This window comes from Ambystoma mexicanum, chromosome 6q (assembly GCF_040938575.1).
Source record: "Ambystoma mexicanum isolate Mex_15411 chromosome 6q, UKY_AmexF1_1, whole genome shotgun sequence".
Classification (NCBI taxonomy): Eukaryota; Metazoa; Chordata; class Amphibia; order Caudata; family Ambystomatidae; genus Ambystoma; species Ambystoma mexicanum.
In genome coordinates this window covers 798866489-799010667 of record NC_090937.1, presented here as the reverse complement: position 1 = coordinate 799010667, position 144179 = coordinate 798866489, and positions in this window count along the sequence as shown.

Genomic DNA, 144179 nt, shown 5'->3' with positions numbered 1-144179 from the left:
ATAGCCTTTTCTGGATGTGCTGGGGAAAATGTATGGAACTCTCCTCCAACAAAAATTACTACAATGGTCCAGAGAATCGAACCACTTGGACCCCAGACAAGCAGGCTTTGTAAAGGGTGTAGGCTGTGGAGTCAACCTGCTACTCCTAAATCTACTAAAAATGGAAGCTCACAGAACTAATACCAAAGTCTATTAAGCTCTAATAGACCTTCCATATTCGTTCGACAGCATAAATCGAGAATTGTTGTGGAAAAACCTAAATGCATGGAACTGTCCTCCTAGTCTGCTGGCTGCAATTCATGAGTTACATTCTGACACTACTATCAAGATCAGACTGGACAGAAAAGGCACGTTATCTGCTCCAATTAATAATTTCAAAGGCATCAAACAGGATGCCCTTTGGCGGCTATCATTTTCAATCTGTTTATATCAGATATTACTGACATCTTTAATGGGGCAAACATGTTCCCGGCGAGAATTCATAATTCTCACATCAACTATCTGGCATACGCGGATGATCTCATCTTAATTGACCTTACACCAATAGGCCTACAGCGGAAGCTATCGATTCTCAAAACCTACTTAACAACAAATGGAATGAACATAAACAAAAATGTGAAGTACTAATTTTTGAAAAACTGACAACTAACAGAATGAATGCGAGAAAATTCAACTGGTATCTTGCTAATGAACAAGTCAAGATTGTGAAAAACACTCTATTTGGGCATGAAGCTGAGTGCAAGTAGAAATGATGCACCGTGGGCTGAGGCATCTAAAAGCAAATGTCGTCAGCTAGCATGTCAAGCTTGTTTGATAAATAAAAAATACGGGAAATTCTCATTGAAGCCAACGATTACGTTCTTCCAACAAAAAGCTATCCCAGCCCTGATCTATGGGGGGGTAAACACTTTTGGATGTGCAAACTCATTTTGGAGCTCTCTTGAAAATATCTTTTGGTCAAGAGTGTTACACTTGCCCAGGGGCTTATCAACGGTTTGCATAAGATACGAATTGGGATACATCTCCATTCAAGCAAGAGTCTTGTGGAAGATGCTGAACCACTTTAGAAAAACGATGCTAGAGGTTCCCGCGCCACAAATCCAGATACTACACAAACCACACCTGGACAAAACATACACGATTCTTTCAAAATGGAATGCACTCTGTCTTGAGATTCTGGAACAGTATGAAATCACCCTACACACTTTGATCGACAACCCAGATCTAGCCAAAAAAGAATTGTGGCGAGCAGACTGGATCAACACTTGCGATCTAGGGCTGAAAGCCAAACTGATGTCAGATGTACCTGGAGAAGCAAGAGCGTATGGTCAGCTGCAAACCTACTTGACTTGCTTTCCTGACCATCATCCAAGAGAGCTCTACATGCATTTCAGGTTTAACATAATGGCAACCAAAGAACGCTTAAGTACCTGGACGCAATTTGCAGACATGTCTCTAACATGCAGATTCTGTGGTGCCCCGAAAGAGACATTAAAACATTTGACAATGTTCTGCCCTGCATCTCTTCAATACAGAAAAACTGCCCTTGACTCCATTATCAGCAAGCATCAAACTCTAACTGTAGAAGAGTGGTGAAAAGCCTTGTTTGACAGTTCACACAAACAAGTACTGTTTCCATTGGTGATATTCCTTCGAGTCCTAATAAAACACGCAGAGAAAATAATTATGAAATAAGTAACTGTGTGAAATGTACACATTCTCCAACGGAAATAACTCAAAGACAATTACCGGAAAAAAAAATGATGCTCAGTTGTTGACCACACGAGAACGAGACAGGGGTTCCTTGTGATTTGTCATGTGTTTACTTTTTAAAGGTTTATTCAAACCAATAAAAATTTAAAAAAATAAAAAAACGGGCATACAAGATTAGTGTAACAGAAAAGGCTAGTAGTGGGAGATGACAAATTCATTGCAACAGGCTTTTTATGAAGTTGATCTGGCAGAGGAACATTTGGAATGCTTGAGTAACCTATCTGTGAATAATGACCAGAACAAGGTTTAGGCCAATGGAAGTGGAAAACAATCTGAAATCACTGCAGATGTTTCCCCAGTTAAAAGGAACTGGTGCCATAGGACAACACAGCTCTAGAGAGAGTATCTAGGAGCTGGGGACAGACCCAACAGGTCATAACATTTTGAATGGTGTCATATTCCTACATGGCATGTAGAAAAATACTTTCTATCCAAGGATGTACATTAGAGGCTTGTGATCCACCCACGGCATGAAGTTCTAAATTATCCAACAAATCAAATAAGCATCAATCAGATTCATAAAGCATGATAGATTAATTTTGATACATCAGATATTTTCCACATAATTAAAACATTCTTGGTACAGGATACCAGGTTCATTTCAAAAGTCTGTTTTTATCTTCACAGGTTCTCAAGAAATTGGTATGCTGCAAACAGGAGCAAACAGAAGAACAATGCAAGCAAAAAACAGAAGAGGTCCTCAATATGTTTCAATGAATAATCAGGGTGGTCAGAAGCATGTTGCATAGTTAAACATGTTTATAGATGCATATTAGCACCAGGATACCAATTACAAGCAAGTATCCTGGAGGCACACTTGTAGAAAAGGAGTTAGACTAACTTTGAACAAATTATCTGCTTCTTTCATTGTTTTTTTCTACTTTACCTTGTTGAAAGGGCAACATAGTGCTACGTGTTATTCAAAGGTGTAATATGATATTCAAAGTACATGTGTGCATTACCTTTCAACAAATCACTTAATCACTGCTCCATCTTCTGCATGGAAGGAAATTGTATGTCCCTGAAAGGTAGAATCAGGATCTTGGAGAGCAGAAGATGATTGTGGGGGCTCCTCTTCAATGTTTGTTTCAGTGCTTACTGAGGTTGAGAATGCACCACTGACTAAAGCTGCCTGTGGATCCTGTGCTGAAGCAGTAGCACTATTCTAAACAGGCATCAAAGATGTGGCACTTGCCTCAGTATACAGCAGTAGATTCGGGTGTGGAGGATCCTGCTGATGCAACCATTCCAGAAATAGCAGAAGCAGATGCCTCGGACATTTTGCAGTCAACACTGATGCTTAAGGTGGTGGATGCACCTTGCAGCAATGGGAGGTCTGGACCCACATTAGATGTCCCTTGAATGTAATGGAAGTCTGCACGGTGAGAAGATTCTGAAACTGTCCCTGCCAATGTGGCTGCAACACTGACTTCCTCTGATGCACTCGCAGGTAGACCCAATCACTGGGGCTAAGTGAATGGCAGGGTCTTGAAACCTGTTCCAGTAGTGCCAAGGCCAGTCTCTTTACATATGTTGGATAATCCATTTTGTATGTCTCTGTTAAAGCGTTCTACTGTTACACTAGTTGGGGATGACATGCATAATGAAAATACTGGGATATATTTAAAGCATTGCAGATATCGCCAACCACCTTCCCAGTGAAATATGTACATATGTCACTGCCACCAATGTCAGGAAGAACAAAATGAGGTATATATTTAGTACGATGTGATTTTGCAAAAGTTAAGGTTAGCCTTAAGCACGGTTCAGCCTCTGTCCATCTGGAGAACATGGCCACTGCTACAAGAAACCATAAAAAATTAGGACATTTAGGTAGTTGCATGAAATCCATTTGAACCTTGTGAAATGGGTCTTCCATTGCTGGATGTGCTGAAAGCAAAGTATTGGCAGCTTTCTCCATCTCATGTGCCAAACAAACAGGACAATTACTACAATAATTCTGAGAAAACTGTGAGAAGGTATGGTGCAAACCATTTCTGTTAACCATAGGAACCAAATGTCCGGAATGGGCCATAGAAAGAGCCAATCTGCAAAGATAAGGGAAAAGAAGTCTGGGCACCATCAGGAGGCCATCTGAATCAACGTTCCTTATTTTCTGGCCCTAGGTCATGTGGTACAGCCAGGCTAGAACAATATGTACTATGTGACTGTTTCACTGAAACACAGACAAGGATGCTGTAAGGCATGAGGGGAACAATCTAGTGCCACAGTGTGTGCTGGATTGTCAGCAAAGGAGTTACCAGTTGCAGCTACTGAATAGGACACATTGAGTTCTCTATATTTAACTAAGGCCAGTGTATAGGGTACTGAACGAGTTAGCAATATGGATGAGACATATACACCATTTGAAATAGGAGTTCCTGCATATGTCAAATATCCATGCTTCTTCCAAAATATATCAAAGTGGCAGACCACACCAGGGCCTTTGCAGGAATCAGTATAGATCATGGCAGATTTTCCTCTAGCCAGCACACATTGGTGAGAGATATCAATTCCGTAACTTTATCTGAAGAAACATTTTGCAATTGGTATGCCACCAAAACCTTATGCTATATACAAACTGCATAACTGCCAAAACTTTGCTGAGATAAGTACATAAACAAGAATCATCAACAAATAAGACAAGCTCAGGGTTCTTGCATGGTTATTCCTTCAACTCAACTCTGGATGTCATGAGGTATTTGGTGATTGATATTTAGTCATGGGCTCACCATTTGAGGGAGTCAGAAGCACAGAGGCTGGATTCAAAATAGAAAAGTGGTTAACAGATACAAATGTGAATTTGATATGCCCATGGGTTTGTCTTTCAGAAGTAATGTTAGGAAAGCGTGGGGCACCATTACAGTGATTGGATGCCCTCATAATAACACATCCGCTTCTGCAACTAGCAAGCAGTTGCTACAACTGCATGTAAACAAGACGGTAAACCTGCAGTCAGAGGATCTAGTGCATCTCTGTAGTAGTCAGTAGGACAGTCATTATAACCATGCATTTGGATCAACAGTTCACATTCATCACAATATAGGATGAACCATTTCTGATAATTCAGTAGACCTAAAGCTGGAGCTTTTGACACATTTTGCTTGATTCTGACATATGTCTTTTCAGTTTCAGATGGCCATGAAGGTTGTCTGGGAGTGATTTGTGAGTGTGATTCTGTAAGGATTTGTACATTTAAACATAGCCCATTTACCAATAATTGCTCTTATTTGCCTTTGGGTTTGGGTAGTGTTCGGAGAATTCTCATTCTATGGCTAATTTCCCTTACCTATAGAGTCCCCCAGAGGTTTTGCTGGATTGAAAGGGTGTGTTTCTTTTTTCCTGTTAAGAGTGAGACTCTTTTTCCCACTCTTGCGCATTTTTGCTATGTGTGTTCTAGGCTATTTTTGTGTTTAATACCTATGGGATCTCTCTCAACCCCACAGGAACCATCTTTATTCACAAGTGTTACACTGCACCCTCAGTGCAGTGACACAGGGGTGTCGTAGCAACCCCCAAACATAGACTCCATACCCTGGGACTGACTACTGTCTCCCAGGGCATGTAAAGTCCCCATTGACTTTACTAGTCGAATCCTATGAAATAAACCAGTACAACCCATCTTACTATGAGGTACTGGAAGGGGTTAATAGTTTTTCCCCATTTTCATTTTTGAGAGGGTACCGTACAGTCCCTCTCTCAAAAGTTTCTGGCTGGTGGCAGTGGTTACTACTGTAAATATTCGACCGCTAATATTTCCCTATGGGATTTTCCCATTGTTCAAGGATACCACTTTTTCTGACAGACTCTAACATACCGCCAGTGTATTTTAATATTAACTTTACTCCGGTAGGTTTTTATTGCCAGAACTTCAATATAACTTCTTTTTCGTGTCTTCCTCTAAACTCCTAACCCAGATCGGGGATCTTTTGTTCGTCCTTTTGGCGGGCTTCTGTCGAGAAGCCCTCCTTTCGGCGCCACTGAGTCTGGGGTGGGTCCATTGTGTGGGAGGGGGTGTAGGACCCCTAGACAGGGTTGCCTCAGCAACCCATGTCGCACTCTATCCTAATAGGCTGGAGGGTCTCCCGCCAAGATGACCACTCCACTGTGTGAGTGACTGCTAGGCTGTATGAATGGGGATCTTTTTGCATAAAAGCAGGGTCTTGAGGACTGGAAAAGCAAGACGTCGCCACTGGAACTAAAAAACCAAAGAGGAGAGAAGCCAAAGACATCTGCAACAACTGAACCACCGGTGAAGCCCTGCTGCAGCTTCTCACCACTTTTCTCCACACGACAAGAGAAGATCTTCACCTGCAAGAGCCTTCTTCCCTTGAACTGGTGGGGCCAACCAGTTTGCCAATCGCCTTCCCAGACATGCCCTGGTCAAATATCCTGTACTCTGAACTCAGAGGCCGGATAGCCAGGCACCAGTCCACCCGGACCGCGATTTAAAGGAGCGTACCTTTTATTTGTCGGGCAGCACCGCGGCTGGTTTCATCCCTGGGTAGTGCAGTAACTCGAACCTTCCTCCACGACGAGAGCCTCTCTTCCTCTGCTGGATCACCCGAACTGCTGGAACTACCAGGAACAATCGCCACAGCAGGAGCCACTTCTCTATTTTAAGGTACATTGTTCCGCCAGGCCGCCCTTTCTTTGCGGTAGCACTAAAGGTGTTTCAAATCCTTTACCTACCTGTTGGTTTGGCCGCCCCTCTCTCTTAACATTGTCTTTTCAACATCTGCATCCACCTTTTCCACTCCGTTAACCAAAGACTTGACTGCAGCTACAAGAACATTTTGCTCCTGGGCCCTTGCCCTGTACCAACTGACTTTGGCACAGGCCTACTGACTCTTGTCAAATTTGTTAGATCTGCCTTCTTTATATTGATTCTCAACTAGAATTGTGTGGTGCACCTATTTTCTTTTAACTACCCTTTCCTTCCCATTTATTAACCTTGTGAAATGCCATTTTGCTCAGTTTACATTTAAGTATTGCTTATACTGATACACTGTTTTGCTTAAACTGGTTCACAGACTGATGGGAAGTGTTGCTAGGGTGTGTAAGAACCTACTTCTTTATAACTTGTGCTTTCCCTCCCTTGTGAGGAATTGTTAGAGGATCCCTTGTGTGTAGTTGTCACTGTGCCGTTTTGCTCAGTTTTCACTCTGGTTCACTTGGTCTACAATTTAACTTGGGAGTGTGTGTATTTTTCCTTTGACTTAATTTAACTTGCTTGATGACTGTGATACATGTGTTTTATTAGAAGTGTATAAAATAAATATATATCTACTTTTTAAATACAAAGCTTTGGTCAGTATTTCCTTGTACCATAGTCTAGTGAGCCAATTGTGTAAACCCTGAATGCTGCTCATCTCCCTCTTGAGATAAGTCTGACTGCTCAGCCACGGCTACCAACTAAATCTTTGTGGTACAGACTGATACCAAAAGGGGATTTATTGCTCTCACCTGTAGTCCTAATCTGGTCTAGTGCTCCCTAAGGGAACTGCACAGGATTCTGCCTAACAGGTACTTGAAGAATTATATTAGTTCGATCTTTAGTCATTTTTCTCTGCCCAGTCAAGATATCATGACCAAGATAAAAGACTCAGGTGTGACACATTTAAAGCTCTTCATTTTAGAGGAAGAGCTGTCACCAGATCAAAAGAATCTTCCAATGACGCAGACACTCATAAAAGATCCACATACTCAATAATGACTGTCCCCTCATTGAATACCAGCAAACCAAGATCTTATTTAGAATCTAGCAGGAGAGAAACAGACTCCTGTGTTAAACGAGTAAAACAATGCTGTAAACATTTATAAGTAAAAGTGAATATATACTGACTTGAAGGATGTACCGATAGAGAAAAATATGAAGAACTAAATCCACTACCGTAGATGTGTGCAGCATGTGCAGGAATGCAAGATCACATATTTGCAGGGATAGGACAACAGTGAAAAGTGGGCAGAACTAATGTGTTATGGAGAACTAATGCATGAACAACCCAAAGGACCTGTACAAATTGATACGTTCCTTGACCAGGTTTTTGGACATGTAAAATAGGAGTATTATAGGGAATGCATCTAAGCAAAATAGTTGCTTGCTGAACCAATGATGTACAACATCTTCAGCTTCTTTTGAAATGGGTACTGTGGGATGAACAGAGGAGAGTTGGAGGGGTTAAGAGTAAAACATACCTGTTCCACAATCATCCTGTTTCCTTTGCATGTGTCAACCACAGCTGTGGAGGATCTCGCTTCAACAGTCCCTGTTGCAACAAGGAATTGGCATCCCACAAATCCTTTTTGCAAATTTGAAGACTCTTGCAATGCAGCTAAAAGTTCCAGTTGCATAATTATCAGGACATCTAAATAAATAACAATCAGCAGAGCAAACAATAGAACACATTTTACACAATAAATCCAAACCTAATACATCCACTGGTTTACAAGGTTCAATAGAAAAGTCTGCTGTTCAGTAATAGGACTCAAAGTGACAGTCATAGGCCATATAACCGGATGAGATATCAGTCTATCTCTACTGCATTTACCACTTTCTTTGAATAGGACACACATGTAAACTTAGAGGCTTGATGCCCCAGTATCAACTAGACAAGAAATCTTCTTCCTGCTAACAGCACAATTTGCACAAAGAGCAGAAGAATCAAGCAGAATCAGTGAGGCAACAATACTATTGGCCCCCTGGCTGTCCTACTATGTTTTAAACATAACAAGCAGTGGCTGTGGTGGAAGTGGCTATGAAAAAGAAGCAGATAGCTGTTTGCCCACAATGACGACTGAGCTTGTCAGATTGAACACTCAGGGCCTCATTACACGGTAGGCGGAGGACCAAGGTGCTATTAGCACCTTGGTCCATGCCGGTAAAATACCGGCACCACCTTGGTGGAAATGGGAATTACCGCCCTATTCCAAGGTTGGTGGGGCGGTAATTCCCCCTTCCCCCATTGCCCTTCCCGATTCCCATTTTTGCCCCATAGGGCTCTATGGGGATGGGGAAGGCGCTACTTACGGTGCCGCAAATTGCGGTACCGAAATTAGCACCCTGGTCCCTTTGCGGGTTGGTTTTTAACGCCTGCTAAACAGCAGGCGTTAAAGTACCTACCCGCAAAGGGACCTCGTAGTAAGGCGGTAAGGGTTAACGGTCACCGGTACCATTACCGGTGACTGTTAACCCTTACCGCCTTCTGTGTAATGAGGCCCTCAGACTTCCAATGGCCAAACCTTCAAGAGTAGTAACACCGATCATTGTACACATTTGGAATTAGTTTATCTTAATCTCCACTTTGACCCACATTAACAGGGGCTCCTCTTTTTCTGCCCCTAAGCCTTCCTTAAAAGCATGGTCTTCTTTCGTGCCCTGTCCTTCCTTGTGAAGGCTGAAATTCTGGATTTGTAATGCCATTAATCTAGCACAAGTATGCCCTTTCATGAAATAGCTGCACAAGTAATAACATTGCGGTCACATTTTTGGTTTCCCAGCCAATGAGTACTTCCTTGATTCCACAAATACTTAATAGACCCCTCTGACATGGACATTGTAGTTATGACAACACATGAATGTATTATGATATAACATGCATACTTTTAAATCAATCAGAGTTTTGACCCCAATATGTGATATTAATCAACCATAGGCAAGTACCATAAGAATAATGAGATGTTTTAATCAAAAGTATATATCAAAAACACATATTATTTTCAACTTTTCAAAGTGACATGTGCATCCACAACACAATATGTCAAATTCACAATGATAGAATAGGTGATATGGTCTAGCTAACGTTTTAGTTATGAGAAACCACTACACTGTATACAGACTGCTAGCAACTGAAAGATTACTTGTGAAGTCATAACAAGAATCTAATAACACAGAGAGAACATATGGCGAACACTTTTTCAATGCATAATATATTGTTTAACATTCTGAATCGGTGTAAAGGAAATGAAACATGTTGGGTAACATCACAAGCTATATGAAAATAGCTCAACATTAATGGAATAACACCACATAAGAGCCATAGTGCAGCGGTTTCCCATAACTAAAACGTTAGCAAGACCATATCATCCATTTTATCATTGTGAATTTGACATATTATGTTGTTGATGCACATGTCACTTTGAAAAGTTGAAAATAAAATGTGTTTTTAGTAAATATATTTGATTAAAATGTTTCTATATTCTTCTAGTATTCGCCTATAGTTGACTAATACCACATCTTGGGATCAGAAGCTCTGATTCACGAGTACACACATTATAGCAGAATGTATTCATGTGTTGCCATAACTACAATGTCCATGTCATATAGGTCTGTTAAGTATGTGTAGTGTATATCAGGGACGACCCACGCTGAACTGTTTCCCTGAGGTCTCTACTAGTTTAGTGTGTGATTCCTCAATTCCATCAGCAATCTTGGGCTTAATCCCCATTACAAACGAGGAAATCATGACTTGTGGTGCAGTAATCACCACTTTGGGCAAGTTGCAACCCCTGAAAACTGATTGAGAAAATCAGCCATATTCTCCCCTTTCCTTTGTTTGCATGCATTGATCTTGGTCAGTCTGTTTTTTTGGAGCACATCTCTATAATCACATGAAGAACCCTGTCAGTAAAATCTGTTAATGCCTCCCAAGGAGATTCTTACAATGGAAAATTGTCATTCTGCTTCAGTAGTTGAATGTGTCTGGAGGGAGGGGGGCAATTAACAACTGATTGTGATCAGAACAAGTGGGATTATAACATTCAACGGTGACGTGACTCTTCTTGAATCTTAACAGATTCTTCACAGATTTTAGAAAATATTTCCAGGCATGTTTGCATGACGTTAGGAGGCCGATTCATGGAATTAATGTGCACTGAAATTTTTGGCGCAAGCGTGCGAAGCGCAGTGCCAGTGCGAAAATTGCAGCGAAACTCACGCACAGCGATTCATGGAAGTATGTGCGTGTGGAAATCCCAGGATGTGCACCAAAATTCTGCATGGCGCACGCTGGCGCACACGTCTCCAAACAGCGTGTGCTACGCGCACAGCGAAATCGCACATAGCGCGGCACACACAACAAAAGTAGGAGGAACAGGGGGCGTGACACGCGGAATGGGGAACAACTCGTGAAAATGTGGGCGTCACAGGGGAAGTACAGGAGGCAAATGCGCGGAATGCCCACACGCACGTTCAAAACACTTATTCCTGGAATCGAACGGGGCTAACGCATGCACCAAAAAAGACGTGCTAATTCGGAAACACGTATGCCAGCAGAAAGCAGGCGTACGTGGACCCGCGCAGCAAATAAGTGCGCGCAAACAACAAACAAGCTCAGACGCCAGGATGAATATACCGTTCCTAGCAGCAGTGGTCATGGGATACCGCAGGAGGAGGAGGATAGTCAGGCCCAGATTTTTTACACCCAGAACCAGCCTTTTTGGGATGCCTGATGACCAGGTGTATGGGAGGTACAGGTTTCCACCTCACATCACCCACCCTGTGCTCCCAAGCACTCAGCCCCCTGCATAAGGTCCTCAATGTACTGCACTTCTTGGCCACTGGATCATTTCAGCGGACAACTGCTATAGTGGGGGGGTGTCACAGGCCACGCAGTCATGCTGCCTACACCAGGTCTTGGCCATCATGACTGCATGCCCATCAGTCCGCAGGCACATATACCTGCCCAGAACACCTGCAGAAAGGCAGGCTGCCGTCCAGGATTTTTACGGGGTGGCACAATTCCCCAAAGTGCTGGGTGCCATTGATAGCACCCATGTGGCTCTACGTCCCCCCCCCGAGCATCTGAGCACATCTACAGAAACCGCAAGCACTGGCATTCCATCAACGTGCAGGTAGTATGTGATGCCAAGGGAATCATCACCTCAGTATATGCCAACTATCCAGGGTCCACCCACGACAGTTTCATTTACAGAATGTGAACCCTAAACCGGGACCTAGAAGCTGGTCGGCATGGCGATACATGGCTGCTCGGTGAGTATAAATGCCACAGCACATGCATGCATGTCAGATACAGAGCAATGTCACAACCCCACTAATGATACCCATCACCACCTTCCCAGGGGACAGTGCCTACCCTCTGAGCACCCACATGATGACGCCAATTCGGAACCCCACCACGCCACCCAGGGTAAGATACAACACTGCCCATATTGCAACGCGGGGCATAGTGGAGCGCACATTCGGAGTGCTCAAGTCACGCTTTCGCTCCCTTGACCGTTCTGGCGGGCAGCTGTTATACGCTCCCCCAGTAGTGTGCAGGATCATAGTGGCAGCATGTGTCCTGCACAACGTTGCAACACGCCAGGGCCTGCCCGTGGACATGGTGGTTCCCCCACATCCCTAACCACATGCACGCCCGCTGCGCATGGGAGGGGAAAGGGCACGGGGTGAGGCAGCCCGTATGCAGCTGGTGGCTAATTGCTTCACCTAAAATCACACCCCTGTGGAGTGCACACAGCCCTTTCACATACCATCTGACAATCAATGATGATGACATAAGGGACAGTCAACTGTCACAACCATACCAGCCTGAGATTGGTCACCTGGAAGTGTTACATTGTGTGCATCCCTACCTACACAAACACCACCAATGCTGTGTCATCAAAAGACACACTTCTATGCTGCTAAATTCATGACCCCCTTGCAAAATACAACATGACAACAGTGCCATGTCACCCAACCCCTCTCCAGCACCGCCACCCAACACACCATGGCATGTCATGCTATGTGAGAGCGAACAAAGCAATCCCCAAAACATGACACAAGTGTCAAAGTGCAGTGTCCCTAATGGAAACTGCCCACACACAAAATGCTCCCAGTAATGTAGAACTAACAACACACATTACCAAATACTTACCAACAATACAATGCAGCTACACAACCTCAAACATAGCATAAACATGACAGTACTAAGTTAAAGTAGTGGTAGTCTTACAACCTGATTATGCCAGCACATCGACCACTTCCAACTGTACAGTGCTGCCACGCAAATGTGTAAGTGCACTGCTTACAACATGAACTCCATCTCCAAAGTAGACGGCCTTGTGAAGACATGAGGAATGAACCTGCAAATTAGGAGGAAGACATGGATGCACAAGCACATATCAAAACACCATGATGTGTACAATACAACAACAATATCCACTAGGAATGTATACACAGTATTGACTACAGACTGCCCATACAGCTCATGGGAGTCCAACGTCACTGTGTAAGTCACTGTCACTTGGGCACACCCTTTGCAAGCCCATGGAAACGGGAAGCAGGAGGGGTGTGTGTTTCATGAACCCAAGCATCTAACCCAAACTCAGGATAAGCCTGCATGTGCCCAGCCGGAATACAGTGGATGCCCATGGGAGCCACACAAGGCAACACACTGTAAAAAAAAAATCAAAAATCAAAAATCAAAAATGGCCATGTGGGGGCCGGGAGGGGCCGGAGGTCACCCAGGAGGTCCGAGGACAGGGTGCGCACCAACAGCCACCTGTGTGGATGTTGGGAAAAAAAACACCTCCATGGGCGCATGGCCTGCACGGCTATGCCAATGTGGGAGAACTGCTGCTGTCACTCTCATCACGCTCTGCTGCTGCCACAGGAGGTGGTGGTGCTATGGGAGGCAGCCCACGCAAAGCCCTGGTATGGTCCTCCATGGCAGCAAGCATGCAGGTGTGGAAGGTCTCGTTTTGGAGGATTATAGTGCGGAGATCCCCATGCAGCACCTGACGTGATGCCCGGATCTCCTCCCGAGTTTCCTGCATCTCAGCTGAGAGTGAACGTGTGAGCCGCTCCAGCTGCTGTTCTGTCCTCAAGTTAGTGGAAGCCTCAAAGGCAACAAGAGTCTCCCTGAGGTGATGGAGTTCTACCCTCAGGGCTTCCCTGTGGCCCTGGGACTCTATTCATATCGATTGGCATAGAGTCTCCCATGCCGCCTGTCTGTCCCTGTTGGACGCCAACATGTCCTCCCTGTGTGATTGGCAAATGGAGTCTGTTGCCTGCTGTAGTTGCTCCATCTGCCTTTCAGGGTGGACAATGGAAGTGGCCACCCTCTCCATTGCTTGAGCCATCATCTCAACTGATGCTGCCTGTTGGGTTGCCATAACGTATATGGATTGTTCCCATGCGGTATTGCCTGGTGGCGTACGGCCACCGCATCGGCGGGCACCACACCTGTTTGGGGCAAGGCGATCTGCGCCTTGCTGTGCCGGCACTGCCTGAGGCTGCAGGACTGCATTCCCCCTCTGATCTGCTTGCCCAGGAACAGGATCAGATGTTGTGGAGTGTGACCCTGCATCCGTAACCGCCAAAGGCGGACTTACCAACACTGACATCCCATAGAGGGTTCTACCCCTGGTGCAGGTGGGTTGGACAGAACAGAATCCCTGCCAGAAACACTTACCTGCAACGGCACATAGGTCTCATCATCCGAATCAGCACCTGAATAGAGGTCTGGGGAGCTGCATCCAGAGGCACCCCTGGACAGAATGGTCTGCAGCAAGATTGGGTTCTCACCCACCACCACACCACGTCCCCCACTGGTGCCTGGTTGTGCCTGAGATCCCTCCTGGGTCTGCACCATCTCCTCAACCTCAACAGCATCAAGTGCGTCATCCCCTGCAAAAACATGAAAGACAAAAAATGGAAACAGGCATTAGCACCATAGCACACAAATAGGCCTGACAAGCTACAAAACCAGTACATGATTTACACATGTCCCACATGACAAAACCCTCCCATGCATGCACTGTCACTGAGTTGGAAGGGGAGGCAAAAGGCAGACACTGATGACACCAAGATGGAAGAGCAACACATTTGCTGCATGCTGGGTAGCACTGCCATCACACATTGGCCTGTGAGTGGCATGTCCAATACACATACATGACACATGCCATCACACAGATGGCATGTACCATAGCCATGGTACATTCCACAAGTACATCCATATGTCAGTTAATGAATACTGTCAGCCATCCATGTGAGATGGACATGATGAGAAAATGCTACATAGTGTGACAAAATAGGCATGTGCCACACACTGCAACACATCCAGTGTACAAAAATACAGTGATTGTATTTGTATTTGTATTTTATTGATTTATAAAGCGCCTTACGCCAAAGCGCTGTACAAAGAACAACATGATACATAAAACATGAACGATAAACTGTTGAAGCATAACAATATGAATCAATCAAACAACAAAACAATGGAAAGATCAATTAACTGAAAGGGGAGGGGGGAAAGGGAGAAGGGATAGGTTGGGGGTGGAGTGAAGGAGGAGGAGGGCAAAAGGGGGAAAGGGATGGAGGAAAAGGGGGGTAGAGGAGGGGAGGGAGAGAGTCAGGGAAAGAGAGAAGAAGGGGGAAGCAGAAGGGGATAGGGGATTCAAGGAGGAGGATGGAGAAGAAGGGATTTCAGGGAAGTGTGGAATGAAGGGAAGGTGGGGGAAGAACGGATGGCAAGAGGAAGGGAGTTCCAGTGCAAAGGAGCTAAGAGCTGAAAGGAGCAAAAACGGGAGGAGACACAGGGAGGAGGAGGTGAAGTGAGAAGGAAATGGTCAGCTGATCGGAGGGAACGGGAGGGAGAGTAGAAGGAGAGAAGGGAGGAGAGATGGGGGGGCAAGACTATGAAGAGATTTGAAAACAAGACAGAGAAATTGAAATTTAAGTTGTGAGTGAAAAAGAAGCCAGCCAAGGTAGGAGAGAGAGGAAGAGATGGAATCACGGGAGGTAAGGAGACAAAGGGTGCGTACAGCAGAGTGGTAGATAGATTTAAGAGGGGCAAGGTAAGAATTAGGGAGTCCAAAGAGTAAGGAAGAGCAGTAGAAGAGGCGGGAGAAGATAAGGGAGGAGATTAAGAGTTTAGTAGCGTGGAAGAGGTGGAAGCGGCAGGAGCGAGAAGTGAGGGAGATGTGTTGGGAGAAGGAGAGAGAGGAGTCGAAGAGAATGCCTAGGTTGCGAGCTTGAGAAGAGATAGGGAGATTGGAGGGAGGGAAGTGAATGAAAGGGGGAGGAGAGGGAAGGGGAAGAGAGTTAGAGGGAAAAAATAAGACTTCTGTTTTGTCAGTGTTAAGAGAGAGAAATCGGGAAGACATCCAGTTCTTGATGGCAGTGAGGCAGGAAGAGAGCTGTAGGTGGAGGTTAGTTGAGAAGGAGGAGAAGGAGAGGAAGAGTTGAGTGTCGTCGGCATAGAAGTGGTGAGAGATGCCAAACGAGGAGATAACAGGGGCAATGAGGGAGGTGTATAGAGAGAAGAGAAAAGGGCCAAGAACAGAGCCTTGGGGTACGCCATAATCAAGAGGATAGTTAGGAGAGGACCAACCACCCCAGGAGACTATAAAGGAGTGGGAGGAGAGGTAACCAGTTGAGCATGGAGCCTTTGAAGCCAAAGGAGGAGAGAGTGTGAAGTAGGAGGGGGTGATCAACAGTGTCAAAGGCTGCAGAGAGATCACGGAGAATAAGGATAGAGGATTGTTTAGCATGACGGGCAGTAAGAAGGGAGTTCAGAATAGAGGTGAGAGCAGTTTCAGTGGAGTGTTTAGGACGAAAGCCTGATTGGGCGGGTGGTAGGATAGAGAAATTAGTGGTGAAGGATGAAAGTTGAGAGTATGCAAGGCGTTCGAGAAGCTTGGAAAGGAAAGGGAGAAGAGAGATAGGTCTGAAATTCGAGGTGAGGCATGGGTCAGCAGAAGGTTTCTTTAGTATGGGGATGACCGTGGCATGTTTCAAGGCAGAGGGAAAGGTAGCAGAGGAGAGACAAATGTTGAAGAAGGAAGTGTGGTAGAGGACAAGAAGAGGGTAAATCTTAGGGATGAGAAGGGAAGGGAGAGGGTCAGTAGGGGCAGATTCGGGATGGGTTTTGGATAGGAGGGTGGAGACTTCAGAGGAGGAGACAGGTGAGAAGGAGGACATACATGAAGGGGGAGGGGGATGAAGAAAAAGGGATGTCAGAGGTGGAGGTGAGAATTTTTTTTGCCGAAGGGAGACAATCTTAGAAGAGAAGAAGTTAGCAAAGTCAGAAGGAGAGAGTGAGGATTTGGAGGAGGGATCAGGAGTGGGGGGAGAGAGGAGTCGAGAGAGAGTTTGGAAGATGCGGCGAGGGTGAGTCGCTTGAGATTGGAGTAGGTTAGAGAAATAAGAGGATTTAGCTGAGGCCAGACAAGAGTCGTAGATGGAGTGATAAGAGAAGTAAGAGGTTTGGTTAGATAGCGAGGGGGTTTTGAGCCAGAGTCTCTCGAGACGTCTGAGAAGGCGTCTCATAGAGAGGAGGTGAGGGGTGAGCCAAGGTTGAGAGGGTTTCCGGGTTGGGCGGAAGGACGAAAGAGGATAGAGATAATCAAGGGAGGATGAAATAGCAGATGAAAGGGAGGAAAGAGCATCATTCACTGACAATAAGGAGTAGTTATGGATAGATGGGAGAAGAGAAGTGCAGGTGTTGGCGAAGAGAGAGGGGTCAAAGTTGCGGAAGTCGCGTCGTGAGTAGACTGGAGCAGAAGGGTAAGGTGAGGAGGAGTGAGGGAGAGGAGAAAGGGAAAATGAGAGTAGTGCATGGTCAGAGAAATAGACAGGAAGGGTAGAGACAGGTGAAGAAGGGTAGGAAGAATTAAAGATGAGGTCAAGGGTGGAGCCGGAGGAGTGTGTGGGGGAGGAGGGGAGAGGGGAAAGGAGGTAGGAAACAAGGATAGAGAGGAGGGGAGAGGATTCAGGGGGGTAGGGAGATCAAGATAAAAGTCGCGAAGTACTGACAGAGGAGAGGGGGAGGGAGAAATTAGCAAGAGAAGGTGATCCAGGTCTTCATAGAAGGAAGAAAGTTGGCCTGGGGGTCGATAGATGATCAGGAGAGAAATAGGGTGGGAAGAGGAAAAGGATTTGTAAAGGAATTCAAAGGAAGGGAAGGAAGGGAGGGCTGGAGAGGTGGGGGAGGAGATAAACTTAGGGTGGTAGAGGAGGCCAACACCTCCACCACGGCCGGTAGCACGAGGGGTATGAGAGAAGGAGGAGGAGGAGGTGGTTAAGGAAGCTGGGACAGAAGTGTTTTGGGGGGGATCCAGGTTTCAGTTAAGCATAGAAAGTGGAGGTTGACGCGAAAGAATAAGTCAAGAGTTGCTGCCGTTTTATTGCAGATGGATCTGGCGTTCCAGAGTGCTAGGTTTATGTGACAGGAATGGTGGGCGGGAGGGTGATAAAGAAGATTAGGGCGGTGAGTGAGAGAAGGTGAGGTTCGGGAGCGGTAATGGGGGGATAGGGGAGAGGATGGGGCATAAGGAGGAGGGAAAAGGAGAAAAGGAGGGAGAAGAGAAAGTGAGAGTGGAGGAAGGGTGGGGGAGAGGAGAAAGGAGGGCGAGGAGAAGATTTGGAGTATTGCATAACAGGGGCTAAAAAATAAGGCAAGTAAGGAGGGCCGTAGCAGTAGGTACTAGTGAAGGCGAGGATAGGAAGCAGTGTGGAAGTATCGAGATGGGCCAGAACCGGGGACTGGGTAGAGGAATCAGAGGCAGTGTAGGGGCCACAGAGGAGAGACTAGGGTAGTAAATGGGGGGGGGGAGTGGGCAGGTACTGAGATCTTGACCAGTTGCTCTTTCTACTGAGAGGGAGAGATGTAAGGAGGTGAAGGCAGAAGTGGTGTGGAGGCACCAGTAGTATACACACATTACAGGTTGTAGTTGGGACGTTGACCCCTACGTAGGTGCAGCCCTACGGCAAGAAAGAGGAGACAGGTAGACTCAGGCGGGCAATGTCATCTGGGGGTGACTGAAGGCGGCTGATTCCAGGGTGGTAGACCCTCACGTAGGTGCAGCACACAGCAAAATAGGTGCCAAGGCGATGTTCAGGTGCCAGGACAATCCCAACAGGTCAATGGAGCACAAGAGGGATCAGGCAGGTGCCAGCGGGTGGAAGCAGCACAGTCCCCCACTGGTTTGCAGAGTGTCGGAGGGACCAGACAGGTATCGACGGGTGGAAGCAGGACAGACAACAGAGGTCCAAAGAGTGCTGGAGGGTCAAGGAAAGTACTGGCGGGGGAAGCAGCACAATCACTTACAAGTCTGCTGAGCGCTGGATGAAAACAGAAAGTTGCCAGCGGGAGGGAACAGCACAAATCCCACAGGACCACAGAGCGGCAGAGGGACGAGACAGGCGTCGGCGGGCGGAGGCAGGACAGTCCACCAAAGGTCCAAAAAGCGCTGGAGGAACCAGCCAAGCGCCGGCGGGGGAAGCAGCACAACCACCCACAGGTCCGCAGAGCGCCGGCCTGATTGCAGGCCGATGTACACATCAATGGTTGTGCACTTCAACATGACAGGAAACAACTATCATGTTCCACATTCAAACAGGCCCCAAAAAATGTATGTGATCAGGCCAATACTCAATCAGCTTTAATGGTCAAATCATTCACCTAACAAGGTAACACATGTGGGCCAATGTGGGGTTCATCAATGACAGAAGCATGTCACAAATGTGACGATAGGGCTGAGGAATGCGTAGCAAAAGTGGGAGAATTGAAACAATCAGCCTGAATGAACACTGAAAAATACAAACAATGTTGTTGCAAGATGCCACTTCAAGGGCAACTGCCGTAATTTTGCACCTAATTACTACTGTGGGCAGAAGGGATACTGTCACACCCAAATCCAAGGCCGCTGAATGTTTTGGGTGAAACACATGGGTGACCCATACCACTCAGGCACACACACCATCACCTGGCACTCAATCAGAACCCGTCACCCAAACAACATACACATGCATTACACACACATGCATGGGCACTCACCGGACAATGCATCATAGGTAGTCCTCCCACACCTTGGATCTGTTCCTCTGTGACGAAGGCCCCAGCAACAGACTCATGTTCAGTGAGTTTGTTATCCTCTTGTGGAGACCCACCGCCAGTCACCAGAGTAGCGTCATGATTTGAGGCCAGCTTGTTCTTTGCTCTGCGTTTCAGGTCATTCCACCGCTTGTAGCAATCATCAGCTGTGCGCCTCACAAATCCAAGGTAATTTATGCGGTCGCCGATGGTCTGCCAGTGTGCCTTACATTGACCAGGTGTGGTCTTGCACCCTGCAGTCACCAGCATTTCGTGGCTATGTGCCGACACATAGGCCACAAGTGCATCAAGTTCCGGATCATTAAAGCAAGGCTTCCTGAGATACCGGAGTGTGTAGCCGTGTCTGGGGTCTTAGTCTGTCGTGCCAGAGCACCCTTCTTCCTCTTCTTTAAAGGTGGAGCAGAGCCAGAGTGGCTTACGCCGCTCTCGTCAGTAGGGGCAGAATCACCAGTGGACTGGGTAGTAGGAGTGTGGGAATGCACAATGACCATAGGTCTTGATGCAGGCATTGGTTGCAGGGTAATGTTGGCAGGGGGAACGTCAGTTTGATGGACCGGGACTGACACTGTCCTGGCTGGGAAGTCAAAGCTGGGGCGGATGGAGCTGCAGCTGCCCCTGCAGCCTCCCCACCCTGCATACTTGGGGCAGAAGATGACATAGCTGCCCCAGATCCACATGGCTTGGTGACAACAACTTGCACCGCCACACGTGGCCTAGACTTGCTGACCTGGAAGTCAGCCAGGGAGTCATCCTGTGCCAGGTCAGGTGCCACAATGGGCTTATCCAACAGGGGCTGAGCAAGGATGGTGTCAGCCACGTTTCCCTCAACCATGGGGGGGGGCATGGGTGTCCCTGATTGTTCCTCCACACATGGGGGTATAGTGGCACCCTGCAAATCCCGGCCACGTCCCCTACCGCGCCCACCACGCCCACCTTTTGAAGATCGCCCACCTTTGCCTCCCTTACCGCATGGTCGCCTCCCAACCATGGCACTGATGTTGTTGTGCGTATGGGAGTTGCAGTAAACTATTGTCCTGGGCAATTGGGGGTCAAAGGGGTAGGATACCAGATGGAATTCGTACCTTAGTGCTCTAACAAGGCTGTCTGTGACCCCTGGGGGAAGATGACGGGTCACGCAATGCACAGGCAGCCCAAATTCAAAAATTAACGTGCACACAACCCCTCGTAGGCCACGTGCGTGAAAAAATTAACCCGCACTACGCTGTGGCACCCAGAAACACAAAACTAAGTGTACGCGTAATACACGCATCCTACAATGACCTCTGAAGGGGAACGCGACACACGGGGCAAGAACAATTGCTAAGTACGTGCGGAACTCACCGTCTGCCTGGAAAAAGAACGTGAAAAATATGCGCGTGTGCGCGTTGGTAACACCCCCGCCAAAAGAAGAATTGTACGCTGTCTGAGGAGACAGGACAAAAGGAGAAGTGAACTCTGTTTGAGGAAACAGGCCCAACAAAAATTCAGAAAAGAGCTGTCAGAGGTAACAGTGAGTACGAACTAGAAACGCTGTGAACCGACAAGAAGTACATATTTCACCCACTCGCTCTCCACGAAAAGCACGTACAAGGAAATGGCGTCCTACACGTAGACGTCAGATACGTGTGTATGCGGGCGCTTTCCTCCAATTTCACACGATGACACTCGGACGTGCAGTTTTTCCACGTGTGCTCTGTCATCACGTGCTATGAGGGAAACGCCAGCGCGCGTAATGTAACTTACGCGCTTACGTGCTAAGGGCCTTTGGTCCAATGGAATCACGTGCGTGTGCTGACACACTTATGCGCTAAGGCCTTTCCTCGAATTACATGCTGACATGCAATTTTTTCACGTGCCAAATCACTCCGTATCAAGCTGGCCACGCGAAAACACACGGAAGACCACGCTCCTGCCCAGAAGGCCGAATTACTGCCCCCCAGAGCCCGAGCACGCTCCCACCTGCCATCTGCTGCTGCCTGGCTGCCTGCTGCCCACGTGCCCTGCCATTTGCTGCCTGCACGTCAGCCAGGGGTGTAGTTGCTGTGACCACCCCTGCTGGAACCGAAGACTCCTGGCTGGGATTCCATCGCTCCACAGCCCAGCCCCAGGACCCAGTTGCCCACCCACTCCTGCCTCTGGGGTTGCCATGTCCGGCACAACACCATCTGGCAGCACTGGCAACCCCCAGCCAGAGAGGCAGAGGGCCACCAGCTTCACTGCCACGGAAGTTGGTGTCCTGGTGGAGCAAGTCCTGGGCAGTATGATGCCCTCTTTGGAAGTTCGCGCGCCGCCAATGATGGATGGACCAGGATCTGGATGGACATCGTGACTGCCATCAACGCGGAGGGGGTGGCAGTCCGCGACTTACATCATGTCAAGAAGCGCTGGGAGGACTTCAGGTCCAGGTCCCTCAACAAGGCCCGGCGCCTCGCTAAGGCAGCAGATGCCAAGGGGTGCCGGGGCCAGCTGTCGAACCATCAAATGAGGGTCCTGGAACGCATATGTCCAGCGCTCTACGTCCAGATCCTTGAGAGGCAGACCCGTCTGGAGTCGAGCGGTAAGTGTACATGCATGTTGATAGTATGCTGTGCGTGTCGTGGTGTGCCAGTTGTGTGCAGGTTGCACATGTGTTTATGTAGGGCCATGTAGGGATGTGTATGAACATCAGTTGTGAGACACATTGATGGTGTATGTGTTGGTAAGCATGCTGGGCAAATGCAGGTGTGGGAGCACACATGTTTGAATTTCTGTGTATGTACATTGGCATGGTTGTGGCATGGTTGGTGGTTCATAATGCATGTATCTGCACTGTGTACATGTGCATGTATGTGTATCTGACAAGTGTGCAACTGTGATGCAACATGGATGCACGTGACACTGATATGTATAAGGATGAATGGCAGATGTGACATGTATGGCGATCTCATCACTGCAACAGTTGGATGAGATGTAGACATGCATGTAAGTGTGGTGGCGTGTGTGCATGTCTAGTGCACTCCTTGTGTTTCATGTGATTTCAGACTCACCTTTGGCTGTTCATGCTGTTGTATGTGTATGAATGGTGCTGGCTGGTGCAATATTGCTGTTGAAATGTTCATGTGTGTGAGTTAAAATGACACGTGTGTCGTGGAGTGTGATGCCGTGTCTGTAGTTAAACAATGCCACTCATTTGCAACTGTCATGTGTGTATCAGTCCATTGTACAGTGCCCTGATGCCTGTGTTTTATCTCTCCCTGTCTGCAGTGTCAACTGAAGAAGAGGGCGGAGAGGGTGCTGTGGAGCACAGCGGCAGGGATCATCCCGCCAGCCGGAGACGCAAGGCCCGGCTCCCCTCCCAGGTTGTCATCTTGTCGGGGAGTGAGGAGTCTGGAGCCGCGTCCCAGGCCGCAGCTGCCGAGGGAAGGTCCAAGAGGCGGAGGTCGGAGTTGGACTCCTCAGCAGCAGAAGGGGCAGCTGAGACCCCACAGGGTCCGACGGAGGAAGATGGCACGGAGTCATCCAGGTTGGTGGGGGGTTTGGTGGAGGAGGATGCCGTGCAAGGGACAGACAAGGGGTCTGGAGGTGGGGATTCCACTGGTGCTAGTGGTGTAGTGCAGGGGCAGGGACAGGAGGCAGCACAGGCCACCGCTGAGGTGCCTGGGTGTAATCCTGTCCACGATCCTGTGACTGCATCATCCCGCACCAGCAGGGATGCCTACGTCCAGACCTGTTTTCAGGGAGGGGGTCCGCTTACAACAACTGGCCTTCCTCTCCCTGTGGACGTGGCTATCGGGGACCGGGATGAGCCTGTCCTGGGTGGGGTGGCGTTGCGTCAACGGGCCATGCGAGGTGACCTCCAGTCTTTTCATGAGGAGACTGCACCTCTTCTTGAATGGCTCGTTGACCGCGTTGACCTACTGGGACAGCTCACCAGGGCTGGATTCCTCCATTTTCTGGACCTTGTTCCGACCCCCTCCTCAACTGAACCCCCTATGCCCCAGTCGTCCTCCATGCATCTTCCCACCCATGTATCACCTGGGTACCCTGTGGAGCTGCCTCTGACCCTGCGGCCAGGCTGGTGGAGGACACATCCCTGCCACAGTCGGGAGTCGGACGTCCAGCAGGGGTGGCCACCTCAACAACTGCACCCCAGCCGGAGGAGGATGTGCAGGCAGCAAGAGCCAGGGAACAGGCAGAGGCACAGCAGCAGCAGCAACAAGGCGGGAGCCATTATGGCTCGGGGCCTTCGACATCGGAGGGGCAGGCATCGGCCAGAGGGCAGGAGGACCCAGGACTGGAAGTGTCTTCCGTGTCGCAGGGGTTAGGCCATGCCCCCACTCATGTCCCCCGGCACCCCCAGCCCCCAGCAGTGCAGGGCACCTGCCAGCAGGCCCCCACTCATGTCCCCTTGCACCCCCACCCCCAGCAGTGCAGGGCACCTGCCAGCAGGCCCCCACTCATGTCCCACTCATGTGTAACGCTCACCTGGCTCCCACGGAGGCGCTGACCTGGTCTGGATTGCTGTGACCTCTTCAAGCGTGATGCGCAGGATTCGAAACACCGACTGAACTGGACCCCCAAATCTGGCTTGTCTGGCCCGTAGAAAAATCTTTTTGTAGGTGGAGAAAGGGGATTAACTGTCTGCAGAGTATTGTGATTGCTTCCCACCTCCCCTTTGCTCTTCTCTGCCCACCTCCGAAATCCCCAATCAAGGCTCACCTTAAGGTTTGAATGGATGAGCTCTCCATCCTGCTTCTGGTGCAGGGGCGCATATTAGACCAGTTACTTCACTGGTTTCGGAAGGCGAAATGCCGTAAGTATGCAGTTTTTAAAAAGTTCCAGAGTAGAGTCTTCTCTTTGTTTGCTTTTCTTAACCTGCGATCTGTCCTTATTTTCAGGTGCAGAGTGGAAGTGATGCTTCAAGGGATATTGCCGGAGATAAACTCAGGTGAGTTTGTGATAAAATGATCCCTTTAAATGTCTTTGAATCCCTCTAGTAATGTCTTTCTTTTTTCCCCTTAGGGGCCCGGGTGCGGTACCAGGCCAAGAAGTGGCGCCGACCCGAAATGAGGAGTGGTTCCGTCAAATATGGCCAGGTAAGTCTTGTGACGGAAAATCAGGCTTTCCTCATTTGTTCCTCCTGCTCACCTTTTGTCTCTTCTTCTCCCCTGCAGGTGCAGAGATGTGGCGGAATGCCCAGAAGGTCGCGGTGGATAGTGAAGAGCCCACGAGGCAGGTGAGTGATGCAAAGCGCTGCAACAAGTAGCGGGAGGCTTTTAAAGAATGTCTATCTTCAGGATCGCTGGCGTGATGGTTCCGGACACAGGTAGGAAGTTAGATTAAGTTCTTGGTTTTCACCTTTTCTCTTCTCTTCCTTCCTTTCAGGTATCCCAAGATCGAGGCGGGCGTGGCTGGAAGCAAGATGCAGGAGCAGGCACGGTGAGCGTTCAGCTGCTAGATGCAGAGCAACGTGAAGCACGTGTGGCAGTAAGGGCGTGGTTTAAATAGCCTTGGAAGAAGGTTCAGGTAAGTATTCTTCCACGGTCCCCACCCAAGTAAAATAGTTCCTTTGATAAAATAGTCCCTCCTAAGCCTCATTTGGCTTGAGGCTTCATGCACCATGGTCTGCGTCAGGTAAGTGCACCAAACACCCTCTTTTATGAGCCTGGCGCCTATGGCGCCAGGACTGATGTCCAACATGAGCCTGGAGCCAAAGGCGCCAGGACAAATTCCAAAGAGCCCCTATTAGGGGCCGCTGGGCTTTTACCCGAGGGCATGATGCCTGCTCCCGGGGGTGCTGGGCCTGTCCTGGTGCTCCGGGGGTAGGCATCATGACAGCACTCCCCCCCAAGGCCTCTCCCAAGGTCGTTCCCTCTGGAGGTTTCGGTTTGTTTGGGAAATCCTGATGAAACTTTTTTACCAGCCGAGGTGCATGTACGTGGTCGCTGGGTTCCCAAGACCTTTCCTGAGGCCCGTACCCTTTCCAATCAATTAGATAGAAAAGTTTTGATTTTGAAATTTTAGAATCCAAAATGTTCTTCACCTCGAATTCAGGCTCCCCATCTATCTGAATTGGTTCTGGTGGCTTAATTAATCTGGTTCCTGGTTGCACTGGTTTCAAAAGTGACACATGAAAAACGGGATGAATCCGCATGTTAGCTGGCAGATCGAGCTTGACTGCTACTGGATTAATGATAGCTTTGATCGAATAAGGGCCCACATACCTTGGATTAAAAGTTCGAGGTCCCTTGAGCAATAAATGTTTGGTAGCCAACCATACTTGGTCTCCTATTTGGTATGAAGGCGCCTCCTTCCGATGCAGATCTGCATTTTTCTTGTATTTCTCTTTCGCTTTTTGCAAATGGGCAGTTGCATTCTTGAATGCTTGAGTTATAGTGGAATGCAAATGGTCTACTGCGGGCATTTCAAGGCTCAGAGGAGAGTCCACGTCTGAAGTACGAGGGTGATGTCCATATAGGGTGTAAAAGGGGCTTTGTCCAGTTCCAGAGTGCACCGAGTTATTGTATGCATATTCGGCCACCCATAACAAATCCTTCCAATTACCCTCCGATTGGTGCAACATACACCGTAGGTATTGTTCAAGGGTCTGATTTGTTCTCTCCGTCTGACCATCGGTCTGTGGGTGATGGCTGGTTGAGAGTCTTACGTCGATTTGTGCCAGTTGATAACACCTTTTCCAAAAATGTGAAATAAACTGGCTTCCCCGGTCGGAGACTAATATGGACGGGAATCCATGCAAGCGGATGATATTTTCGAGGAATTCCTTAGCAAGGACAGAAGCTGAAGGTAATCCTTTCAACGGAATAAAATGAGCCATTTTAGAAAATAGATCCACCACAACCAGAATAGTATTGTATCCATTACAAGGGGGCAGGTCCGTGATAAAATCTAGTGACAAGGTGTGCCAAGGCGCTGGTGGAATGTCAAAAGGCTGAAGAAGACCGGCGGGTTTTGTCTTTTGGCCTTTGTTTTGGGCGCAAACTCCACAGGACATCACGAAAGATTTAATATCCTTTCGCCAGGAAGGCCACCAGAATTGTCGTTTAATTTTTTCCTCAGTTTTGGCAATGCCAGGATGTCCTTCCATCAGGGTATCATGATGACGGGAAATAACCAGTTCTTGTAATTCCTTTTCTGGCAGAAATAAGCGTCCTTGGAAGTAAGGTAGGCCATCGTTGACCGAAAAGTAAGACCCCCTTTGGATCCAAACCTGCAAGGCGGTAGAGTCCAGGAGTTGTTTTACTTGTGCTTGAATGTCTTCAAAGGTTTGTAAGGAGGTTAATCCCAAAATTCATTGTTTGGGAATGATCGGCACAGGTTCTGAATTAGTGTCTATTTCTCCCATTCCTATTCTAGATAGTGCGTCTGCTTTGCCATTCTTACAGCCGGGGCGGTAAGTGATTACGAAATCAAACTCAGCAAAGAACAAAGCCCATCGGAGCTGACGTGATGATTGAGCCTTGGCAATCTTTAAATATTGTAAATTTCGGTGATCAGTGATCACGGTGATGGTGTGCCTTGAGCCAAGAAGATAATGCCGCCAAGCCTTAACGGCGGACTTAATGGGTAATAATTCCTTATCGGTAATTGCATAATTTACCTCAGGCGGTGAGAACTTTCTGGACTAAAATGCTACAGGATGCAGTTGGTTGGTTTCAGGGTCTCTCTGAGACAGGACAGCTCCCATGGCTAAACTGGACGTGTCAGTTTTGACTATGTATTGGAGATCGGGACGCGGGTGCTTCAAAATAGGTGCAGACGTGAATTTAGCTTTCAATTCGTGAAAGGCCTGTTCGGCTTCCTTGGTCCATTCGAAACGTTTATTTTTCCGCAAAAGTGCAGTGATGGGTTGTACTACACGTGAAAATTTCGGAATAAATCTGCGATAAAAATTGGCAAAACCAAGCATGCTTTGGACCCCTTTTACCGAGCTAGGAGATGGCCATTTGAGGATGGCCTCCACTTTCCGTGAGTCCATTCGGATCCCATTAGGTGTCAGGATGAATCCAAGAAACTCCACCTCGGTGGTATGGAAAACACACTTTTCCAGCTTAGCAAACAGTTTGTGCTGGCGCAATTTCTCAAGGACGGCCCGGACATGCTTTCTGTGATCAGATTCCGAAGAGGAGTACACAAGAATGTCATCGATATATACGACAACACAAACATCGATAAGTTCCTGAAGGACATCGTTCATGAAGAATTGGAAGGCAGCAGGTGCATTGCACAACCCAAAAGGCATCACCTGGTATTCGAATAAACCATATTTTGTACGGAAGGCCGTTTTCCATTTGTTGCCTTCTTTTACTCACACCAGATGATAAGCCCCCCGGAGATCTAACTTGGTGTATACGCAAGCGTCCTTCACCTGGTCAAGGAGTTCAGGGATCAAAGGCAGAGGGTAACAGTTTTTAACTGTTATCTGGTTCAATGCGCGGTAGTCGATACACGTTCTAAGGTCGCCTTCTTTTCTGGGCACGAAGAGCAAAGCCGAGGATGCCGGGGACTTTGACGGGCGAATGAAACCATTGGCTAGGTATTGATCTAAATATTGTCTCAAATGCCGGTTCTCAGGTTCAGTAAGGGCATAAATCCTGCTACAAGGGGGTTGTGCACCGGGCACCAGATCGATTTGGCAATCGTACGATCTGTGGGGGGGTAACGTGTTGGCCTGTTCCTTTTGGAAGACATCCTGAAAGTCTTGGTATTCCGGAGGTAGTTGCATGGAGACAGAGGTTACAGATGCTAGACTAATCTTCAGATTTTCTGGGTAGCAGGTTTGTGCACAATCCGGGAAGGTTATTCTCTTTGCTCGCCAATCAATTTGAGGATTATGTGTCTCTAACCAAGGAATTCCAAGAATAACCTGAAACTGTGGGGCCTTGATTACGTCAAACACAACTGCCACCCAATGGCCGTCCGGACAAATAAGAGTCACCTCAGTGGTGGAATGTGTTACCGGTCCTGAGGCAATTTCAGTTCCATCGACTGTGGTGATGACATCTTTGCTGGTTTTAGGACGCAGAGGGAGGGTAATCCTAGAGACCGATTCATGATCCACATAGTTTCCTATAGCCCCACTATCGATGTATGCCTTTATTGCATGCAACCGCTTAGGCTGTTCCGGATCTACGAGAACCATTGGCACAATGAAATGCGAGGTCTGAGAGTTAGTTTTCAAGCTCGGCAAGTGGACCCCTACGCTTGTCGGGCGGAGTCGTTTCCCGAAACAGAGTCTTCATGGTTTTTATCAGCGGCTCCTACCACCTTCTTGGGCGGTTTTGCCGGGCAATCTCGTAGAAAGTGTCCAGAGTTCCCAAAATAAAGACATAATTTTAACTGCCGCCTCCTTTCACGTTCCTTTTGGGTTAAAGGTCCTCTAACCCCTCCAATTTGCATAGGCTCGGAGACATCGGCACCCTTGGGAGTGACGTGGGTCTTGACCAACACCCGGGTTTCAAACTTGGACCCATCCGCTTTTCGGTTTTGGAGCCTGTGATCCAATTGGACCACTAAGTCTATATATTCTGTGCATTCTTGGGGCGGATTTACAACTTGGGCCAAGACATCTTTAAGTTCTCCGCGTAGACCCCGATAGAATAATGTGATTCTTTTATCCTCTGGCCACCCTGTTTCCACGATTAGTCTGTTAAAGGTTGCTATGTAGGAGAGGAGGTCTTGGTTGCCCTGTTGCAGGGATAGAAGTTCATCATCCAGAGCTTGTCCCTGAGAATGTTGAGCAAATAATCTGTCCATGCTTGCTTGAAATCCTTGGAAATCCCGGAGGATTGGGTCATCTTGAGTAACCAGTGGTACTGACCAATCGGCAGCACAGGCGCTAAGGTATGACAACACAAAAGCTACCTTGGTCTGGTCATTAGGGAAGGCCCCAGGTCTGCATAGGAAGTGCAAACGACATTGATTCATTAATACGGCGAACCGTTTGGGATCCCCAGCAAAGCGTTCAGGTGGGGTCAGCGGCATATTTCCAGGTAGGTTGATTTGCACAGGGTTACTTGAAGCCACAGGAACAGAATTCCCCCCGGAACCAGGTAGAGGGGTTTGCCCAGCTTGACCTTGCAATACCTGCCTAGCCAGGTCATCAGTTCGTTCCTTAGATACGATTATTTCCCTCCTGAGGGCATTAGTCTCTTGACGAGCGGCATGTACTTCGGCCCATAATTCCCCCAGTAATTGGGCCAACATATCAGTCTCAGAAGTTTCCATAGCACCTGGGTGGGAATTTGTAGGAAGGCTTTGCGTTCTGTAACGCTCACCTGGCTCCCACGGAGGCGCTGACCTGGTCTGGATTGCTGTGAGCTCTTCAAGCATGATGCGCAGGATTCGAAACACTGACTGAACTGGACCCCCAAATCTGGCTTGTCTGGCCCGTAGAAAAATCTTTCTGTAGGTGGAGAAACGGGATTAACTGTCTGCAGAGTATTGTGATTGCTTCCCACCTCCCCTTTGCTCTTCTCTGACCACCTCCGAAATCCCCAATCAAGGCTCACCTTAATGTTTGAATGGATGAGCTCTCCATCCTGCTTCTGGTGCAGGGGCGCATATTTGACCAGTTACTTCACTGGTTTCGGAAGGCGAAATGCCGTAAGTATGCAGTTTAAAAAAGTTCCAGAGTAGAGTCTTCTCTTTGTTTGCTTTTCTTAACCTGCGATCTGTCCTTATTTTCAGGTGCAGAGTGGAAGTGATGCTTCGAGGGATATTGCCGGAGATAAACTCAGGTGAGTTTGTGATAAAATGATCCCTTTAAATGACTTTGAATCCCTCTAGTAATGTCTTTCTTTTTTCCCCTTAGGTGCCGGGGTGCGGTACCAGGCCAAGAAGTGGCGCCGACCCGAAATGAGGAGTGGTTCTGTCAGATATGGCCAGGTAAGTCTTGTGACGGAAAATCAGGCTTTCCTCATTTGTTCCTCCTGCTCACCTTTTGTCTCTTCTTCTCCCCTGCAGGTGCAGAGATGTGGCGGAATGCCCAGAAGGTCGCGGTGGATAGTGAAGAGCCCACAAGGCAGGTGAGTGATGCGCGGCGCTGCAACAAGTAGCGCAATGCTTTTAAAGAATGTCTATCTTCAGGATCGCTGGCGTGATGGTTCCGGACACAGGTAGGAAGTAAGATTAAGTTCTTGGTTTTCACCTTTTCTCTTCCCTTCCTTCCTTTCAGGTATCCCAAGATCGAGGCGGGCATGGCTGGAAGCAAGATGCAGGAGCAGGCATGGTGAGCGTTCAGCTGCTAGATGCAGAGCAACGCGAAGCACGTGTAGCAGTCCGGGCGTGGTTTAAATAGCCTTGGAAGAAGTTCCAGGTAAGTATTCTTCCACGGTCCCCACCCAAGTAAAATAGTTCCTTTGATAAAATAGTCCCTCCTAAGCCTCATTTGGCTTGAGGCTTCATGCAGCATGGTCTGCGTCAGGTAAGTGCACCAAACACCCTCTTTTATGAGCCCCCACTCATGTCCCACTCATGTCCCCCTGCCCCCCCACCCCCCAGCAGTGCAGGGCACCTGCCAGCAGGCCCCCACTCATGTCCCCCTGCACCCCCTCCCCCCAGCAGTGCAGGGCACCTGCCAGCAGGCCCCCACTCATGTCCCCCTGACCCCCACCCCCCAGCAGTGCAGGGCACCAGCCAGAAGGCCCCCACTCATGTCCCCCTGCACCCCCACACCCCAGCAGTGCAAGGCACATGCCAGCAGGCCCCCACTCATGTCCCCCTGCACCCCCACCTCCCAGCAGTGCAGGGCACCTGCCAGCAGGCCCCCACTCATGTCGCACTAATGTCCCCCTGCACCACCATCCCTCAGCAGTGCAGGGCACCTGCCAGCAGGCCCCCACTCATGTCCCCCTGCACCCCCACCCCCAGCAGTGCAGGGCACCTGCCTGCAGGCCCCCACTCATGTCCCACTCATGTCCCCCTGCACCCCCACCCCCCAGCAGTGCAGGGCACCTGCCAGCAGGCCCCCACTCATGTCCCCTGGACCCCCGCCCCCCAGCAGTAGAGGGCACCTGCCAGCAGGCCCCCACTCATGTCCCCCTACACCCCCACCTCCCAGCAGTGCAGGGCACCTGCCAGCAGGCCCCCACTCATGTCCCCCTGCACCCCCACCCCCCAGCAGTGCAGGGCACCTGCCAGCAGGCCCCCACTCATGTCCCCCTGCACCCCCACCTCCCAGCAGTGCAGGGCACCTGCCAGCAGGCCCCCACTCATGTCCCACTCTTGTCCCCCTGCACCCCCACCCCCCAGCAGTGCAGGGCACCTGCCAGCAGGCCCCCACTCATGTCCCCCTGCACCCCCACCCCCCTGCAGTGCAGGGCACCTGCCAGCAGGCCCCCACACATGCCCCCCTGGACACCCACCTCCCAGCAGTGCAGGGCACATGCCAGCAGGCCCCCACTCATGTCCCACTCATGTCCCCCTGCGCCCCCACCCCCCAGCAATGAAATGCCGATCTCATGACACAAACCATAAGCCAACTATGTACATCAACACATGTGCGTCACACACATACACTGGTTGGCATTGCTTGTGTAAACCCACATTTTCACATGCATCATGAGCGAATCCCACACATGGAACTAAAAAATGAAAATGTATTATGTACATGAAATCAAAAATGAAATGAAAGCATACCAAAATATGAAAAACATGTGAAAAAGATGATTGAATGAAAATGATAACCAATCCAAAAAAATTTGAAAGAGAAACAGGTCAAAGTCACCTTCCAACAACACAAATCCAAAGGAAATGTAAAAAAAAATCTCCATTGCTTCATGTTCATAATTAAAAAAAAAAAGAGAAATCAATCCATAGTCCAACTATTTACAATCCATTGTCCGGAAAAAATAAGTCCATTGCTCCATGTCCATAATGCAAAAAAAAACTAAAATGAATACATGATGAAACTATAAACAATCCATTGTCCAAGGATGTAAGTTTCCATGATCCCAACCAAACAAATGAAACCTACCTAACAAACTACCTAAAAATATAACTATATACAAATTTGTGTGGCATTGTCCATTGACCACAAATAAAAGGAAAACGAAAAGGAAACCTAACTCTAAAAACTATTTACAAGGGCAGCGATGGCTCACTTTTGGATGTCCCGGGCCAGGGCATCATCGAACTCCTGCTCAATGTCCTGGAGGCGGTCCTCTTCCATGGCCCCGAGGGTTCGCAGGGATGACGACATGTTCTCCTCCAACTCCCTGCGAATTGCCTCGAGGCACTCGGCCCGCCTCACGGCCCTCCGCATGGAGTTCTCCGCCCTGACCATCGTGAGCCGTGCCTCTTCTGCCCACCGCCGCTCCGCATCTATAGCATGGCCTAACCGCTGCCACACGGAAGACACTTCCAGTCCTAGGTCCTCCTGCCCTCTGGCCGATGTCTGCCCCTCCGATGTTGATGGCCCCGAGCCATCATTGCTCCCACCTAGAGACTGCTCCTGCTGTCCATATGCCGTGTCTGATGGTGCCTGCACATCCTCATTAGCTGGTCTCCAAATGTGGTGTCCACCCCTGCTGGGCCGCCGACTCCCGACTGTGGCAGGGATGTGAGCTCCACCAAGCTGGCTGTGTTGGTCGGGCCAGGTCCAGAGGGGGCCCTGGTGGAATATGGGCCGGAAGACGGTGTGGAGAACGACTGGCACATAGTCTCCACAGAGGAGGAGAGGTCCGCCAGAGTGCGCGACACATGTAGGAACCCACCAACCAGGACGGAGCCCATACGTTCGTGGGACCCCTCATCCACAGGTAGTGGAGAGGCAGATGACATGGCACTCTCCCCTACCTGCGGACGGGCCTGGGACGGGGCCTTCCTGCTGGTGCATGGTGGTGCAGTCACAGGGTCAGGGACAGCGACATGCACATGCCCCTCTGCGGTGACCTGTGCTGCCTCCTGACCCTGGCCCTGGACTGCACCACTTGCACCAGTGGTACTACCCCCACCAAGCCCCATGTGCGGCTCAGTAGTGGGCTCCTCCTCCTCTGTGGAGACCACCAACCTGGATGTCTCCACACCATCTTCTGCCATTGGAAGCCCCTGTGGGGGCTCACCCGGCCCTTCCGCCACAGCCGTTTTGGCAGACGCAGCACCAGCCTCCTCGCTCCCGGATGATGGTAATTCCTGGGAAGGTGGCTGGGGCTTGCATCGCCGCCCAGTGGAGGCATCCCCGCCGCTTGGCTCCACAGCGCCGTCTCCGCCCTCTTCTTCACTTGACGCTGCATAGAGGGAGACATAGAACACAAGCATCAGGGTACAGTACAAAATACCCTAGACAGGAAGCAATAACACATGAGTGGCACTGTCAAATGTCACTTCCATCCTGTCATTCCACAACACATGGGTGAATGCACACAACACACATGCAGAAACAGTCCTGGCGCCTGCAATCAACATCAACATCCATGTAGAAGGGCCCCTGTAAACCAAGATGTTGCCTTCAAAGTCACATGCATCCATGGCGTTTCAAAGTCACACACACACTTCTCAGGCACACACACACACATGTGCACCATACATGTACATGACATCAGCACCCATTCCTCACCCCCCCTTCATGACCAGGAACAGAGACAGCCATGCTTTCATGTGTGCATTCCGCATAGAGCTCCCCATGTTGCATTAAAACACATGCACCAACCATGTGGTTCACACATAACTGGTCTCACATACATGACCATGATGTCCCTGCACACACACATCCATACATGGCCTATGTCACACATACAGGCAAGCATCAGACTACCAGCACACTGCAACATGCCCTGTCTCACACAGCAATGCTTGGCCACTTACCGCTCAACTCCAGACGGGTCTGCCTCCGAAGGATCTGGGCGTGGAGCGGTGGGCCTACGCATTCCAGGACCCTCATCTGGATGTTACTCATGCGTGCCCGGCCCCCCTCCGCGATGCGCCGGGCCTTGTGGAGGGTCCTGGACCTGAAGTCCTCCCAGCGCTTCTTGACGTGCTTGATGTCGCGGGTTGCCACCCCTTCCGCGTTGATGGCAACCACTACGTTGTCCCAGATCCTCTCCCGTCCTTCCTTGTTGGCGCGTGATGTTCCGAAGAGGGCATCATAATGCCCCAGGACCTGCTCCTCCAGGACACCAACTTCAGTGGCAGTGAAGCTGGTGGCCCTCTGCCTCTCTGGCTGGGGGTTGCCAATGGTGCCAGATGGAGATGTGCCCGACATGGCAACCCCAGAGGCAGGAGTGGGTGGGCAACTGGGTCCTGGGGCTGGGCTGTGGAGCGATGGTATCCCAGTCGGGAGTCTTCTGTTCCAGCAGCGGTGGACACAGCAACTGGACCCCTGCAGATGGCTGATGTTTAGGCACCAAATAGCAGGGCACGTGGGCAGCAGACAGTCAGGCAGCAGCAGATGGCAGGTGGGAGCGTGCTCGGGGCTCTGGGGGGCAGGAAAATGGCCTTCAGGGCTGGAGCGTGGTCTTCCGTGGGTGCATGCGTGGCCAGCTTGATACAGAGTGATTTGGCACGTGAAAAAATGTGCATGTCAGCGTGTAATTCGAGGAAAGGCCCTTAGCGCATAAGCGGGTCATCACACGTACGCGATTTATTGGACCAAAGGCCCTTAGCGCGTAAGCGCGTCTGTGACGTATCGCACACGGGCGTTGCCCTTTCGTGTGTAAAACTTCACGTGAACCCCAGGAATACACATACCCCACTCGCACAGGGCCTTTTCGCGTGTAAAACTTCACGCAAACCCCAGGAATACATGTACCCCACTCGCACAGGCCCTTTCACGTGTGAAACTTCCCACTCACCCCTGAAATACACGGACCCGGATCCAATCGCGTGTGAGACTTCCCGCGAACCCCCTTAATACACATACCCTGCTGAAATCGTGGGTGAAACTTCCCGCGAACCCCAGTTATACACGTACCCCACTCGCACAGGCCCTTTCGCGTGTGAAACTTCCCAAGAACCCCGTAATACACGTACCCTGCTCCAATCGCGTGTGAAACTTCACGTGAACCCCAGTTATACACGTACCCCACTCGCACAGGCCCTTTCGCGTGTGAAACTTCACGCGAACCCCAGTAATACACGTTCCACGCTTGGCGTTTGCTGTTTGGCAGCCCTGTAAACTGGTCCAGTGTTAGCGCAGCCCTTTGCGCTGGATTGGGGATTTTGATGGCTTTTCCTTGCGCTAGCGGCGTTCTTGGGGGCGTAACTGGCGCTGCTGCAGGGTCGCTGTGCCACGGCTGGTTTTGGAGGCTAAAATCCATGAATACGCTGTGCGCAGAAACCGATTTTAGCGCACGCGGCTGGCGCAGACATTCGCACGCGCACACTGTGCGCCACTTTTGTGCGAAATTCTATGAATTACGCTGAAAATACATTAGTGGGGCTCCACATCAATGCACAGTCACTAACTGTTTACCTGCCCCAGTAAACTGTCTCAAAGGGCATGCTGTAGTGTCAGCTCGAGAGGATGCATTGGGAAACTCTTTAACGGTTACAGATACATTAGATGAAGGGGAGGCACAAGAAATATCAGAAATCGGAAAACTATCATGCAGCACATCAATATGTGAAAGCACTTGTGATTTAGAGCCTCCCAGTGATTGTATAGATGTAGATAGATTTTTATGCTGGTAGTTCACTGAGGGATGAGTCTCTGCTTAGAAATTGAATCTGTCGACCAAGTGGGAATAGATGCTTGGGGTTCGTCTGGTGCCTGATCATGTAAAAGTTTCAATTTAGCAGGATTAAAATATCTTAAATATATTTTAGCGTTTCTTTTGGTAGGGGTATCCCTTGAAGTGCCGGTTAAGGTCTACTGTGTAATGTACTATTCTTATTTAAGGCCACATTTTCTTGCTATGCTATCAGTCATTTTGACTGCCCTTGCAGTATCATTTGGGTATCTTTCAGAGCTCTGGTCTTGGACTCAGAACATCTTCTATTGGCATCTGTGTACCAGCCAACGAAGAGATCTCACTGCGTACCCAGCGTCTCTAGAGTTAAATGAACAATCCTATCAAGATCAAATGTACCCGATTCAAGAAATTCCTTTGTGGTGCCACTATGGGTAACATAGTAACATTTATTCAGCATTTCTTGGGTAAATGATTTGTGTATATAAAATGAGTTGTAATCACCTTAGGAGGAAGTGGAACTTGATTTAACCAACCTGTTCTCCTTCTTATAGTGGTAAGACAAGGATACGTTGTAAGGCAGTTGAGACCACTATTTGCAATGCCACCCACTATAGCACTAAGATGCTGCTATACCCGACACATCTCACGAGTGACCGCTTAGTAACCATAACACACTCAGCTATGTCAACTGCAGCTTATTCCCCCACTAGCATTGTTTTTTTAGTAATATCAGCAGCCATGCCCCAGGCAGCAGCGATCCGACATGTTTTATGGCCATTCACATCTACACCATAAATGGATCCAGAGACATGGTAGACAATGGTAGAGAAGGCGATGAGGGTTACACACACATAGGGGTAAAATATATGTCTAATTTAATTGTGTTAGTATGATAGAAATAACACAAATGAAAATCTTCACCAAAGCTACCCTTTCCAAAACAACATCTAAGGCTGCACAATAGAATCCGTTTTGGAATGGATAGGCAAAAAGACACCAAACTCTTTAACACAGCCACATTTTGGCACCAGCACAGTTTTCACTGACAACACCCTATATGATAACCTTTTCCCCTTTCTAACATCCTGTGGTACTCAAGGGAGAGGTATGAGGAGGCTGTCTGATGGATTTGCATTTTGCACAGAACGTTTATTTTCAGGATTAATTCATACAAGAAACCTGACTCTATGCAATTATGATGAACCCTTCTTAAATGTAGTGTATGGATGGACGTGTTTCAACTCAGTGGTGGACAGGCCTAGAGGAAACTCTGTTTATTTCCGGGTGGGCCGCTGCACCATGGACCTCTTTTGAGTGGGATGAAGTGAAGAATTTGCTATTATACATCCAGAATATGCTCACATGGGGACACTTTGAAGAACATTCCCAGGGCCACCTTTATTTTCCAGTCCAGTCCTGCTTCTACTACCGACAGCCAACCATCCCGTCACCCTGGTGGAGGTTTTAAGAGAGCTACTTTAACAAATCCAGGAAAACAGTAACCATACACAGATATGGTGCATGCATGGTAAGCAGTGCTCACAATGAAAATGGAATGCTGTCTGACATGTGAGCATGTGGGGCAGCATGTAATTCTAATTGTGAGAGCCAGTTGCCATTAAAGATAAACGCCGCCTGGCATGGAAACATGTCAGATAGCATTCAGTTTTCACTATGAACACATGTGTATGCTGCCTTGTGCTCTGCACTTATGCAATCCGCTGTGCGAATATCAATCATTTAGTGTCAGGGATCCACCTATGTGTATGTCATCTCATAACAACTCACCTCTGCCAAATATTCAATAGCTTAAAATAAGCCCCATGCTTCTATCATGGGATCCATCAAGCCCAGATTCACAGGCTGCCTGCAGAAAAAGGAGCACAGATGAGGAATCAGAGGTAGGAGATTCCTGGCCAGCCTTGAGCTGTTAGACCGATAAGTTTTGGAAATTTTAAGATAATTGAATTCTGCAGCCTGCATCCACAATTTGGGGAATCCCATTACCTCAGGAAGTTAGCAGCAGTGGACCCCAATCCAGAACTAGTCAGTTTTCCAGAAGTACCTAGCATCCTGGCAGAAGCACCACAGAAAAGCTGTGTAGAGCAGCTCACAAGACCTGATGAGGATGAAGAGGAGGCCAAGCTCACCCCATCTGATAAAGAGCCATGTTTGAGGGCAGCAGATGCAATACCTTTGGAAGACTTGTTAAGCGTCTTGATGTAAGACCAACTAGAAAGTCCCATAGAGAGTTCAAAGGAAAAGGCAGTTGCCTTTAGGCCACCACAACCAGCCAAGCATACTATAGATAGTAGGGGTCAATAATAAGTCAGCACTTATCTGGAGAGTAGGGCCGCCCGAGTTTGGGTGGGTCTTGCTAATTCTAGACAAGGGTGCGACATGTGGTCCTTTGAGCCACATTCAAAAAAATCAATGCAAATCCTTAAACTGTCCTTGGGAGTCAATGGGCCTCATTACACGGACGGCGGTGGACCAAGGTGTTATTAGCACCATGGTCCATGCAGGTAAAATACCGGCACTGCCTTGGTAGAAAGGGGAATTACCGCCCTATTCCAAGGTTGGTGGGGTGGTAATTCCCCCATCCCCCATTGCCCTTCCCCATTCCCATTTTTGCCCCATAGGGCATAATGGGAATGGCGAAGGTGCTAATTACGGCACCGCAAATTGCGGTACCGTAATTAGCTCCCTGGTCCCTTTGCGGGTTGGTTTTTAACGCCTGCAAAAAGCAGGCGTTAAATTCTCTAACCCGCAAAGGGACCTCGTAGTAAGGCGGTAAGGGTTTACCGGTACTGGTGAAATACCGGTACCTGGAAACCCTTACCGCCTACCGTGTAATGAGGCCCAATGTTTTATTAAGGCCATCAGTGACAAGTGAAACATAGGGGAAAACTCTGTTATGCGATATCACCAAAAGTACACCGCAGCAGTTTGCAATACATCTTTATGCTGGCTCTGTACAAAAGTAACTATGAGGCGTATGTCAACATAGATCAACGCTGCCTTGTAAAATATATGTTTATGCTACCAACAATGAATGCCTGCATTGCCCTGGAAAACACATTGGCCCTCATTACGACCTTGGCGGAGGACCATAGTGCAATTTGCACCATGGTCCATGGCGCTAAGCTGCCAACTCCGCCATGGGGGTTGGCGGACTTACCGCCCCATTCCGAGGTTGGCGGTAAGTCCCCAATCCCCATTTACCCTTCCCCATTCCCATTCCTGGCCCCATAGGGCATAATGGGAGTGGGGAAGGCGTTAATTACGCCACCGTAAATTACGGTGGCGTAATTAACAACAAGGTCCCTTAGCGCCATGGATTTTAACGCCTGCAAAAAGCAGGCGTTAAAATCACCATGGCGCTAGGGGAACTCGTACTCAGGCGGTAAGGTACGCCATGGTTTACGCCGGCGTAAACCCCTTTCCGCCAGGGTCGTAATGAGGGCCATTGCCCCTCATTGCAAGTCAGGCGTTAAGGGGTTAACGGCGCCGTAAAGAGCGTTGGCGCCGTTAAACCCTTAACGCCTGATTCACACTTTAACGCCTGCTTTTTGCAGGCGTTAAAGTCCAAGGCGCTAAGCGACCTTGGTGCTAATTACGGCACCGTAATTTACGGTGCCGTAATTAGCGCCTTCCCCATCCCCATTATGCCCTATGGGGCAAAAATGGGAATGGGGAAGGGCAAATGGTGAATGGGGAATTACCGCCCCACTCACCTTGGAATGGGGCGGTAATTCCGCCATCCACCATGGCGGAATCCGGCATGGACCATGGTGCTAATAGCACCATGGTCCACCGCCTGACTTGTAATGAGGGCCATTGACATGCTGCCAGTGCCTACAATTATTATCCAGTACTGACACTCTAAACACATTTTCATAATGCCTGTGCACAATGTATGCCAGTATTTTTAATGGAAAATAATTTTTATGCTCCCAGTGAATGTCTGCTTCATCTTTAGGAACACATATTGATGCTACCTTTCCCTGATATATCCCAGCAGGTCATGATATGAACAATTGCTCATGCTATCTGTGCCTTAGATATATGTTACAATGTGACTGTAAGAACACATTTTAATGAGGCCTGTACCAAAGATATGCCAGTGTACAACTGTAAAAACACAGTGGGCCTCATTACGACCCTGGCGGAGTGGGTTTACGCCAGCGGTATTCGCGGCGGACCCGTCCGCCCTACTACGAGTTCCCGTAGCGCCATGGAGCGTTTTCCGCCTGGTTTTTCTGGGCGGAGAAATCCATGGCGCTACGGGACCTTGTTGTTAATTACGCCACCGTATTTTACGGTGGCGTAATTAACGCCTTCCCCACTCCCATTATACCCTATGGGGCAAAAATGGGAATGGGGAAGGGTAAAATGGGGAATGGGGATTTACCGCCCCGCCAAGGTCGGAATGGGGCGGCAAATCCGCCAACCCCCATGGCGCTATCGGCAGCTTTCCGCCGTGCTCCATGGTGCATTTTGCGCCACGATTTCCGCCAGGGTCGTAATGAGGGCCAGTATCAAGTTGGCTTTGCTGAATATGTTCCAGCATACCACTATAAGAAAGTATTTTTTTCTGACATGCCACCATGTGAAGATATATTTGTGCTTGCTGTGACCAATATATGTCAGTTTGGTTAATGTGAGAATAGATATTAATGCTGCCTGTCGCCTATTCTATGTCAGTTTTGCCACTGTAACAACACATTTTCATGCTGGCTCTGGTCTTTATAATCCAGAATAACCACTTTAACACATTTTAATGGTGCTTGCATGTGCCTAACTGCAAATGCCTTCATTGCCAAAATAGGTTTAATGGTGCCTGTACCCAGCAAAGCATGCCAGCATTTCAAACACATTACTACAATGCCTGCCACACATACACAAACACATGAAACTGCTTGCCCGCACTCAAACATACACATTATTTCTACTCACTTAAATTGGTCTCCCTCACCATGCCACTTCTAACTCTGCGCCTTTAAACAGGAAGCAGAAAGCAGCAAGAGAATTCTGCCAACGCCTCTCTCTGAGTCTTTCATCCTGTGTGTGCCCCAGTGCTGTGATTCATAGAGGCTCGAAGACCTGGATCTGCTGCAATGATCTGGATAACCCACTGTTCGCAAGGTGTCTACAGTACCATAACCAGCTTTCTGAGTGGGCAATGGAAGGCTGGGAAACCAGAATACCCTCACTCTCAGATGGACCATTATGTATGCGAGGGCAGATAAACTGTAGGCACATGGAATACTAATTATTCTGCAACACCAGCTAGGATAGAAACACTCAGCTACTCACTACAGCTGAGGAGGCATCAAGTTATACTGAGCTCAGCCACTTGGCTCCTCCATAATTGGTGGTATGACATTTCTACATGGTTTCACCTACTTTATATTGAATATTGTACGTTTGATAGTCACTTTTTGGTTGTTGCATTTTTAAATACCCCACCCCCTCCCGCACTGTTATCCCATCCTACATACTCCTTCTTCATATATATTAAAGGGCGGTGGTCACTGCCCTATAGTTAAGGTGAGTAGGGAGTTCCATTGGAAATTGAAACAAATAATTGCTAGTAACTTTAGACTCACATGGTGGATTTTGCAGAAATTCTCCAGACAATTTGGTATGTCCGGGCCCCCGCCGACTAGGCAGATTGGGGAAGATTCATTAAAACATAAGAAAGGTATTTAGAAAAGAATAAAAAGCACTTTCGCCTACTCTCCTTTAATTTTTCCATAGACAAAAAGGGTACATTTTTGCTCCTGCTCCCCCACACAGCCCAATCCTCTGGATGGATTTGGACCAGGTCCAAAACAACTTGTGCACGAAGTGTTGACTCACGATCCGTTAGTGGTTTGGGGTTATTCTGTACATTTTTTTTTTATATTTGATGGAGAAGGGGGTGCCTCCTTCTCCCAAAATTATAGCTATATTACCATGATCCATTGCAGCAGAGAGGCTTTTCAGAAATTTAAAATATGACGTCTTTTATTTTCCAATGCATGATATATCCGCTGCTATACCCAAGGGAACATGAAAATGAAAAGCAGAAAAATTGCATTTGGACAAGGAAAACAGTTTAAAGGTATTAGGCTATAGGTGGGGGTGGGGAGGAAGGGCACCATGTAAAATTTGGAAGAAGGAAGGGGGCTAGGGACCAAGTGTGCAGCACAAACGTTTTTTTTCATACAAACTGTTTCAGTGCATTTTGAAGATTGGAAAGAAAAATCTCATTTACAGCACAAAACCTATTTATGCCGTCAAACGTTATGTTGTCATTGGCAAAAGACCCCATTCCTAAACCATGTAAAAAAGCACATACATTTTTATTGACATGCTGCTTTCCATTTGTGGACAAAACAAGTTTGGACATCTCCACATTTGCATTTTATTAATTTCTGAACAAATAATATTCGCAGCTGCAAACAGTTGCATTCAGTTTTAAAACATATCCTTCATGGCAAACTGCAAGGATACTGCTGTGACATACCACATCCAAACAATAATGATGTCTGGACGTTTAAAGTGAAAAATACTCTCCCAGAATGGTAATACGGTGACACAGTTTAAGCCACACACTGAATACCACTAAACATCGCCTTCTTCCAATCTAACAGTAGCAGAGATGACACGATATTCATTGTAAACCTTCAATGAAGGGATCCAAGAATCTCCCACCATCCACACACTCTGATTCTTCATAGACATGGCCACCTTCACACAAGAGGGAAAACCCTTGCTATCCTGTGTTCCTGTACACAACCACAACATCTGATTGACTAATCCCCGAATATCTGCAGACGTTTGCCACTGTCTGTGGTCTCCGCAGTATTCTTTCCATGCCAGGCACCTTTAAAAGACCCGGATGGCCCTTTTAGCCATGTTACTTTTATTTTTGTAACACTCCCTCAGTGGCTACTTTCAAACACTCACACATCCATACACGAATCACATCAAAAACTCTACATGTAACCCTGTCACCTCACTTCAACAATTCAGATGTACATTTCAACTCTGAGAGTACACGTCTCCTGTTACTCACCGCCTCTTGCACTGTGAAACTCTCCAAGATTTATATTTCCTGATTCAACAATATCTACTTCTATCAAAACAAACATAGTACAGATATGATTGTATGTATTTATTTATGTTTTATAAACACATCTATAATTATATATATACTGGGTTGGTGCCACTAACCCTGTCATAAGCATCTCAATAAACATATTAACTTTTTTAGTCACTGGTATCGAATGTCATCTATTGTAACATTCTGAACCTGATCACATCAAGTGGCATTTACTTACATGTACTGCCAACATATACACACCAACTGTCAATTTAACAGTGTTCTACACATCTATTGCAACTGCATTTCACTTACTTGTAGAAAAACATTACAAACAGTACTGCTCTAAATGCACACATGCATTTTTTAACTGTCAACAAAATGCTCCTAAAAACAAACATTTTAAACACACAGCATTTTGCATTTTGCTTATGCATAAATGTCATACGTTCCAACCTTTCTCATCACATGCCTTATAGTGCCACCATTCTCCATCTGCTCACAGATATGTGTACATGACCAAAGTATCTATGTGCAACACTTACATACAAAATACTGCTCTTTTCCAACCACTAGAATAAGGCACCATACACTGCTCCAACTACAAACTGCCATTGCATTACCACCACACCACAGTTTCCCTATTCGTTAAAAACACTGGAACACATTACAAATACATTGCACCACAAACACAGAACGTTTCTTATTAAAAGCACCACCAGAATAATTTCTCTACTGCACAAACATACATTTCTCATGAATTTGTACATGAAGCCAAACTTTTCTGTCCAGCTAATATCATTCCATATTAACCCTAGTGCAAAGTTTCCTGTGCTGCAAAAGTGCCCTAAATATGCATCCGTCTTACACTAAGCCAATTGTTACCCTTTTGATTACAATGTTCCAAACTGCATGTGTCATAGTGCAATCATCGTAATAACATAGTTAACATACTTTAGCACTCCACAATAGCACAACTTTATTCATTCTTTCTTAAAATAACTTCTCCAACCTTAATAAATAACAACCTTTGTTAGTGAAACTATTCCACCATTACCACATATACCAACTAACTTTCTTTTACAATTACAGGAAAACATATTGACAAAGACAGCTACCGAATAAAGAACACTCTTCACATCCTTCGAAGTAAGTAGATGAGTATGGCATGTATATGTTCACTATATATTAGCCTACAGTAGTTTTTTCTAATCAACAATATTGTATTTCACTCTTTCACTTTCCAATGCAGCATTCACACTCTTTTTATTCCTATGTAAACATTGCTCTTTATTCAATACACCACCGATTCCTTACTGTCTAACAACACATCCATCTCTCATCAACTTCTATACCACATTTTCATTTCCTTGCTCTTCCATAGCCCTATCCATGTAAGGTCCTTAATTCCAACACAACAACTTTCACACTCATTGCATTCCGAATCACTAACACACATTAGCACACATACACACTCTTCCTCACCCCTTTTAAATTCACCCACACAATGCTCATACCTATGCACTAAATCACACAATTACAGGAACCACTGTTTTCCTCAGCACATCACAGAATTCCTACTTATTAAATGACACCACCACTCCCTTACCCACTAACACCAGTAGTGGTCAACACATTCTGCTATCAAAAGTTTCTTACCCATTCCCCATCACATAAATATACTTATTTTATACACCACTCAGGGAAGAATGATAGCTCAGCGGCAACATGTTTGTCTTGTAAACTAGACGCCGCAGCACAACACAGGTTTGTATCCTGATGCCACATCTAAAAACCACTTGTTGGTATTAAGCACATTATTAATGAACTAAAAATAAATAAATCTAATATTTACCCAAGCCCATCACACCTGTACAGCCTCTTACTCTTGCAACTTTCCCAACCACACCTATCATCCCACTACTCAATAGAACACCACTCTATTCACCGATACAATCACACCAATGCATAAACATTCCTTAACTTTCAAACACAATTTTTCCCGCCAACAGACAGAACAGAATGCCTACTAAAAACCAGCTCCATAGAGAACAAAGGAAATATAGAGGAGATAAAAATAAAAACAAACTATATAGTCGTCCGCCTCTAAAACAATGTATAGAAAGCATTTAAACAGAACAGCTAGTAAGCTCACTCAATGAGACTAAACCAGCCACCACAAAAAAAGGCCCTTCTTGTAAAAAATTAAAGTAAAAAAAGATGTAGAAACAAAAGCAGAACTACAAATGAACGTAACACTATATCTACCAATGTTAACATAGCCACAGTAAAATATTCGAAAAAATCAATTTTACAAAAGATTTTCCACTGTAGAGTCCTTAACCATCTTATAAAGTAAGCTAAAAAGTCACAATCTACCCCTAAAAACTACTGCTGAAAACTAATTCTCAAAGCTCTAATTGACAATGCATTTCTACTAAAGAAACGTTTTTCATATTGATTTTAAACAGGATGAAACCACTAACTAAATTAATCAATAAATTACAGAAACTCCTTCTAAACATGCATAATGTCAATATACAAGCCTTTTCAAACTTTTGTGAAGGTGAATGTGTTCACACAGACAGCAAATAACCATATTTCACTGAAGAGGCTTATAAACAAGAACAAAAAAAAACACAATTGCCATAGACAATAATGGCCAAGGCTATGAAGTGGTAGGAGACACCATTATGGCAAAAGAAACTCAAATAAAAAAAAACGTCCCCAACAAACCTTCAACCAAATCTTTGTTTTGCCCAACAAAATGTGAAAATAAAAGACAAAAGTAGAATCAGAACTCTACAAACCAGGGATTACTTTCCAGACACATCCATACTGCACTGCAAGTACATTAATTAGCCTGCATTTGATGAACTGCTTGCAAAAGCACTGCCCACCACATCAAAATATTAGCAATGGTGCTCCGCTATTTGGAACCTTGTGCATAGATTGTATTATGCAAAAAGTCTGCTCTAGAACTGCAAAATCTAAATAACACTCTCCTAATAGGAACAGCCAAAGAACTCCTGCAAAAGATAGGGCACATCCAAAGTAAATATTTTTGAACTGAAGTTGACATAGAAACTTTAGTAACTTTAAAAAACATTAGTGAAAACCTCACAAACACCAACCTCCTTACAACCTCCAAACACATACAGAAACACATACACAAAAGAAATAGCAAAGTTTCTGCTGAAATCCCAGACAAAGTATCTGTCTGTTGTCACAGAACCTTTCATAAAACAAGCACAAACATTGTACATATGGCCTACAAAACAGAGGACAATGAAGAATCCCAATGTGTCCAATTAGTTTTATATCTAACAGAAGAAAATATACACCAAATAAATGACCCCTTAATATTTTGCACGTTCTGCAATACAAAGCTTTACAATAACGAAATGCATGATGTGCTATCACTAATAACTTAGAAATCTTTACACTTCCAAAAGCTCTCAAACTCAGCTTGTATAAGAACATTATAATCAAAAGAGTACATCCATTTCAAGCTATAATACGCCTTCAACCCAAAACTGTCCAATTGCCTCCATCCCATTTACTAAAAGGCATTCATGGCAAAGTACCATATTTGCCATTAGATCTTAAAGAAATAGGAAAAACTCTTGGAGTACGACGGCAAATAGATCAATTTTTAATTGTTCTAGATAATGGTGTACTTACTAAAGACAACACAAATGTGGTAACAACTAGTCAATTTAAACAAAGTTAGACTAGCGCTACAATATCTCAAAGAAAAGATTGAATACTTCAGAGCTATAAACATAGAGGAAAACTTAAGAGAAACCACCCAAATAATTGAAGATTCACCACAAACTAAGCAATTTGAACATATAGATCCTGTTACTGCAGCCACCATTTTAGACCAGTATTCAATTCACCCACTACATTCTAAGGACACCATAGAAGATGCATTAAAAACATATAAAAAGTGTCAAGCCAAAGGATCCCCAATGAACATATGGGAGAAAAGTGTAGAAGCACGTTCTTTTCCTCTACTCTTTCCTACAGGAAAACGAGGAAGATATTATGATCCATACAAATTAGTGCATCAGAATATCGCTCTTTATAAATGTATTCTGATGACCCAAGATTCAGACAAAATGTAGAACACATTATCCACCTCTTCTTCGAAAGGGAACTAGAAACTCTAAGTTGTGGAGTTGTGCACAAGTTAAAAACAAGCTCTAATTTCTTAAACATGTCTGCTACCTAACTGCTTCAAAAAATAAAAGACAGAGATTAATTTTTGTAATCAATTGTCACAAATCTCTTGGCATACATGCTTGGTACAAAATAATACTGGTTCTGACGCCACTCTGATGTATGTTGTATGCTAAGGAACCTAGGCCCACCCACATGGATTGTTACATTAAGCTGTGCAGCAGAATATGCATGGGATGACTGCATGACTTCTTATGTACTGCAAACCAAAATAAGGCAGGAATAGATATAAAAACACAAGGAAAACCTGACCCTGTGAATGTATCAAGGTATTTTCACCATCACTTCATTGCCATGCTGAACTTCATCTGTAATAAAACAACCCCTTCACTCTGAGAAGTGGAACACTTCTTTTGGATAAAAGAATATCAATCCAGAGGAGCATCACACATCCACATGCATTTGTGGATAAAAGATGCTCCCACATCTGGCCATAACATTGATGCAGCTTTTTTACGATTTTTTGAAAAATACATTATCTGTGACATCCAATCAGACACCACACAGAGTGAACTATGTACACAAATATTATGCTTCCAAAAATATAAGCCAAGGTTGATATAAAAACAAAGGTAAATACTATACCAAATGTCAGTTTGGCTTCCTTAGACTAGTTTGCACAAAAGGACAAGTAAATCATTGATTGTAATCATTGATGAACATTGGTGCTTCATCCCACTTGATGTCTTCTGTTAGACACTGTGTTAAAGGGAAATCCCCTAAAAACATTAAAAGGGACGAAGCATCCATGTACATTAATGATTGCAATGCATTCATTGTGGAATGAAAATGTAAACATACAATACATTGCAGACAATTCACTGCAGTTGCAAGATCGGTCAAAGCCTATCTCACCAAAGCTGAAATGACAGACCTCTGGGATGACATATCATCTGACAAAACACCTCACAAAAATTGCACAGCTTCGGAATAGAAATGCTCTCCTTTAGAGAATGCGGATGCTATGAAGCTTCAGACTGTTAAACAGGTACACCCTTATTTGGGAAATCTGAAAATATTGTTTGGCTAAACCTTGGCCCAGCTTCATCGTGAAAAATAGTACTAAAATCCCACCAAGAGATATAAACAATAGCCACAAATGATCCCAACAACCAAGACATTTTAAAGAAACAATGTAATTGACACATATTACCCAAACAGAAGTACTGCTTTGTAAAACATGTGCCTCTACAACATAGCCAAAATGACTCCTACAAAAACATTGTCATGCCAGATGAGACAACTGTCAAATATTCAGTCTCAACTTGTGAAGGAAGCCTAGTAAAATTTACAAAACCTAGCCTAATTAATCAGATATAGTTATTATTTACATATCGGCCACACAGAGAACTTTATTACATGGCCCTGCTACATATTTTCAAACCTTGGAGAAAAAAGAAGACTTATTAGGTGACCATGGGCCTCATTACAAGTCCAGTGGTAACCTGCTGGTGCTATTAGTGGGTTGCCATGGACTCATGAAACCATTTCCACCGCCTGAGATCCCGATGCCACTGGGACATTACAAGTTCTGGTGGCCTAGGATATCAGGCGCCTGAAAGTGTAAGTCCCCATTCCCATGGAGTCCCAAAGGACTCCATGGGAATGGGGAAATGGAAGCACTGGCACCATTGTTAATGGTGCCGGAGCCTCTGTGAAAACTGCAGGCAGATGCCATAATGCCCGGCAGGTCAGAACTGCCAGGCGCAATGTCCCCGCCCCACAGAGTCGTAGTGTGTCCATCCAGAAAGGCTGCTGATACGGCGGAACCAGCACCCTTATTACCGGACTGCCACAGTTGTAGTGAGGCCCCATGACTCATTTGAAGCTCAATCCAATGCATTAATGCAAATATCAATTTCAAACAATACAAACAAATATTGGACAATGAACACCAGGAGGAAGAAATTAAACTTCTACTAATTAAAACCACTCCTGAAGTTTGTCAAAATTCTCTTGCAGGAAGCCAATAACCACATGGAGAAACACCAATTCTGAATGAAACAGAAATAGCCATGACTGAGGTAGAAAATACCATGTACCAATCTTAACAAACTGAAGAAGACTTATCAGTGCTCAAATCACAGCTAAATGACGAAAAATTCACCATTTATCTAGAAGTCACTGGAGAATTTGAACATGGTTTTAAACATTAACTAAAACTTCTAGCTGTGAAACATTTGTAAACCTCTGCTCCTGTATGTAAGTGGTGACATTGGCTCTGGAAAAGCTTTCTTAATTCAAATAGTCAGCACATTTCTACAAGACTTAACAAATAACAACCTTTAAGCTGTTGTAAAAGCCCTCACAGGTTAAACTGCCTACAACATAGGAAGTGTAACTTTACATTGACTACTGCTACTCCCAGAAGACCAAAACAAATTGGAATACTACAAATTATCAGCAGAAGCTGCTACTGAAGTATGCACAATTCTGAAACGAATGAAAGTCCTCCTGATTGACAAAGTAAGCATGGTTTCGAACCTCATGCTAGCTTTAATTAATCTCAGAAAGCAAGAAGTCCTGAAAACCAACTACGAGGAATTGTTTGGGAGAAAACACGCTATTGTTTTCAGAGACCTCCGACAGTTAACACCAGTAAAAGGTCAACCTATTTTCAAAACATTAGGACACAAAGAATTCCATAATACACTCGGCAGCATTGGAAATTTTTAATCTCTGGCAACATTTTTCGCTACAGAAAATTAAATGAAAACATCACCTATGCTAAGCATTAGAACTGGTCTGCTTAGTAAAGATGCAAAATCCATATTAAATATCTTAAATACTAGACTAATCCATGAGCTATATGGGCAAAAGACATCTGTCCCCGAAAATTTAAAACACATGTCCTTAATGCAAACCCTTGCAAGCTGAAGTCAATTCACCAATACAATGTTGAACAAGGAGATGCATCCCATATTGCATATCAGCTCCACAGACAAACTGGAAGTATCACAACACACCCTGTTAACAAGCACCAGCAGGACTAAGTAGCTTAGACAAATGCATCTCCAACACAGTTTCATTAGAACAACTATTAACTCTGTGTCTAAAATGCAGAATAATTCTAAAATGTAACTTTGATGCAGAACAAGGTTTAGTCAATGGAGCAATTGATACAGTTCTTGGATTCAAAACATATCGACATGACAACAACATTCAGTTTGTGAACATCCACTTTGAAAAACCTAGTGAAGTCAAAAGAATAGGCCACACAATAACGCAATTCCTTCTTTTCAAAGTCATGTGTACGCAGAGAACAATTCTCTCTATCTCTTGCATATGTTGTCACTAGTCACAAATCACAAGGTCTAGCTATAGATCATGCATTGATTGACATTGACAGCACATTCATAAACGAAGGAATTAGTTACATATTACTTTCACTTATCTGCATACTCAATGGTCTATTGCTAGTTAACTTTGATCCATACACATTCAATGAAGACATTCCTTTTGTCACAAAATACAACAGGCTATGTGCACTGTATACCCCAATCTTGATATGTATCCTGTACCTCAAAAAAGAAAACATTTAAAAGGAAAACTATTACAAACTGTAACCATACCAGATCTCCCTGCAATACAACTAAAAGAACAACTGCTGCTCCATCTAATAGTACAACCACAAAACCCTCTAGTCCAAAAACAACTGCACGTCGATCAGAAGACAAAGCGACACATATCTCTTCTCAATAAACACCTGCAGGCCTATCATATAATACAGAGAGACAACCCTCTGGTCCATTTAAATTCAGCAACACTATTGGAGCAAATGTGTATGCAAATGTAAAAATCAATCCTCTCTTCCAATTGCCACCAATTGTTCAAAACATTTACTTAAATGGCTTGAACCAGTTGTGTTTACAAATGTTCATCCTTCATAGAAATGCCACAAATAATCCTGACAGCATTTACAGTGTCTCAGGTATAAGGAAAGAATTGGACTACTGTACAGGAATGGTAAAATTCACCATAGACACAAAGGAGTATCCACAAGAATCCCTAATGTACATACATGTGGAAACATACATGCACTCTTGGCAACCATGTTTCAGAAGAGCACATCCATAATGAATGATTTGGCTATATATCCATACCACATTAGGAATCCATTCCATTTCACCAGCTTCTGCAAAATGCAGATCATGGCATATTATGCCCTTTTGCAATTCAGACAATCATTCCAGCGTACAAATAAATTCACATGGCCAATATGCCATACTAAGGCTTCTAAGGTACAATGCAGATGGTACCAAAAATAACTGTAAGCTCACTAGCTTCGCACACAGCCAAGTATCTCTTGGCAATACAACTGTCACAACAGTAGGCATAATCTACCACACTGGTGCCACAACCACTTCAGGCTACTATTCTGCACATGTCAAAAAAGAACTGTTTGGGTTGAATGAAACAGCACTTACATTACTACAAAGCATAGGTTACCAGCAAATCTAACAAATGCCTACTTAATATTCCTTCAGCCCAAAAGTACTCACTATAGTATATTACAACAAACAGTTAGAATATGCTGATGGGTATCTAACTACTTTAAACATACCCTTCATGATAGTACACTTCAAAAATGCCATCACACCTATACTTGCCTAATACATCCATACTACTACCATAGTACTTGTAAAATACAATGCAGTTAGGATATGCCAACAGGTATCTAACTACACCCATAATAATGCAACAATACTTTTAAAATCCAAGACAGAATGCACCAATGGGTATCTAAATACTTTAAAAAATACCCTTAATTGTAATACACTTCAAATATGCTGTCACAGTTATTCTTCCACTACACATTCATACTACTACAATAGTTCTTGAAACATCCAGTGTGTATATATATATTACATGGCCAAGGTAGTGGCCATGTCGTTATGGTTAAGTTGGTGTTTCCATAGGAAGAGCACTTTTTGGGCGGCTTATAACTTCGCTCTCCCTGGACGAATCCTCACCATACTTTGCAAAAAAAGTATTTGGGTCACTCTGAATTTTTTTGCAAAGTTTGGTGAGGATTCTTCCAGGGAGGGCAAAGTTATAGGGTGGGTCCCAACATTTTTTTTTTTCCCATTGACATAATGGGAAAAAACTTTGCGCACGGCCACAGGCCAAATCGCTGGACGGATTTACACCAAATTTGCGGCAGGAGCGGGGGCTTGGTCCCGAAAGCGCGCTTTTGCAAATTTGGTGTAAATCCGTCCAGTAGTTTTTTATAAAATGACCAAAACATAAGGCAAAAAAATGTGTGATATCTGTGTTCGCTTCGCGGACGGACTTCCCTGTTCGCTCCGCGGACAGCACCCCGATTGGCCCATGGCCTTGCGTCATGTCCGCAGACATGCGACGTGTTCGCTGATTGGACGGCGAGGGGCGTGGAGCGCGACAGATTTTCTGTGGCGCCCGTCATCTTGTATTCGCTGTCGACCGCGTACAGCGCGGTGAAACGTGGATAAAAAATTGTATTTAGTGCCATGTGTTGGTGTGTAAGAGTGTTTGGGGAGGGTGGGGGAGTATGAGATAGGTTCAATGTTTTGTTTTTTTATGTGCTAGACTTTTTTGTTGCGTTCGATTTGTCCGCGGAGAACACGGCTGTTCTGACATTTTGTAAATAAACTAAATGGAGGGGTGTTTAGAGGACGGAGTATGTGTCATTTTTGTTCGCAAGGAAGGTAAAAATGAGCTTTGAACACTCGCGGTGTACTTAATTGTTTGTAAATACACAAACTGGAGGTGTCCTTAGGACGCTGTCCGTATTGTAATCTGTCTAGTTGAATGTGATCTAAGAACACTCGCGGTGTCCTGAAATGGTTGCAATTACACAAAATGGGGGTGTTCTGAGAACGTTGTTTGTATTGTTCGTTGTCAGGGTGAAAGTGTTTTAAGACCACTCCTTTTGTCCGCTAATAGTACAATTTCCTATGGGCGTCAACCGACTTTTTGTCCACTAAAGAAACGATAAATCCGGCTGGTGTGCGCCGACATTATGTGATAATCCTATGACTGGCGCTATTGACCTGGCTGACTTGCTTTTGCGACACTAAATCATATCTCCCGCCCCTAAGCCTGATATTATCAAAGCATTCATATTCCCCGCCTCTCTCCGTGACGTTACAGGGTGCGTCATCAAACGCGCTCAGTCCTCTGCAGTCCTAAGTGACTTTACACAGAACCCGGAAGACAACACATATTATGACACAACACAGCGCGCCACAATTCGGAATATGAAACAGTGATTTAAAGCAAACAGCAAGATCGTAAATTTTGTAAAGTACATTTATTTGACATCAAATGTTTAGAGAATATTCAGCAATTTGCATTTGTCTTTGTTGTCGATCCGCAAAAGTACAGAGGGTGTTAGATTTGCGGTACAGAGTGTGTTAGATCAGCTTACAACTCAGTGCGCCACAATTCGGAATATGAAACTGTGGTTTAAAAGTAAACAGCAGGATTGTACATTTGGTAAAGTACATTTATTTCACATGAAATGTTTAGTGAATATTCAGCGATTTGATATTGTCTCTGCTGTCGATCAGCAAAAGTTTATTTTGAGCCACGCGTTGTTCCTTTGAGGTAGATAGGCTGTTGGTTTATGATAAAAGCAGTAAATGGTTGCTCTGATAATCAGAAGGTTGCTCCAACAACGAGCCATTAGACCACCCTATTGGTTGGTATGTTGTTTGTAGCCGCTAGTACTGCGTAAGGGCATATTGGTCCTTGGCGATTGTCCCATAAAATGGTGAGGGTCATGAAGTTGCATATTTGGACCTGCACCTGGCAGTTGAAGACCCCATCCGCTGGAGTCTGTAAATCGTGACATAGGCAAAATGGGGCCACATACCTGTTTTAAAAAACATAAATTAGTCTCACCAGCCAATCTTCATTAAAAATCATCATTTTATTTATTAGGGCGTGAAACTATTTGCTATCGAAGATAGTGCAACAGAGTATGTTAATAATAAAATAATAATATTTTCCCATTTATATAGCGCTAAGAACCGTGAGGTATCTAAGTGGTGCTTATTATTAACCACGGTGTGTGGTGCTCATTTATCGACCACGGAAGGATGAAAGGCTGAGTTTGGCCTTGCCGGGATTTGAACTTGCGTTAGCAAGCTGTGCACGGATGTCAAAGCGAGCGTTGTACTCGCTGTGCCACTTGACAGGCTACAGTGAAGTGGCACAGCGAGTAGAGCGCTTGACCGCCTATAGACTGGTTACATTATTTCTATTAACCCTGTGTCGTCTGCCTTTTTCAGAGCCCTCTAAACGACAGGGGATCAATTCGGCGGAGATAGTGCGCGGTAGAAAACATTATGCCACTTTCAACCAACAAGTTCAACTTGAGCGGTCTTTAATGCTACGCTATTGTAATTATATTTGATATAAAATAATCTAAAGGGTTAGTTACAGTACAATTGCAATTTCCATTGTCTACGAGTAGTGCAGTCCCAAAATACGACTCTGCGTGTGTGAACGATCTTTCGCATAGTGATATAATATATAAAAGTGGTTTCGTTTCCGAAATTTCATCCTTATCTTCTCTTACGTTTTAGCAACACTCCTTCAAGAGAAGTCTTTCATCACAATCTCTGTCTGTCAAGGTCAAAACACAATACAACCTTATAGTCCGCTTCGTGAGCCTCTCCGGGGCCCGAGAAAAAAATGGAAGCAGCTGACCTTCACTGTGAACGAGCATAAATTCTTACTTTGCAACATTCTGTGTAAAGCCATCTGTGAGAAGTTGGTTTTTGCACGCCATGTTTGTATATTGTTTGCGTGATATTAAAAAAAGTTTGTTTAAGGGACGTTATGGTTCTAAGTACAGCCGAAAGACCCCTGAAAATCGCAAGTTATGGTAAGCTATGAAAAATAACTCACGCCACCACCGTGCACTGCTAAGACTAACACCCAGGACATCAAAGATGACATCTCAAATGTCATTGATGAAATCACTGATGACATCACATGTGTATGTACTTTTCATGGAATTTGTGTACTAGGGATTTTTATTATAATGTTGTGAAAAAAGTGTCAAGGATATTGCAATAAATATACCGTTATTAGTGCTTTGAACGATGCATTGATATAAATAGCATTGTATTATGGGATTCTATCTAGTATACTGAGCTACTAATGAAGAAACATAGCATTGTGTGCAGAGTACAAGATGAAAGTATAATATTTGTAATGTTAATATGTTGAATAATGAAATGATAATTGTCCTGAAATGTTCGAAAATTCACAAAATGAGGGTGTTCTGAGGACGTTATTCGTATTGTGTGATTGCTTAGCTGTATGCAATGAGGGAATGGCACAGAGAGTAAAGTGGACGCCGTCCACGGACACCGCGGCTGTTCGTGGACAGGGCGTGCTACATCCGGGTTTTTCCAGGAAATCCAACATGGAAAGAAGACTGTACGGATCAGCCAATCAGATGCCGAGGTTGTGGATTTGTGTTGAAAGAGACTGTGTGTGGTGAAGATGGCAGAAGTAGAGAACTCAGGGTGTTGGTGCTTGGAGATATGTTTGTGTATGGTTTACAACAGTACGCTCAATGCAGGCATGTTGCAAAGAACTTTGATGTGAAAGGAGTGGAGGTGGTGTGGAGCACTGTGCCTGATTGCAATGTACAGGGAATTGTACAAGTTTGTGAGGATATGGCCACGATGAACAGTCTGCATGTGGTAGTTTTGCACTATGGTGCTTTCCATTTGGGCAACGTCAGAGCCCCTACTTTGTTGGCTGATTTGGAACGCTTGGTTCAAGCCGTAATGAAGATCCTTCCAAATCCGAAAGTAATTTTTTCTGGATTACTACCTAGGGCAATATGGGACAATAGTTCAGTTTTTTGTCCTCAGCAAAACATTGCTAGGTGTGTCATCAACCGAGGCATGTGTGCCTTCAGCTTAGAGCTGGTATGTTCTTCTGTAATAATGAGAATATTGATGCCAGTAATGCTATTAATTTTAAAGAAGATGGCATTTCTTTATCTTTTACGGGAAATGCCTTTCTATTTTGGAATGTAAGGGTTGCTTTGGAGAAGGTTATGTGAAGATTTTAGGAGTAAAGTAAGAAAAAAAAACAAAAAAAAAATACAAAATAACAGGTGCCTGTCAAGCATCTGTAAAAAAACAAAAAAAAACGGCTCTTTTCAGAGCCAACTTCAAAGGGGAAATGGGGCACACTATTTAAATTTAAATTCACCACGCTCAGATTTTCGATATGTCCGCGGACATGGTGGTAGTCCGCAGACATGAAAATCACTACGAGGGGGTTAGTATGTTCTATGTTACATGTATATGAAGTCAGGGATATTATGGTTAAGTTGTGCTACTAAAAACCTATGAAATTCACTGAAAAAACTTTGTTAAAGGGACGTTATAGTTAAGTTGCACTACTAAAAACCTATGAAATTCAGTAAAAAAACTTTGTTAAAGGGACGTTATGGTTAAGTTGCGCTACTAAAAACCTATGAAATTCAGTGAAAAAACTTTGTTAAAGGGACGTTATGGTTCAAAGTAAAACCGAAAAACCCCTGAAATTCGGCAGTTATGGTAACATAAGCAACCATAACTCGCGCCACTGTGCACTGCTAACATTAACACCCAGGACATCAAAGATGACATCACAAATGTCATTGATGACATCACTGATGACATCTCATGGCTGGCTCTCCCTTTTTATCCTTTACTGACATATCGAAGCCACATAGTTTTCTTCAGTAACAGTCAGGAAGTAAAAATTGAAAAGGTACTATATTTGTAGACTTAGGGTCAAGCGCCATCATATGAAACATATACATAGTGGAAGACACAGGCTTGAAAGAGAGCAATCCTTTCTATGCATGAAGATAATCATTAGGGTTATCAGCACTTTCTCATAGTTTTCTTTTTATTACTCTACCTTCCCTGCATATGCTCATATTTGTATACATTATACTCACTCTCCTTTCCTTTGGGTGCAGTCACATCATGTGATACACATACATATGGCAAGTAGCAGCTTTGAAACAGAGCAATAGTTTCTCTGCATAAAGACAATCAGTTAGGTTATGAACTCTTTCTGCTACTACTTCTGCTTTTTTGTTTACTTCACTGTCCCTGTATATACTCATATTTGTATGTGTTGTTGTCTCTTTGTGTTTTGTCTGTAATAATTGTGTATTAAGTGGGTTTTATTATCTACTTATTACATGTTTCACAGTACGCAAAACTCTAATAAGAAAGCAGTTATCATTTCAGTATTCAACATAGCAAGATTATGAATATGACACCTTCATCATGTATGCTGCACACACTGCCTATGTTTCTGCATGAGTAGCTTAGTATACTGGATAGAACTTCATAATAGAATGCTATTTATATCAATGCATTGCTTAATGCACTAATTAGCTCATGATATTTATCCCAATGATCCTTGACAGTTTTTGGTCAGCATTACAAGAATGCCTTGTACAGAGTTTTTATGAAAAGTAAATGCACATGTGATGTCATCAGTGATGTCATCAATGACATTTGTGATGTCATCTTTGATGTCCTGGGTGTTAGTGTTAGCAGTGCACAGTGGCGCGAGTTATGGTTGCTTATGTTACCATAACTGGCGAATTTCAGGGGTTTTTTGGTTTTACTTTGAACCATAACGTCCCTTTAACAAAGTTTTTTCACTGAATTTCATAGGTTTTTAGTAGCGCAACTTAACCATAACGTCCCTTTAACAAAGTTTTTTTACTGAATATATATATATATATATATATATATATATATATATATATCATTATTTTTTCTTGCACCAAACATTGGCGCAAACTCGAGCCGCACTCCCAGGATGCTGTGAATAGTTGCAAAGTAAAAAAAAACCGCTCTGAACAAAAGCCAACTGCACCGTCGCTCAGTTAAAAAATCTTCTTTATTTCATACAAAGTTTAAAAGTTCCATGTGGAAACCTCCAGCCCAGCAGAGGAAAAACCTCAGAGATAACGCGTTTCGCTACGGCTTGTAGCTTGTTCACATGAATTCAGTTTTACACGACACAGTATTTAAACCCTCCCCCTACAGTTTAACCTTCGAAATAAAGGTAGGACTAAAATTAATTCAATGTCCTCTGCTTGTTCAAGCTGTCTGCCATTTTTGAAGAGGTTCAATTACTCGATATAACATAGGGATTAGGGTGTTCAAATCAATCAATATTGTATCATTTTCTATGTGCACATGTTCTATTTTAGAAAAACACCCCACTTTAAACAGACGGCAATTCGAATCTAAATTCGTATGTTTATGAATCTGATTGCCTCCAATAGTTTCTTGGAACATATCTAATTCTACAACCCAAACAGTGGTTTTGAGTATCTTCCACTACTATGGTGTAGAACCAATGCCGCATCCCTTCGGATCTATGGCTTATGGTGCATAATTCATCCCTTCGAAGGGTGCGGTTACCGCGGAACTGTAATATAATGCATAATGCATATAATCTAATTTTTACCGCGGCATACCATTATTATTATCTTACCACAGATTATTGTATACGCCTATTGTTAAAGTGGCTGGTGCTCAAAAGAGAATAATAATGATGAAAAACACCGGATCTTGACCATCTCCCTTATCTAAGGCAGGCAGGCATGCTAATTTAATGTGGTTCTATAAGGGGGTAGGATAACCTGTGTCAAAACATAATTAAAAACAATCACGCCAGTGATATCCATCTGGCGGAAAAAACCTCCTATCATAGGGGGAATTCTCAAGAAAGGCTTAACAGTCTTCAGAGCATAGTCATTTTACTGATTTTGCAAGAGGAGGATAATATAACAGCCCGATGGTTTATTCGCCCAAGAAAGTATAAAGTTCCTCATCGATATTGTGTCCCAATGGGAACTTGCTCTCGAAATCAATGATGATTCTTGTTTCTCGTTGTCTGAGTAGTTTCTCTCTGTCTCCTCCCCTTGGTCCAATCTTCACTTGTTGTAACCCCATAAACGAAAAGTCACTTAGTTTTCCTTCATGTTTCTCCCAGAAATGTTTGGCAATAGGGTATGAATAGTCATGATTTTTGATGGCTCTTATATGTTGCTGTATACGAATCTTGAGTTTGCACTTGGTACTGCCTATGTACCACTTATTACAAGTGCATCTGAGTGCATACACTATGTACTCTGAGTCACAGGTTATTCTGTCCACAATGGAGATAGTTCTCTTGAGTATAGGGTGTAGAAATGTGCTGCACTCATCCGCATATTCACATATCTTGCACTTTCTGCATTTGTAGAAGCCATTCTTCCTACTGCTAAGCCAAGTAGGTTGCTGGGATGTGGTGTCTGGTGGCATAAAACTACTAACTAGTTTGTCTTTAATAGATTGACATTTTCGGAAGGCAAAATTGGGATATTCTCCCAGTGAATGTCTCAGGTCCGGGTCCACTATCAATGTCTTCCAGTGTTTGCGTATGATACTTTTGATGTATTTTGCAGATTGTCCATACGTCAAAATCAGACGAGTTGTAATTTCTTGCTCCGTACTAGATATCTTGTTGCTATGATCTAGTAGCAATGTGGACCTCTCGCATTGACGTGCTTTTAAATAGGCTCTTTCGATGATACGTTTGGGATAACATTGGTTTTTAAAGCCCCAAGCTGCGATTTTACTCTCATCGTCATAAGTGCTGAGTTCCGAACAATTTCTTCGGAGACGGATAAACTCGCCGTACGGAATACTCCAGATTAGATTTTTGCAGTGGGCACTGTTCGCATGTAATGGGGCATTTGTTCCTGTTGGCTTGCAGAACATTTTCGTTTTTATTTTCCCCTCATCAATTTGGACCGTGACATCCAGAAATACAACTTCCTTAGGACTGTGAGTTTCAGTGAACTTTAGATTGTACTCATTTTTATTTAGATGTGCCACAAAGTCCATCCAGTCCTTTGGAGAGCCCTTCCAAATGATGAATAAATCATCTATGTAGCGTTGCCACATGATCACCTTATTCGTGAATTTTTCGTTACTTTCCTTCCATGCCTCATATTTCTCCCAATACCCCATTGTGAGATTTGCGTATGACGGGGCAAAGGTTGTTCCCATCGCGGTACCTTGCTTCTGTCTATAGTACCTCTGGTTAAATAGGAAAACATTGTTCGTCAAGCACAGATGTATCATGGCCAAAATCATTTCGGAATGTTTGGAAAAATTCAACGACCTAGTATTCAAATAATGAGTACAGGCTTTGATCCCTTGCTCGTGTGTGATGGACGTGTATAAAGAAACCACGTCCATCGTGGCCAGTAGAAAATCTGATTCGCAGGGTAATTCATTGATCTTTGATAAAAAGTCCTTCGTATCTCTCAAATATGAGGGTAGTGTTTGAACGAAGGGAAACAGAGACTCATCAATGTACTTGGACATGTTTTCTAATAATGACCCTGTTAGTGTAACGATGGGTCTCCCCGGAGGCTTCGAGATATTCTTGTGTATTTTAGGCAGGAAGTATATTGTCGGGGTTATAGAGTGAGATTTATAGAGAAACTTTATGTCATCATCTTCCAGCATTCCTTCTTCAACCCATTTGTTGAGGAACGTCTGTACTTTTAGTTCCAAATCCTTCATAGGATTGTCGCTTACTTTTTCGTAGCAAGTTGTATCATTCAGTTGCCTATTGGCCTCATATATATATTGATCTCGGGTCATCAACACAATGTTTCTGCCCTTGTCTGACGCCTTGATGATACAGTTGGGCAAGAGGTTCAGTTCTTTCAGAGCTTTCGTGTATTCTTTTCCAATATTAGGTTTGTATTTTCTCGCCTCCTTGTGTCTTATCTTTTTCAGGTCATCTATCACCAAGTTTTGAAATGTTTCCACAGTGCCTCCTATAATCATAGGGGGCATGAACTTGGATTTACTTTTCAATTTCGTACTTTTATACCACTTCATATTGATATCCAATTCATCCAAATCGAGTTCTGCTGGTTCAAAAGTTGGATCTCTATCATCCTGTAGGGATATGAGAGTAGATAAAGTGTCCAAATCTACTTTAGAAAGGTCAGTTCGCCCAGTTTGGGCAATTCGTATCTTCTCTTTGACAGGATTCATCATAAAGAATTTCCGTAGTTTAATTTTCCGTATATATTGGTCGAAATCTATCCTGGTCTGCGGATAGTCATATTCTAATGCGGGACAGAAATTCAGACCCAAACTTAGCACTGAGCGTTGTGTTTCCGTTAGGATATGTGTGGACAAGTTGACAATGGACATTTGCAGACTTTTTTCCATAGTTGTTTCTTTTAGTTCCCAGAGCGCAGTAATCGCCCTGAGGTGTTCCTTGTCGGTTTTTTGGCCCCTCTGCCCCCTCCTCGTTTTTGTCTTCCTCCTTGAGCTTGTCCCCGTGTTTTGCCTCCTCCAGTCTGCTTGTTTGTCCTTCCATCCTGACAAAGCAAGCGCATCTCTTCTAAAAAATTTAATCTAACTGGAGGTTCCTCATTTTCACTTTCTATCACATCGGATTCAGAGGCTGTGGAGTCTTCATTGGAGGTACCAGCTCTATTCTCGGCAGAGGGTTTCTTCTGTGCCTTCGTCTGTGCCCTCATTTGATCGAACCGTCTAGCAAAAGTATAGACACGACCATTTTCATAGTCCTCCTTATCTCTCAGGAATTTGCGCTGCTTTCTTTGTTGAATTTCTTCCTCGAAGACTATGAGATTCTTGTCAATATTCACTTTCAATTTCACACTGTCCTCGCCCAGCTTTATTTTTTCTAGTTTTTTTTCAACTTCCGAAATCTTCATTAGGATCTTTTTTCTGTCATTCCCTGCATATTTCACCAATATTTCCAATAGGGTTTTAGAACATAAATTAGTTGCAGCACCCCATTCTTCCAACATTTCGGGGTCCTGCTCTTCAAAGGACGGTGTCGTCAAAATCCTCAACCCCCTTGGTATTCTTTTTACATCTATATAATTCTGGAGTGAATGCTCCTCCCACCATTTGCTGATTTCCTTTTTGGACAGTTTCTCATGTTCCTTTAAGAGCGTGATTTCATTGGATTCAATAGGTGCAGAAGTCTTGCTCTTAATTGTACCTGTGGTAGTTTTTAGTGTCTCACTGAATAAATTCGAAGCCAATTCCCTTCTCGAGGCTTCCTTCGTGGCTAAGGCGTATGCCATATTGGGCGGAGGTATTATGTGCACGTTGGCTATTGAGAGCGTAATTTCATGGAATGTCTAACAGCAATTCCGCCCAAAATGTATAAGGGACTGCGTGACATATATATATATTATACGGCCACGGTAGTTATGGTTAAGTTGCTGTTTCCATAGGAAGAGCACTTTTTGGGCGGCTTATAACTCCACTCCCCCTGGACGAATCGTCACCAAACTTTGCAAAAGGTATATGGCCCACTCTGAATTTTTTTGCAAAGTTTGGTCCAGGGGGGCAAAGTTATAGGGGGGTCCCAAAACTTCCTTTTTTCCCATAGACATAATGGGAAAAAACTTTGCTCACGCCTACAGCCCAAACCGCTGGATGGATTTACACCAAATTTGTGGCAGGGGCGGTGGCTTGGTCCCGAAAGCGTGTTTTTGTTAATTTGGTGTACATCTGTCCAGTAGTTTCTTTTTAAATGACTAAAACGTAAGGCAAAAAAAGTAGTGATATCTATGTCCGCTCCGCGGACACACTTCCGTGTTTGCTCCGCGGACAGGTCCTGATTGGCTGGGTGATCCGCGTCATGTCCGCGGACATTGGACGTGCTCGCAGATTGGGTGGTTGAGAGCGTGTGGTGCGTCAGATTTTCTGGGAACGGCCGCCATCTTGTATCCACGGACATTGGTGGAAAAATACTATTTAGTCAAGTTTGTTGGCGTGTAAGACTGTTTGAGGAGGGTGGGGGAGTAATAGATGGGTCAAATGTTGTATTTATTGAGGTGGCAGGCACCCCTGTTGTGTTCGTTCTGACCGCGGACAGCAGCGCTGTCCTTAATGTCCGTAGTTAATGAAAATGGGGTGTCCTAAGGACACGGTACCTGTCAGTATAGTTGGCATGCAAGTCAAAACTGTTCTAAGAATACATCAAGTGTTCTAGGATGTTCATATATAAACAAAATGGGGGTGTCCTGAGGACACTATGCCTGTCCGTATTGTTCGTAGGCAAGTTGAAACTGTTCTAAGAACACATCAAGTGTCCTGGGATGTTCGTAAATAAATAAAATGGGGGTGTCCTGAGGACACTATACCTGTCCGTACTGTTCGTAGGCATGTTGAAAATGTTCTAAGAACACATCAAGTGTCCTGGGATTTTCCTAAATAAACAAAATGGGGGTGTCCTGAGGACACTACGCCTGTCCGTATTGTTTGTAGGCAAGTTGAAACTGTTCTAAATACACACGTGGTGTCCTGAAATGTTCATAAATAAACGAAATGGGGGTGTCCTGAGGACGCTATACCTGTCTGTACTGTTCGTAGGCAAGTTGACACTGTTCTAAGAACACATCAAGTGTCCTGAGATGTTTGTAAAAAAAACAATATGGGGGTGTCCTGAGGACGCTATTCCTGTCTGTATTGTTCGTAGGCAAGTTGAAACTGTTCTAAGAACACATCAAGTGTCCTGGGATGTTCGTAAATAAACAAAATGGGGATGTCCTGAGGACGCTAGTCCTGTCTGTATTGTTCGTAGGCATGTTGAAACTGTTCTAAGAACACACGCAGTGTCCTGAAATGTTCGTAAATAAACAAAATGGGGGTGTCCTGAGGACACTATACCTGTCAGTTCTGTTCGTACGCAAGTTGAAACTGTTCTAAGAACACATCAAGTGTCCTGGGATGTTCATAAATAAACAATATAGCGGTGTCCTGAGGACGCTATTCCTGTCCGTATTGTTCGCAGGCAAGTTGAAACTGTTCTAAGAACACATCAAGTGTCCTGGGATGTTCGTAAATAAACAAAATGGGGGTGTCCTGAGGACACTATGCATGTCCGTATTGTTTGTAAGCAAGTTGAAACTGTTCTAAGAACACACGCAGTGTCCTGAAATGTTTGTTAATAAACAAATGGGAATGACCTAAGGACACTATACCTGTCCGTACTGTTCGTAAGCAAGTTAAAACTGTTCTAAGAACACTCATATTGTTCGCGGACATAAAAAGTGCCCATATGGCATAGTTAAAATGTTTGATTCTATGGGTGTGATCTATGGGTGTGATATGCTGCGGTGGTTGTGGCCAGGGCCTAGAGTATTGGTTGCATGGCCATAGGCCGTAGGCCATGCACCCAAGACTCTAGGCCCTGGCCACAACCACTGCAGCATATCACACCCATAGTGGCTTATAACTTCGGCACTCAAGACCAAATTTATTAGCAACGAAGTTATAAGCTACTATGGGTGTGATATGCTGTGGTGGTTGTGGGCAGGGCCTATAGTCTTCTAAGAACACATCAAGTGTCCTGGGATGTTCGTAAATAAACAAAATGGGGGTGTCCTTAGGACACTATGCCTGTCCATATTGTTCGTAGGCAAGTTGAAATTGTTCTAAGAACACATTGTCCTGGGATGTTCGTAAATAAAGGAAACAGGGGTGTCCTGAGGACACTATGACTGTCCGTAGTGTTCGTAAGCAAGTTGAAACTGTTCTAAGAACACACGCGGTGTCCTGAAATGTTCGTTAATAAACTAAATGGGAATGACCTAAGGACACTATACCTGTCCGTACTGTTCGTAGGCAAGTTGAAACTGTTCTAAGAACGCTCATATTGTTCGCAGACATAAAAAGTGCCCATATGGCATAGTTAAAATGTTTGATTCTATGGGTGGTATCTATGGGTGTGATATGCTGCGGTGGTTGTGGCCAGGGCCTAGAGTATTGGGTGCATGGCCGTAGGCTGTAGGCCGTAGGCCATGCACCCAAGACTCTAGGCCCTGGCCACAACCACTGCAGCATATCACACCCATAGTGGCTTATAACTTCGGCATTCAAGACCACATTTATAAGCAACAAAGTTATAAGCTACTATGGGTGTGATATGCTCTGGTGGTTGTGGGCAGGGCCTATAGTCTTCTAAGAACACATCAAGTGTCCAGGGATGTTCGTAAATAAACAAAATGGGGGTGTCCTGAGGGCGCTATGCCTGTCCGTATTGTTCGTAGGCAAGTTGAAACTGTTCTAAGAACACATCAAGTGTCCTGGGATGTTGGTAAATAAACAAAATTGGGGTGTCCTGAGGACGCTATGCCTGTCCGTATTGTTCGTAGGCAAGTTGAAAATGTTCTAAGAACACATCAAGTGTCCTGGGATGTTCATAAATAAAGAAAATAGGGGTGTCCTGAGGACACTATGCCTGTCCGTATTGTTCGTAAGCAAGTTGAAACTGTTCTAAGAACACACACAGTGTCCTGAAATGTTCGTTAATAAACAAAATGGGAATAACCTAAGTGACACTATACCTGTCCGTACTGTTCGTAGGCAAGTTGAAACTGTTCTAAGAACACATCAAGTGTCTTGAAATGTTCATAAATAAAGAAAATAGGGGTGTCCTGAGGACACTATGCCTGTCCGTATTGTTCGTAAGCAAGTTGAAACTGTTCTAAGAACACACAAAGTGTCCTGAAATGTTCGTTAATAAACAAAATGGGGGTGTTCGCGGACATAAAAGGTGCCCATATGCATAGTTAAAATGTTTGATTCCATGCGAGTGATCTATGGGTGTGATATGCTGCGGTGGTTGTGGCTGAACATTTTTGCTAAAATACTTTTTTTGGTATGCCTTCTTGGCACTATATCAAGATTTATAGGAGCAGTTTTAGCAGTAGTGGTAGCTGAATTCTTGTTAATTGTTTTCTGTTTCGTTTTACAGTTTGATAGAGGAGGCAAGGTTTCTGTACTTGAAGCTTGTTTTGTTTCACTAAATGACTGTATTAGCTGTTTTGTTTGAACTTTTTGTACACATTCTTCTAGAGATGGATGCTTATTTTGGACACTTCTATTTTCATTTGCTCTACTTCTGCGTTGCTTTGTACGGACTTGCTTTTTGGTAGGCATTCTTTGGGGTCTGTTGAAAAAAATAAAGAAGGTATGGGTTGGGCTGTTCTGCAATTTATGTGTGCTGTGTGCATGAGTGTCTGAGTATGATGGTAAAGATGTATGTGATGGTGTGTGATTGTGCATTGGGCAACTACAATTAGTTGGGATGGCTATTCTTGAATTTGTGTGTTACTATACTGGGTTCAGATGACAGTAGAAAGTAAGCTAGTGGTGAGGAGAAGCACAAATAGTAAATCAAATGGTATAGAATTAAAACAGTTCTTTGTTCTACAATGCTAACATTCTAGGGGCTGAGTTATGTCATTTGTGTGCCGAAAAACAGGGATTTGTGTGCCATTCTGCCTGCAAATCCCTGTTTAACAAATGGGGATTTGTGGGCAGAATGGTGCACAAGCTCTGTTTTTTTGGCGCAGAAATACCATGAATGAACCCCACAGTTTGTTTGAGTAACGGTCAAAATATTATGGTGGTATTTAACTTACTTTTTTGTGTGGAATGAGCAGGTTTCTTCTGAGTTGTTGTTTGTACTTCAGATTCTGCTGCTGCTTTTCAGAAGAGTGGTCTTCACTGCAATTGTAAAGGAAAGAAGTTAGTAATTTTGCGTGTTTATAGCACTGATGTTAATTTAGTCATTGATTTTTATGTTTTTGTAGAAGTATTCTTGTTTGATATCTGAACATAGTGTGTGCATGCAATTTTGTTTGACTATGTGGAGTCTTTATATTTTACTTTAAATATGTTAGTTCGACATGCTTTGCAAATGTTTGTAAAAAGAAATTAAATAGCAGATAGGTTTGGAAGTGACAGTTGATTATAGCAGATGGGAAAAATGACAGTAAGTTCATTTTATGGGTTATACAGGTTAAAAGGCAGTTCATCTGTTTATGTGCATTTATAAGAATTGTACATGTAGTATACAGAAAATATGCATACCTGTAGTTTGTGTTCATGCATATGGCTATGCATGCAGATGCAAGTAGAAATCTTGGAGACTTGTACTGTAGTTCTTGTAGTAGGTGCTTTCCAATGATATGACACTTGTACTCTGAGTGATTAACAATACATTTGAAGTGCTGACCTATGATGATGGAGTTAGATGTAGAGGTCTCGGATCTGATTGGTGGATGGTTGTGTGACTGCTTAGCTGTATCCAATAAGGGAATGGCACAGAGAGTGAAGTGGAAATGGTAAAAGGGATGTCCATGTTACGATATGTCCGCAGACATGGCGGTAGTCCGCGGACATTGCGTGTTACATACGGGGTTTTGGGGCGGGGAGGTATGCAAATGAGAATGAGCAGAGCAAGGGATTGGTCAGTAAAGTTTAGTGGGTGTGTTGTGTCAGGAGAGAGTTTGTCAGAAAGTCTTTTTCCTGTGAGAAGATCAGATAGCTATGGCTGTGTGTTTCAGAAAACAGGTTGTTTGGATTTTGGGAGATTTGTGGATACATTGGTTGCAGGTGCAAGCAGAAAGCTGTGTAGTAGCTGTAGATCTTGGATTCCCACATGTGGAAGTGCACTGGCATGGAGGGCGTGGAATGAAGTGGCTGGACTTGGTACCTCTCCGTGCTTCTTTGGAGACAGGGCATCATCCAGACATAATGATAATTCATTGTGGAGGGAATAGTTTAGGACATGTGTCTGGAATTTCTTTGCAATTCGTAATGAAAGAAGGACTTGGGAAGGTCATGGACATGTTTCCAAATTGTCAAGTAATTTTTTCTCGGATTGCGCAGAGACAAATGTGGCTGTGTTCTTCTTCATTTGGTCCACAAATGGAGAAAGTGAGGCACAATGTCAATAAGGCTGTTTGTGCATTTCTAAGAGATGTTGGCAAGTCCTCTTTTCACAATGAAAATATTATATTTCGTAGCACATACATTTTTCTCAGAGATGGAGTCCATCTTACTTATGCTGGCAATCAGATTTTTCTGAGAAATGTACACAATGCATTGCAACCTTTTTTGGAATTACAGCCATCCATTTTGCAGTAGGTGTTGACCATTTCAAGTTTTTCAAACACAAACAAACACCACCAAAAGGCTCTTTTCAGAGCCACCACTTCCTCCCAGAGAAAAGTGCAATGGTTATGATAGGGCAGCACCCCAAAATTTTAGATGTCTGCGAAGTGTCAGCGGACTTCTAAAAAATACACAGGGCCCTGCTCCATTGATTTGCCACTTCTATTTGTAAACTGTGAAAGGCGGCTCTGAAGAGAGCCTTTTTTTTGTTGATTTTTGTTGTTTTATATTTTTTTTGTTTTTTTACACACAACACACTAGGAGAGGAGGGGAAAGGAGGGTAACGGGGGACACCAACCAAGGGGATAAGAAAGGGCGGGTGGAGAGAGGAAGATGTAGGGTGGGCCTTACTTAGGTAGTGGGCAGGTCGTCTCGTGCTCTGAGACCGTAGTCTCGAAAGCACTACGAAGTCTCTCCCCCCTGCAGAGTACTGTGTCACAGTACATACACAACTGTGAGCCTCGAAAGGTAAGGGTCATCAGCATTGCGAATGGCCTGTGAGGCAGCTGGAGGGATACGCTCTCCCACAGGAGTGTTCCTTGTGGTGAGAGGATCGGAAACGGAGGATGCAGTAGGGGAAGTCAACCTACTATGCTACTCGCAACGTACAACCTTGCAAATGGCCCCACCGTGGAACGACCTTAGGTGTCGCTTCATAGTTGTCGTACCAAAGCTGTACGAACCAAGCCTCCCGTGACTGAGCACCATTTTGCACTCTTTGCACGTGACTTTGTCCGCACGCGCCTTGGGTACGCTACCATGAATGGTAAATAACCACCACACCCAAGAGTCACGGCGAGTGCTGGTAGTAGGGATTTCCACTACCTCATCCTCTTCATCCTATTCATCCTCCTCTACACCCTCACTCATGTTCCCCTCTTCAGACCCTTGAGGAGGTGGTGGTGGTGGAGGGGGTGGGGATGGTGTTGAGGTAGATGTTGCACCAGGTGGAAGCAGAGAATCCATGGTTGCCATCAGGTTTCTGAAAAATCAGGAAGATTGGCAGCCAAAGTACAGTGTTCTGTCAGGTAGCCAGAAACACCATGAGGATGAGCTCTGGGGTGTGGCCTTTTAAAGGGGTGCTGGTGCGCACTTCGCGGACACCCGTGCTGTCCATGGACAGATCGAACACCAAAAAAAGGCTCAAAAAGTCCCCAAAAGTATGTAGAAAGTCAGGATCATTGTCTGGGGCATGTGTTATGGTGATTTATTATTATAAAATATTGTAGATTGCCTGAAAAGGTACTTTTACATTGTTCGGGGGCACGAATAGTGTCCGCAATCAGAACACACGCTTAGCGTGGGAGCGGTCACATGATGGTGTCGCGAACATGTCCGCGAAGGGAGCGGGTGTCCGCAGAACACCAAATGCACGGGGACTGTTTTGCGCATGCGCGTTGGTGTTCTACGGACAGTGTTCGGGTCCTGAAACTAATTAAAAGTGCAACACAACTGTGCCGGACAGCTACGGACAGGCGAGGTGTTCGTAGGACTTATGGGTGTGGTGTGCATGTGCGTAATTAATTAAAAGTGCGACACAAGTAAAACAAACAGTTACGGACAGGCGGTTGTTCTTAGAACAGTTTCAACTTGCCTATGAACAATACGGACAGTTATAGCTTCCTCAGGACACCCCCATTTTGTTTATTTACGAACATCCCAGGACACTTGATGTGTTCTTAGAACAGTTTCAACCTGCCTACGAACAGTACAGACAGGTATAGTGTCCTCAGGACACCCCCATTTTGTTTACTTACGAACATTTCAGGACACCGCGTGGGTTCTTAGAACAGTTTCTACCAGCCTGCGAACAATATGGACAGGCGTAGTGTTCTCATGACACCCCTATTTTGTTTATTTACGAACATTCCGGAAACCCGTGTTGTTCGCGGACACCAAAACTGACTTTTTTAAAAAAAATCACAAAAGACTAAATTAACACACACATAACATTTATTTTTCATTATATTATATATATGTACAATTTATGATAGAGAAGGGGAAGCAGAAACTGACACAAACACCGGGGAATTGGGGTTTTCAAGAGGATGGACAGGAGAAGATGAAGGGATGGAAGTCTCTTCAAAACGTTTTTCTATGTGGGGAGGGTTTGGGGATAATTGACTGGGATTTGGAGAGGGGGGGACAGGTACATGTTGCACAATGGCATCTAGTTTTTTCTTTTATATGGTCCTCCACAAAATCTTTCAAAAGGTGGAAATTTGTCATGAGCTTGTTCATTTTTTCTTCCATGCGCTGGAGAGTATGTTCTAAAGTATCTTGTTGTGTATTGTTTTCAATGTTTGTATGGTTTGTTAAAAAGAAATATATATATTAAGTGCACATAAAGTAATGCTTATTAATTTAGTTATATAGAGAAGTGTATACCATTAGTTTCACTATCTTCAGACATTTCACCATGTGGCAAATTCTCCTCAAGCCATTCTTAAGTATTTGACATTTCTGTGAGGAAAAAAAAAATATATTACTTTTATTGCATCTAATATAGACATTTTAGAAATATATAAGAAAAAAGAAGTTTACTTACTAGATTGTGGCAAGTTGTATTCTCACTGTTCTATAGGTCTGCTGTTGCTCCTAGTTGTGCAGTTTCTGTGAGGTCATTATGTTAGAAGCATATCTTTCTTGTTTTGGTATATTCCATTTTAGTATATATGGTATTTAAATGGATGGTTGATGTGTTATATATATGGGTTCTACTTCTTATTTATTACTACATATAATGTGTTTGTGTGTTGGTTTTTCAACTTGTGCAGTGTTCATATGGCATGATATTTTTGGGTAGTGTTGCTGTTGTCCGCGTCCGTCTGCGGATATTCGCACAGTCCACGGACATCAAAATCTCTAGCTGGGGGTTCAGTATGTTCTATGTTACATATATATAAAGTCAGGGATATTATGGTTAAGTTGCACTTCTAAAAACCTATGAAATTCAGTAAAAAAACTTTGTTAAAGGGACGTTATGGTTAAGTTGCGCTACTAAAAACCTATCAAATTCAGTAAAAAAAACTTTGTTAAAGGGACGTTATGGTTCAAAGTAAAACCAAAAAACCCTTGAAATTCACCAGTTATGGTAAGCTAAGCAACCATAACTCGCGCCACTGTGCACTGCTAAGACTAACACCCAGGACATCAAAGATGACATCACAAATGTCATTGATTACACCACATTTGTAAAAGCATGCTTTTGGGACAATGCCGCTGCTCCTTGTGGAAGTTTGTTGATAATCCATCCAGATATTTCAGCTGTAGGCATGGGCAAATTATTTTTTCCATTATATCTATGAGGATTTCAAACGTTTTGGGACACTGCCTATAACTTTTGCACCCCCCCCCCCAGGACGAAACTGCACCAAACTTATATAAGGTCCAAATTTTATTGTATTTCCTATGGGAAAACAAAATGTTAAAAATCAATTAAAACCAGGTGTTGTTAAAATCTGAAGCGTTCAATATTTGCTGTGGGCATTTTCCATAATGTTCATAATAGGATTGAAAAGTAATTTGTGAAACCCCATAGACAAATCATTTTATGCAATAGCAAAATAATTATCCATCTTTGTGTTTTCCCTGTTCCCTGCTAATAAAGAAGTGTGTGCCTATGTTCTGGATGCAATAGTTCCTGTTAATGATTGAGAGGCGGAGGAGTGCATTTGCGATGTGCTTTTGGAAGGTTTGATATATATATATTACACAGCCACGCTAGTGGCTGTGTAGTTATGGTTAAGTTGCTATTCCCATAGGAAGAGCACTTTTTGGGCGGCTTATAACTTCGCTCCCCCTGGACGAATCCACACCAAACTTTGCAAAAAAAGTATATGGCCCACTCTGAATTGCTAAGTTTGGTGAGGTTTGGTCCGGGGGGGGCAAAGTTATATGGGGGCTCCCAAAACTTCTTTTTTTCCCATAGAGTGAATGGGGAAAAAAATGTGCTCACGCCTACAGCCCAAACCACTGGATGGATTTTCACCAAATTTGCAGCAGGAGCAGCGGCTTGGTCCCGGAAGCGTGCTTTTGTAAATTTGGTGAAAATCCGTCCAGTACGTTTTAAAAAAAAACAACCAAAAAGTAGGTCACAAAAAATTAGTGATATCTATGTCCACTCCGCGGACAAATTGGGCATCATTAGGAGGTGGGCGCAAAGGGATACCGGGCACCGTTAAGGACATCGGTGCCGGTAGGTCCTTTGCATCCTATTCCGAGGTCCCTTAGCGGCTCCCGCTATGGGTGCCTGGTTTTACCATGCACCCTTAGTGGGAGCCGCAAAGGGACCAGGAAGCAAATAATGGTACTGCACATTGCGGTGCTGTTATTAGCTCCCTCCCATTTCCCATTGAGCCCTATGGGGGCTCGAATGGGAATGGGGATTGCCTTTTTCAATGGGGACTTACCGGTCCCTCCAAGGTCGGAATGGACCGGTAAGTCCCCATTGAACCGGGGTGGACTCGGTACCGGTATGGGAGGTAGTCATGGCGCAAATAGCACCATGATTACCTCCATACTCGGAATGAGGCCCATTTCCCTCTTTGCTCCGCGGACAGTGTCCTGATTGGCTAATCAGCTTGAGTCATGTCCGCGGACATATGACGTGTTCGCTGATTGGATGGTGAAGAGCGTGAAGTGCGTCAGATTTTTGGAAACACCCGCCATCTTGGATCAGCGCGGTGACAAATGGTGGAGAAATACAACTTTGGAAAGTGTGTTGGTGTGTAAGAGCGTTTGGGGAGCATAGGGGAGTAAGAGATGGGTCAAATGCTGTATTTATTTAAGTGGCAGGCACCCCTGTTGTGTTTGTCATGTCCGCGGACAGACGCACTGTCCGGGCTGTCCGTAATTGGGCAAACGGGGTATCCTACGGACACTATTCCTGTCCGTACTGTCCGCAGGCAAGTTGAAACTGTCCTAAGAACGGGTCTGGTGTCCGGGATATCCGCACATGCCAAAATGGGGGTGTTCTAAGGACAGTATTCCTGTCCGTAGTGTTCGCATGCAAGTTGAATCTGTTCTAAGAACATGCACAGTGTCAGTGTCCGTAATTGGGCAAACTAGGTGTCCTAAGGACATTATTCCTGTCTGTACTGTCCACAGGCAAGTTGAAACTGTTCTAAGAACGGGTCTGGTGTCCGGGATGTCGCACATGCCGAAATGGGTGTGTCCTAAGTATAGTATTCCTGTCCATAGTGTCCGCATGCAAGTTGAAACTGTTCTAAGAACATGCGCGGTTCCTGTCCGTACTGTTTGCAGGCAAGTTGAAACTGTTCTAAGAACGGGCCTGGTGTCCGGGATGTTTGCACATACCGAAAATGGGGGTGTCCTAAGGACACTATTCCTGTCCGTACTGTACGTTGGCAAAATAAAACTGTTCTCAGAACACTTTAGGTTTCCGCAGACATAAAAAATGCCCATGCTGCATGGTTAAAAAGTTTGATTCTATGGGTGTGATCTATGGGAGTGATATGCTGCGGTGATTGTGGCCAAGACTCTAGGCCCTGGCCACAACCACCGCAGCATGTCACACCCATAGATCACACCCATAGAATCAAATATGTAGGAAATATTTGCAAATCTACAGTTTATGCACTGTTTGATTTGTATAGTTTGTATGTGAAGTTTTGGATACATCATGCCATTAAAATTGTAGAGATTGGTAACAAGCACTGCAGTATAACATATCCATGGAAGTAAACATTTTGCATTGTGGTGTACGGTTACATGTTTACTTCAATGGTTGTGTTATGGAGCAGTATCTATGAGTTGTACTTACTATAATATACTTACTGTTTGGTTTGATAACTGGAGTACATATATTCTTTGTCAATTTCTGTGATAAAAGAAAATATCATGTTAGTGTTGGTAGTTTGTAAGGACTTATAACATTGCATAATAGACATTTCAACTTTTTTTCGACCCTCATATTTAGTAGATTACAAACCAGTGTACTGTGCAATTTGCTCAGTTTCTGTGTTTGTTGTTCAATCATTGAGTCTGTGGGAATAAAATCCATGTTGGATTAAAACTCCCCTTTTTTCCTTTTGGTATAGTACATTTATGTTTGTGTTTTCAGTGTTTACTTGTTGTTTCTGGCTAATGTTGGCTTGTTGCAGATTGTTAGATACTTGTTGGATTGTAACTGATTATAATTTTTATTTATATTCTCAAGTTATTCATTTATCTGTTGAGTTGTTGCAAAATCGTGGGGCAGTTAGATAACTGTTGGCGTAATTTAACTGTTTATTTCTTTTTATAATTTAGTGGTATTGATTTATCTGTTTGGTTGTTATAGAATCTTAGGGCATTTAGATACTTGTTGGCGTATTTTAACTGTTTATTTCTTGTTATAATTTAGTGGTATTGATTTATCTGTTTGGTTGTTATAGAATCTTAGGGCAGTTAGATACCTGTTGGCGTATTCTAACTGTTTATTTCTTGTTATAATTTAGTGGTATTGATTTCTCTGTTTGGTTGTTATAGAATCTTAGGGCAGTTAGATACCTGTTGGCGCATTCTACTGTTAATAGTTTTTCAATTGAAGTTTTATTAATGTGTATGCACATATTAGTTATTAGTGGTATTGATTTATTTGTTTGGTTGTTGAAAAATCTTGGAGCAGTTAGATACCTGTTGGCGTATTCTAACTGTTTATAGTTTTGTAATTGAAGTTAACGTTTAAGTACAGATTAGTTATTACATTTTGGTAAGAAGATAAATAAGCGTTTATAAGATTTGCTGGTAATCTCTGCTTTAGAGTAATGGTATTATCATTACATTCGTACCATCCACAATTCTTTTTTATGTATGCAGTGTAGTGACCTGCTTTGGTTGTGGCTCCTGCGTGGTAGCTTATACCTATTGTTGCGAATGTTTTCTTACCAAGCGATACTTGACCATGTGTGAATCCAGTCTGCTTGCAGTTGTTTTTGGCACCATCTGTATTGTAACGTCGAAGCATTAATATTACATACTTACTATGTGTTTGTATCGGTAAGGTCGAGCGATGATCTGAATTGCAGGTAGTACATAATCTGCCATGGTTTGCATTTTGTACAAGTTGCTGAAATGGAACAGATTCACAGTTAGGTATGTATACATACACAACACGTTAATTAGGGATTTGCTCATATTGCATATTGTTGCACAGAGTGCATGTATGTTTCCACATGTATGCAATCTGGATGATTTCATTTATAGGTATGTTTTTGTTTTCCAGTACTTGTTGCAAGTCCATTAGAAATTCTTGTGGATCTTTTTGTGAGTTTATATTGAATTTCACCATTCCAGCACAGTGGTCCAATTCTTGTCTTATTCCATGGACACTGTAGGTGTTGTCAGGATTGTTGGTTGCATTTCTATGAAAGACTAATATTTGCAAACACAATTGGTCGGTACTGTGTAAGTAAATGTTGCAATTGAAATAGAATATTGATTGCTACATTTGCATAGCAACTTACAACAGTTACATTTGAAAATTTAAATGGACCAGATAGTTCTGTGTCCAAGTCATTTTTTTGAGTGTGTGTTGCTTCTTTGAAGAAGTACCTGAGTTAGTTGATTAGAAATAGACCGTCAAGTGTACGTAAGCGTGATAGTGCTACGTAGCTCTTGCCTTCTTTGAAGACTGTGTTCCCAATATCTATCAATGCTTTATCTAAGGTTAGAGCTTGTGATTTGTGAATGGTGACTGCGTATGCTAGAGTTAGAGAAAATTGTTCTCTGCGTACATACATGTCTTTGAAAAGAAGGAATCGAGCTGTTGAGCGCCCGATCATTTTTACTTCTATTTTTGTATTTGTATTTGTTTATTTATAAGGCGCAAACCATCAGGCCCGGGGGCATCAGGGCGCAATTTGTACAGGGTTGCAAGAAAAGAACATAGATACAGGAGAATAGATTACATTCAGAGGTTTAACAATACTAGCATAATAACAATCTTACTAATTACATATATTACAATATATATATTATTATAGATATATATTACATGGTTACAGTGCCCCTAGGATCCGCAGAGGATGTATCCCAGGGTGAGCTAAAATGGTTGGCACAGGTAGCAGGCCGGAAATGGTGCCGGGGGACAGGCGGGCTGAGTAAGTAGGACAGATGTCGAACATGTCTATTGCTGGTCAAGGAGCCAAGATTTGGTTTTAGTCTTGAAGGTGTTGAAGGAGTCTTCGGCTCTGATAGTAGCGGGGAGGGTGTTCCATAGTTTAGAGGCTAGGACAGGGAAGCTAGTGCCTCCAGCTTTTTGAATCTTAAACCTAGGGATTGTTAGGCAGTGAGTCTGTGCAGTTCTTAGTGGTCGGGCAGTGGAGTGGCGCGAAAGCCGACTGCAGAGATAGATCGGGGCCTTGTTGGCTAGGCATTTGTGTGTGAGGGCAAGGGTTTTAAGGGAAATTCTCTGCTTCACAGGTAACCACTTTAGGCTAGTTCTGGCTTCTGAGATGGTGGTGGTTGCGAGGGATGTTCAGGGCCACTCGAATTGCATTGTTCTGGGTGGTTTGGAGTTTGGATAGGTTCTCTTGGCTGGTGCCTAGGTATAGAGCACTGCAGTAATCAATTTTAGCCATGATAAGTGTTCTCGCAAGTGTGACGGTATTGTGGGTGGTGAGGAATGGTCTGTAAACTGAGATGAGTTTGCACGTGTAGGCAGAGGCAGACCTGACTGCATTAGTTTGTCTCGACAAGGATAGGGTGGAGTCTAGGTAGAAGCCTAGTGTTTTGGTGTCTTTCGAGACTCGTATGGAGTTGCCGTTTATGGTGAATGACTGATAAAATGGCCTGAGTTTGCTCAAGCATTGTGAGGTACCCAGGATAAGGAGCTCCGCCTTATCGTCGTTCAGACATAGCTGGTGCTGGGCCATCCAAGCTTGGATGACCAGGTAGGCGTCATTGAGGGCCTTGGTGTCAGCAAGATAGTCACCTGAAATGGGAATGAGTATCTGGGTGTCGTCTGCATAGTTGGTGTAGGAGACACCCAGATAATCAAGCACATCAAAGAGTGGTTTCGTAAAGATATTGTAAAGTGTAGGTGACACACAAGAACCCTGAGGTGCGCCGCAATGAATAGGGGAGGGATCTGCAGCAGCGAGAGGTGCAAAGACCCTCATGGACCTGTTGCTCAAGAAGGATTTGATCCAGGCCGCTGCTGAGGGTGAGAAGTTGGCAGCAGAGTGGAGGTGCCTGCAAAGGATCTGGTGGTTAACCAAATCAAATGCGGCGGAAAGGTCGAGGAGTAATAGCATTGCTAGTTTGCCCTTGTCCTTCAGTACTTCGATCTGAGTTTTTAGGTCTAATAGAGCCGTTTCGGTCCCATGTCTGGGCCGAAATCCGGATTGTCGGAGACCTAACAGATTGTTTGATTCAAGGTAGTTTTGGATCTGCAGGTAAGCTGCACGGTCCAGTATCTTAAGCAGAAATGGTACTGTAGTAATAGGTCGGAAGTTCGTAGATATGCTTAGGTCTAGAGACAGTTTTTTTAGTAGCGGGATCACCCAAGCGTCCTTAAGGTTGTCCGGGACAATACCTGTTTTAAAGGAGGAGTTAATGAAGGCTGTAATGAATGGGGCTAAGTCATGGGCGGAGTCCTTAATGATGGGAGCTGCGCACGGGTCGCCTTTGCAGTTGGATGGTTTCATCCTGAGGATGATGTTTTCTACCTCGGTGACAGAGAGCGGTGCGAAGGTGAAGGGTTTAATGTTGGCAGTGTTGGAAAGGGTGGGTCTGGTAGAGGAGAGTGAGCGGTTGTCGCGCTTCAGGCAGTCCTGCTTTTCTTTAATTTTAGATTGAAGCATAGAGATTTTGTTTAGGAGGGCTGCTTGAATGTTAGCACACCATTTGCTCTCTTTTGTGCAAGTGTCTGGCGGGGAGACTGGGGTTTCGAGCTCTTTTAGGACTCTAAAGAGTTCCTTGGAGTTAGAATCGACTTGCATGATACGATTGTTTAGCGACTCTTTTTTAGCAGTGATGATGGTGTCTTTATAAGTGAGGGAGGTGAGGAGGAAGCCATCTTTATGCTCATCAGACGGGTGGCTTTTCCAGCAGTTTTCCGCACAGCGTTTGGCTTTGCGGAGGATTCTTAGCTGTGGAGTGAACCAGGAGTTAAGATGTGCTCGTGGTTTGGCCTTCCTAGGTTTGATTAGTGCTATAGAGTCAATAGCCGTGAGCATCGTTTGGTTGTAAGTGTCTGCTAGGGAGGTGGGATCATAGCAATAGTTGGTCGCCGCATTAAGAGAGGGGAGTAACAGTGGGAGGAGTTGATCTCTTGTTATATTTTTTTTGTTGCGGGTGGGGAGTGCTGGGGCTATTGGTGTTGGGGCTCGCGGGGTAGCTTCAATGTTAAATGTAATGATGTGATGGTCAGACCATAAGCATGGGGAGTTATTGAGGACCTGGATGTTGCAATTGGAGCCGGCTAACCAATCGATGGTCCTGCCTTTGATATGGGTCGGTTCTTGGATGTACAAGGTGAGGCCAAGGTCTATAAGAGCATTCTCCAGATCAGTTGCTACAGGATCTTTTGGGTCACCACGACCTAGATTAAGATCGCCTAAGATTATTGTTTGTGAGTTGTTTTTTGTTTTGTCAAGAAGGAGAGTGGAAATTTCACTGACAAAGGTGGGTGCCGGACCTGGGGGCCTGTAGATAAGGTGAAGGGTGGCCGTTTGGTTAGGTGTTAGTAGTAATTTGATTGTCAGCAGTTCAGCTGATTCTAGTTTGGAGTCGGATACCACTCTGAGGTCAAGGAAGATTTTATGTATGAAGGCCACACCGCCACCTCTAGTATGTGCAGAGGAGCAGTCACAGCGTGTAATGACATAGTCAGGCGATAAGGCCAGGGATAGAGAAGGGCCAGAGGCGGCATGTAGCCAGGTTTCGGATATGGCAATGAAGTGAAGGTCGGCAGTGGTGATAAGGTCGGCTATGTCAAGAGCGTGTGCTGTAAGAGATCTAGCATTGATAAGGGCGCCCTTGGACACAGGCAATTTGACCCCCATGGCGGTGGGTGAAGGTGGCCTAGGTAGTGTGTGTAGGGTATGCTTAGTGGTGTTGGTGCGGGAAGGATGAATGCGGAATCTGGTGCCTAGTCTCTTATTCCTGAGAATAAGGGGGCAGGGTTGGTTGGGCGTTGGTATCGTGGCAAAATGTTTAAGCCAGAGAGCTGGGTCATTAAGGTATTGGTTGATCTGGTTGCTAGGGTGGTGAGCACCACCGGTAGTTGCTGAGGGGCTCGTTAGAGGTGTCATAGTCGTGGTGGGTGACGCTGGGTCAAGTAGGTTTGGGCAGGCCAGGTTATTAACCTCAAGGGTAGGAGAGGTTGACTTGGGTGGTTGAATGAATAGGACAGTGTGTGTGGCTAGGATATAGTGCAGTAGAAGGCGCACGCTGACGTGCATGATTGTGGTGCAAGCTACCTGAATAGGTTCCCTAGGAGCTTGTTGACAGGGACAAGATAGGGTCTCCTGAATGGGACTGGTATGACAATGGCAGTGAGTGAAAATGCTGAAGTATGGCTAGAAGCCTGGGCACCTAGATAGGGGTAACACAATAGCTGGAATGCACAGGTCAGGGCAGCCCTACAATTGAGTAATCATAGGATGGAGCACTAGGCGGTGGCACACTCCGAGATTTGATGTGACCCAAATCAGGCACGGCACAATACAATTTGAAATGGTCAGTAAACAACCTTAAGGCACAACACAATTTGAGGTGGTCTGTAAGCGACCCTAAGGCACAGCACAATTTGAAATGGTGTGTAAGCGACCTTAAGGCACAACACAATTGAAAAGGTCTGTACGCGACCTTAAGGCACAACATAAATTGAGATGGTCAGCAAGCGACCTTAAGGCACAATTAAGATGGTTTGTAAGCGACCTTAAGGCACAACACAGTTAGAGTGTAGAACCCCCACAGCCTGGGCATGTGCTGATTCGGGTCGAGGACGTGAGCTTGCTAAGCATGGTAAGCGAGCAAATGTGCAGAGAGCTCAAGTTAGAGTGGTCAGTGGGCTAAATAGTGTTACCGCAAAAGCGGTTACAGCACCAGGAGGCAGGACTGCAGTCAAGGTATGGTGACCGTATAGAGGGCCGTAGCAATTGTAAGGAGTTCAATATGTATAGCATGCTAAAACTACCAGAGAAAAGGCACAATAGCAAGGTCCACATATATAAATGCAGATGGCACTAGTCTAGAATCTATATTCTCGGGCAGCAGCACAGGGCATTAACCAAGGTAGAACACAGCCTGACGTGGTAGCAACTGATGCAGCCACCTAAGTTCGAGAGACAGACATGGACATGGTTTCGAGAGTCAAACATTGGATGCAGTGCCCCGTAGCGGGAGGTGCTAGGCGCAATCACGTGATCAGATGATCATAGGTATGAGCAATCAAGTACAAACAGGTCGACGAGCAGCATAAAGTCACGTTTAGCGAAATAGACTGTGGCAAGTCTAAAGTACAAATGATGGGTTTGATGTATGGGACGCGATAGTCAGCATAATGATAGTGGAATGCGGGAGGAATTCTGAAGGCTGGCTTACCCGTTGAATTCAGGGCGAAGGTGCACGAGGAATGCTGTGCTAGAGCTCACATGTGAGGGCAGGGGGACCTGCAGACGGCAGCACCGGCAAGTAACAGGCAAGAAACAGGAAGGAGCCTTGTTTCTATGGGCCTTAGTGCGGTGGGCCGGCTATGCCTGCCGGCGTCCAATCGGTGAGGACATGGGCACGGCAGCCAATCGGGGAGCAGTGCCTGGGCCTGGTTAGGCTCTGTAGGCACCCATCAAAACCGGGCGGCCATCTTGAAAAGATTTCGGTACCTCGTGTACCGTAGTGGCAATGCAGTCGGGCAACTGGTGGATCTCGTGGATTTCGGGCAAAAAGGCAGCCTGATCTTCCGTTTGAGATCAAGCAGAGCGAGTGGTGATGTTCTAATGCCGAAAAAGAAATTCTTCTGGGGTAGCGCTCCGATTCCAGCGCTTACCTCAGTAAATCAGCCTGCATGCTGGGGAGTCGTGGGGGGGCCCGCAGCTCCGGTTGGCCAGGTCCTGGTCCTGGAGCTCCTGCTCCCGGGCTAGGTGAAAGGGAATGGGTCCAGGCAGGCAAGAAACAGGAAGGAGCCTTGTTTCTGTGGGCCTTAGTGCGGTGGGCCGGCTACGCCTGCTGGCGTCCAATCGTGAGGACATGGGCACGGCAGCCAATCGGGGAGCAGTGCCTGGTCCTGGTTAGGCTCTGTAGGCACCCATCAAAACCCGGGCGGCCATCTTGAAAAGATTTCGGTACCTTGTGTACCGTAGTGGCAATGCAGTCTGGCAGCTGGTGGATCTCGTGGATTTCGGGCAAAAGGGCAGCCTGATCTTCTGTCTGAGATCAGGCAGAGCGAGTGGTGATGTTGTAATGCCGAAAAAGAAATTCTTCTGGGGTAGCGCTCCGATTCCAGCGCTTACCTCAGTAAATCAGCCTGCATGCTGGGGAGTCGTGGGGGGGCCCGCAGCTCCGGCTGGACAGGTCCTGGTCCTGGAGCTCCTGCTCCTGGGCTAGGTGAAAGTTTGTCAAAGAGAATATTGACAAACTGAATGTTGTTGTCACGTGGGTATGTTTGAAAGCCAACAACTGTACCCAGTGCTCCATTAACTAGTCCTTGCTCCACGTCAAGGTTACGTTTAAGCATTACTCTACAGTTTAAAGATAGTTTTAATATTTTCTCCAAACCAGCTGTGTTGGAGATTGAATTTTCCAAGGTATTTAGTCTTGTTGTGGCTTGTTGACACATGGGTAGTGTCATCCCATGTACGTCCAGTTTGTCTGTTGCAGAAATTTCAATTATTGTTTGCATTTCTTTTTTTCAACATTGTTTCATTGAATTTGGAACAGCTTGCAAGAGTTGGCATCAAGGACATACAATTGACATTTTTGTTTGCTAATCATTCCATGACATCTGTAGCACATGAGTTATGGCCATAAAGTGCATGGATGCGCCGGGTTTTTAATATTGCTTGTGCTTCTTGAGATAGTACACCACTTTTTAAAATGTTGGTGTTGGTGAGGTCTGCAGACTGTTGCATGTTTTCTGTTAATTCTCTGTATTGGAAATGTTGCCAAAGGTTATAATTTCCTATGCTGCCAACAGTTTTATGGCAGAGTTTGTGTCCTAAGGTTCACCTTTCACTGGTGTCAATTGAAGAAGATCTCCAAAAACAATAATGTGTTTTCCTCCAAAGAGCTCTTTGTAGTTTGTTTTAAGTACTTCTTGTAATCTGAGGTGAATCAAAGCCAACATTAGGTTGGAGACCATGCTCACTTCATCTATCAGTAGCATTTTCATTTGTTTTAACACTCTGCGTAGTTCCATTACAGCTTCTGAAGAAAGTGTGTAATATTCTAATTTGCTTTGGTGTTCTACTGGCAGGAGAAGTAATCAGTGTAAAGTGACACCGCCTATGTTGTAGGCAGATAAACCTGTGGGGGCAGTTACAACAGCTGACAGTTTGTTGTTTGTCAATTGTTGAAGGAACTTGTTTATGATTTTGATTAAGAATGTTTTGCCTGAACCACCTTCAACACTGACGTATAGTAGTATAGGTTTGTAATTTTGGCAGGTACATTCTTTATTTTCATGCTGTACACCATGTGCAATTTTTTTTGTTACTTCTTGAAAAACGCTACGCTGCTCATTGTTTAGTTTTGTTTGTAGTACAGTTAAGTCTTCTGTATCTTCATACTGACACATGGTGTTTTCTGCTTCTGTCATAGCTAATTCTGCCTCATTTGCTATTAGTGGCTGTCCCAGTGGTTCTTGGCTTCCTGTTACAGAAGGTTGACTACTGTCGGGAGTGTCCTTATCTAGTTGGGCCTGGAGTTCTTCTTTGTGTTGCTGTTCATTGTGCAAAATTGTTTTGTACTGTGCAAAGTTTACATCGGTTATAGTGCTTTTATTTGCTTTGAAAGCGTCTTCATAGGAGTCATAGTTATCTAGTGTCTCTTCTTCTTTTCTTCATGGTTTAAACAGTTGAAGCAGGGACATGGAATATAGTTCTTTATGTTGAGTTTTTAATGACAATTTGATACGATTAATTAAGCATCGTTTGGTAAGTTTCACTAAACTGCCTTCACAATTAGTCACTCTGTATCTATTTTCATCGGGTTTTATATTATTTTTGTATGTGAAGTTTTGGGCTATGTGGTATAGACACATGGTTTCCAAACTGGTACTTCTGTTTGGGTAGTATATGTCCAGTAAATTATTTTTCAAAATGTCTTGGCCGTTAGGATCATTTTTGGCTATTGTTTCTATGTCGTTGTATGATTTGAGAACTCTTTTTCTAGATTTAGCAGGACCAAAACTTAGCCATACTATATTTTCAGATTTTCCTTACGAAGCAGTACCGGTTAAACGATCTGCAGCTTCATAGCAGCCACATTCTCTATGGGAGATCATTTTTATGCCTAAACTGTACAATTTCTGAGACAGTGTTTTGTCTGATGACAGGTCATTAAAGAGATCTTGAAGCTCTGTTTTTTCTGCTTTGGTTAAGTAGGCTGTAACATATCGTGCAACTGCAGTGGAATTGTCTGCAATGTACTGCACATCTATATTTGCATTCCACAATAGGGCAATGATTGCAGAGCGATCATTGATATATTTTGCTTCTTCTGTTTTTTTTATGTAATATGTATTTTTAAGTGATTTACCTTTAACACTATGTCTAACCGAAGACATGAAGTTGTTCACTACACCTGTTTCTGTAACTTGTCTAGGGAAACCAAAGCAGCATTTTATATAGTATTTCCATTTGTTTTTGTATTTGTAACAAAAATATTTGCCACATTTGTGTCTTTGAAATTGTACAATTTGTGCATGAAGATCACTATTTGTCGCTTCTGATGGATTTTCACAAGTGACATATTTTTTGATAAACTGTAACACAGTGGCATCACTGTCTTGACCAAATTTAGGAGCATCTTTACTCCATAAAAGCATGTGGATATGTGGTGCTCCTCTGGCTTGGTATTCTTTTCTCCAAAAGAAGTGTTGCACTTCTCCGAGGGGAGGAACAGTTTTATTACAAATAAAGTGTGGCATAGCAATGAAGCGATGATGGAAATATCTTGAAACATTAACAGGATCTAGAGAGCAAAGTTCTCCAGGTGTTAGTATATCTATGTTTGTTTTGTTTTTGTTTGATATGCATAGGAAATCATGTAAATCTTCCCATGCATATTCTGCACAACTTAATGGAACAAACCAAGTGGGTGGGCCTGGGTTTCTTATCATATAACGTACATCTCTGTAACGTCAGAACCAGTACTCTTTAGTACCACGCATGTTTGCTAATAGATTTGTAAAGCTTTATTGTAAAACCCTCATCTTTTTCTTGCACTTTTTGTAGTAATTGCGTAGCTGACATATTTTGAATGTGGGTTCCTGATTTTAATGTGTGTGCAACTCTGTAACATCCAGTTGCTAGTTAACTTTCAAAGAGTAGGTGGAATATGTATTGCACATTTTGTCTAAATCTGGGATATTCAGAATACATCCGTAACGAGCGGTATTCTGATGCTGTTATTTGAATAGGTCTATCATTGTATCTTCCTCCTTTGCCAGTAGGAAAGAGTAGAGGAAAAGCACGTGCTTCTATATTTTATTCCCATATGCTGATTGGTGATCCTTTCGTTTCTCACATTTGGTACATTTCTAATGCATCTTCTATGGTGTCATTAGAGTGTAATGGATGAATTGTATAACAGTGTAAAACATTGGATACTGTAGCAGGATCTAGAATTTCAGATTTACCAGTTTCTGGTGACTCTTGAATTATTTCAGTTGTTTCCCTTAAGTTTTCTTCAATATTTATTTCTTTGTAGTATTCATTATTGTCTTTTAGATATTGCAAGGCTTGTCTAACTTTATGTAAGTCTACCAGATGTTGCCACTTTTTTTTGTCTTTTGTAGGTACACCATTTACTAAGACAATTAAAGATTGCTCTATTGGACATTGCTCTCCGAGAGTGTGCACATTTTCTATTAGATCTAATGGTAAATACACTACTTTGCCCCAAATGCCTTTCACCAATTCAGAGGGAGGTAATTTTGCTGTTTTTGTTTGATGGCGTATCATTGCCTGAAATGGGTACACTGTTTGAATTATGATGCTCTCATATAAATTGAGTTGTTGCAGGGGTTTTGGTAGTGGGAATAAATCCAAATTATTTGTGATAGCAAGTGAAGGAGTTTGATTGTTGTCAAGTTTTGTAGTGCAGTAACTGCAAAGTATTAAGTGGTCAGTTATTTCATATTTGTTTTCTGCTATAAGGTAGAAAGCTAATTCAAACCATTTGGAATCTTCATTGTCTTCTATTTTGTAAGTTACGTCTATAGTTTTTGTGTTACTTTTATAAAAAGTTCTGCGGCAACACACACACACATGGTTTGGTACTTCAGCGGATGTACTTTTGAATTTTAGTATTTCTTTTTTGTATGTGTCTAGTAGAAGGTTGCCATGTGCAGAATTGTTGCTAGTTTGTTGTAAAGCTGTAGCATTTTGTAAGTGGCTTTCACTTTCAAAATATTTTCTCTGGATATGGTCAATTTATTCAAGTAGGTCTTTGGCTGTACCATGTAGAAGATTGTTATTTAAATTGGCTAGTGCTAAAGCAGGACTTTTAGCATAGTACTGTTTATAGACTAGATTTCTTATAGTTGAATGATGTGTTGATATCATTTTGATATGATGGAAGGTGCTTTCGCAAATAGGTCCTGAAATGCAGGCCAATGAATGACCTTGCAGTCCTGTGTATTTGCGCACTGGACAGGTATCCATATTTTGCAGCAGTTTTATTTTGATTTTGTCTTTGCCTTTCACATATTGATTGAGGAACTGGCGTAAAGATTTGAAATATTTTTTTTGGTAATGTTACACATTGACGTGCATGGCCATTTGTATACTAGACATTCTGGTTCAGTCGAATGGAGAATTGATACTGAGTTTTCTGGGGATATTTTTGTAAGCAGTATTTCTTGTTGTATTATGGTATTATTAAGTTTTTCATAACCTTGTCCACTGCTATGTATGGCAATTGTGTTTGTTTGAATTTGTTTGTATGCTTCTTCATTAAAATATGGTTCTGTGCTTGTAGTGTGACTCCATTCACCTCCACAGATTTTTAAGAAGTTATTTTTGTTGACATTCCGTTTATTGAGAAGTCTTTTTTGTAATTTAGTACTTAGTTTTGTTAGTGGTTTCATTCTGTTTAACACTAAAATAAATAACTTTCTTTTGAGAAGGATTGCACTGTCTATCAGTGCTTTTAAGATTCATTTTCTTCGGTAATTTTTAAGGGTTGTGCATGATTTGTCTCCTGTTTTTAAAAGATTCTGAAGGACTCTGTGGCAGAACATTTTTGCTAATATACCTTTTCTGGTATGGTTACTTCCTACTATATCAAGATTTATAGGTGCATTTTTAGCAGTAGTGGTAGCTGCATTCTTGTTAATCATTTTCTGTTTTCTTTTACATTTTGTTAGAGGAGGCAAAGTTTCTATACGGGAAGATAGTTTTGTTTTGCTAAATGACTGTATTAGCTGTTTTGTTTGAACTTTTTGTACAAACTCTTCTAGAGATGGATGCTTATTTTAGACATTTTTATTTTCATTTGCTCCATTTCTGCGTTGCTTTCTACGGACTTGCTTTCTGGTAGGCATTCTGTGGTGTCTGTTGAAACAAAAAAAAGGAGGTATGGGTTGGGCTGTTGTGCAATGTATGTGTGCTCTATGAATGAGTGTCTGAGTATGATGGCAAAGATGTATCTGGTGGTGTGTGATTGTGCATTGGGCAGCTACAATTAGTTGTGAAGGCTGTTCTTCTATTTGTGTGTTACTATACTGCGGTTCAGATGACAGTTGAAAGTGAGCTAGTGGTGAGGATAAGCAGAAATAGTAAATCAAATGGTATACAATTAAAACAATTCTTTGTTTTGTAATAATAATATTCTAGGGGCTGTGTTATGTTATTTGTGCTCCAAAAAACTGGTATTTGAGTGCCATTCTGCATGCAAACCCCTGTTTAATAAATGGTGATTTGTGGACAGAATGGTGCACAAATCTTCATTTTTTTGGTGCACAAATTACATGAATCACCCGTACAGTGTGTTTATATAGTGTTTTACACCAAAGTGCTGCACATTTTAACAAAGGGATACATATAACAATTAACATTATAACAGTAACAGTGGAAGCAATTTAAAATTGAGAATCAGACCAACAAAACAGTAAGTAGAGCAATTAAACTGAAGGGGAGAAAGAGAGTAGTGCAGTAGAAGTGAGAGAGAGGGAGGGGTGGGGAATAGGAGGAATAGGGAAACAGATGGGGTGAAGGGTGAGAATGGGGGGAGGAGGGAGAGGAGGGAGATGATTAAGGAGATAAGGCAAGGGGAAGGGGGTAAGAAGTGGGTAGGGGTTTAATGGTGGGGAATGGAGAAGGACAGATTTGAGGAAAGTGCTGAATGAGGAAAAGGTAGAAATAGAGCAGAGTGAGAGAGGTAAGGAGTTCCAGTGCAGGGGGGCTAGGAGATGGAAGGAGCGGACACGGAATGTGGCACAAGGGGAAGGAGGAACAGTGAGAAGAAAGTGGTCATCAGAACGAAGGAAGTGGGAGGGAGTGTAGAAAGAGAGGAGAGAGGAGAGGTAAGGGGGAGCAAGATCGTGGAGAGATTTAAAGACTAGGCAGAGAAACTAAGGTAGTATTCTACTTGTACTTACTCTATTTTTGTGGAATGAGCAGGTTTCTTTGTAGTTGGTGTTTGTAGTTCAGATGTTGCTGTTTTCCAGGAGAGTGGTCTTCACTGCAATTGTAAAAGAAAGAAGTTAATACTTTTGTGTGTTTATAGCAGTGATGTTAATTGAGAGGTTCATTTTTATGTCTTTGTAGTAGTATTCTTGTTTGATTTCTGAACCTAGTGTATGCATTCAGTTTCATTTGACTATGTGCAGCCTTTATATTTTATTTATATTATGTTAGTTCAACATGCTTTGCAAGTGAGTAGAATATTAAGTGTATGCAATTCACTTGGTTTTTTAAAGCTGTGTTATAGAATATTAGGAGAAAGAAGAAATAATGATATATTTATTTTGCAATGTTTATACGGTAAATGGCAGAAACTGTATAGAAAAGCATGGAACATATGTATTTGTTAAGGTGTGGGTAATAAAGTAGAAGGATGCGATTTACAGGTAGTGGTGTTATTGCTGTTGGGAGCATTTCAATGATAGTGTCTATGTGTGTGAGTGTATAAAGATGCATGACATTTTACTGGCTGTGTGTAATTTTATGATACACTACTAAGTGTTTTTCCACAATTATATTGTTATTTCTTCCATCTTCTAATATTATAATTTTTTAGATAGGTGTGTGTGTAAAAATAAAATTAGATAGCAGACAGGTTTGGAAGTGACAGTTGATTATAGCAGATGGAAAAAAATGACAATATGTTCATTTTGTAGGTTATACAGGTTAAGTGGCGTTAGTCTGTTTATATGCATGTGTAAGAGTTGTACATGTACTGTGGAGATAATATGCATACCTGTAGTTTGTATTCATGCATGTGATGTGGATATGCATGCAGCTGCAAGTAGAATCTTGGAGACTTGTAGAGTACTTTTTGTAGTAGGTGCTTTCCAATGACATGAGACTTGTACTTGGAGTGATCAACAGTACGTTTGAAGTGCTGAACTCTGATGATGGAGTTAGATGTAGAGGTCTTGGATGTGATTGGTGGATGGTTGTGTGACTGCTTAGCTGTATCCAATGAGGGAATGGCAGAGAGAGTGAAGTGGAAAGGGTAGAAGGGCTGTCCAAGAGTTATGCAATCCACAGACATCGCGGCTGTCCGAAGACAGGGCGTGCCATATCTGGGGTTTTCCAGCAAATCCAGCATGGAAAGGGGACTGTAGGGATCAGCCAATCAGATGTTGAGGGTGTGGATTTGTGTTGAAAGAGACTGAGTGTAGTGAAGTTGGCAGAGGTGGAGAAAGTCAGGGTGTTGGTGCTTGGAGATATGTTTGTGCGTGGTTTACAGCAGTATGCTCAATGCAGGCATGTGGCAAATCATTTTGATGTTAAAGGAGTGGAGGTGGTGTGGAGCACTGTGCCTGATTGCAATGTACAGGGAATTGTACAAGTTTGTGAAGAGTTGGGCAGGATGACCCCATGTGGTAGTTTTGCATTATGGAGTTTTCCATTTGGGCTATGTCAGTGCCCCTACTTTGTTGGCAGATTTGGAACACTTGGTTCAAGCAGTAATGAACATCCTTCCAAATTTCAAAGTCATTTTTTCTGGATTAGTACCTAGGGCAATATGGGACAATAGTTCTGTTTTTTGTCCTCAGCAAAACATTGCTAGGTGTGCAATCAACCGGGGCATGTGTGCTTTCATACTTAGAGATGGTATGTTCTTCTGTAATAATGAGAACATTGATTCCAGTAATGCTGCTAATTTTTAAGAAGATGGTATTTCCTTATCTTTTTTGGGAAATGCCATTCTGTTTTTGAATTGTAAGGGTTGCTTTGGAAAAGGCTATATGAATATTTAGGAGTAAAGTAAGGAAACCCCCCCACCCCAGAAATAATACAAAATAACAGGTGTTTGACAAGCATCTGCAAAAAACAAAAAACAAAAAAACAGCTCTTTTCAGAGCCAACCTCAAAGGGGAAATGGGGCACACTATTTAAATTAACATTCACCACGCTCAGATTTTTGATATGTCCGCGGACATGGAAGTAGTCCGCGGACACTGCATATTACATACAGGGATTTTGGGGTGGAGAGGCATGCAAATGAGAATGAGCAGAGCAAGTGATTGGTCAGTAAATGTGTCAGGAATTTCTTTGCAATTTGCGATGAAAGAAGGTAATGGACAAGTTTCCAAATTCCCAAGTAATTTTGTCTCGTATTGCGCAGAGACAAATAGGCTGCGTTCTTCTTCATTTGGTCCACAAATGGAGAAAGCAAGGCGGAATGTTAATAAGGCTGTTTGTGCCTTTCTAAGAGATGTTGGCATGTCCTCTTTCCACAATGAAAATTTTATGTTTCGTAGTACATACATTTTTCGCAGAGATGGAGTTCATCTTAATTATGCTGGTAATCAGATTTTTTTGAGAAATGCACAAAATGCATTGCAAACTTTTGTGGAATTAAAGCCATCCATTTTGCAGTAGGTGCTGACTATTTCAAGTTTTTGAAACACAAATAATCACCACCAAAAGGCTCTTTTCAGAGCCACCACTTCCTCCCAGAGAAAAGTGCAATGGTTTTGATAGGGCACCAGTCCAAAATTTTAGATGTCTGCAAACTGTCCGCAGATTGCGCCGGGCTCTGCTCCATTTATTTGTGACTTCTATTTTTAGACTGTGTCAGGCGGCTCGGAAAAGAGCCTTTTTTGGATTTTTGTTGTTTTATATTTGTTTTGGTTTTTTATACACGACACACTAGGAGAGGAGGGGAAAGGAGGGTAAGGGGGGGAAACCAACCATGGGAATAAGAAAGGGCAGGTGGAGAGAGGAAGATGTAGGGTGGGCCTTACTTAGGTAGGTAGCAGGTCTTCTCGTGCTCTGAGACCGCAGTCTCAAAAGCACTTTGAAGTCTCTCCCCCTGCAGAGTACTGTGTCGCAGTACATACACAAAACTGTGACACTCGAAAGGTAAGGGTCATCAGAATTGTGAATGGCCTGTGAGGCAGCTGGAGGGATGCGCTCTCCCACAGGAGTGTCTCTTGTGGTGAGAGGAGCAGAAACAGAGGATGTAGTAGAGGAACTCAACCTACTACATTGATCACCTTGAGAATGGTTCCACCGTGGAACGACCTTAGGTGTCGCTTCATAGATTTCGTACCAAAGCTGTACGAACCAGGCCTCCCGCGACTCAGCACCATTTTACAATTTTGCACTGGTTGCAGGTGACCTTGTTCGCACACGCCTTGGGCATGTAAATAACCGCCACACCCAAGACTCATGGCGAGTGCTGGTAGTAGGGACTTCCACTACCTCATCCTCTTAATCCTCCTCTACATCCTCACGCCTGTTCCCCTCTTCAGGCCCTTGGGGAGGAGGTGTTGGTGGAGGGGGTGGGAGTGGTGCTGAGGCAGATGTAGTACCAGGTGGAAGAACAGCAGCCATGGATGCCATCAGGTTTCAGCAAAGGCAGCAAAATCTGGAAGATTGCAATCCAAAGTAGACAGTGTTCTGTCAGATAGCCAGAAGCACAATGAGGATGAGCTCTGGGTGTGGCCTTTTATAGGGGTGCAGGTGCGCGCTTTGCAGACACCCGCGCTGTTCAAGGACAGATTGAACACCCTAAAAAGGCGCCAAAAGTTCCAAAAAGTATGCAGAAAGTCAGGGTCATTGTCTGAGACATGTGCTATGGTGATTTTTTACTATGAAATACTGTGGATTGGCTGAAAAAGTACTTTTAAAATGTTCGGGGACCCGGACAGTGTCCGCATTTCAGGACACACGCTCAGCGTGGGTGCAGTCACATGATGACATTGCGAACATGTCCGTGAAGGGAACGGGTGTCTGCAGGACACCAAATGTACGGGAACGGCTGTGGCCATGCGCGTGGGTGTTCTACGGACAGTGTTTGGGTCCTGAAACTAATTAAAAGTGCAACACAAGTGAGACGAACAGTTACGGACAGGCGTGATGTTCGTAGGACTTGCGGGTGTGGTGCCATGTGCGTAGATGTTCTACAGGCAGTACAGACAGGCATAGTGTCCTTAGGACACCTCCATTTTGGTTAATTACGGAGAACCCAGACACCGTGTGTGTTCTTAGAACAGTTTCAACTTGCCTGCGGACATTACGGACGGGTATAGTGTCCTTAGGACACCTCCATTTTGGTTAATTGCGGACAACCCAGACCCCGTGCATGTTCTTAGAACAGTTTCAACTTTACTGCAGACATTATGGACAGGCATAGTGTCCTTAGGACACCCCCATTTTTGTTAATTACGGACATTCCGGACACCAAGCGTGCTCTTAGAACAGTTTCACCTTGACTGCGGACAGTTTAGACAGGCATAGTGTCCTTAGGACAACTCCATGTTGGTTAATTGCAGACAACCCGGACCTCGCGCATGTTCTTAGAACAGTTTCAACTTGACTGCAGTGTCCTTAGGACACCCCCATTTTGGTTCATTACGGACTTTCCGGACACCAAGTGTGTTCTTAGAACAGTTCCATCTCACTTGAGGACAGTATGGACGAGTATGGTGTCCTTCGAACGCCTTCATTTTGGTTAATTACGGACAACCCGGACACCGCGCATGTTCTTAGAACAGTTTCAACTTGACTACAGACATTACGGACAGGCATAGTGTCCTTAGGACACCCCCATTTTGGTTAATTACGGACATTCCAGACACCGAGTGTGTTCTTAGAACAGTTTAAACTTGCCTGCGGACATTACGGACAGGCATAGTGTCCTTAGGAAACCCCCATTTTGGTTAATTACGGTCATTCCGAACAGCCGCGCTGTCCGCGGACTTCTTAACTGCCTTTTAAAAAAAAATAAGACACAAAGGACTGAATTAAAACACATCTAATATTTATTTGTATTATATACAGATATAATATTAATAAAAGAGAGGGGGAAACAGAAACTGACAAAAACACAGGGGAATTAGGGGCGTGGAGAGGATGGATGGGAAGAGATGAAGGGATGGAAATCTCATTGTAACGTTTTTCTTGGTGGGGAAGGTTTCGGGATAGTTGACTGGGACATGGAGAGGGGGAACAGGTACATGTGGGACAATGATATTTATTTTTTTCTTTTATGTGGTCCTCCACAAAATGTTTCAAAAGATTGAAATTTGTCATTAGCATGTCCCTTTTTTCTTCCATATGCTGCAGAATATGTTCTAAGGTGTCTTTAGGTGTATTATTCTCAATGTTTGTATGGTCTGTGAAACAAAATAATTATGTTAAGTACACATAAAGTTATAATTATTAATTTGGTTATATAGAGAAGTGTCTACCATTAGTATCACTATCTTCAGTTATTTCCTCATTTGGAACATTTTCCTCAAGCCATTCCAAAGTACTGGTCATTTCTATGTAAAAAAAAATATATATATTACTTTTAGTGTACCTAATACAGAAACTTTAGAAATATATATGAAAAATGAAGTTTACTTACTAGTTTCTGGTAAATTGTGTTCTTACTGTTGTGTAGGTCTGCTGTTGCTCCTAACTGTGCAGTTTCTGTGTTGGAGGCATATCTTTTCTGTTTTGGTACATTCCCTTTCAGTACATATGGTATTTAAATTGATGGTTGATGTGTTACATATATAGGTTCTACTTCTTATTTATTATTACATATATTGTGTTTATATGCTGCTTTTTGAACTTGTGCAGTGTTTATATGACTTAATAGAACAATTTAAGATATCCCCTGAGGATTTGGGTAGTGTTGTTGTCCACTTCCGTCCGCGGACATACGCACAGTCCGCGGACATCAAAATCACTAGCTGGGGGTTCAGTTTGTTCTATGTTACATGTAAATAAAGTAAGGGACGTTATGATTAAGTTGCGCTATTAAAAACCTATGAAATTCAGTAAAAAAACCTTGTTAAAAGGACGTTATGGTTAAGTTGTGCTACTAAAAACCTATGAAATTCAGTAAAAAATCTTTGTTAAAGGGACGTTATGGTTCCAAGTAAAACCGAAAACCCCCTGAAATTCGCCAGTTATGGTAAGCTAAGCAACCATAACTCGCGCCACCACCTTGCACTGCTAAGACTAACACCCAGGACATCATAGATAACATCACAAATGTCATTGATTACAAAACTGATGACATCACATGTCTGGCTCACTCTTTTTTCCTTTACTGATATATCTAGGCCAGTAACAGTCAGGTACTAAAAATTCACTATACTATAGTACAAAGTACTATATTTGTAGACTTATACTTCAAATATGTTCTTACAGTAATTCACTTAGGGTCCACTCAAAGCATATGAAACATATACAAAGGGGAAAACACAGACTTTGAAGACCGTAATGCTTTCTATGTATGAAGATGATTAGTAAGGTTATCAACACTGTCTTATAGTTCTGTTGTTTTTTTATTACTGTTCTTTCCCTGGATATGTTCATATTTGTACACTTTGCACTTACACTACTTTCCTTAGGGTCTATTCACAATATGTGAAAGTTATGCATAGGGAAGTAGTAGCTTTGAAACAGAGCAATCATTTCTGTGCAAGATAATCATTTAGGTTACTTTACTTTCTCTGTATATGCTCATATGTGTATGTGTTGTTGTCTGTTTGTGTTTTGTGTGCAGTAATGCAATAATGTATTAAGTGGGTTTTATTAGGCACTTATGTTATGTTTCACAGTATGCAAAACTCTAATAAGAAAGCATTTATAATTTTAGTACTTAACATGGCAAGATTATTAATATTGCATCTCCATCCTGTCTGCTGCACAGTATGCCTATGTTACTACATGTGTACTTTAGTATATTGGAAAAAACTTCATAATACAATGTTATTTGGATTAATGCATTACTTAATGCACTATGTACCTCATGATATATATTCCAATGATCCTTGACACTTTTTTTTATTAACATTATAATAAGAATCCTTTGTATAGACTTTTCATGAAAGGTAAATGCACATGTGATGTCATCAGTGATGTCATCAATGACATTTATGATGTCATCTTTGATTGCCTGGGTGTTAGTCTTAGCAGTGCACGGTGGTGGCACGAATTATGGTTGCTTAGTGTACCATAACTGGCGAATTTCAGGGGTTTTTCGGTTTTACTTGGAACCATAACGTCCCTTTAACAAAGTTTTTTTACTGAATTTCATAGGTTTTTAATCGCGCAACTTAACCATAACGTCCCTTTAACAATGTTTTTATATATATATGAATAGATACATATACTATAGGGCGACAATAGTTAAGGTGAGTCGGACTCCCATAGCAACCCTTCTAGATTCTATCATTAAGAACTGTTGATTTGAGTAATGGTTGTGAAAGTGATTAAAACATGCAGCCCCACCAGACTGCACAGTTTTGTAAAGATTATTAAAAAATAAAATATTTGTTGAGGATAAAAAACATTGTTTTCCAAAAGTGTGGCCTACTTCCCATTCATTTTGTAATAGACAAACAAGGTACATTTTTGCTAAAGTGCACAGCGCATACCGCTGGATAGATTTGGACCAGGTCCGCAACAACTTGGGCATAAAGCATTGACTCGCGATCCATGAATGGTTTGGGGTTATTCTGTGCAATGGTGTTTTAAATATTTGATGGAGAATGGGGTTCCCCCTTCCCAAAAATAGATGGAGATATCTCAGAGATTTACACAAAACTGTTTTTTTTAGAAATGAAACGACTGCCATGTTGTTTTTCTCTCGATGTGAGAGATATCTGCAGCAATATCCGAGAATATGGGAAAATGAAACACAGGAAAAACGCTATTTGCAGGTCAAAAAACATGCAAACGCCACCAGGCTAGAGGCGGGGGAGTGAAATTTGGGAGATGGAGGGGGTCTGGCACTGACTTTACAACACAAATCTTTCTGTAGCCTCAGCTATAGCCACAAATAGCCCACATCTCAAAGTAAATTGCGTCACAGAAACAGCATGTGTTGTGGGGGGAAAGGGAGAGGGCAGGGGAGTGAGAAGGCCATCCGGTGAGTGGGCGGAGCTGGCACAGATGAGGGCCTGAAAGCATTTTTTTCAGCAGCTTTGCCAATTTTTGTGGCTATATTTATGCCTATAAAGGACTACAGATAGCCTAGGGTTTGCGTTTTTCAGTACCCGCAGTTACAGTTCTTTCTTTTTTAAAGATATGCTTACAGCTATAGTGACATTGGGGGTGAAAAAATCACTGCCCATGGCCAGGGACATGATTGCCATCCAGGTCTCCCATCCATGCAGTAACCATGACAAACGCTAGGAAAGGGCCAGCCTTCTCAAGACATCTAGCCCAATAAATGAGCCAAACTTAAAAGACCACTTAAAGAAACGGACTGGCCCTTTCCTTGCTTTGAAGCTAAGTAGGGTCAGTCCCAGTGAATGCATGGATGGGCGATCGAATGGGCACCCAAATCATTTTATTTGTTTAAACCGTGCCACTGTCAGTCCTTGAAAGTTTTGCACTCAGAGACCGTTTTTTTGCCTTTTGCCAAATTATATTCTGGTAGTTGTAGTCTCCCAATCAATAATGAAACAAAATAGATATATTTACGGCAACAGTGGGTTTCCCATCACAGCAGTAACTGAGACAAATCCTGATTAGTTTCAAAGTGAGGAAAGGGTCAGCCCAATAAGGGCACGTTGCCTAATAAATGAGCCCACCTTACAGGATCACTTAGAGAAACATGGCTCAAAGGGGCTGGATCCTTCTTTGCTTTGAAACTAAGCAGGGTTAGTTCTGGTTATGTTTTCTTAGTTTTAAATATGTCATAACACACAGCATTCACATTATTAGTTTTTTAAAACATGCTACTGTCATACCTTGAAAGATTTGCACTCAGATAATTGTTTTTGCCTTTTGGTGAATTGCATTCTGGTAGTTGTAGTCTCACAGTGAAGATGGGTGGGGGGTTGGAGAATAATACCACAATTCTACACTTTTTGCCTAACATAGTTCTATAAGGATTTCTATATTTGAGTGACACTATGGTATGTGTACTTTTCAAGTTAGATTTATAAAGCAGAGCATTTTTGAAAGCTAGACAGCTAGACAGTGGGGTGAAGAGGGGAAATGATGACAGGGAAAGTAAGTAATGAGTATTTGTACACAATGTGGCAAGGGAGTGTGCAATCCTGGAAACTGGTGCAGTTATTTTCCCCTGGTTGTGGCTGCTTTCTTTGGCACCCATAAAGGGCACATGTTGGTGGTCAGCGGAACTTTTTTTCAGAGGGCGGAAACAACCCCTTGTAGTTTTTTGAGTTTGGCAAGCTTGCTCAAGTATTTGGCTACCATGATTTTACTCAAGTTGTCATCATGTTCCCAGTGCATACACTTACTAACAAGACCCTAAGCACTTGTTTTCTATTGGGATTTAGTTTTCTGCATAATATTTCCCAACAGATTGCTGGGTTTAAAAGGTGAGCACCTTTTACACTTTGCCAGCATATGTATTGGAACATTTCCTCTCTCAGGTTATTTTTGTGGTGTTCATTACTTTTTTTTAAAAGTCCAATGCTGGTGGGTCAGTTGATTACGGCTCCAATAGCATCCATGGCGAACAGCAACGGAGCAGCCCAGCAAGACAGCAGCGAGACAGCAGTCGCTCAAAAACACTTGAGCGAAATGCACTTCTGCGAAATGCGTGCGCGCAAATGTGCGTGCACTAAGGTTAAATAGAATTCTGGGAGAAAATGCATGTTAGTATCGCACAATCCTATTGGAAGCAGGGCTAAAAAATGCGTAGGCAGCGTCAAGTGGGTCAGTTGATTACGGCTCCAATAGCATCCACGGCGAACAGCAATGGAGCAACCCAGCAAGACAGCAGCGAGACAGCAGTCGCTCAAAAACACTTGAGCGAAATGCACTTTTGCGAAATGCGTGTGCGCAAATGCGCGTGCACTAAGGTTAAATAGAATTCTGGGAGATGATGCAGGTTAGTATCGCACAATCCTATTGGAAGCAGGGCCAAAACGCGTAGGCAGCATCACGTGGGTCAGTTGATTACAGCTCCAATAGCATCCACGGCAAACAGCAATGGAGCAGCCCAGCAAGACAGCAGCGAGACAGCAGTCGCTCAAAAACACTTGCACTTCCCACTCTTTGAAATCATTGACCTGTGGGTCTAATATCTTTTTGCAAACTTTTGTGCAATTCGTCATACGCCACCAAATCTATAAGCCTTTCAAATATTTTCACCCTCCCCCCTAATATTTCCCCCTCTTGGCAAAACAGCACCAAACCTTGCAGAACCATTCAGAGTCGGGCCTACAGTGATATTCCAAAGTGTCATGCAGTTTCATTGAGTGGCACCAAAGTTAGAAGCCATCCAAAAACTCCTTTTATGTTATGCAGAAATATGCATGGAAGGCCCTGAAGATCTGGGATGTCTTTGAAACTCACAAAAACCCCATACACCTAGGACGTTTGCAAACTTCGTAGAACAAAAAGCATGTGTTTTTTAATGGCTTTTATGGCTATATCCCATCCCATTCTCATCACCCCTCACTTCCCCAGAAATAGTTTAATTAGTTTGACAAGTGCAATCTTGTGTTTTTTAATGTTTTTACTGCGATGTCTGCAGACTGCGGGCGGTGTTGGCAAATCCAACATGGCATCTGTTTCAAAAGTTTTGACGCACGTCACGTTTTTGGACATCCAATCAGCAGGCGTGTCCAATGTCCACGCCAGGTCCTTATTGGTCCAGGGGGGTGTCTGCGGACCGAATAGGGAAGTGAGTCTGCGGACCGGACCCAGATATCACTATATTTGTACCTACTTTTTGTCAGTTTAAAAAAATAAAAATACTGGACTGATTTACAGAAAAATTTACTAAAGCATGCTTTCTGGACCAAGCCACCGCACCTGGCACAAATTTGGTGAAAATCTGTCCAGCGGTTTTGGCTGTAGGTGTGAGCAATAGTTATTTTCCATTGTGTCTATGATGATTTGCACACATTTTGGGACCCCCCTTACTAATTAATCAATTTGTTGCTCTGGCAGATGGCATCTGCCAGTGCAGAAACATCTTCCATCATCTCCCTGACTTTCTGAGCGTATAGTGTCATGGTCGGTCACACTGGCAGATATCTTGCCGCAGTTTCTCGCGATGGCCCGCACAATCCTGCGGGTGACCCCATGAATGCTGTCATGTTTTGCCTGCAGGTGTTTTGAGTGCATGTGACATATTGCCTCCATCTCCCTCTGTCCATGCTCCATCTCCTCTGGCCTCTGCAACACTGTGCTGCTTGTTGGTGTGCGCCGTATGGGAGAGGGGCTGTGCAGTGGCTCTGGGCTGTTGTCAGTGGAGCCATATGACAGTGTGTTTGCGTCAGTGTGTCTGCATCTGGCTCAGGTGTTTGAGCATGTTGGAGGCAGCGAGGGCCTTCTGGGGAATGAGCATGCTGGCGGTGGCAATGGGTCTATCATGTTCGTGAACGCTGGTGGCAGCAAGGGATTTTGGGAGTTGGTGACCACTGGTTGAGATGAGGGCTTTCAGCAGTTGGTGACCACTGGTGGCAGTGAGTGTGCCCGGGGCTTTGTGGCCCTTCTGTGTGTGGTGACCAGTGGTCGAAGTGTACGAAAAAAAAGTAGTGGAACTATGTCCCCTATGGCCTACCCCCGCTCCCCACAAACCCCATCGCTGCACCCCATCAGACACAATCCAAGCCCCAAACAAACACACCTGCTGATTATGGGAATGTTCAGTGCTGTGCACTGAAGTGCAAGCTTCAACTTCTTCCTACACTTTTATTTTAAAACTAAACCATTCCAAAATGGTTTCTTTTTTTTTAAGTATAGGAACAGTGAAGCTTAAAAATAAAAAGTATAGGAGCAGCGCTCCCGACCGCTCCCGCCCACTTCGACCTCCGGGTTGATGTCCCCCTGTGTTTCCACACTCGGGTGGGCTGTAGGTGTGGCCTCCATGTGAGACCCTCCAGCTGCAGGGCAAGTGTAGTGGCCCTTGCAGTGGTTCTGATGGCCTGTGAAGTGGACGTAGGCCTAGACCTGCTGGGTTGCGGTGTCTCACGGCAGGACATCAGCCTTGGCATTGCCTTTCTGTGCTTTTTCAGGGTGGTGGTGGGTATGGTGGACCTTGATGGCCTTGATGCACCACTCCCAGATGGGCCTGCCCTCCTCCTCCTCGGATGCCTCTGAAGGTGCATGAATCCTGTAGGGCACATAGGAAATGTCATGAGGTGTGGTTACCCCACGTGTGTTGGCATGCAAGACACATTTACTATGGTACAGTGTGGGACCCCACACATTTGGACATGTAAGAAGATTCAATTCAACACTACAGCTAAGTCAATGCCTAGTCTGGGATACTGAATGGAAACCCTTATTGATATATCTTTATGTCCAGTTCATGAGTTCTGGATGACTACCCCTATATAACACCCCTCTCTTAGAATCCCCCTGACCCCACTGAGCCAAGAAGTAGTTCTGTTTTGCAAGTTTAAAAGGTTTATTTGAGAAATAAGACAAAATATAGATACCACGCATTTATGATAAATTAATAATCGATATCGCCCTTATAAATATAATGTTACTCAACAATGGGTAATCTGACACTAGCACACTTCTTTATAATCAATGAGGAGTTAGTATAGGATGGATCAAGTAGCAAAAATACTTTTATGATTTCAAGGGAAAAGCAATGAGGAATAAAATGCAGTACAGAAATACGTGAGATGATTTTAGCAAAAGATAATATAATCACTTTTTCTCTGGCAATTCACCCCCCTATCCTATGCAATGTAAGACATGGAAGTAGATGGAAAGAGGAGCAAACAGTTCTCAGGAATGCAATCAAATACAATACGAAATTCAGTTCCTCCCCAGCAAGCTTAGAGAAAACCGGTATGAGTTTTAAAACACAGGCCCAAGTGCTTTGAATGTGGTGGCAATGAAGTGAGAAATATGCTGAAAATGCTTTTAATTCCCTTTAGGAGGTTCAGGGTGAGTGAGAGATACTTGGGATGAGTTCAGGCTCACTTTAGCAATGATTCAGAGATGGTGATTAAGAGGCAAACAAAATTTCGTTCCTATCCCAAACGGTTCCAGAGATACGGACGATTAAATAAAGGTAGTTTTTCGGATTTAAAGTAAACTCAAAATGACAAGTGACAGCTATGCAGCTGCAGAATTGACAAGTGACAGTGGTGCAGCTTTACAAAATGACAAGTGACAACTTCTAGGAGGCAGTTCTGGTTAGATTAAAATAGTTTGGATTAGATTATTTTAAACTAAGAGTTTATTTCTGTCACAATCTGACCTAAGTACTCACAATATATTTTGGAAGGACTGGACCTCGTCACGGATCTGATCAATCAGGCTAGTGGCACTTCACAGCAATCTGGTCTCTAGGTCTGCGGTTCTGCACGGTCTGGTCTGGTCTGGTCTGGCACTGGTCTGGTCTGTCCGGATACAGCGGTCTCTGCACGGCTCCTGGATCTCTGCACTGGTCCTGGAAAAAGTTCTTGGCAAGGGATTCAAGCAGCTCGCCCGGCTGTGAGTAGCTTGCAATGATTTGAGGCCTGCTGCAGAGAACTCAGCTTGTGGTTTTAGGCCTCTGATTTAGGTTCTAAAGTATAAGTTCTAGGTTCTGGAGTATGTAGCTGGAGTCAGTCTGGAACTGGTATCTTCTGGATGTTGTGTGGTCCGGCAAAACGCTCCGCAGCAACTGGATTTGAATGTCCTCTCTAGCTTCCAGTGGCTCTTTTTATGTGTTTTGGAAAGTGGGTGTGTGCGTTGGTCATAACTAAACCTGCCCCTCTCACTTGTCATTGGCCAATTCCTCCTCTCTCCCTTGATTGGGGGAAGGAAATGTGAGTCAGAGTGATGCTGTAGGTTTTATGGTCAGAGGAACCTCCCCTTGTCAGTTTGCCCACAAATCTATATTTGATTCAAATACATCCTTTCCAGATATACAATTTGTTGAAATTACATGTGCACATTATATATTCCTTATGGTCCATGCTTGTACGCCTCTGATCTTCCTGGGGGCTTGCATTAAAAAATGACAACATTTTGCGCTTTTTAACTGGTTTTGCAATATCGGACATTTACCCAAATTTACACACATGTGCGCAAGGAGTATGGACATTAATTGATGAAATGTCAGATTTTTAACATGCAGACATTTGGAGTGAGACCCTATTTTCCGCTAGAAACCCCCCAGAATACACCACAGGGTCCTAACGCATCTCAAAATGTTCACAGAAAAATCACAAAAATAATGATATTACTTATATAATTCTGACAAGTCCGCACTTTGAGTTATCTATCTTTTTAAAATTATGCCCTGGTCAAAAAGGGGTGTGGCTTCCCACATCACATGGTGAAATAACTGGTTTATCCACTTCCCCCAAGCTCAGCTGCTAGCAGAGGCACTGCCCCTCCCAGTTTCCCCTAAGAGGAAGCCACTTTACGGCCCCCCAATATAACATTTGCCTGAGTCCAGGACAGGCCTTTGTTCAACTCCTGTAGTCCCCAGCTGCTCCACCCCTAATCTAATCAACAGGGCCATGTGACCTCAGGATGCAGCCAGGCCTGGCAGCCAGGCCTGGGAACACAGCTGTTGATCCAGTATCAACTCCTGTCGGGGGTAGTTGTCAGGCAGAATTCAGTTTCATTAAGCCAGGTTTCAGCTAAATGTCACTTTTTGTTCCCAGTTTTCTACATTCAAATCAAACTGACAATTTTTACATATATATTAAATAATTACTTCCTTCAAGTCATTTCAGAATATAGTTTTACATTGTATCCACCTCTTAGCAAGTCTTTCCTTGGTCTGGTTTTGTTTCATTTGTGCAGTTTTACACAAAAGTCTGGTGGTTTTAAAACACAGGCTTTCTGATAGTGGTGAGTAATGGTAATGCAACCATTTTTGGGATTAAGAAAATGAATTCCCCACAAGAAGGTTGTATCTTTGGCCTGGTCTCGTGCCAACTGCGCAGTTCTCTTATTCTGGCATGAATGTGGGCGGCGATAGCTCATCCCCACATCCACCCAGTCTATTGATTTAGTTTGTTCTGGGATAGAATAATGGGCGTCGACAGCTCATCCCCACATCTACCCAGTCTATTGATTCAACATGGGTCAAAACCCATGACAAATCCCCCCGCCCGACTGCGCTTTGATTCAAGTCGAGGGGAAGTCGGGTGCAAAGGAGGTTTTGAGCCCTTGCGCTGGTATGTCCCCATTATCTTCTTCCAATCCTGTAGGTGGCACAGTTCAGCATCTTTTCCTCCCTCCAGTCGATCAATCATTTCTCCTTGCTGGTCCTGATGGGAGGATTGGGCGGTTCCCTGGGCCCCTCGGGTCTCGGCTCCCGGTCCCCGGTCGTCCTTCTTGGTCAGTCTCCAGGTTTTCTTTTTCCTAGGACGACAAAGGAAAAACGGCAATACCTATTCGTAGACATTTTTCCACCACTATTAATGGTGTGGCAGACATATACATTTTATACTTTAACATACCTAACATTTTACTTTTGAGATACAAGTTATCATTCAAAGACAGTGGTTTACAAGAGTATAATATTGTAGAGACTATATGTGGGATATTTTAGGGTTGGAACTGAATTAATCTGGAGCGGTCCCCTCTGGTATTGCAGAGGACTCCTCCAGTTGCTGCAAAGTGTGCCTGGGATGGCAACACTTTAGCTGGTTAATATCGACCCACTTGTCTTCCCCTTCCGCCAGACTGCCTTTGGGGATGCAGATCTTATAGGCAACAGGGGAGATCTTGTCTATAATTTCAAACGGTCCCTTCCGTGTAGGCAAGAATTTTCGCTGTTTGGCCTGGTTCCTTTGGAAATTGTATAGATAGACCCGATCACCCACCTTATATTCCTTTCGGGTAGTTTTTAAATCATAGTGGGTCTTCATGCTCTCGGCTGATCTTTCTAGACTCCGCTGAGCATAGGCAAAAGCATGCTGAAGGTGTTTCCTTAAATTCTCCATATACTCATGAGTTGTGGAGGCATTTATCAACGTTTGCTCTTGGGTTCTGTAGAGCAAATGCTGGGGAAGCACCATCTTGCGTCCAGTCATCAACTCAAATGGTGACATTTTGGTTGCAGATGAAGGGGTAGATCTGATGGCCATTAGGACCAGAGGTAATCGGATATCCCAACTTGGCCCAGAATTTGCCACAAACTTTTTTAAGATGCTCACAATGGTTCGGTTATATCTCTCCACTGCTCCAGAAGAAGCTGGCCGGTAAGCAATATGTAGCTTTCTTTTGACCCCCAGTATCTCCCACATCTTTGTCATTACTTCACTGGTGAAGTGGCTACCTCTGTCTGACTCAATCCTTTGAGGTAGACCAAAACGGGAAAAGATGTGGTTAATCATCAGGGCAGCTGCAGTTTCTGCCTTGCAATTTGGAGCTGGGAGACATTCCACCCACTTGGTAAAGAAGCATGTAACGGTCAACATATACTTGTTTCCTCTAGACGAGCGAATAACAGGGCCTACAAAGTCGATTTGCAAATCTGAACATGGTAGTGTCATCCCCCTCTTTTGGAGAGGCGCACAGTGTGTGAGGGATGATGGCTGAAATTGTGCACACACAAGACACCCCTTCAAGTATTGGTCGAGGTCCTGCCCCATGTGTGGCCAGTATGCAACCTCCCTTAAGATTTCCAGTGTTGTGTGAAACCCCCTATGTCCGGCTGTGGCCGCATCATGGGCGTGACTTAACATCAGGCTTCGGAATGAGGTAGGAACCACCCACTGATCATGGCCAGCTTGGGATTTCCTTACCAACAAACCGTCTTGGATTCGGAACATTTTTGGACATTTCATCAACACTCTTAGGTCCTCTTTCCCAATGTAATCGGTATCCATCAGGGGAAAGTTCTCAGGGTCCTCAAGGTGTTGGTAAAACTTACCAATAATTGGATCCCCCTTCTGAGCTGTAATTAAATCAGCATCAGGGGTCTCCTTACTCCATTGTGCAGTTGAAAGATCATTGTGAGCACTTGTCTGGGACCTAGTGATAGCGGTGACCTGGATTTCCCCCAACAGGGACTCTATTTCGATTAGATCCCCTTGGATGGCCCCGGTTTTGGCCAGCTGATCAGCTAAGTCATTTCCAGTTTTGTCTGGTCCCTCTACTTTGGAATGACCCTTGATCTTCTTCCAGTAGATGGTCATCCCATTCGAGGTGACCAGATCATCAATGTTTTGGATTAACTTCCCATGTTTCAGGGGTTTGTTATCAGCGCATAACATGCCTCTGGTTTTCCAGTTGACCAGGTGCTCCACGAACCCGTTCCGTACATAATCGGAATCTGTGATTATGACCAGTTCCTGGAGTTGATGCTGGACAGCAGTGAAGATGGCCTGATGCACAGCCATCAATTCTGTCACCTGACTACTTCGGGGACCAATTTTGTATCCAGCGGAGGGTTCTGGGAACTCCTTCACCCATGCATTCCCTACGCCAGCAACCAGTTCTTTCTCCCCGTCGTTGTCAACATGGTAAGAGCATCCATCCACATAGACAGTGGGCATTCCCTCACACTTGTCTTCTTCAAAGACTTTGTGTGGGGAATTAAGGTATGCCTCCATGTTGTCCTTGATTTTTAGACTTTCGTCCTCGAGATAGCTTTCTCCGGCACAATCATGCAAGTCAGCCAGACCTTACGCGAGGGGACTCTTCTTGTTTTGGCCATATCTGACCTCCACAGGAAAGCCTTGCATTGACAGAATCCAGGAAGTAATTCGGGAATTACTCACATTTCCGGCCCGGATTCTGTCACTTTGGAGATATTGCAGAGGCTGGTGTGGAGTCTCCACTATGATGTGTTCCCTCTGGATAAACGGGCGGTAATTCTTCAATGCCCACACCATTGCCAGGAGTGCCTTATCACAATCGTTGAATTTTTCCTCCACAGAGGATAAAGTTTTGCTCGCATAGGAGATTACTTTATTGACCTTGTCATGCTTTTGGTATAATACTGCCGTCAAGCACGTATTAGAGAACCCCGTCTCCAGGAAGAACTCCTTGTTTCTGACAGGGTAAGCTAGGCAAGCCGCTTGTGAGAGGCTTCTTTTGAGTTGTCTTACCGCCTCGGATTGTTCTGGACCCCATTCCCACTTGACCCCCCCTTCAAGAGATGAATCAGGGGTCTAGTGATCTCTGCGTAGCCTTCAATGAACATTCTGCTGTAATTAGTCGGTCCAAGGAGGCTCCTTAGTTCCCGCAGAGTGGTGGGGTCTTTCAGTTTCTGGAGTGCTTCCACTTTCTTTTCTTGGGGACAGAGACCCTGAGGAGTAATCTCATGCCCCAAGAAATTAACACGGGTTCTACACCACTGTGCTTTCTGAAAGGAAAGTTGTGCTCCGGCGGCCCTCAACTGTGTCAGAACATAATGGATCTCCGCTATGTGTTCCTCCACAGATGAACTTTTGATGAGGACATCATCTACATAAACCAGGTTACCCCTCGCACCCAGGTCGGGCATGGCCTTATGTAGGAAAATGTTGAATTCATTGCCGGAGTTGAGGTATCCGAAGGGAGTCCGGGTCCAGGTGTACTGCTGGCCCCCAAAGGTAAAAGCCAGTTTGTATTGGTCCTCCCTACAGACAGGCACGGTCCAGTATCCATTGGTCAGGTCTATTGCAGTGAATACTTGTGACCCTTGAATCTGGGCCAGCCCTTGGTCAATGTAGGGCAGAGGCCATCGGGAAGTATGGACCCGTTTGTTGAGCTCCCTAAGGTCGGCGCAGAGTCTCCACTGGCCGTTTGGCTTCAATATTCCCAGCACCGGATTATTGAAGGTGCTGTGTACTGGACGTATTATTCCCCGGGACTCAAGGTTCTTAATTATTTCAGTAAGGGACTCAATGGAGGCGAGAGGTAAACGATATTGCTTCACAAACACTGGAGTCATTCCAGGGTCCGTGGGAATTGTTGTTGTGTGGATGTCGGTGCGGCCACAGTCATATGAGTCTACCGCAAAGAGATCTTGGAAATTCAAGAAAACTTGTTTCAACTTTTGCTTTTGTTCCAGAGTCACACAGGCATCAGCTAGGTTGACTCTCTCTTCCACCATCTGCCTGAAGCCTGGAAAGACTTCTGGTTTGGCTATCACAGCAGCCTCCTCCAGCTGGGTGGAGAAGTCCCTGGTCAGAGTGCTGATTTGGACTGGAGGCCTCAGGTGGGAAAGGCAACCCTCATGGACCTGGAAAATCACCTCTTCCATCCTGAAGTCACAAGTCACATCTTCCTTACCATAGGGGCAGGAAGTGTACACCAGGAAGTTCCCCCCATGCCAGGTAAAAATCCTGTCTGGTGTTGTATTGTCATCACTGTCACTGTCAAAACAGTCCTTGGGGACTGGTCCTAACAGTTCATTTCCTAAATCGATGGAAAAATGTCGGTCATCAACCGCCATTCCAATAATGGTGCCTGCGGCTAGAGTAATACTCTTTAAGTCGCTGTTATCCACCTCTATTAGAATAGTGTCATGTTCTATGTTGACTAATGGAGTTGGGTTTACCCCCAACCCTTGCTGTTGGAGAGAAGCGTTTAGATGTATGTAAGCATCAGGGTTTTTCCAATGTTGTCCTTTTTTAACTTTCACTTCCAGGGAGAATGGTTGGGTCCTTTCTGGATGGTGACTTCCTCTTTGATCTGAATTTCAACTGCATAAGGTAGCAATTGCGCTGACCTAAATGCTTTTTCTGGATCATCAAAGCCCATGGGATTATCCGCTAATCTGGACCAAGCTTTGAAGTTTATTAGGTCCAAACTAATGGCAAAGCGATTGAGAATGTCACTGCCTAAGTAAAAGGCGGCAGTGACGTCTCGCACGACCCAACAATTATGGACTATGCTCTTGTTGCCAATGGAGATTTTGAGCATACACCTGCTTGGCAGGAGATGTTTGGAATTAGGTGCTTCCAGGTCCATTTCCCATTTGTCTATCAGTTTGAATGTGGGAATGGCTGGTTCTTTTGGGAGTTGGCGGAACATGGCTTCGCTGATGAAGCTCTTACCGTTGTTCATACACACTTGAGCGATAACAGAGTCCTTCCCATCATTTAACTGGACAGGGATGAACAACTGCTCTCCAATTTGCTGAATATCAGCCAGGCTCTGAGCTGATTTCACATCTTTCTGGACTATAGGAGTGGGAGTTTCTGATTGTGGATTAGTAAAGAATTTCAGGGTGTTTCCTTCCAGTGTGGAATACCACCTTAAACTGTAAGGAAGGTTGATTTTCAGAAATAGAGAGGACCCCCCATCACCAGTCTGTTGTCCTACTGCTATTACTGTCACGTCTGGAATTTGTTGTTCTGGAAGTGAAATTCTACTTGGTCAGATATTTGTTCAACCATGTGGCAGGTGCCATTTAAACTAACATGGTTGACACTCTGTTTTAATTTTATTGGTCCGCTAGTCTGGGTCCAGAGGACCTTGTTTACGCAATCTATTAGGGGTGACAACCTTCTCAGGAGGTCATTCCCTAGTAAACAAGGGGTGCCCTCTGGAGTCACTACTATGACCGGGTGTTTCACCTTGTGTCGCCCAATTTTAATGTCCAAGTCTGCAGTCCCCTCAACGGGAATTTCCTTCCCGTCAAAGTTCTGCAGTTGTCCAGGAAGAGAGGTGAGAGGAATTCGGTAATTCTCCCCCCTTCCTGCATTTAGTTCCTCAAAGGCCCTTTTGGACAGAAGGGTAGCTTGGGATCCAGTGTCCACCAGTGCCAAAATTGTACCCTGCCCCTGTACTTGTACCGGGTCATAGTATCTTCCCTCCTTCTCCTCAAGGGGGCACAGATAATACACATTTTTGGACAACTGGTGGGCTAACTTTCTGGTTTTGGACATTGCTAGCGAAGAGATTTGGGCAGAATTCTGTGGAGAGCCTTGGGAATCTGAAAGAAAAAGTTGGCAACTGGAGATCAGAGCCATTGTGGGTTCCCCTGGTTCCGGTTCTGGGCCGCCCCCCCCCTTTTTGGAGGCAGTCACCAGGATGGGTTTGAACCAGGGGATTTCAGTATTGGCGGATCTGGGATGAGATGATGGGCGGCGGTAGCTCAGTCTCCACATCTCCCCAGTCTGAATTGGCATCCCTTGGGACCCATTTTTCCTTGGGAGGAGTTCCCCCATCTCTAAAGGAGAAGATCCTTTCCCCAGGATCCTCTGAAGATCCCTCTCCCTCAAATTGGAAGACCTGTACCTCCTCCACAAAGTGGGTCTGTTTGGGTCCTTTGTTTCTCCTAGCCCCCCTCTGCTCCTTGGGAGGCAGGCTTTCAGGGGCAGGAGATTTTGTTTCCGGTTCCTGGTTTTCCAGGGGCTGTTTACAAGTTGGGAAGGAAGCTTCCTCCAAGGCTTTACACCCTCCTTCCCCTTGTGCCTCCTCCCTGGGAGCCGGTGGGTTATCGGGGTGCTGCCCCCGTCATTGTTCTGGAGCACCAGGTCCAGAGTTTGGGGCATTCTGCGGTGGCATGCTCATCTGAGGGTTCTGTTGAGCCCTCAGTATGTGACCCAGATCCCGTGCCATATTTTGGACCTGGCGCTCTAACTGGGAAACCCGCTCAGGCTGATACGGGGCTCTATTTTCTCCCCTGGGCTGATCCCGGGAAGGGTAGCTATCCCTTCTCTGGTAATGCCCCGGATTGGGAAGATTCGGGTACCCCTCCACCCGTGGCCTCCCCTCTCCCGGATTAGGTTGTCTGGGCTCAGGGAATTGGGGAAAGAAGGATGGATGGTTTTGGGGTTGGAAATTGGGTGGATACCTGGGGATAAAGTTCTGCCCAGGATTTGGAGAATTTCTGCCCTCCTGTGGGAAGTTGGGAGGGAAGTTCCCTGGGTTAGGTGCTTGGATGGATCCCCCCCTTGGGCTGGAGGAGTCCACACATAACCCAGGATTGGTCGGTTTCCCTTATAGCGGGGACTTACATAGTCAGGGGAGCGGGGGACCCCATTTGTGGGACTACCTCATCGACTCCCTGTCTGTGGCTGGCCCGGGGGCCTTCTGGGCTGTGAATAATTTGGTGCAGGCAGGTTTTTAGGCCCCCCCATCTCCAAATCTAAAACGGGGGCAACCTTTACCTCTGCCACCTTGGCAGCAGCAGGGGTGCTGTTGGTTTTGTGGTTTTCCGGCGCATTATTTTTATTTTCGATGGGCTTCTGCACCTCATAGATCCGGGTAGCCTGTTCAATGACCCAGTCTAAAGATCTTTTCTCATGAAAATCTCTCATGAGCTGGGTCATTATGTATTTGGGTAAGGCATGGAAAAACGTATTGATAAATTCTCTGCTATCCGTGCGCACCCTTCTGGTGGTCTGCGCAAAAGCACGCTTTAATTCTTGCACAAACTCTTGTGGGGCCTGATCCTCCCCACATTGCAAATTGTAGGCTGCCTTGCGAGCCTCTTGAGGATTTCTGTGAACAGAAAAATGTTTCAAGATGGCCGCCTTATAGGTGGACCATCTTAAATGATTTTGGTCCTCCAGCCCCGCAAATAAACTGGAGTACTCTGGTGAGAAGGTCCACTTTACATATTGAATACAGCTTTGGTGTCCTTCAAATGAAAAGTCTCCATCATTTGCTCAAACAGCTCTAAGTGCTCCCAAACAGAATACTTGGCGTTCTTATGATAAGGCGTGATAACACTCCTTATTGCCTTTATTTGCTTCAATGGGTCCTTAAGCAAGGCCCTTTTTGCCTTATTGGCCTTTTTTGGTTCGGGTAACCCTGGTCCATTCATCCTCTGACTCAGAGGCACTGCTCCCAGAGGTTCCTGTCTGATCTTCCAGGTTTTCCCGGATTCTGCGAGCCTGGGAATGGCTGGCAGAATGTGGGGACCTGGTCTCCTGTGTCCTGCACCATTCAGAGGAGTCTTCAGATTCCTCCTTGCTGCCAGGATTTGATGGCTACCCCCCCACTGACCTAACTGGGCAGAAGTTTTCAGGATGCCCTTAATGGGCCTACTCTCCTGGGGTTCCCCACTAAATTGCACTGTGCTTGGGTGCCCATACCCGGATGCCCGCCCCTCCATTCCTGGGAAGTACTGGCCTATGAGCCCCATACTTCTGGTTGGATAGTAATCTGCCATCCCTGTGGCCCGGTGCTCATGTGCGCCAGGGGACATGGGGTTGGCAGAGTCCAGGGACTGAGAGATATGAAGGCCTCTGGTACTAGGGCTCCTGAGGTCATGCTCAGGAGTCTCCCTCTCCCAGCGAACCTGGTCTCTATCCGCCCCTGCTCCCTGTTGCAATGCAAGAGCCTGCGCTTTCAGTTCCTCAGTTAAGGCCTTACTAGACTCTATCAGTCTCTCCTGCATCGCTACCTGTTGCTGGAGCCTATCATTGTGCTGACAGAGAGCCTCATTTTCTCTCTGTGCCTCCTGATTGGTCCTGGAGTACTGGGCCAGTCTCTGCTGCAGGAGGGTTACCTCCTGAGCTGTGTCCCTATTGGCCTGCTCCTTTCTTGCCAGAGCATCCTCCACCCTCCTGGTGTGCTCTAACAAGTTCTGGTGTTCTTTTTGGAGGTCACCCAGTCCCTGGAGGGCCAGGTGATTTTCTTCCATTTTCCTTTTTAAGTGGCAGACTTCCTGGCCTAAGGTATCCCTTTCCTGACTAAGAGTCTGCATCTGTGCCGCCAGGTCGTCCCTTTGCCTTTGGAAGGCACCAGCTTTCTGGTGTTCTTCAACAAACTCTGCCTAGGTATCCAGGTCTTTCAAAATCAATTTATTGCTTTCCTCTTTCTCTCTGTCTAGTTGGATTTGCAGGGTGGCTACCTGCTCTGTGCATGCCGTGTTGAAATTGATCTGTTGCTCCAGCTTTTTCTGGCTCTGCAGTAAGGAGTCCAGACTGTCTTGGTGCTCCTTCTGCAAAGCCAGAATTCTGGTATCCTGGTCCGTCTTTTCCTGTTGCAGGATATCCATATCCTTCTTTATTTTAATGATGTGTTGTCTACTCTCATTTTCGGACTCCTGGCTTCTGTGCAGCCTCTGCTCAGAAGAGTCTAGATCAGATTGGGCCTTCTGTAATGCCAGCAGTTGCCTACTCGCCAGATCTTGGCCTTCAGCACATTTGTCCTGCATGGCTCCCATATGTAAATATAAATATGCTGCTACCCTGGCAATCTTGTTCTGCTCATCCTTGGCCCTAGGGGCCATATATAGTTCACTCAGGGCCACATGTAAGGTACCCTTGTCTCTCCATGTATCTGACCCTGTTTCAGTGATCTGGGGTGAAATTGCCTGCAACCAGACCGTCTGGTCCTGTTGAGTCCACTCACCTCTCACAAATAGCTTATGTAAGAAGTGCTCTCTGGCTATTTTCATGTCTACCAAGGTCGTCATTCTGGAATTTGAGTTCCTTCCTGACTTACAGAAGTTTGTATTTTATTTTTGCAAAACAGACCTTTCCCTTAGAGCGTCCTTTTGAGGAGTGCTTTACAGCGTAACACAGCGTGGTGATCCGACCGGATGTATGTATCTTGTCAGTTAGCACACTGTATTAATCTGCACAAGTGATAGTTCTAATCCGGAATCCCCGGCTACGAGCCCCCAATTTGTAAAAAGATTCAATTCAACACTACAGCTAAGTCAATGCCTAGTCTGGGATAATGAATGGAAACCCTTATTGATATATCTTTATGTCCAGTTCATGAGTTCTGGTGACTACCCCAATATAACACCCCTCTCTTAGAATCCCCCTGACCCCACTGAGCCAAGAAGTAGTTCTGTTTTGCAAGTTTAAAAGGTTTATTTGAGAAATAAGACAAAATATAGATACCACGCTTTTATGATAAATTAATAATCGATATCGCCCTTATAAATATAATGTTACTCAACAATGGGTAATCTGACACTAGCACACTTCTTTATAATCAATGAGGAGTTAGTATAGGATGGATCAAGTAGCAAAAATACTTTTATGATTTCAAGGGAAAAGCAATGAGGAATAAAATGCAGTACAGAGATACTTGAGATGATTTTAGCAAAAGAAAATATAATCACTTTTTCTCTGGCAATTCACCCCCCTCCCCTATGCAATGTAAGACATGGAAGTAGATGGAAAGAGGAGCACACAGTTTTCAGGAATGCAATCAAATACAATACGAAATTCAGTTCCCCCCCAGCAAGCTTAGAGAAAACCGGTATGAGTTTTAAAACACAGGCCCAAGTGCTTTGAATGTGGTGGCAATGAAGTGAGAAATATGCTGAAAATGCTTTTAATTCCCTTTAGGAGGTTCAGGGTGAGTGAGAGATACTTGGGATGAGTTCAGGCTCACTTTAGCAATGATTCAGAGATGGTGATTAAGAGGCAAACGAAATTTCGTTCCTATCCCAAACGGTTCCAGAGATACGGACGATTAAATAAAGGTAGTTTATCGGATTTAAAGTAAACTCAAAATGACAAGTGACAGCTATTCAGCTGCAGAATTGACAAGTGACAGTGGCGCAGCTTTACAAAATGACAAGTGACAACTTCTAGGAGGCAGTTCTGGTTAGATTAAAATAGTTTGGATTAGATTATTTTAAACTAAGAGTTTATTTCTGTCACAATCTGACCTAAGTACTCACAATATATTTTGGAAGGACTGGACCTCGTCACGGATCTGATCAATCAGGCTAGCGGCACTTCACAGCAATCTGGTCTCTAGGTCTGCGGTTCTGCACGGTCTGGTCTGGTCTGGCACTGGTCTGGTCTGTCCGGATACAGCAGTCTCTGCACGGCTCCTGGATCTCTGCACTGGTCCTGGCAAAAGTTCTTGGCAAGGGATTCAAGCAGCCTGCCAGGCTGTGAGTAGCTTGCAATGATTTGAGGCCTGCTGCAGAGAACTCAGCTTGTGGTTTTAGGCCTCTGATTTAGGTTCTAAAGTATAAGTTCTAGGTTCTGGAGTATGTAGCTGGAGTCAGTCTGGAACTGGTATCTTCTGGATGTTGTGTGGTCCGGCAAAAAGCTCCGCAGCAACTGGATTTGAATGTCCTCTCTAGCTTCCAGTGGCTCTTTTTATGTGTTTTGGAAAGTGGGTGTGTGCGTTGGTCATAACTAAACCTGCCCCTCTCACTTGTCATTGGCCAATTCCTCCTCTCTCCCTTGATTGGGGGAAGGAAATGTGAGTCAGAGTGATGCTGTAGGTTTTATGGTCAGAGGAACCTCCCCTTGTCAGTTTGCCCACAAATCTATATTTGATTCAAATACATCCTTCCCAGATATACAATTTGTTGAAATTACATGTGCACATTATATATTCCTTATGGTCCATGCTTGTCCGCCTCTGATCCTCCTGGGGGCTTGCATTCAAAAATGACAACATTTTGCGCTTTTTAACTGGTTTTGCAATATCGGACATTTACCCAAATTTACACACATGTGCGCAAGGAGTATGGACATTAATTGATGAAGTGATATATTTTTAACATGCAGACATTTGGAGTGAGACCCTATTTTCCGCTAGCAACCCCCCAGAATATACCACAGGGTCCTAACGCATCTCAAAATGTTCACAGAAAAATCACAAAAATAATGATATTAATTATATAATTCTGACAAGTCCGCACTTTGAGTTATCTATCTTTTTAAAATTATGCCCTGGTCAAAAAGGGGTGTGGCTTCCCACATCACATGGTGAAATAACTGGTTTATCCACTTCCCCCAAGCTCAGCTGCTAGCAGAGGCACTGCCCCTCCCAGTTTCCCCTAAGAGGAAGCCACTTTACGGCCCCCCAATATAACATTTGCCTGAGTCCAGGACAGGCCTTTGTTCAACTCCTGTAGTCCCCAGCTGCTCCACCCCTAATCTAATCAACAGGGCCATGTGACCTCAGGATGCAGCCAGGCCTGGCAGCCAGGCCTGGGAACACAGCTGTTGATCCAGTATCAACTCCTGTCGGGGGTAGTTGTCAGGCAGAATTCAATTTCCTTAAGCCAGGTTTCAGCTAAATGTCACTTTTTATTCCCAGTTTTCTACATTCAAATCAAACTGACAATTTTTACATATACATTAAATAATTACTTCCTTCAAGTCATTTCAGAATATAGTTTTACATTGTATCCACCTCTTAGCAAGTCTTTCCTTGGTCTGGTTTTGTTTCATTTGTGCAGTTTTACACAAAAGTCTGGTGGTTTTAAAACGCCGGCTTTCTGATAGTGGTGAGTACTTGTAATGCAACCATTTTTGGGATTAAGAAAATGAATTCCCCACAAGAAGGTTGTATCTTTGGAGTGGTCTCGTGCCAACTGCGCAGTTCTCCTATTCTGGCGTGAATGTGGGCGGCGATAGCTCATCCCCACATCCACCCAGTCTATTGATTTAGTTTGTTCTGGGATAGAATAATGGGCGGCGACAGCTCATCCCCACATCTACCCAGTCTATTGATTCAACATGGGTCAAAACCCATGACAAATCCCCCCGCCCGACTGCGCTATGAATCAAGTCGAGGGGAAGTCGGGTGCAAAGGAGGTTTTGAGCCCTTGCGCTGGTATGTCCCCATTATATTCTTCCAATCCTGTAGGTGGCACAGTTCAGCATCTTTTCCTCCCTCCAGTCGATCAATCATTTCTCCTTGCTGGTCCTGATGGGAGGATTGGGCGGTTCCCTGGGCCCCTCGGGTCTCAGCTCCCGGTCCCCGGTCGTCCTTCTTGGTCAGTCTCCAGGTTTTCTTTCTCCTAGGACGACAAAGGAAAAGCGGCAATACCTATTCGTAGACATTTTTCCACCACTATTAATGGTGTGGCAGACATATACATTTTATACTTTAACATACCTTTTTACATTTTACTTTTGAGATACAAGTTATCATTCAAAGACAGTGGCTTACAAGAGTATAATATTGTAGAGACTATATGTGGGATATTTTAGGGTTGGAACTGAATTAATCTGGAGCGGTCCCCTCTGGTATTGCAGAGGACTCCTCCAGTTGCTGCAAAGTGTGCCTGGGATGGCAACACTTTAGCTGGTTAATATGGACCCACTTGTCTTCCCCTTCCGCCAGACTGCCTTTGGGGATGCAGATCTTATAGGCAACAGGGGAGATCTTGTCTATAATTTCAAACGGTCCCTTCCATGTAGGCAAGAATTTTCGCTGTTTGGCCTGGTTCCTTTGGAAATTGTATAGATAGACCCGATCACCCACCTTATATTCCTTTCGGGTAGTTTTTAAATCATAGTGGGTCTTAATGCTCTCGGCTGATCTTTCTAGACTCCGCTGAGCATAGGCAAAAGCATGCTGAAGGTGTTTCCTTAAATTCTCCACATACTCATGAGTTGTGGAGGCATTTATCAACGTTTGCTCTTGGGTTCTGTAGAGCAAATGCTGGGGAAGCACCATCTTGCGTCCAGTCATCAACTCAAATGGTGACATTTTGGTTGCAGATGAAGGGGTAGATCTGATGGCCATTAGGACCAGAGGTAATCGGATATCCCAACTTGGCCCAGAATCTGCCACAAACTTTTTTAAGATGCTCACAATGGTTCGGTTATATCTCTCCACTGCTCCAGAAGAAGCTGGCCGGTAAGCAATATGTAGCTTTCTTTTGACCCCCAGTATCTCCCACAACTTTGTCATTACTTCACTGGTGAAGTGGCTACCTCTGTCTGACTCAATCCTTTGAGGTAGACCGAAACGGGAAAAGATGTGGTTAATCATCAGGGCAGCTGCAGTTTCTGCCTTGCAATTTGGGGCTGGGAGACATTCCACCCACTTGGTAAAGAAGCATGTAACGGTCAACATATACTCGTTTCCTCTAGACGAGCGAATAACAGGGCCTACAAAGTCGATTTGCAAATCTGAACATGGCAGTGTCATCCCCCCCTTTTGGAGAGGCGCACGGTGTGTGAGGGATGATGGCTGAAATTGTGCACACACAAGACACCCCTTCAAGTATTGGTCGAGGTCCTGCCCCATGTGTGGCCAGTATGCAACCTCCCTTAAGATTTCCAGTGTTGTGTGAAACCCCCTATGACCGGCGGTGGCCGCATCATGGGCGTGACTTAACATCAGGCTTCAGAATGAGGTAGGAACCACCCACTGATCATGGCCAGCTTGGGATTTCCTTACCAACAAACCGTCTTGGATTCGGAACATTTTTGGACATTTCATCAACACTCTTAGGTCCTCTTTCCCAATGTAATCGGTATCCGTCAGGGGAAAGTTCTCAGGGTCCTCAAGGTGTTGGTAAAACTTACCAATAATTGGATCCCCCTTCTGAGCTGTAATTAAATCAGCATCAGGGGTCTCCTTACTCCATTGTGCAGTTGAAAGATCATTGTGAGCACTTGTCTGGGACCTAGTGATAGCGGTGACCTGGATTTCCCCCAACAGGGACTCTATTTCGATTAGATCCCCTTGGATGGCCCCGGTTTTGGCCAGCTGATCAGCTAAGTCATTTCCAGTTTTGTCTGGTCCCTCTACTTTGGAATGACCCTTGATCTTCTTCCAGTAGATGGTCATCCCATTCGAGGTGACCAGATCATCAATGTTTTGGATTAACTTCCCATGTTTCAGGGGTTTGTTATTAGCGCATAACATGCCTCTGGTTTTCCAGTTGACCAGGTGCTCCACGAACCCGTTCCGTACATAATCCGAATCTGTGATTATGACCAGTTCGTGCAGTTGATGCTGGACAGCAGTGAGGATGGCCTGATGCACAGCCATCAATTCTGCCAACTGACTACTTTGGGGACCAATTTTGTATCCAGTGGAGGGTTCTGGGAACTCCTTCACCCATGCATTCCCTACGCCAGCCACCAGTTCTTTCTCCCCGTCGTTGTCAACATGGTAAGAGCATCCATCCACATAGACAGTGGGCATTCCCTCACACTTGTCTTCTTCAAAGACTTTGTGTGGGGAATTAAGGTATGCCTCCATGTTGTCCTTGATTTTTAGACTTTCGTCCTCGAGATAGCTTTCTCCGGCACAATCATGCAAGTCAGCCAGACCTTGCGCGAGGGGACTCTTCTTGTTTTGGCCATATCTGACCTCCACAGGAAAGCCTTGCATTGACAGAATCCAGGAAGTAATTCGGGAATTACTCACATTTCCAGCCCGGATTCTGTCACTTTGGAGATATTGCAGAGGCTGGTGTGGAGTCTCCACTATGATGTGTTCCCCCTGGATAAACGGGCGGTAATTCTTCAATGCCCACACCGTTGCCAGGAGTGCCTTCTCACAATTGTTGAATTTTTCCTCCACAGAGGATAAAGTTTTGCTCGCATAGGAGATTACTTTATTGACCTTGTCATGCTTTTGGTATAATACTGCCATCAAGCACGTATTAGAGACCCCCGTCTCCAGGAAGAACTCCTTGTTTCTGACAGGGTAAGCTAGGCAAGGCGCTTGTGAGAGGCTTCTTTTGAGTTGTCTTACCGCCTCGGATTGTTCTGGACCCCATTCCCACTTGACCCCCCCTTCAAGAGATGAATCAGGGGTCTAGTGATCTCTGCGTAGCCTTCAATGAACTTTCTGCTGTAATTAGTCAGTCCAAGGAGGCTCCTTAATTCCCGCAGAGTGGTGGGGTCTTTCAGTTTCTGGAGTGCTTCCACTTTCCTTTCTTGGGGACAGAGACCCTGAGGAGTAATCTCATGCCCCAAGAAATTAACACGGGTTCTACACCACTGTGCTTTCTGAAAGGAAAGTTTTGCTCCGGCGGCCCTCAACTGTGTCAGAACATAATGGATCTCCGCTATGTGTTCCTCCACAGATGAACTTTTGATGAGGACATCATCTACATAAGCCAGGTTACCCCTCGCACCCAGGTCGGGCATGGCCTTATGTAGGAAAATGTTGAATTCATTGTCGGAGTTGAGGTATCCGAAGGGAGTCCGGGTCCAGGTGTACTGCTGGCCCCCAAAGGTAAAAGCCAGTTTGTATTGGTCCTCCCTACAGACAGGCACGGTCCAGTATCCATTGGTCAGGTCTATTGCAGTGAATACTTGTGACCCTTGAATCTGGGCCAGCCCTTGGTCAATGTAGGGCAGAGGCCATCGGGAAGTATGGACCCGTTTGTTGAGCTCCCTAAGGTCGGCGCAGAGTCTCCACTGGCCGTTTGGCTTCAATATTCCCAGCACCGGATTATTAAAGGTGCTGTGTACTGGACGTATTATTCCCCGGGACTCAAGGTTCTTAATTATTTCAGTAAGGGACTCCATGGAGGCGAGAGGCAAACGATATTGCTTCACAAACACTGGCGTCATTCCAGGGTCCGTGGGAATTGTTGTTGTGTGGATGTCGGTGCGGCCACAGTCATATGAGTCTACCGCAAAGAGATCTTGGAAATCCAAGAAAACTTGTTTCAACTTTTGCTTTTGTTCCAGAGTCACACAGGCATCAGCTAGGTTGACTCTCTCTTCCACCATCTGCCTGAAGCCTGGAAAGACTTCTGGTTTGGCTATCTCAGCGGCCTCCTCCAGCTGGGTGGAGAAGTCCCTGGTCAGAGTGCTGATTTGGACTGGAGGCCTCAGGTGGGAAAGGCAACCCTCATGGACCTGGAAAATCACCTCATCCCTCCTGAAGTCACAAGTCACATCTTCCTTACCATAGGGGCAGGAAGTGTACACCAGGAAGTTCCCCCCATGCCGGGTAAAAATCCTGTCTGGTGTTGTATTGTCATCACTGTCACTGTCAAAATAGTCCTTGGGGATTGGTCCTAACAGTTAATTTCCTAAATCGTTGGAAAAATGTCGGTCATCAACCGCCATTCCAATAATGGTGCCTGCGGCTAGAGTAATACTCTTTAAGTCGCTGTTATCCACCTCTATTAGCATGGTGTCATGTTCTATGTTGACTAATGGAGTTGGGTTTACCCCCAACCCTTGCTGTTGGAGAGAAGTGTTTAGATGTATGTAAGCATCGGGGTTTTTCCAATGTTGTCCTCTTTTAACTTTCACTTCCAGGGAGAATTGTCGGGTCCTTTCTGGGATGGTGACTTCCTCTTTGATCTGAATTTCAACTGCATAAGGTAGCAATTGAGCTGACCTAAATGTTTTTTCTGGATCATCGAAGCCCATGGGATTATCCGGTAATCGGGACCAAGCTTTGAAGTTTATTAGGTCCAAACTAATGGCAAAGCGATTGAGAATGTCACTGCCTAAGTAAAAGGCGGCAGTGACGTCTCGCACGACCCAACAATTATGTACTATGCTCTTGTTGCCAATGGAGATTTTGAGCATACACCTGCTTGGCAGGAGATGTTTAGAATTAGGTGCTTCCAGGTCCATTTCCCATTTGTCTATCAGTTTGAATGTGGGAATGGCTGGATCTTTTGGGAGTTGGCGGAACATGGCTTCGCTGATGAAGCTCTTACCGTTGTTCACACACACTCGAGCGATAACAGAGTCCTTCCCATCATTTAACTGGACAGGGATGAACAACTGCTCTCCAATTTGCTGAATATCAACCAGGCTCTGAGCTGATTTCACATCTTTCTGGACTATAGGAGTGGGAGTTTCTGATTGTGGATTAGTAAAGAATTTTAGGGTGTTTCCTTCCAGTGTGAAATACCACCTTAAACTGGAAGGAAGGTTGATTTTCAGAAATAGAGAGGACCCCCCATCACCTGTCTGTTGTCCTACTGCTATTACTGTCACGTCTGGAATTTGTTGTTCTGGAAGTGAAATTCTACTTGGTCAGATTTTTGTTCAACCATGTGGCAGGTGCCATTTAAACTAACATGGTTGACACTCTGTTTTAATTTTATTGGTCGGCTAGTCTGGGTCCAGAGGACCTTGTTTACGCAATCTATTATGGGTGACAACCTTCTCAGGAGGTCATTCCCTATTAAACAAGGGGTGCCGTCTGGAGTCACTACTATGACCGGGTGTTTCACCTTGTGTCGCCCAATTTTAATGTCCAAGTCTGCACTCCCCTCAACGGGAATTTCCTTCCCGTCAAAGTTCTGCCGTTGTCCAGGAAGAGAGGTGAGAGGAATTCGGTAATTCTCCCCCCTTCCTGCATTTAGTTCCTCAAAGGCCCTTTTGGACAGAAGGGTAGCTTGGGATCCAGTGTCTACCAGTGCCAAAATTGTACCCTGCCCCTGTACTTGTACCGGGGTACCTTCTCCTCAAGGGGGCACAGATAATGCACATTTTTGGACAACTGGTGGGCTAACTTTCTGGTTTTGGACATTGCTAGCGAAGAGATTTGGGCAGAATTCTGTGGAGAGCCTTGGGAATCTGAAAGAAAAAGTTGGAAACTGGAGATCAGAGCCATTGTGGGTTCCCCTGGTTCCGGTTCTGGGCCGCCCCCCCCTTTTTGGAGGCAGTCACAAGGATTTGTTTGAACCAGGGGATTTCGGTATTGGCGGATCTGGGATGAGATGATGGGTGGCGGTAGCTCAGTCTCCACATCTCCCCAGTCTGAATTGGCATCCCTTGGGACCCATTTTTCCTTGGGAGGAGTTCCCCCATCTCTAAAGGAGAAGATCCTTTCCCCAGGATCCTCTGATGATCCCTCTCCCTCAAATTGGAAGACCTGTACCTCCTCCACAAAGTGGGTCTGTTTGGGTCCTTTGTTTCTCCTAGCCCCCCTCTGCTCCTTGGGAGGCAGTCTTTCAGGGGCAGGAGATTTTGTTTCCGGTTCCTGGTTTTCCAGGGGCTGTTTACAAGTTGGGAAGGAAGCTTCCTCCAAGGCTTTACACCCTCCTTCCCCTTGTGCCTCCTCCCTTGGAGCCGGTGGGTTATCGGGGTGCTGCCCCCGTCATTGTTCTGGAGCACCAGGTCCAGAGTTTGGGGCATTCTGCGGTGGCATGATCATCTGAGGGTTCTGTTGAGCCCTCAGTATGTGACCCAGATCCCGTGCCATATTTTGGACCTGGCGCTCTAACTGGGAAACCCGCTCAGGCTGATACGGGGCTCTATTTTCTCCCCTGGGCTGATCCCGGGAAGGGTAGCTATCCCTTCTCTGGTAATGCCCCGGATTGGGAAGATTCGGGTACCCCTCCACCCGTGGCCTCCCCTCTCCTGGATTAGGTTGTCTGGGCTCAGGGAATTGGGGAAAGAAGGATGGATGGTTTTGGGGTTGGAAATTGGGTGGATACCTGGGGATAAAGTTCTGCCCAGGATTTGGAGAATTTCTGCCCTCCTGTGGGAAGTTGGGAGGGAAGTTCCCTGGGTTAGGTGCTTGGCTGGATCCCCCCCCTTGGGCTGGAGGAGTCCACACATAACCCAGGATTGGTCGGTTTCCCTTATAGCGGGGACTTACATAGTCAGGGGAGCGGGGGACCCCATTTGTGGGACTACCTCCTCGACTCCCTGTCTGTGACTGGCCCGAGGGCCTTCTGGGCTGTGAATTATTTGGTGCAGGCAGGTTTTTAGGCCCCCCCCATCTCCAAATCTAAAACGGGGGCAACCTTTGCCTCTGCCACCTTGGCAGCAGCAGGGGTGCTGTTGGTTTTGGAGTTTTCCGGCGCATTATTTTTATTTTCGATGGGCTTCTGCACCTCATAGATCTGGGTAGCCTGTTCAATGACCCAGTCTAAAGATCTTTTCTCATGAAAATCTCTCACGAGCTGGGTCATTATGTATTTGGGAAAGGCATGGAAAAACGTATTGATAAATTCTCTGCTATCCGTGCGCACCCTTCTGGTGGTCTGCGCAAAAGCACGCTTTAATTCTTGCACAAACTCTTGTGGGGCCTGATCCTCCCCACATTGCAAATTGTAGGCTGCCTTGCGAGCCTCTTGAGGATTTCTGTGAACAGAAAAATGTTTCAAGATGGCCGCCTTATAGGTGGACCATCTTAAATGATTTTGGTCCTCCAGCCCCGCAAGAAACTGGAGTACTCTGGTGAGAAGGTCCACTTTACATATTGAATACAACTTTGGCTGTCCTTCAAATGAAAAGTCTCCATCATTTGCTCAAACAGCTCTAAGTGCTCCCAAACAGAATACTTGGCGTTCTTATGATAAGGCGTGATAACACTCCTTATTGCCTTTATTTGCTTCAATGGGTCCTTAAGCAAGGCCCTTTTTGCCTTATTGGCCTTTTTGGTTCGGGTAACCCTGGTCCATTCATCCTCTGACTCAGAGGCACTGCTCCCAGAGGTTCCTGTCTGATCTTCCAGGTTTTCCCGGATTCTGCAAGCCTGGGAATGGCTGGCAGAATGTGGGGACCTGGTCTCCTGTGTCCTGCGCCATTCAGAGGAGTCTTCAGATTCCTCCTTGCTGCCAGGATTTGATGGGTACCCCCCCCCCCCCACTGACCTAACTGGGCAGAAGTTTTCAGGATGCCCTTAATGGGCCTACTCTCCTGGGGTTCCCCGCTAAATTGCAATGTGCTTGGGTGCCCATACCCCGATGCCCGCCCCTCCATTCCTGGGAGGTACTGGCCTATGAGCCCCATACTTCTGGTTGGATAGTAATCTGCCATCCCTGTGGCCCGGTGCTCATGTGCGCCAGGGGACATGGGGTTGGCAGAGTCCAGGGACTGAGAGATATGAAGGCCTCTGGTACTAGGGCTCCTGAGGTCATCCTCAAGAGTCTCCCTCTCCCAGCGAACCTGGTCTCTATCCGCCCCTGCTCCCTGTTGCAATGCAAGAGCCTGCGCTTTCAGTTCCTCAGTTAAGGCCTTACTAGACTCTATCAGTCTCTCCTGCATCGCTACCTGTTGCTGGAGCCTATCATTGTGCTGACAGAGAGCCTCATTTTCTCTCTGTGCCTCCTGATTGGTCCTGGAGTACTGGGCCAGTCTCTGCTGCAGGAGGGTTACCTCCTGAGCTGTGTCCCTATTGGCCTGCTCCTTTCTTGCCAGAGCATCCTCCACCCTCCTGGTGTGCTCTAACAAGTTCTGGTGTTCTTTTTGGAGGTCACCCAGTCCCTGGAGGGCCAGGTGATTTTCTTCCATTTTCCTTTTTAAGTGGCAGACTTCCTGGCCTAAGGTATCCCTTTCCTGACTAAGAGTCTGCATCTGTGCCGCCAGGTCGTCCCTTTGCCTTTGGAAGGCACCAGCTTTCTGGTGTTCTTCATCAAACTCTGCCTAGGTATCCAGGTCTTTCAAAATCAATTTATTGCTTTCCTCTTTCTCTCTGTCTAGTTGGATTTGCAGGGTGGCAACCTGCTCTCTGCATGCCCTGTTGATCTGTTGCTCCAGCTTTTTCTGGCTCTGCAGTAAGGAGTCCAGACTGTCTTGGTGCTCCTTCTGCAAAGCCAGAATTCTGGTATCCTGGTCCGTCTTTTCCTGTTGCAGGATATCCATATCCTTCTTTATTTTAATGATGTACTGTCTACTCTCATTTTCGGACTCCTGGCTTCTGTGCAGCCTCTGCTCAGAAGAGTCTAGATCAGATTGGGCCTTCTGTAATGCCAGCAGTTGCCTACTCGCCAGATCTTGGCCTTCAGCACATTTGTCCTGCATGGCTCCGATATGTAAATATAAATATGCTGCTACCCTGGCAATCTTGTTGTGCTCATCCTTGGCCTTAGGGGCCATATATAGTTCACCCAGGGCCACATGTAAGGTACCCTGGTCTCTCCATGTATCTGACCCTGTTTCAGTGATCTGGGATGCGATTGCCTGCAACCAGACCGTCTGGTCCTGATGAGTCCACTCACCTCTCACAAATAGCTTATGTAAGAAGTGCTCTCTGGCTATTTTCATATCTACCAAGGTCGTCATTCTGGAATTTGAGTTCCTTCCTGACTTACAGAAGTTTGTATTTTATTTTTGCAAAACAGACCTTTCCCTTAGAGCGTCCTTTTGAGGAGTGCTTTGCAGCGTAACACAGCGTGGTGATCCGACCGGATGTATGTATCTTGTCAGTTAGCACACTGTATTAATCTGCACAAGTGATAGTTCTAATCCGGAATCCCCGGCTACGAGCCCCCAATTTGTAAAAAGATTCAATTCAACACTATAGCTAAGTCAATGCCTAGTCTGGGATACTGAATGGAAACCGTTATTGATATATCGTTATGTCCAGTTCATGAGTTCTGGATGACTACCCCGATATAACACCCCTCTCTTAGAATCCCCCTGACCCCACTGAGCCAAGAAGTAGTTCTGTTTTGCAAGTTTAAAAGGTTTATTTGAGAAATAAGACAAAATATAGATACCACGCTTTTATGATAAATTAATAATCGATATCGCCCTTATAAATATAATGTTACTCAACAATGGGTAATCTGACACTAGCACACTTCTTTATAATCAATGAGGAGTTAGTATAGGATGGATCAAGTAGCAAAAATACTTTTATGATTTCAAGGGAAAAGCAATGAGGAATAAAATGCAGTACAGAGATACTTGAGATGATTTTAGCAAAAGATAATATAATCACTTTTTCTCTGGCAATTCACCCACCTCCCCTATGCAATGTAAGACATGGAAGTAGATGGAAAGAGGAGCACACAGTTCTCAGGAATGCAATCAAATACAATACGAAATTCAGTTCCCCCCCAGCAAGCTTAGAGAAAACCGGTATGAGTTTTAAAACACAGGCCCAAGTGCTTTGAATGTGGTGGCAATGAAGTGAGAAATATGCTGAAAATGCTTTTAATTCCCTTTAGGAGGTTCAGGGTGAGTGAGAGATACTTGGGATGAGTTCATGCTCACTTTAGCAACGATTCAGAGATGGTGATTAAGAGGCAAACGAAATTTCGTTCCTATCCCAAACGGTTCCAGAGATACGGACGATTAAATAAAGGTAGTTTATCGGATTTAAAGTAAACTCAAAATGACAAGTGACAGCTATGCAGCTGCAGAATTGACAAGTGACAGTGGTGCAGCTTTACAAAATGACAAGTGACAACTTCTAGGAGGCAGTTCTGGTTAGATTAAAATAGTTTGGATTAGATTCTTTTAAACTAAGAGTTTATTTCTGTCACAATCTGACCTAAGTACTCACAATATATTTTGGAAGGACTGGACCTCGTCACGGATCTGATCAATCAGGCTAGCAGCACTTCACAGCAATCTGGTCTCTAGGTCTGCGGTTCTGCACGGTCTGGTCTGGTCTGGCACTGGTCTGGTCTGTCCGGATACAGCAGTCTCTGCACGGCTCCTGGATCTCTGCACTGGTCCTGGCAAAAGTTCTTGGCAAGGGATTCAAGCAGCTCGCCCGGCTGTGAGTAGCTTGCAATGATTTGAGGCCTGCTGCAGAGAACTCAGCTTGTGGTTTTAGGCCTCTGATTTAGGTTCTAAAGTATAAGTTCTAGGTTCTGGAGTATGTAGCTGGAGTCAGTCTGGAACTGGTATCTTCTGGATGTTGTGTGGTCCGGCAAAACGCTCCGCAGCAACTGGATTTGAATGTCCTCTCTAGCTTCCAGTGGCTCTTTTTATGTGTTTTGGAAAGTGGGTGTGTGCGTTGGTCATAACTAAACCTGCCCCTCTCACTTGTCATTGGCCAATTCCTCCTCTCTCCCTTGATTGGGGGAAGGAAATGTGAGTCAGAGTGATGCTGTAGGTTTTATGGTCAGAGGAACCTCCCCTTGTCAGTTTGCCCACAAATCTATATTTGATTCAAATACATCCTTCCCAGATATACAATTTGTTGAAATTACATGTGCACATTATATATTCCTTATGGTCCATGCTTGTCCGCCTCTGATCCTCCTGGGGGCTTGCATTCAAAAATGACAACATTTTGCGCTTTTTAACTGGTTTTGCAATATCGGACATTTACCCAAATTTACACACATGTGCGCAAGGAGTATGGACATTAATTGATGAAGTGTCAGATTTTTAACATGCAGACATTTGGAGTGAGACCCTATTTTCCGCTAGCAACCCCCCAGAATATACCACAGGGTCCTAAAGCATTTCAAAATGTTCACAGAAAAATCACAAAAATAATGATATTAATTATATAATTCTGACAAGTCCGCACTTTGAGTTATCTATCTTTTTAAAACTATGCCCTGGTCAAAAAGGGGTGTGGCTTCCCACATCACATGGTGAAATAACTGGTTTACCCACTTCCCCCAAGCTCAGCTGCTAGCAGAGGCACTGCCCCTCCCAGTTTCCCCTAAGAGGAAGCCACTTTACGGCCCCCCAATATAACATTTGCCTGAGTCCAGGACAGGCCTTTGTTCAACTCCTGTAGTCCCCAGCTGCTCCACCCCTAATCTAATCAACAGGGCCATGTGACCTCAGGATGCAGCCAGGCCTGGCAGCCAGGCCTGGGAACACAGCTGTTGATCCAGTATCAACTCCTGTCGGGGGTAGTTGTCAGGCAGAATTCAATTTCCTTAAGCCAGGTTTCAGCTAAATGTCACTTTTTGTTCTCAGTTTTCTACATTCAAATCAAACTGACAATTTTTACATATACATTAAATAATTACTCCTTCAAGTCATTTCAGAATATAGTTTTACATTGTATCCACCTCTTAGCAAGTCTTTCCTTGGTCTGGTTTTGTTTCATTTGTGCAGTTTTACACAAAAGTCTGGTGGTTTTAAAACGCCGGCTTTCTGATAGTGGTGAGTACTTGTAATGCAACCATTTTTGGGATTAAGAAAATGAATTCCCCACAAGAAGGTTGTATCTTTGGAGTGGTCTCGTGCCAACTGCGCAGTTCTCCTATTCTGGCGTGAATGTGGGCAGCGATAGCTCATCCCCACATCCACCCAGTCTATTGATTTAGTTTGTTCTGGGATAGAATAATGGGCGGCGACAGCTCATCCCCACATCTACCCAGTCTATTGATTCAACATGGGTCAAAACCCATGACAAATCCCCCCGCCCGACTGCGCTATGAATCAAGTCGAGGGGAAGTCGGGTGCAAAGGAGGTTTTGAGCCCTTGCGCTGGTATGTCCCCATTATATTCTTCCAATCCTGTAGGTGGCACAGTTCAGCATCTTTTCCTCCCTCCAGTCGATCAATCATTTCTCCTTGCTGGTCCTGATGGGAGGATTGGGCGGTTCCCTGGGCCCCTCGGGTCTCGGCTCCCGGTCCCCGGTCGTCCTTCTTGGTCAGTCTCCAGGTTTTCTTTCTCCTAGGACGACAAAGGAAAAGCGGCAATACCTATTCGTAGACATTTTTCCACCACTATTAATGGTGTGGCAGACATATACATTTTATACTTTAACATACCTTTTTACATTTTACTTTTGAGATACAAGTTATCATTCAAAGACAGTGGCTTACAAGAGTATAATATTGTAGAGACTATATGTGGGATATTTTAGGGTTGGAACTGAATTAATCTGGAGCGGTCCCCTCTGGTATTGCAGAGGACTCCTCCAGTTGCTGCAAAGTGTGCCTGGGATGGCAACACTTTAGCTGGTTAATTTGGACCCACTTGTCTTCCCCTTCCGCCAGACTGCCTTTGGGGATGCAGATCTTATAGGCAACAGGGGAGATCTTGTCTATAATTTCAAATGGTCCCTTCCATGTAGGCAAGAATTTTCGCTGTTTGGCCTGGTTCCTTGGAAATTGTATAGATAGACCCGATCACCCACCTTATATTCCTTTCGGGTAGTTTTTAAATCATAGTGGGTCTTCATGCTCTCGGCTGATCTTTCTAGACTCCGCTGAGCATAGGCAAAAGCATGCTGAAGGTGTTTCCTTAAATTCTCCACATACTCATGAGTTGTGGAGGCATTTATCAACGTTTGCTCTTGGGTTCTGTAGAGCAAATGCTGGGGAAGCACCATCTTGCATCCAGTCATCAACTCAAATGGTGACATTTTGGTTGCAGATGAAGGGGTAGATCTGATGGCCATTAGGACCAGAGGTAATCGGATATCCCAACTTGGCCCAGAATCTGCCACAAACTTTTTTAAGATGCTCACAATGGTTCGGTTATATCTCTCTACTGCTCCAGAAGAAGCTGGCCGGTAAGCAATATGTAGCTTTCTTTTGACCCCCAGTATCTCCCACATCTTTGTCATTACTTCACTGGTGAAGTGGCTACCTCTGTCTGACTCAATCCTTTGAGGTAGACCGAAACGGGAAAAGATGTGGTTAATCATCAGGGCAGCTGCAGTTTCTGCCTTGCAATTTGGGGCTGGGAGACATTCCACCCACTTGGTAAAGAAGCATGTAACCGTCAACATATACTCGTTTCCTCTAGACGAGCGAATAACAGGGCCTACAAAGTCGATTTGCAAATCTGACCATGGCAGTGTCATCCCCCTCTTTTGGAGAGGCGCACGGTGTGTGAGGGATGATGGCTGAAATTGTGCACACACAAGACACCCCTTCAAGTATTGGTCGAGGTCCTGCCCCATGTGTGGCCAGTATGCAACCTCCCTTAAGATTTCCAGTGTTGTGTGAAACCCCCTATGACCGGCGGTGGCCGCATCATGGGCGTGACTTAACATCAGGCTTCAGAATGAGGTAGGAACCACCCACTGATCATGGCCAGCTTGGGATTTCCTTACCAACAAACCGTCTTGGATTCGGAACATTTTTGGACATTTCATCAACACTCTTAGGTCCTCTTTCCCAATGTAATCGGTATCCGTCAGGGGAAAGTTCTCAGGGTCCTCAAGGTGTTGGTAAAACTTACCAATAATTGGATCCCCCTTCTGAGCTGTAATTAAATCAGCATCAGGGGTCTCCTTACTCCATTGTGCAGTTGAAAGATCATTGTGAGCACTTGTCTGGGACCTAGTGATAGCGGTGACCTGGATTTCCCCCAACAGGGACTCTATTTCGATTAGATCTCCTTGGATGGCCCCGGTTTTGGCCAGCTGATCAGCTAAGTCATTTCCAGTTTTGTCTGGTCCCTCTACTTTGGAATGACCCTTGATCTTCTTCCAGTAGATGGTCATCCCATTCGAGGTGACCAGATCATCAATGTTTTGGATTAACTTCCCATGTTTCAGGGGTTTGTTATTAGCGCATAACATGCCTCTGGTTTTCCAGTTGACCAGGTGCTCTACGAACCCGTTCCGTACATAATCCGAATCTGTGATTATGACCAGTTCGTGCAGTTGATGCTGGACAGCAGTGAGGATGGCCTGATGCACAGCCATCAATTCTGCCACCTGACTACTTTGGGGACCAATTTTGTATCCAGTGGAGGGTTCTGGGAACTCCTTCACCCATGCATTCCCTACGCCAGCCACCAGTTCTTTCTCCCCGTCGTTGTCAACATGGTAAGAGCATCCATCCACATAGACAGTGGGCATTCCCTCACACTTGTCTTCTTCAAAGACTTTGTGTGGGGAATTAAGGTATGCCTCCATGTTGTCCTTGATTTTTAGACTTTCGTCCTCGAGATAGCTTTCTCCGGCACAATCATGCAAGTCAGCCAGACCTTGCGCGAGGGGACTCTTCTTGTTTTGGCCATATCTGACCTCCACAGGAAAGCCTTGCATTGACAGAATCCAGGAAGTAATTCGGGAATTACTCACATTTCCAGCCCGGATTCTGTCACTTTGGAGATATTGCAGAGGCTGGTGTGGAGTCTCCACTATGATGTGTTCCCCCTGGATAAACGGGCGGTAATTCTTCAATGCCCACACCGTTGCCAGGAGTGCCTTCTCACAATTGTTGAATTTTTTCTCCACAGAGGATAAAGTTTTGCTCGCATAGGAGATTACTTTATTGACCTTGTCATGCTTTTGGTATAATACTGCCATCAAGCACGTATTAGAGACCCCTGTCTCCAGGAAGAACTCCTTGTTTCTGACAGGGTAAGCTAGGCAAGGCGCTTGTGAGAGGCTTCTTTTGAGTTGTCTTACCGCCTCGGATTGTTCTGGACCCCATTCCCACTTGACCCCCCCTTCAAGAGATGAATCAGGGGTCTAGTGATCTCTGCGTAGCCTTCAATGAACTTTCTGCTGTAATTAGTCAGTCCAAGGAGGCTCCTTAATTCCCGCAGAGTGGTGGGGTCTTTCAGTTTCTGGAGTGCTTCCACTTTCCTTTCTTGGGGACAGAGACCCTGAGGAGTAATCTCATGCCCCAAGAAATTAACACGGGTTCTACACCACTGTGCTTTCTGAAAGGAAAGTTTTGCTCCGGCGGCCCTCAACTGTGTCAGAACATAATGGATCTCCGCTATGTGTTCCTCCACAGATGAACTTTTGATGAGGACATCATCTACATAAGCCAGGTTACCTCTCGCACCCAGGTCGGGCATGGCCTTATGTAGGAAAATGTTGAATTCATTGTCGGAGTTGAGGTATCCGAAGGGAGTCCGGGTCCAGGTGTACTGCTGGCCCCCAAAGGTAAAAGCCAGTTTGTATTGGTCCTCCCTACAGACAGGCACGGTCCAGTATCCATTGGTCAGGTCTATTGCAGTGAATACTTGTGACCCTTGAATCTGGGCCAGCCCTTGGTCAATGTAGGGCAGAGGCCATCGGGAAGTATGGACCCGTTTGTTGAGCTCCCTAAGGTCGGCGCAGAGTCTCCACTGGCCGTTTGGCTTCAATATTCCCAGCACCGGATTATTAAAGGTGCTGTGTACTGGACGTATTATTCCCCGGGACTCAAGGTTCTTAATTATTTCAGTAAGGGACTCCATGGAGGCGAGAGGCAAACGATATTGCTTCACAAACACTGGAGTCATTCCAGGGTCCGTGGGAATTGTTGTTGTGTGGATGTCGGTGCGGCCACAGTCATATGAGTCTACCGCAAAGAGATCTTGGAAATCCAAGAAAACTTGTTTCAACTTTTGCTTTTGTTCCAGAGTCACACAGGCATCGGCTAGGTTGACTCTCTCTTCCACCATCTGCCTGAAGCCTGGAAAGACTTCTGGTTTGGCTATCTCAGCGGCCTCCTCCAGCTGGGTGGAGAAGTCCCTGGTCAGAGTGCTGATTTGGACTGGAGGCCTCAGGTGGGAAAGGCAACCCTCATGGACCTGGAAAATCACCTCATCCCTCCTGAAGTCACAAGTCACATCTTCCTTACCATAGGGGCAGGAAGTGTACACCAGGAAGTTCCCCCCATGCCGGGTAAAAATCCTGTCTGGTGTTGTATTGTCATCACTGTCACTGTCAAAATAGTCCTTGGGGATTGGTCCTAACAGTTAATTTCCTAAATCGTTGGAAAAATGTCGGTCATCAACCGCCATTCCAATAATGGTGCCTGCGGCTAGAGTAATACTCTTTAAGTCGCAGTTATCCACCTCTATTAGAATGGTGTCATGTTCTATGTTGACTAATGGAGTTGGGTTTACCCCCAACCCTTGTTGTTGGAGAGAAGTGTTTAGATGTATGTAAGCATCAGGGTTTTTCCAATGTTGTCCTCTTTTAACTTTCACTTCCAGGGAGAATTGTCGGGTCCTTTCTGGGATGGTGACTTCCTCTTTGATCTGAATTTCAACTGCATAAGGTAGCAATTGAGCTGACCTAAATGTTTTTTCTGGATCATCAAAGCCCATGGGATTATCCGGTAGTCGGGACCAAGCTTTGAAGTTTATTAGGTCCAAACTAATGGCAAAGCGATTGAGAATGTCACTGCCTAAGTAAAAGGCGGCAGTGACGTCTCGCACGACCCAACAATTATGTACTATGCTCTTGTTGCCAATGGAGATTTTGAGCATACACCTGCTTGGCAGGAGATGTTTAGAATTAGGTGCTTCCAGGTCCATTTCCCATTTGTCTATCAGTTTGAATGTGGGAATGGCTGGATCTTTTGGGAGTTGGCGGAACATGGCTTCGCTGCTGAAGCCCTTACCGTTGTTCACACACACTCGAGCGATAACAGAGTCCTTCCCATCATTTAACTGGACAGGGATGAACAACTGCTCTCCAATTTGCTGAATATCAACCAGGCTCTGAGCTGATTTCACATCTTTCTGGACTATAGGAGTGGGAGTTTCTGATTGTGGATTAGTAAAGAATTTCAGGGTGTTTCCTTCCAGTGTGAAATACCACCTTAAACTGGAAGGAAGGTTGATTTTCAGAAATAGAGAGGACCCCCCATCACCAGTCTGATGTCCTACTGCTATTACTGTCACGTCTGGAATTTGTTGTTCTGGAAGTGAAATTCTACTTGGTCAGATTTTTGTTCAACCATGTGGCAGGTGCCATTTAAACTAACATGGTTGACACTCTGTTTTAATTTTATTGGTCGGCTAGTCTGGGTCCAGAGGACCTTGTTTACGCAATCTATTATGGGTGACAACCTTCTCAGGAGGTCATTCCCTATTAAACAAGGGGTGCCGTCTGGAGTCACTACTATGACCGGGTGTTTCACCTTGTGTCGCCCAATTTTAATGTCCAAGTCTGCACTCCCCTCAACGGGAATTTCCTTCCCGTCAAAGTTCTGCCGTTGTCCAGGAAGAGAGGTGAGAGGAATTCGGTAATTCTCCCCCCTTCCTGCATTTAGTTCCTCAAAGGCCCTTTTGGACATAAGGGTAGCTTGGGATCCAGTGTCCACCAGTGCCAAAATTGTACCCTGCCCCTGTACTTGTACCGGGGTACCTTCTCCTCAAGGGGGCACAGATAATGCACATTTTTGGACAACTGGTGGGCTAACTTTCTGGTTTTGGACATTGCTAGCGAAGAGATTTGGGCAGAATTCTGTGGAGAGCCTTGGGAATCTGAAAGAAAAAGTTGGAAACTGGAGATCAGAGCCATTGTGGGTTCCCCTGGTTCCGGTTCTGGGCCGCCCCCCCCTTTTTGGAGGCAGTCACAAGGATTTGTTTGAACCAGGGGATTTCGGTATTGGCGGATCTGGGATGAGATGATGGGTGGCGGTAGCTCAGTCTCCACATCTCCCCAGTCTGAATTGGCATCCCTTGGGACCCATTTTTCCTTGGGAGGAGTTCCCCCATCTCTAAAGGAGAAGATCCTTTCCCCAGGATCCTCTGATGATCCCTCTCCCTCAAATTGGAAGACCTGTACCTCCTCCACAAAGTGGGTCTGTTTGGGTCCTTTGTTTCTCCTAGCCCCCCTCTGCTCCTTGGGAGGCAGTCTTTCAGGGGCAGGAGATTTTGTTTCCGGTTCCTGGTTTTCCAGGGGCTGTTTACAAGTTGGGAAGGAAGCTTCCTCCAAGGCTTTACACCCTCCTTCCCCTTGTGCCTCCTCCCTGGGAGCCGGTGGGTTATCGGGGTGCTGCCCCCGTCATTGTTCTGGAGCACCAGGTCCAGAGTTTGGGGCATTCTGCGGTGGCATGATCATCTGAGGGTTCTGTTGAGCCCTCAGTATGTGACCCAGATCCCGTGCCATATTTTGGACCTGGCGCTCTAACTGGGAAACCCGCTCAGGCTGATACGGGGCTCTATTTTCTCCCCTGGGCTGATCCCGGGAAGGGTAGCTATCCCTTCTCTGGTAATGCCCCGGATTGGGAAGATTCTGGTACCCCTCCACCCGTGGCCTCCCCTTTCCTGGATTAGGTTGTCTGGGCTCAGGGAATTGGGGAAAGAAGGATGGATGGTTTTGGGGTTGGAAATTGGGTGGATACCTGGGGATAAAGTTCTGCCCAGGATTTGGAGAATTTCTGCCCTCCTGTGGGAAGTTGGGAGGGAAGTTCCCTGGGTTAGGTGCTTGGCTGGATCACCCCCCTTGGGCTGGAGGAGTCCACACATAACCCAGGATTGGTCGGTTTCCCTTATAGCGGGGACTTACATAGTCAGGGGAGCGGGGGACCCCATTTGTGGGACTACCTCCTCGACTCCCTGTCCGTGACTGGCCCGAGGGCCTTCTGGGCTGTGAATTATTTGGTGCAGGCAGGTTTTTAGGCCCCCCCCCATCTCCAAATCTAAAACGGGGGCAACCTTTGCCTCTGCCACCTTGGCAGCAGCAGGGGTGCTGTTGGTTTTGGGGTTTTCCGGCGCATTATTTTTATTTTCGATGGGCTTCTGCACCTCATAGATCTGGGTAGCCTGTTCAATGACCCAGTCTAAAGATCTTTTCTCATGAAAATCTCTCACGAGCTGGGTCATTATGTATTTGGGAAAGGCATGGAAAAACGTATTGATAAATTCTCTGCTATCCGTGCGCACCCTTCTGGTGGTCTGCGCAAAAGCACGCTTTAATTCTTGCACAAACTCTTGTGGGGCCTGATCCTCCCCACATTGCAAATTGTAGGCTGCCTTGCGAGCCTCTTGAGGATTTCTGTGAACAGAAAAATGTTTCAAGATGGCCGCCTTATAGGTGGACCATCTTAAATGATTTTGGTCCTCCAGCCCCGCAAGAAACTGGAGTACTCTGGTGAGAAGGTCCACTTTACATATTGAATACAACTTTGGCTGTCCTTCAAATGAAAAGTCTCCATCATTTGCTCAAACAGCTCTAAGTGCTCCCAAACAGAATACTTGGCGTTCTTATGATAAGGCGTGATAACACTCCTTATTGCCTTTATTTGCTTCAATGGGTCCTTAAGCAAGGCCCTTTTTGCCTTATTGGCCTTTTTGGTTCGGGTAACCCTGGTCCATTCATCCTCTGACTCAGAGGCACTGCTCCCAGAGGTTCCTGTCTGATCATCCAGGTTTTCCCGGATTCTGCGAGCCTGGGAATGGCTGGCAGAATGTGGGGACCTGGTCTCCTGTGTCCTGCGCCATTCAGAGGAGTCTTCAGATTCTTCCTTGCTGCCAGGATTTGATGGGTACCCCCCCCACTGACCTAACTGGGCAGAAGTTTTAAGGATGCCCTTAATGGGCCTACTCTCCTGGGGTTCCCCATTAAATTGCACTGTGCTTGGGTGCCCATACCCGGATGCCCGCCCCTCCATTCCTGGGAGGTACTGGCCTATGAGCCCCATACTTCTGGTTGGATAGTAATCTGCCATCCCTGTGGCCCGGTGCTCATGTGCGCCAGGGGACATGGGGTTGGCAGAGTCCAGGGACTGAGAGATATGAAGGCCTCTGGTACTAGGGCTCCTGAGGTCATCCTCAAGAGTCTCCCTCTCCCAGCGAACCTGGTCTCTATCCGCCCCTGCTCCCTGTTGCAATGCAAGAGCCTGCGCTTTCAGTTCCTCAGTTAAGGCCTTACTAGACTCTATCAGTCTCTCCTGCATCGCTACCTGTTGCTGGAGCCTATCATTGTGCTGACAGAGAGCCTCATTTTCTCTCTGTGCCTCCTGATTGGTCCTGGAGTACGGGGCCAGTCTCTGCTGCAGGAGGGTTACCTCCTGAGCTGTGTCCCTATTGGCCTGCTCCTTTCTTGCCAGAGCATCCTCCACCCTCCTGGTGTGCTCTAACAAGTTCTGGTGTTCTTTTTGGAGGTCACCCAGTCCCTGGAGGGCCAGGTGATTTTCTTCCATTTTCCTTTTTAAGTGGCAGACTTCCTGGCCTAAGGTATCCCTTTCCTGACTAAGAGTCTGCATCTGTGCCGCCAGGTCGTCCCTTTGCCTTTGGAAGGCACCAGCTTTCTGGTGTTCTTCATCAAACTCTGCCTAGGTATCCAGGTCTTTCAAAATCAATTTATTGCTTTCCTCTTTCTCTCTGTCTAGTTGGATTTGCAGGGTGGCTACCTGCTCTGTGCATGCCCTGTTGATCTGTTGCTCCAGCTTTTTCTGGCTCTGCAGTAAGGAGTCCAGACTGTCTTGGTGCTCCTTCTGCAAAGCCAGAATTCTGGTATCCTGGTCCGTCTTTTCCTGTTGCAGGATATCCATATCCTTCTTTATTTTAATGATGTACTGTCTACTCTCATTTTCGGACTCCTGGCTTCTGTGCAGCCTCTGCTCAGAAGAGTCTAGATCAGATTGGGCCTTCTGTAATGCCAGCAGTTGCCTACTCGCCAGATCTTGGCCTTCAGCACATTTGTCCTGCATGGCTCCGATATGTAAATATAAATATGCTGCTACCCTGGCAATCTTGTTGTGCTCATCCTTGGCCTTAGGGGCCATATATAGTTCACCCAGGGCCACATGTAAGGTACCCTGGTCTCTCCATGTATCTGACCCTGTTTCAGTGATCTGGGGTGCGATTGCCTGCAACCAGACCGTCTGGTCCTGATGAGTCCACTCACCTCTCACAAATAGCTTATGTAAGAAGTGCTCTCTGGCTATTTTCATATCTACCAAGGTCGTCATTCTGGAATTTGAGTTCCTTCCTGACTTACAGAAGTTTGTATTTTATTTTTGCAAAACAGACCTTTCCCTTAGAGCGTCCTTTTGAGGAGTGCTTTGCAGCGTAACACAGCGTGGTGATCCGACCGGATGTATGTATCTTGTCAGTTAGCACACTGTATTAATCTGCACAAGTGATAGTTCTAATCCGGAATCCCCGGCTACGAGCCCCCAATTTGTAAAAAGATTCAATTCAACACTATAGCTAAGTCAATGCCTAGTCTGGGATACTGAATGGAAACCGTTATTGATATATCGATATGTCCAGTTCATGAGTTCTGGATGACTACCCCGATATAACACCCCTCTCTTAGAATCCCCCTGACCCCACTGAGCCAAGAAGTAGTTCTGTTTTGCAAGTTTAAAAGGTTTATTTGAGAAATAAGACAAAATATAGATACCACGCTTTTATGATAAATTAATAATCGATATCGCCCTTATAAATATAATGTTACTCAACAATGGGTAATCTGACACTAGCACACTTCTTTATAATCAATGAGGAGTTAGTATAGGATGGATCAAGTAGCAAAAATACTTTTATGATTTCAAGGGAAAAGCAATGAGGAATAAAATGCAGTACAGAGATACTTGAGATGATTTTAGCAAAAGATAATATAATCACTTTTTCTCTGGCAATTCACCCCCCTCCCCTATGCAATGTAAGACATGGAAGTAGATGGAAAGAGGAGCACACAGTTCTCAGGAATGCAATCAAATACAATACGAAATTCAGTTCCCCCCCAGCAAGCTTAGAGAAAACCGGTATGAGTTTTAAAACACAGGCCCAAGTGCTTTGAATGTGGTGGCAATGAAGTGAGAAATATGCTGAAAATGCTTTTAATTCCCTTTAGGAGGTTCAGGGTGAGTGAGAGATACTTGGGATGAGTTCATGCTCACTTTAGCAACGATTCAGAGATGGTGATTAAGAGGCAAACGAAATTTCGTTCCTATCCCAAACGGTTCCAGAGATACGGACGATTAAATAAAGGTAGTTTATCGGATTTAAAGTAAACTCAAAATGACAAGTGACAGCTATGCAGCTGCAGAATTGACAAGTGACAGTGGTGCAGCTTTACAAAATGACAAGTGACAACTTCTAGGAGGCAGTTCTGGTTAGATTAAAATAGTTTGGATTAGATTATTTTAAACTAAGAGTTTATTTCTGTCACAATCTGACCTAAGTACTCACAATATATTTTGGAAGGACTGGACCTCGTCACGGATCTGATCAATCAGGCTAGCGGCACTTCACAGCAATCTGGTCTCTAGGTCTGCGGTTCTGCACGGTCTGGTCTGGTCTGGCAATGGTCTGGTCTGTCCGGATACAGCAGTCTCTGCACGGCTCCTGGATCTCTGCACTGGTCCTGGCAAAAGTTCTTGGCAAGGGATTCAAGCAGCTCGCCCGGCTGTGAGTAGCTTGCAATGATTTGAGGCCTGCTGCAGAGAACTCAGCTTGTGGTTTTAGGCCTCTGATTTAGGTTCTAAAGTGTAAGTTCTAGGTTCTGGAGTATGTAGCTGGAGTCAGTCTGGAACTGGTATCTTCTGGATGTTGTGTGGTCCGGCAAAACGCTCCGCAGCAACTGGATTTGAATGTCCTCTCTAGCTTCCAGTGGCTCTTTTTATGTGTTTTGGAAAGTGGGTGTGTGCGTTGGTCATAACTAAACCTGCCCCTCTCACTTGTCATTGGCCAATTCCTCCTCTCTCCCTTGATTGGGGGAAGGAAATGTGAGTCAGAGTGATGCTGTAGGTTTTATGGTCAGAGGAACCTCCCCTTGTCAGTTTGCCCACAAATCTATATTTGATTCAAATACATCCTTCCCAGATATACAATTTGTTGAAATTACATGTGCACATTATATATTCCTTATGGTCCATGCTTGTCCGCCTCTGATCCTCCTGGGGGCTTGCATTCAAAAATGACAACATTTTGCGCTTTTTAACTGGTTTTGCAATATCGGACATTTACCCAAATTTACACACATGTGCGCAAGGAGTATGGACATTAATTGATGAAGTGTCAGATTTTTAACATGCAGACATTTGGAGTGAGACCCTATTTTCCGCTAGCAACCCCCCAGAATATACCACAGGGTCCTAACGCATCTCAAAATGTTCACAGAAAAATCACAAAAATAATGATATTAATTATATGATTCTGACAAGTCCGCACTTTGAGTTATCTATCTTTTTAAAATTATGCCCTGGTCAAAAAGGGGTGTGGCTTCCCACATAACATGGTGAAATAACTGGTTTATCCACTTCCCCCAAGCTCAGCTGCTAGCAGAGGCACTGCCCCTCCCAGTTCCCCTAAGAGGAAGCCACTTTACGGCCCCCCAATATAACATTTGCCTGAGTCCAGGACAGGCCTTTGTTCAACTCCTGTAGTCCCCAGCTGCTCCACCCCTAATCTAATCAACAGGGCCATGTGACCTCAGGATGCAGCCAGGCCTGGCAGCCAGGCCTGGGAACGCAGCTGTTGATCCAGTATCAACTCCTGTCGGGGGTAGTTGTCAGGCAGAATTCAATTTCCTTAAGCCAGGTTTCAGCTAAATGTCACTTTTTGTTCCCAGTTTTCTACATTCAAATCAAACTGACAATTTTTACATATACATTAAATAATTACTTCCTTCAAGTCATTTCAGAATATAGTTTTACATTGTATCCACCTCTTAGCAAGTCTTTCCTTGGTCTGGTTTTGTTTCATTTGTGCAGTTTTACACAAAAGTCTGGTGGTTTTAAAACGCCGGCTTTCTGATAGTGGTGAGTACTTGTAATGCAACCATTTTTGGGATTAAGAAAATGAATTCCCCACAAGAAGGTTGTATCTTTGGAGTGGTCTCGTGCCAACTGCACAGTTCTCCTATTCTGGCGTGAATGTGGGCGGCGATAGCTCATCCCCACATCCACCCAGTCTATTGATTTAGTTTGTTCTGGGATAGAATAATGGGCGGCGACAGCTCATCCCCACATCTACCCAGTCTATTGATTCAACATGGGTCAAAACCCATGACAAATCCCCCCGCCCGACTGCGCTATGAATCAAGTCGAGGGGAAGTCGGGTGCAAAGGAGGTTTTGAGCCCTTGCGCTGGTATGTCCCCATTATATTCTTCCAATCCTGTAGGTGGCACAGTTCAGCATCTTTTCCTCCCTCCAGTCGATCAATCATTTCTCCTTGCTGGTCCTGATGGGAGGATTGGGCGGTTCCCTGGGCCCCTCGGGTCTCGGCTCCCGGTCGTCCTTCTTGGTCAGTCTCCAGGTTTTCTTTCTCCTAGGACGACAAAGGAAAAGCGGCAATACCTATTCGTAGACATTTTTCCACCACTATTAATGGTGTGGCAGACATATACATTTTATACTTTAACATACCTTTTTACATTTTACTTTTGAGATACAAGTTATCATTCAAAGACAGTGGCTTACAAGAGTATAATATTGTAGAGACTATATGTGGGATATTTTAGGGTTGGAACTGAATTAATCTGGAGCGGTCCCCTCTGGTATTGCAGAGGACTCCTCCAGTTGCTGCAAAGTGTGCCTGGGATGGCAACACTTTAGCTGGTTAATATGGACCCACTTGTCTTCCCCTTCCGCCAGACTGCCTTTGGGGATGCAGATCTTATAGGCAACAGGGGAGATCTTGTCTATAATTTCAAACGGTCCCTTCCATGTAGGCAAGAATTTTTGCTGTTTGGCCTGGTTCCTTTGGAAATTGTATAGATAGACCCGATCACCCACCTTATATTCCTTTCGGGTAGTTTTTAAATCATAGTGGGTCTTCATGCTCTCGGCTGATCTTTCTAGACTCCGCTGAGCATAGGCAAAAGCATGCTGAAGGTGTTTCCTTAAATTCTCCACATACTCATGAGTTGTGGAGGCATTTATCAACGTTTGCTCTTGGGTTCTGTAGAGCAAATGCTGGGGAAGCACCATCTTGCATCCAGTCATCAACTCAAATGGTGACATTTTGGTTGCAGATGAAGGGGTAGATCTGATGGCCATTAGGACCAGAGGTAATCGGATATCCCAACTTGGCCCAGAATCTGCCACAAACTTTTTTAAGATGCTCACAATGGTTCGGTTATATCTCTCTACTGCTCCAGAAGAAGCTGGCCGGTAAGCAATATGTAGCTTTCTTTTGACCCCCAGTATCTCCCACATCTTTGTCATTACTTCACTGGTGAAGTGGCTACCTCTGTCTGACTCAATCCTTTGAGGTAGACCGAAACGGGAAAAGATGTGGTTAATCATCAGGGCAGCTGCAGTTTCTGCCTTGCAATTTGGGGCTGGGAGACATTCCACCCACTTGGTAAAGAAGCATGTAACCGTCAACATATACTCGTTTCCTCTAGACGAGCGAATAACAGGGCCTACAAAGTCGATTTGCAAATCTGACCATGGCAGTGTCATCCCCCTCTTTTGGAGAGGCGCACGGTGTGTGAGGGATGATGGCTGAAATTGTGCACACACAAGACACCCCTTCAAGTATTGGTCGAGGTCCTGCCCCATGTGTGGCCAGTATGCAACCTCCCTTAAGATTTCCAGTGTTGTGTGAAACCCCCTATGACCGGCGGTGGCCGCATCATGGGCGTGACTTAACATCAGGCTTCAGAATGAGGTAGGAACCACCCACTGATCATGGCCAGCTTGGGATTTCCTTACCAACAAACCGTCTTGGATTCGGAACATTTTTGGACATTTCATCAACACTCTTAGGTCCTCTTTCCCAATGTAATCGGTATCCGTCAGGGGAAAGTTCTCAGGGTCCTCAAGGTGTTGGTAAAACTTACCAATAATTGGATCCCCCTTCTGAGCTGTAATTAAATCAGCATCAGGGGTCTCCTTACTCCATTGTGCAGTTGAAAGATCATTGTGAGCACTTGTCTGGGACCTAGTGATAGCGGTGACCTGGATTTCCCCCAACAGGGACTCTATTTCGATTAGATCTCCTTGGATGGCCCCGGTTTTGGCCAGCTGATCAGCTAAGTCATTTCCAGTTTTGTCTGGTCCCTCTACTTTGGAATGACCCTTGATCTTCTTCCAGTAGATGGTCATCCCATTCGAGGTGACCAGATCATCAATGTTTTGGATTAACTTCCCATGTTTCAGGGGTTTGTTATTAGCGCATAACATGCCTCTGGTTTTCCAGTTGACCAGGTGCTCTACGAACCCGTTCCGTACATAATCCGAATCTGTGATTATGACCAGTTCGTGCAGTTGATGCTGGACAGCAGTGAGGATGGCCTGATGCACAGCCATCAATTCTGCCACCTGACTACTTTGGGGACCAATTTTGTATCCAGTGGAGGGTTCTGGGAACTCCTTCACCCATGCATTCCCTACGCCAGCCACCAGTTCTTTCTCCCCGTCGTTGTCAACATGGTAAGAGCATCCATCCACATAGACAGTGGGCATTCCCTCACACTTGTCTTCTTCAAAGACTTTGTGTGGGGAATTAAGGTATGCCTCCATGTTGTCCTTGATTTTTAGACTTTCGTCCTCGAGATAGCTTTCTCCGGCACAATCATGCAAGTCAGCCAGACCTTGCGCGAGGGGACTCTTCTTGTTTTGGCCATATCTGACCTCCACAGGAAAGCCTTGCATTGACAGAATCCAGGAAGTAATTCGGGAATTACTCACATTTCCAGCCCGGATTCTGTCACTTTGGAGATATTGCAGAGGCTGGTGTGGAGTCTCCACTATGATGTGTTCCCCCTGGATAAACGGGCGGTAATTCTTCAATGCCCACACCGTTGCCAGGAGTGCCTTCTCACAATTGTTGAATTTTTTCTCCACAGAGGATAAAGTTTTGCTCGCATAGGAGATTACTTTATTGACCTTGTCATGCTTTTGGTATAATACTGCCATCAAGCACGTATTAGAGACCCCTGTCTCCAGGAAGAACTCCTTGTTTCTGACAGGGTAAGCTAGGCAAGGCGCTTGTGAGAGGCTTCTTTTGAGTTGTCTTACCGCCTCGGATTGTTCTGGACCCCATTCCCACTTGACCCCCCTTCAAGAGATGAATCAGGGGTCTAGTGATCTCTGCGTAGCCTTCAATGAACTTTCTGCTGTAATTAGTCAGTCCAAGGAGGCTCCTTAATTCCCGCAGAGTGGTGGGGTCTTTCAGTTTCTGGAGTGCTTCCACTTTCCTTTCTTGGGGACAGAGACCCTGAGGAGTAATCTCATGCCCCAAGAAATTAACACGGGTTCTACACCACTGTGCTTTCTGAAAGGAAAGTTTTGCTCCGGCGGCCCTCAACTGTGTCAGAACATAATGGATCTCCGCTATGTGTTCCTCCACAGATGAACTTTTGATGAGGACATCATCTACATAAGCCAGGTTACCTCTCGCACCCAGGTCGGGCATGGCCTTATGTAGGAAAATGTTGAATTCATTGTCGGAGTTGAGGTATCCGAAGGGAGTCCGGGTCCAGGTGTACTGCTGGCCCCCAAAGGTAAAAGCCAGTTTGTATTGGTCCTCCCTACAGACAGGCACGGTCCAGTATCCATTGGTCAGGTCTATTGCAGTGAATACTTGTGACCCTTGAATCTGGGCCAGCCCTTGGTCAATGTAGGGCAGAGGCCATCGGGAAGTATGGACCCGTTTGTTGAGCTCCCTAAGGTCGGCGCAGAGTCTCCACTGGCCGTTTGGCTTCAATATTCCCAGCACCGGATTATTAAAGGTGCTGTGTACTGGACGTATTATTCCCCGGGACTCAAGGTTCTTAATTATTTCAGTAAGGGACTCCATGGAGGCGAGAGGCAAACGATATTGCTTCACAAACACTGGAGTCATTCCAGGGTCCGTGGGAATTGTTGTTGTGTGGATGTCGGTGCGGCCACAGTCATATGAGTCTACCGCAAAGAGATCTTGGAAATCCAAGAAAACTTGTTTCAACTTTTGCTTTTGTTCCAGAGTCACACAGGCATCAGCTAGGTTGA